The sequence below is a fragment of the Tachyglossus aculeatus genome, chromosome 17 (assembly GCF_015852505.1).
Source record: "Tachyglossus aculeatus isolate mTacAcu1 chromosome 17, mTacAcu1.pri, whole genome shotgun sequence".
In the NCBI taxonomy this organism is placed as follows: domain Eukaryota; kingdom Metazoa; phylum Chordata; class Mammalia; order Monotremata; family Tachyglossidae; genus Tachyglossus; species Tachyglossus aculeatus.
In genome coordinates, this window is record NC_052082.1 from 40,716,038 (window position 1) to 40,859,596 (window position 143,559).

General features: G+C 46.6%; 4 protein-coding genes and 1 non-coding gene across 7 annotated transcripts; 3 read left to right on the plus strand and 2 right to left on the minus strand.

The window, feature by feature from the left end:
* Positions 1 to 3,703: 3,703 nt before the first annotated feature.
* TMEM52B (transmembrane protein 52B) lies at positions 3,704 to 16,957 on the minus strand. 2 transcript variants are annotated; one of them, XM_038759431.1, is made up of 5 exons: positions 16,112 to 16,956; positions 15,111 to 15,154; positions 7,763 to 7,801; positions 5,422 to 5,588; positions 3,704 to 4,603 (listed from the first exon to the last, which is right to left on the minus strand). In XM_038759431.1, exons 1-5 carry the CDS (start codon positions 16,163 to 16,165, stop codon positions 4,359 to 4,361), a joined length of 549 nt encoding a protein of 182 aa, XP_038615359.1. In that variant the 5' UTR covers positions 16,166 to 16,956; the 3' UTR covers positions 3,704 to 4,358. The 2 variants fall into 2 exon arrangements, with proteins under 2 accessions (XP_038615359.1, XP_038615360.1); XM_038759432.1 differs by lacking the exon at positions 7,763 to 7,801 and having other exon boundaries at positions 16,112 to 16,957.
* Positions 16,958 to 30,205: 13,248 nt separating this feature from the next.
* On the plus strand, positions 30,206 to 42,372 carry OLR1 (oxidized low density lipoprotein receptor 1). Its single transcript, XM_038759858.1, has 6 exons — positions 30,206 to 30,293; positions 32,974 to 33,072; positions 33,725 to 33,955; positions 39,308 to 39,447; positions 39,795 to 39,910; positions 42,061 to 42,372. The coding sequence occupies exons 1-6, from the start codon at positions 30,206 to 30,208 to the stop codon at positions 42,203 to 42,205; spliced, it is 819 nt and encodes a 272-aa protein (XP_038615786.1). The 3' UTR covers positions 42,206 to 42,372.
* An 8,608-nt stretch (positions 42,373 to 50,980) lies between these two features.
* Positions 50,981 to 82,355, plus strand: CLEC7A (C-type lectin domain containing 7A). 2 transcript variants are annotated; one of them, XM_038759495.1, is made up of 7 exons: positions 50,981 to 51,007; positions 70,370 to 70,471; positions 75,211 to 75,300; positions 76,570 to 76,704; positions 78,596 to 78,747; positions 79,784 to 79,899; positions 81,116 to 82,355. In XM_038759495.1, the coding sequence occupies exons 2-7, from the start codon at positions 70,393 to 70,395 to the stop codon at positions 81,240 to 81,242; spliced, it is 699 nt and encodes a 232-aa protein (XP_038615423.1). In that variant the 5' UTR covers positions 50,981 to 51,007; positions 70,370 to 70,392; the 3' UTR covers positions 81,243 to 82,355. The 2 variants fall into 2 exon arrangements, with proteins under 2 accessions (XP_038615423.1, XP_038615422.1); XM_038759494.1 differs by lacking the exon at positions 50,981 to 51,007 and adding an exon at positions 55,253 to 55,422.
* LOC119939824 lies at positions 51,296 to 51,433 on the minus strand. Its single transcript, XR_005454787.1, has one exon. It is a non-coding gene; the product is annotated as a small nucleolar RNA SNORA7 (small nucleolar RNA).
* Positions 82,356 to 89,257: 6,902 nt separating the features above from the next.
* CLEC1A (C-type lectin domain family 1 member A) lies at positions 89,258 to 114,025 on the plus strand. The gene is made up of 6 exons (XM_038759657.1): positions 89,258 to 89,526; positions 105,032 to 105,130; positions 106,676 to 106,852; positions 108,873 to 109,024; positions 112,748 to 112,866; positions 113,660 to 114,025. The coding sequence occupies exons 1-6, from the start codon at positions 89,412 to 89,414 to the stop codon at positions 113,808 to 113,810; spliced, it is 813 nt and encodes a 270-aa protein (XP_038615585.1). The 5' UTR covers positions 89,258 to 89,411; the 3' UTR covers positions 113,811 to 114,025.
* The last annotated feature ends 29,534 nt before the right edge of the window (positions 114,026 to 143,559 follow it).

Below are 143,559 nucleotides of genomic sequence, written 5' to 3' on the forward strand. Positions count from 1 at the left end.
GGAGGAAAGACATCAATTCAAATAAACACATCATTATAAATAAATAAAATGACAGATATATACATAACTAGCACAATTCCCCCTCTTCAAAGCCCCACTGAAAGCTCACCTCCTCCAGGAGGCCTTCCCAGACCAAGCGTATAAACCATTTGGGTTTATATGTTTTGTTGTCTATCTCCCCCTTGTAGATTGTGAGCCCGCTGTTGGGTAGGGACCGTCTCTATACGTTGCAAACTTGTACTTCCCAAGCGTTTAGTACAGCGCTCTGCACACAGTAAGTGCTCAATAAATATGATTGAATGAATGAATGAATGAAGCCCCCCTTTTCCTCCGCTCCCCTCTCCTCCCCATCGCCCCAACTCCCTCCCTCCACTCTACCCCCTCCCCATCCCACAGCACTTGTGTGTATAAGTACATATTTATTATTCTTATATTATTATTATATATAATATACTTTATTATTAATATAATAATTAATATTATTATTAAAATTATATTATTTTTAATGATGTGTATATAGCTATAATTCTATTTATATTGATACTATTGGTGCCTGTTTACTTGTTTTGATGTCTGTCTCCCCCTTTCTAGACTGTGAGCCCGTGTGTGGGCAGGAATTTTTCTCTGTTGCTGAATTGCACTTTCCAAGCGCTTAGTACAGTGCTCTGCACACAGTAAGCGCTCAATAAATATGACTGAATTAGGGTTGCGGGGCCAGGAGAGGCAGGGAAGAGCAAAGAGAGCAAGTCAGGTATCATACAGTAGAGCAGGTAGATTCGATCCCTGCCCACAAGGAACTGAACAGCCTAGCGGAAATCACCACTGATCACTTAAACCACGCCAGTTGTCAGCTGTGTGACTTTGGGCAAGTCACTTCACTTCTCTGGGCCTCAGTTACCTCATCTGGAAAATGGGGATTAAGACTGTGAGCCCCCTTGTGGGACAACCTGATCGCCTTGTAACCTCCCCAGCGCTTAGAACGGTGCTTTGCACATAGTAAGCCCTTAACAAATGCTATTATTATTATTATTATTATTATTATTATTATTATCATTATTATTATGGGGCCCCAAAAGACCCATTTTCTGCCAAGTTGGCTTCAATGGTGCGCTATGAAATAAGGCATTTTCATCCTCCCCTTCTTTCTCCCTCTCCCGCATCCCATCCACTCCTGACGTGGCAACAGGATCGGCTCCTGTTGAGATCGGGGCTGTGTCCTGCTCTTGTTTCCCTGGAATTGCCGTGTCCAGCACGGGACAGAGCTCATTTTTTCCGGATTGCAGCGTCCAGAAGCAGCGTGGCTCCATGGAAAGAGCCCGGGCTTGGGATTTAGAGGTCGTGTGTTCTAATCCCGGCTCCACCACTGTGTGACTTTGGGCAAGTCGCTTCCCTTCTCTGAGCCTCAGTTCCCTCATCTGTAAAATGGGGATGAAGACTGGGAGCCCCACGTGGGACAACCTCATTACCCTGTATCTACCCCAGAGCTTGGAACAGCGCTTGGCACATAGTAAGCGCTTAACAAAAACCATCATCATCATCGGTTCTAATCCCAGCTCCGCCACTTGTCAACTGTGTTACTTGGGGAGTCAGAGGTTGTGGGTTCTAATCTCTGCTCCGCCAATTGTCAGCTGTCTGACGTGGGGCAGGTCACTCAACTTCTCTGTGCCTCAGTTCCCTCATCTGTACAATGGGGATGGAGACTGTGAGCCCCACATGGAACAACCTGATGATCTTGTATCCCCCCCGGCACTTAGAACAGTGCTTGGCACATAGTAAACGCTTAACAAATACCATCATCAACATCAGCAGAGGACAGAGCTCATTTTTTGTGGAATGTAGCATCCAACAGACAACAGAGCTCAGTATTTTGGGTCCCCACCAGTGCTGATGTTGTGAAGGTAGAAGACAAAGAGGAGGGGGCCGGGCGGGAAATAGAGCAGAGCACCCAGGACTCTGTAACAATTCCATTTAGGGTCCGGGTCGGGTCACTGCACGGAAGGAATAATAATAGTAATCATTTTGGTATTTGTTAATAATAATAATAATAATCATTTAAGCACTTACTGTGCGTCGTAGTGAGATGCCGCATGGCCTAGAGCCCGGCCTTGGGAGTCAGGAGGACCTGAGTTCTAATCCCAGACCCGCCATTTGTCTGCTACGTGACTTTGGGCACGTCACTTCACTGGCCCTCAGTCACCTGATCTGTAAAATGGGGATTGAGACTGTGAGCCTCTCGTGGGACTGGGACCGTATCCAATCTGATTTGTTTGTATCTACCCTAGCACTTAGTACAGCGCCTGGCACGTAGTGAGCGCTTAACAAATACCACAATTATTGTTATTACTAGCAGCGGGGTGGACCCAAGCAAATCAGGTTCAATCACCAAGTTCTGTTAGTTTGACCTTCCCAACATAGCTAAAATCCTCCCTTTCCTCTCCCCCCAGACCGCTACCACATTAATTCAAGCACTTGATTGTCCCCGCCTTGATTATGACCTCCCTTGCCTCCTGTCTCTCCCCACTCCAGTCCAAACTTCACTCTCCTTCCCAGATCATTTTTCTACAGAAATGTTCAAGTCCTGTTTCCCTACAACTCAAACATCTCCAGTAGTTGCCCGTCCACTTCCGCATCAAACAGAAACTCCCCAATTTAGGTTTTAAGGCACTCAGTCACCTTTCCCTCTCTTACCACAGCTCGTTGCTCTCCTATTGGAACCCGGCGCACTCACTTCACTCCTCCGAGACCAAAATACTCACTTTACCTCCAGCTTTTCTATGTCGCCGCCGACCTCTAGCCCACATCGTCCCTCTTTATATCCTGTGGACAATTCCTCTCCCCACCTCTCAAGACTTACTGAAGGCCCATCTCCCAGCCAAGTGCTTAATACAGTGCTCTGAACCCAGTGAGCCCTCAATAAATACAATTGACTGACGTGGCCCTTGTCCCGCATGGGACTCCCGGTCTCAATCCCCATTTTACAGATGAGGTAACTGAGGCAGGGAGAAGGTCACACAGCACACGAGTGGCAGAACGTGAGTGGAAGCTCAGGCTTCCAGGCCTGAGCTCTATCCATTTGGCCACACCGAAAGCTGCCGACGCTCCAAGCAGGCCATTTGGAGGGGATGGTTCAGGGGAAACAGGAAATGAGCAAAAGTAAGGATGCGTGGCTTGGTAAAGGAGAACTGAGAGATTTATTGGCCCCTTTGCCCACACTCTGGGCCTTGTTCAGATTCACTGCATAGACTGGGTTGGGGAAGCTGGGTCAGTGGGAAGGCTACAGCACCCTGGGGTTGGGTGTGGAGTCGTGGCCCGGTGCCTGCTGTTTGACACAATCAATCAATCAATCAATCAATCATATTTATTGAGCACTTACTGTGTGAGCACTTGAGAGAGTACAATAGAGAATACAATAGAGAATAGAGAATACAATAGAGAAGCAGCATGGATCAGTGGAAAGAGCACGGGATTTGGAGTCAGAAGTCATCAGTTCAAATCCAGGCTACACCAATTGTCAGCTGTGTGACTTTGGGCAAGTCACTTCTCTGTGCCTCAGTTACCTCGTCTGTAAAATGGGGATTAAGACTGTGAGCCCCACGTGGGACAGCCTGATCGCCTTTTCTCCCCCCAGCGCTTAGAACAGTGCTTTGCACATAGGAAGCGCTAAACAAATACCATCATCATCATTATTTTTACAGTAGAGCAATATAACAGTCACATTCCCTGACCACAGCGAGCTTACAATCTAGGGGGGGACTCAGATATCAATACAAAATATCACATGATTCTGGAGCTCTGTAGGCCCTCAGCTGGGGGGCTTTCCCAGTGGCACGGGCTCATCCGCGCCCTGCCAGTCGATTTCAAAATTTCAGAGGGCTTTGAGCTGGGGCAGTGGTGATGACCGGCACAGTATCATCCGCACTTCCCCGCCCTGCTCCCCGCGACCTAAGGGTCTGTAGGGCAGCTGGGATGACTGAGCAGTCTGAAAGATGGTGGCTCTTGATGCCCAACCACAGCCTATGGTAGCCATAGCCAGACATTTCCTGCTTCTCTGTTCTGGTGGCAGGGTCAGTGATCCGTCCCACACTGTCGGAATAAGTCAGAGAGGTCGGTTGGGGTAGAGACGAGGGGCGCGGTCCCTGGGAAGAAATCCTAATCAAACGATGGAGTTTATTGAATGCTTACTTTGTGCCGAGCACCGAACTAAGCTCCGGGGAGATGAAGCTGGGAATTGGCTTGGAAAAGGGGGGTACAGATTGGAGTTCCTCAGGGAATAGACTCTGGGCCCCATGAGAAGGGGAAGTGACGGGTTCTGGGACGGAAGCGGGTGGTCTCCCTCGGTGGCAATTGCTGCCGGGTCCTCAGTGGCCCAATGGGGGAACCTCTGTCTTCTCCGGGGTGGGCAGCTGCTTCTCCTCAGGGACCGGAGCCAAGTCGGGGGGCTTCTGCCCACACCGGGCCACGGTGAACCGGCTCATGTGCAGGGCCTCTTCGTAGCCCGGGGGGGTCTCTGGGGAGGAGGGCGGCGCCGGCCCGGGCACGGAGCCGTGGGAGTGGGCTACCGCCAGGATCCGGCGGGCGCTGGGCCCGAACACCGACTGGAGGGCTGGCGGAGGGAGAAACAGGGTGGAGCGGTGCGGCCGGGCCACCCCAGACCACCTCGAGCGAGGGTCCGGTCGCTGCCCCTCTCTCGCTCCCTACACTCCGAGGGAGGTCTCCAACCCCAACATGGACCTAAAGCATCCTGTACCCCGTCTCCCTTCTCTGTGAAACAGACTCTCCAGCCCGGTCCCCCGAAACTCAGTTCTGCTCTGGGGCGGAATCTGTCCAGCCTAATGCCTTGAGCCCAGATAATTCTCTGTGAAAGAATCAATCTGTCAATCAATCGGTAGGTGGTTACCGTGTGCCAAGCAAATATCAGAGTCACTGTACTAAGCACTAGGCTAGATAGGAGGTCATCAGTTTGGACACATTCTGTGTCTGTAAAATGGGGAGTAGGACTGTGAGTCCCAAAGAGGGAAACAGAATGCGTCCAAACTACCTCGTAGCTAAACTAGTGCTTAGTACAGTGTGGCACAGAGAAGTGAAGTGAGTTGCCAAAAGTCACAGAGAAGACACATGGCGGAGTTGGGATTCCCAAGCTCCTTGTGTGCAGGGAATGTGTCTACCAACACTACTGTACTGCACTCTTCCAAGTGCTGCGCACCTTCTAATGTTTGATCTATTAATTCTAAAATTTTGCCTAATGGGGATTCTAGAACCCCAGCCCTAGTTTCTGAAGCTCCGGAATTTCAGGTGTTGCAAAGCTGAGCGTTCCCAGGGCTTTTTGACCTCCCTTCTCCCTTCCTTAATCAATCAACCAATCGACCCATCGCATTTCCGAGGGCCCCGGCGTCTCCGCGCCGCGGAGATGGGGGCACTCACAGGTGATGGTGCTCTGGAGCGTGCTGTCGTGGTCGAAGGCGATGACCGTCACCTCGTATGGGGATGGGCCCGCCTCCTCCCCGGTCTGCTGGCGGCTCAGGCAGCAGCGGAGACAGGCCGAGGTCAGTCCACATAGGAGAAGCAGCCCTCCGATCACGACCAGCAACCTGCAGGTCGTCCGTGGGCCACGGTCATCTCTCTGAGACCCCGAGGGGGCCAGACTTGTTGGGGGGTTTGGAGGAGAACTGGGGGGAATCCACTGCCTCGCAACCCACCCAGCCCGGAAGAAAGCATTTCACATCTCGGGCTCTTCCTTGATGGGGAAGAGAGCTAAACCAATAAGCAGCCTGAGACAGGGATGATGCTGAGAGCAGGGGGGCAGAAACCGATCCCTCCAGTGAAATAAAATGGGCACCCAAGGTGCTGAGAGATGCGTGGCACTATTTTGTGTTCATAAGTATATGTATATATGTTTGTACATATTTATTACTCTATTTTACTTGTACATATTTATTCTATTTATTTTATTTGGTTTATATGTTTTGTTTTGTTGTCTGTCTCCCCCTTCTAGACTGTGAGCCCGCTGTTGAGTAGGGAACGTCTCTATTTGTTGCAAACTTGGATTTCCCAAGTGCTTAGTACAGTGCTTTGCACACAGTAAGCGCTCAATAAATACAATTGAATGAATGAATGAATAAGTGCGGAAGGCATAGTGGGAGAGGGATTGTAACTTTCCCCCTTGGATGACCTGTGGTGTTATAAATCCCAGGGAAAAATGACAGTGACAATCGTTTAGCAAATTTGGGGCATGGGTAAAGGGACTTTTGATCCTTCTATTTCCTTAGAGATGGTGGGGTGATGGGTGTTCTGTGTCTCCTGAGGCCTGTGTCCCCAGCATAGGTAGCAGCAGTATGGAGAAAAAGCCACACTGCAGAAACTGAAGACAAAGAGCCCCGAAACGGTGGAGTGAGGAAGGGAAGAGGTCTTAGGGGAAGAGATAGATGTGCTAAGGAGGAGGGTGGGAAAGAGGCTTGAGCTGAATTTTCAGAGAATGGTGAAGAGGAATAGCAGATGGGGGGGTGGGATTTAGAATAGAGGGGGCAACAGTCGTTCCCCACTTTCCCAGAGTGGAGGGGGAGGGCAGGAGTGCCAACAGAGTTGATGCCAGTTTTCCCCAGATTGAGAATCCCATCACAGGGAAGAATGAGAAAGCAACTCAAAGAAAAGAGGTCTCAGGCTTCTGGTCCCTTGTGATGGGACATTTGAGTATTTGCTAGGTTGCTGTGACAAATAAGCTCATAATAATAATGATGATGGCATTTTTTAAGCACTTACTATGGGCAAAGCACTTTTCTAAGTGCTGGGGTAGATACAAGGCAATCAGGTTGTCCTAGGTGGGGCTCACAGTCTTAATCCTCATTTTACAGATGAGGTAACTGAGGCACAGAGAAGCTAAGTGACTTGCCCAAAGTCAGACAGCTGACAATCAGCAGAGGAGAGATTGGAACCCACAAACTCTGATTCCCAGGTCTGTGCTCTTTCCACTAAGCCAAGCTGCTTCTTATGTGTCTGTTTACTTTTATAGTATAATAATAATTATAATGATAGCATTTATTAAGCGCTTACTATGTGCAAAGCACTATTCTAAGCACTGGGGAAGGTTACAAGGTGATCAGGTTGTCCCACAGGGGGCTCACAGTTTGATCCTCGTTTTACAGATGAGGTAACTGAGGCCCAGAGAAGTGAAGTGACTTGCCCAAGGTCACACAGCTGACAAGTGGCGGAGCCGGGATTTGAACCCATGACCTCTGAGTCCAAAACCCGGGCTCTTTCTACTGAGCCACGCTGCCTCTCAAACACTCCCTCAAACACTTAGTGCAGTGCTTTGCATGTAGTAAGTGTTCAATAAGTACCACTGAATAAATGAACTGTTGGGTAGGGACTGTCTATATATGTTGCCAATTTGTACTTCCCAAGCACTTAGTACAGTGCTCTGCACACAGTAAGCGCTCAATAAATACGATTGATGATGATGATGATGATGATGATGGCAGCGTGGCTCAGTGGAAAGAGCCCGGGCTTTGGAGTCAGAGGTCAGGGGTTCAAATCCCGGCTCCGCCAATTGTCAGCTGGGTGACTTTGGGCAAGTCACTTAACTTCTCTGTGCCTCAGTTACCTCATCTGTAAATGGGGATCAAGACTGTGAGCCCCCCGCGGGACAACCTGATTACCTTGTATCCCCCCAGCGCTTAGAACAGTGCTTTGCACATAGTAAGCGCTTAATAAATACCATCATTATGATTATTATTATCATTATTATTTCTGGGACATTTGGACTTACCAGATATACCAGAGGTGAACCCAGTCGGTAGTCACGCAGCTGGGGAAGAGAGGGAGAGGGAGAGGGAAGGAAGAATGACTCTGCTGGTGTTTTCCTGCCAATCTCTTTCTTCTGGGACTGTACTGGGTGTCGTGCTCACCGCGTTGAAGGCAGGGTGACCGGTGGGAGCTAGGGTGGGCCAGCCACTGAGCACGCCACGGCTTCCTTCGGGCTACCAGCTCTGTCTATTAGGTAACACTCCCCAACGGTCCCCTCCCGTCCCCTCCCACGGCCTTAATTCCGCCACTGCTCCTAATTCAGCTGTAGTGGACTCCCCCTTCCCCTTTCCTCCGTCTGAGAGTCTGAACCCCGGGGTCCGAGTGGCCTCCATCTCCAAAGGCCGCACTCATCATCATCATCAATCGTATTTATTGAGCGCTTACTGTGTGCAGAGCACTGTACTAAGCGCTTGGGAAGTACAAGCCGGCAACATATAGAGACAGTCCCTACCCGACAGTGGGCTCACAGTCTAAAAGGGGGAGACAGAGAACCAAACCAAATATACTAACAAAATAAAATAAATAGAATAGATATGTACAAGTAAAATAAATAAGCCTGGCTCTCTCTGGGAGCACTTTGAGAGGAGCAGTAACAAAGACCGATAGTTGAGCACGGTGCTTCCCCCTTGGAGGGGGGGTCGTGGCTCATAATAATAAATGATATTTGTTAAAAATAATAATAATAATAACGATGACATTTGTTAAGCGCTTACTATGTTCTAAGCACTGGGGGCATACAAGGTAATCAGGTTGTCCCACATGGGGCTCACAGTCTTAATCCTCATTTTCCAGATGAGGTAACTGAGGCCCAGAGAATAATAATAATAATAATGATGGCATTTATTAAGCGCTTACTATGTGCAAAGCACTGTTCTAAGCGCTGGGGAGGTTACAAGGTGATCAGGTTGTCCCACGGGGGGCTCACAGTCTTCAGCCCCATTTTACAGATGAGGGAATTGAGGCATAGAGAAGTGAAGTGACTTGCCCAAAGTCACCCAGCTGACAATTGGTGGAGCCGGGATTTGAACCCATGACCTCTGACTCCCAAGCCCGTGTTCTTTCCATTGAGCCGCACTGCTCCTCTAAGCAACACTTGTTAAGTGCTTACTATTAGGTTCAAACACTGTTCTAAGCCCTGGGGTAGATACAAGTAAACAGTCCTGTCTCACTTTGGGCGCCCAGCCTTAATCCCCATTTTACAGATGAGGTAACTGAGGTACAGAGAAGTTAAGTTACTTGCCCGAGGTCACACAATAGACATGGGGTAGAGCTGGGATTGGAACCCAGGTCCTTCCGACTCCAAGATCCGTGCTTTATCCACTAGACCATGCTGCTTTATAATAATAATAATAATAATAATAATAATAATAATAATAATGATGGCATTTATTAAGTGCTTACTATGTGCAAAGCACTGTTCTAAGCACTGGGGAGGTTACAACGTAATCAGCTTGTCCCACATGGGGCTCACAGTCTTAATCCCCATTTTCCAGATGAGGTAACTGAGGCACAGAGAAGTGAAGTAATAATAATAATAATAATGGCATTTATTAAAAGCTTACTATGTGCAAAGCACTGTTCTAAGTGCTGGGGAGGTTACAAGGTGATTAGACTGTGAGCCCACTGTTGGGTAGGGACTGTCTCTATATGTTGCCAACTTGTACTTCCCAAGCGCTTAGTACAGTGCTCTGCACACAGTAAGCACTCAATAAATACAATTGATTGATTGATCAGCTTGTCCCAAGTGGGGCTCCCAGTCTTCATCCCCATTTTACAGACGAGGTAACTGAGGCACAGAGAAGTTAAGTGACTTGCCCAAAGTCACACAGCTGACAAGTGGCGGACCTGGGATTCGAACCCATGATCTCTGACTCCAAAGCCCGGGCTCTTTCCACTGAGCCGACTGCCCAAAGTCACACAGCTGACAGTTGGCGGAGCCGGGATTTGAACCCATGACCTCTGACTCCAAAGCCCGGGCTCTTTCCACTGAGCCATGCTGCTTTCCTCTGTGCACCCCAGGATTTGGGTCAGCCGGCCATCATTTTGAATGTGCAAGCGACGACGTGCTCCCCAGCACACCTGCATGCGAGCAACGTGTAGGTGGCCCGGACACGAGTGCAGAACGTGCGTGCATTCCAAACAAGGTCTCTGAGAAACAGCGTGGCTCAGTGGAAATAATAATAATGATGATGGTATTTGTTAAGCGCTTACTATGTGCAAAGCACTGTTCTAAGCGCTAGGGAGGTCACAAGGTGATCAGGTTGTCCCACAGGGGGCTCACAGTATTAATCCCCATTTGACAGATGAGGAAACTGAGGCCCAGAGAAGTTAAGTGACTTGCCCAAAGTCACACAGCTGACAAGTGGTGGAGCCGGGATTCGAACCCATGACCTCTGACTCCCAAGCCCGGGCTCTTTCCACTGAGCCACGCTGCTTCTCCAAAAGCAGCCCAGGCTTTGGAGTCAGCGGTCATGGGTTCAAATCCCAGCTCTGCCACTTGTCAGCTGTGTGACTTTGGGCAAGTCACTTCACTTCCCTGAGCCTCAGTTCCCTCATCTGGAAAATGGGGATTAAGGATGTGAGCCCCACGTGGGACAACATGATAACCTTGTATCTCCCCAGCGCTTAGAACAGTGCTTTGCACATAGTAAGCGCTTAATAAATGAAATTTTTAAAAAAAGCTATTACCATCTGGGAGCCACAGAAGGATCTGGAAGGATTCTGACCTCCCCACTCTCCTCTTCATCGGTACAAAACTTACGGCAGTGGAGAAGGTTTATCTGTGTGACTGTGCTGCATGACTTTGGGCAAATTACCTAAATTCTCTGTGCCTTAGTTTACCTCACCTGTGAAATGGGGATTTAATCCTCCTCCCTCCATTTTCGACTGTGGGACGGGGACTGTGTCCAACCTGATAAACTTGCAACCACCCAAATCCTTAGAACAGTGCCTGACACTTAGGAAGTGTTTCACTGAAGCAACGTGGCTCAATGGAAAGAGCCTGGGTTTTGGAGTCAGAGGTCATGGGTTCCTCCAATTGTCAGCTGTGTGACTTTGGCTGAGACACTTCACTTCTCTGGGCCTCAGTTACCTCATCTGGAAAATGGGGATGAAGACTGTGAGCCCCCCATGGGACAACCTGATCACTTTGTAACCTCCACAGCGCTTAGAACAAGCAATCAATCAATCAATCAATCGTATTTATTAAGCGCTTACTGTGTGCAGAGCACTGTACTAAGCACTTGGGAAGTACAAGTTGGCAACATATAGAGACAGTCCCTACTCAACAGTGGGCTCACCGTCTAGAAGAGGGAGACAGAGAACAAAACCAAACATATTAACAAAATAAAATAAATAGAATAGATATGTACAAGTAAAATAAATAAATAGAGTAATAAATATGTACAAACATATATACAGGTGCTGTGGGGAAGGGAAGGAGATAAGACGATGGGGATGGAGAGGGGGACGAGGGGGAGAGGAAGGAGGGGGCTCAGTCTGGGAAGGCCTCCTGGAGGAGGTGAGCTCTCAGTAGGGCCTTGAAGGGAGGAAGAGAGCTAGCTTTGCAGATGTTGGGAGGGAGGGCATTCCAGGCCCGGGGGATGACGTGGGCCGGGTGTCGACGGCGGAACAGGTGAGAACGAGGCATGGTGAGGAGATTAGCGGCAGAGGAGCAGAGGGTGCGGGGTGGGCTGTAGGAGGAGAGAAGGGAGGTGAGGTAGGAGGGGGCGAGGTGATGGACAGCCTTGAAGCCCAGGGTGAGGAGTTTCTGCCCGATGCACAGATTGATTGGTAGCCACTGGAGATTTTTGAGGAGGGGAGTAACATGCCCAGAGCATTTCTGGACAAAGACAATCCGGGCAGCAGCATGAAATATGGATTGAAGTGAGGAGAGACACGAGGATGGGAGATCGGACAGGAGGCTGATGCAGTAGTCCAGACAGGATAGAATGAGAGCTTGAACGAGCAGGGTAGTGGTTTGGATGGAGAGGAAAGGGCAGATCTTGGCAATGTTGTGGAGCTGCGACCGGCAGGTTTTGGTGACAGGTTGGATGTGAGGGGTGAATGAGAGAGCGGAGTCAAGGGTGACACCAAGGTTGTGCGCTTGTGAGACGGGAAGGATGGTAGTGCCGTCAACAGTGATGGGAAAGTCAGGGAGAGGGCAGGGTTTGGGAGGGAAGACAAGGAGTTCAGTCTTGGACATGTTGAGTTTGAGGTGGTGGGCAGACATCCAGATGGAGATGTCCTGAAGCCAGGAGGAGATGCGAGCCTGGAGGGAGGGGGAGAGAGCAGGGGCAGAGACGTAGATCTGGGTGTCATCAGCGTAGAGATGATAGTTGAAGCCATGGGAGTGAATGAGGTCACCAAGGGAGTGAGTGTAGATCGAGAACAGAAGGGGACCAAGCACTGAACCTTGGGGAACCCCCACAGTGAGATAATGGGAGGGGGAGGAGGAGCCTGAAAAAAAGACTGAGAATGAACGACCTGAGAGATGAGGAGAACCAGGAGAGGATGGAGTCTGTGAAGCCAAGGTTGGATAGTGTGTTGAGGAGAAGGGGGTGGTCCACAGTGTTGAAGGCAGTTGAGAAGTCGAGGAGGATTAGGATAGAGTAAAAGCCGTTGGATTTGACAAGCTGGAGGTCATTGGTGACCTTTGAGAGGGCAGTTTCCGTGGAATGTAGTGGACGGAAGCCAGACTGGAGAGGGTCGAGGAGAGAGTTGGTGTTGAGGAATTCGAGGCAGCGTGTGTAGACAGCTCGTTCAAGGAGTTTGGAAAGGAATGGTAGGAGGGAGATGGGGCGATAACTAGGAGGTGAGGTGGGGTCAAGAGTGGGTTTTTTCAGGATGGGAGAGACATGGGCATGTTTGAAGGCAGAGGGGAAGAAACCAGTGAAAAGTGAGCAGTTGAAGATGGAAGTTAAGGAAGGGAGAAGGGACGGAGCGAGTGATTTCATGAGATGAGAGGGAATGGGTCAGAAGCACAGGTGGCCGGAGTAACACTTGCGAGGAGGGAGGAGAGCTCCTCTGAGGATACTGCTGGGAAGGACGGGAGAGTAGCAGAGAGTGTTGAGAGCCGGGGGGTTGGAGAAGTGGAGGGAGTGACTTTGGGGAGGTCAGACCTGATGGATTTAATTTTATTAATGAAGTAGGAGGCCAGATCGTTGGGGGTGAGGGAAGGAGGAGGGGGAGGAACTGGGGGCCTGAGAAGGGAGTTGAATGTACGGCAGAGCTGATGGGGATGATGGGCATGGGTGTCAGTAAGGGAGGAGAAGTAGTTTTGTCTGGCAGAGGAGAGGGCTGAGTTAAGGCAGGAAAGGATAAACTTGAAGTGAACGAGGTTGGCATGGTGTTTAGACTTTCAACCGCTAGTGCTTTGACCATAGCAAGTGCTTAATAAATGCCATTATTATTATTATTGTTATTATTATTCACTTATCTGTGGAGCCAGCCCAGAATGGAAAAGAATGGATGGTGTTTTCTCACCTAAATTTTCTAATCTGTCCATGCTGCACTACAGAGTTTAGTTAATTGTGGGGAGCGGAGGTGAGGGGGAGTAGGAGGCACTTCTTCCTGCTGTACAGGTGGAAAGTAACTTCAGTGGACCCCAAAACAAAGGCTTCTGACTTTCCTCCATCGTCCCCCTCTCCCAGATCCTTAAATGAAAGTCACTTTGGAGTCACGTCCTGCACAGCTTGGTGACAGGGAATGAGAAAAGGCTTCCCACCTTGAATGTCACAGGGTTGGGTATCTCCCCCCTAGACTTTGGCACAGGAATTGTGTCCAACTTGAAACAGTATGGCCTAATGGAAAGAGCCCAGGCCTAGGAAGTTCGAATCCCAGCTCCACCATGTACCTGCTGAGTGACCTTGGGCAAGTCACTTAACTTCTCTGGGCCTTGGTTTTCTCATCTGCAAAATGGGGATTCAATACCTGCTCTCCCTCCTACTTAAAAGAGGGAGCCCCAGACGAGACCTGATTATCTTGGATCTACCCTAGTGCTTGGCACATAAAATATGAATAACATATTATCATTAATATTACTGTTATTATTATCTACCCTAGTGCTTGGCACATAAAATATGAATGACATATTATCATTAATATTACTGTTATTATTATCTATCCCAGAGCTTAGCATGTAGTAAGCACTTAACAAATATCACCACTATTCTTCTTACCTGCCCTGCCTTGCAGATTCACAAATAACCATGATAGAGAAGCAGTACGGAGTAATGGTTAGAGCCTGGGACTGGGAGTTGGCAGGACCTGGGTTCTAATCCCATCTCCACCACGAGTCTGCTGTGTGACCTTGAGCAAGTCATTTCACTTCTCTGGGCCTCATCTGGAAAATGGGGATTGAGACTGTGAGCCCCATGTGGGACAGGGACCATGCCCAACCTGATTAACTTGGATCCACCCCAGTGTTTAGAACACTGCTTAGCACAGAGTAAGTGCGTAACAAATACCAGAATTACTATAAGAATCATAAATCACTTTCTGTAATCCTCTTGAGCCCTATATTCTCTTCTTTCCCGGACCTCTCTTGGCTGACATTTTTTGTGTGGTATTTGTTAAGCGCTTCCTAGGTGTCAGGCACTGTGATAGGCAATGGAGCAAATGCGAGTTTATATCAGGTTGGACACAGTCCCTGTCCCACTGTCTAAACTGGAGGGAGGAGGATTTAATCCCCATTTTACAGATGAGGTAGCTAAGGCACAGAGAAGTTATGTCATTTGCCCAGAGTTACACAGCAAAGAATTGGCAGGGGCCAAGATTAGAACCTATGCAGTTTCCAGTACGCCATGCTGCTTCTTAGTCATAACTAAGGTTTGGAACTGTTATGGGAAAGGAGGTGCCTCCACTCCCCGTATTTCTGCTAGACTTGCAGCCGTGTGGAAAAATTATACCGGAGGCTCAAAGGGTCCTCCGTGTCCACTCAGCCTGAGGAGTCCCAGGAGAGAGAGTGAGGAGTTTGGGGATGGTGTGAGGCCAGCCAGCCCTACTGCAACTTTAATTTGCAGTAATTAAGCTGACTTTAATTCTGCCTGGCTGGAGGAAGGTTGACCGAGCAGACGCACTCTCAGAAACATTGTCTTCAGGATTCCCCTACTTCTTACTGTTTTTTAACATCAAGAGATAGTAGCGAGGGTATTCTTAGTCTGTGCCCAGCATAGTGCTCAGCAACGAGGTAGGTACTCGGAAAAAGATTCATTTCACCATCGGTAGGGTGTTGCCCACCCCAGTGATCCCCTTGCTTTGCTTCTTCTCCCTCCCTGTCAGGGTGACGGGTTGGGGCAGGGGATACTCACTGCTCAGAATTCACACAGCCTTCCTCGCCTCTCGCCCGAGGAAGCTGTAGGGAGAGGGAAACAGCTCCGGACAGTTGAACCCGCCTCTTGCTGCCATCGATCCTTTAAATATCGTCCCTCACCCATCCCGGTACTCCCAGCCCCCAGACAAGAATTTCCTTCCCTAGCTGGGACCCCCTGGGCTGGTCATTGACATTGACTCTGTGATGGACTCCCCCGACAGTGGCAGTGATTCTACTGCTGAGTCTTCCCGCATTTCACCAGTCACACACACACACACACCCCACACAAACACCCAGCTCCCCAGCTGCTAGCTCCAAAGCCAAGTTGATGCTTGGAGAATGGAGCATCCTTACTGGGTGTGGGGCAATTTGAGGAAAACCCTTTTCTCCCCCTGGGCAGGGAGGGTGCTGGACTGGGGAGCTAGGCCAGTCTCAAGGGCAGATCCGAACCTGCCTCTCCTCTCGGGTGAATCCAGGAATCCGTGAGAGCCTATAGCAATCTACTCCCACCAAGTGCCCTGAGTCCCCCCAGTAGCCCTGATCCAGCTCTAGAGCCGCCCTCCTCCCCCCGGCTGCCAAAACCTAAGCCCCTGGTCAGCTCTGATTCCACGCAAAAGGACTCGGTGTTTCGCCAGAGACGGTGTCTCCTCATCCCAACAGAAACGGGCTTTTCCTGTCTTACCGCCTCTTCATCTCACGCACTTCCTAACGACAACCCACTCCAACCCCTAACTGAAGCTGAGATCAGAGAACCGCTCCAAGCCCATATGATGCTCTGAGGATTTGAAGAAATGTGTCCTCATCTTGGAGGGAAAGGGGGAAAAGAGGGATCTCTGCATGACCCCTTTAAGGCCCTGGGGACAACCTACAGATATCCACCTCACCCACCCCTTCAGCTGTGGAAGCAGGCCCTCCAGGGCCCAATCTCAAAGCCCTTTATGTTGGAGGGGCTGAGGTCAGGGCTGTGGCTAACACTGCCGATTCCGTGACTCGACTCACCTGGGACAGATACACCAGAGCGGGAAAGGTCAGTGTCCAGTGCCGAGTCACCATGGCCGGAGTGGTAGCACCTGTGGGATCACAGACCCCAGACCAGTATCTCCCGTCTCAACCAAGGCCCTCCCGAGTCTTACACCCAGGCCGCTAGAACGACGAGAGCCCCCCTCCGATAGAAAACTTCTCTCCTTTGACTTTCACTCCTTATGTCTTTCTTTCTTTCCTTCCTTTTTTTTTTTTTGGCTCTTTTCCCTGGCTCTTTCTGAGTCTTCTCCTCTACTCTTCCATCTGCTCCTCTTCTCCTCCCCTTCTAGACTGTAAGCTCCTTGTGGGCCGGGACCATGTCTTCCAACTCTGTTGTTTTGTCCTCTCTCAAGCGCCCAGTTCACTGCAATGATTGATTCTCCCTTTCCACCTCTTTCTCTTTCCCTCCCTTCTTTCCCACTCTTCTCTCACTTTCCTTTCTCTCTCCTTCTCCTTCTCCGACACCCTTGACCTTCTGGCGGGAGCCACTGATAGGCTTCTTCCTGGGGTGGCCAGCTGTGGTGAGAGGGTTGTCGGCAGGAAGGCTGCTCAAAGCGGAGGGTCTCCTTCCTCTCTTTCTCCTCTGTCCAGGAAGCAGATGTCCATCCTCCCCCTTCCCTGCAAGGCTCCGGAGAGACTATTGGCGGTTGAAGGTGACGGTATTGACCTCTGCGTTTCCCCTCCCTCCCCCTGCATCTGAAGCCAGTTACACGCCAGTTACATGCCTTTCCTTGTCCTGGGTCATTTATCCCAACCCCAGGAGAGTAGTGGAATGGCTGCCCAACCATCTGGAACACCATCTTGGCCGGGGGGAAGTTGGGGTGGGAGGAAGTAGATGGTGATGGGACTCTCCTTGTGGCCCCACTGGAATTGATCTCCAGTTCCCCATCTCTCAGACCCTCTTAGGTGCCTGGCCTGGCACCTTGAACCCCTCTTGCCCCTATCCCAGCCAGACCTATTCCCTGGATTGCCTACAGCTTGCCGAGTCCCTCAACTTCCCAACTGTGCCAATTCCCTCCACCTCACAACTGTGTTAGTCTCTTCGGACTCAAAGCTGCCCGACTCAGAGTCATGCCGGCCCCCACAGACAAAGCTGGGTCAATCCCCTCAGGCTCCCAACCCCCACAGACTCACAGCTGTTCCAGCTCCCACAGATCGACAACTTCCACAGACTCACACAGCCTCAGTCTCACAGCCCTCTCAAGATTCACAACCCTTACAATTCACAACTCCCTCAGACACAACCTCCGCAGACTCACACCCTACATGGACTTACAACCCCCACAGATCACAACCCCCACAGAGTCACAACACCCTCAGACGCACAGTTACATTGTTCAATTCTCTCTCCCCATGTAGATTCCATTACTATTCCTTCTACAGTTCCCCACATTATTCCTTGAATGGAAAACTTCTTTATATCTAATGTTGCATGTTCAGACTATCCACAATATGCGTGGAGGTGGCCTAATACATATATGTAATCCCCACTCTGTAAGAGGCGACCCTGAAAATCAGCATGAGCCCAAAGACTAGAATCTAGAAGAAACCAAGCAGTGGGACAAATAAGAATGCAATAAAAACAGCAAATCCACTCCAAGGCTCTGGTCCCATTCTTGTTCAGGCTCCTAAGCCAATTCATCAATCAATCAATCAATCAATGACATTTATTGAGCACTTACTGTGTGCAGAGCACTGTGCCAAGTGTTCAGAGAGTACAATACAATAGAGTTGGCACCTGCCCCAATGGAACCGATCTGCTCTTATAGAGTCCTGGCCAAGAATTTAGGTTCAGAGAGTGAGATAATGAGGTGCTGTTCCAACTCAGCATCTTTAAACCACATGCCCTTTACATATCGTATATGTTGCCGATTTATACTTCCCAAGCGCTTAGTACAGTACTCTGCACACAGTAAACGCTCAATAAATACGATTGATTGATTGATTGATTTTGGGGTGAGGGGGCCTGGGAGATTCTCTGCAGGTCCCTCTCCATTCTGTCCCACAGCTGATAGTCGAAGCTCTAGCCGCCTAATGCCCCTTATAATTCCTGTCACTTCCCCTTTTCTTGCTCCAGAGCTTCTGTCACCACCCCACTTCCACCTCTCCCTGCCATCCTCCCTCACTAATGTGCCCTTTTTCATCTCTCCCTCCTTTCTCCTTCCCTCCCTCTTTCTCTCCCCCTTTCCAGCCACATGATCCCTGTCCTCCCGCTAGCTCCTTGCCCTGTGGGTCCCCAACTAATGGGGTGGAACGGAATGTTTTTAGTTATGACCTACTTGTTGCTCCCTTCTTTAATGCCCCTCCTGATCCCATTCCCGCTCCCTCCCCGTCTCTGCTTGCCGGCAAATGGACCTCCTGTCCCTCACCGGCCTGGGCTTGAGGCCTGTCACAGTCTGGCCCTGACCCGCTTGCTCTGCGTGATCAAGGAGGTTCGGAGGTCAGAGGATGCAGGGACCCCGAGATGGGATGACCAGAGTGATGGAGAAGGAAGGATAAGGGTGGAGGGGACAGGGAAAATGGGGTCTTGCTCCAATCCCTCAGGCTCTTGTTGGGGCCTTGTTAAACTGGTAAATCATTAGCTTCCACAAGTATTATTAGTTGCCTGGAGCCTGAAGCAGAACAGATGGAGTGGCACAGACGCATAGGCTGGCACTCTCACACATCCACACAAGCACACGTGCACTGGTGTTCCTCCCTATATACATTTACACATAGGCACAGACACAAATACTGTAATACTATAATAACAATTGTTATTATTATGTGCAATCGGTATCTGTTGATCGCTTACTATGTGCCAAGCACCGTTCTAAGCGCTAAGGTAGATACAAGGTAATCAGGTCGCCCTATGCGGGGCTCATGGCCTTAATCCCCATTTTACAGATGAGGTAACTGAGGCACAGAGAAGTGAAGTGACGTGCCCAAAGTCACACAGCAGACATGTGGGGGAACTGGGGTTCAGTCCGTGTTCTCTCCACTAAGTCACGCTGCTTCTGCTAATAGGTTACTTGCATCATTATAATAATCATAATATTGCAATAATTAAAAATGATACAAGTAGCCCATTAGTATCATTAGTAATAATAATAATAATTATTATTATTACACACAAACAAGAAGTAATACGTCCTAGTGGAAAGGGCACAGGACTGGGATTTAGAAGTCCCGGGTTCTCAAACCAGCTTGACTACTTTCCTACCGTGTAGCCTTGGACAAATAATCAATCAATCAATTATTAATAATAATAGTAATTGCAATATTTGTTAAATATGAACCGAGCACGGAACGATTTAGCACCCAACCTTTGCACTTGGTTCGAGAAGCAAAGTACAAAACAATCCATCAATGGTATTTATTGAGCACTTACTATTCATTCATTCATTCAGTCATATTTATTGAGCGCTTACTGTGTGCAGAGCACTGTACTAAGTGCTTGGGAGAGGCAGCGTGGCTTAGTGGAAAGAGCACAGGTTTTGGAGTCCGAGGTCATGGGTTCAAATCCCGGCTCCGCCAATTGTCAGCTGTGTGACGTTGGGCAAGTCACTTGACTTCTCTGTGCCTCAGTTCCCTCATCTGTAAAATGGGGATTAAGACTGTGAGCCCCCCGTGGGGCAACCTGATCACCTTGTCACCTCCCCAGTGCTTAGAACAGTGCTTTGTACATAGTAAGTGCTTAATAAATGTCATTATTATTATTATTATTATTAAGTACAAGTTGGCAGTGTGCAGAACACTGCACTAAGCACTTGGCAAAGTATAGTACAACAGAAGGAGAAGACTCTTTCCCTACCCACAGTGAGTTTACAGTCTAGAAGGGGAAACAGACATTAATATAAACATCTGTGATGTATGAAATATTATAAGATGTACAATAAAGTATGTGCCATGTAATTATAATTATACCATTATAATCTTATGCTTATTGCATTATATTATGCATTATAAAATATATTATAAAGTATAAATTATTGTACTCTCCTAAGCGCTTAGTAATTTGGTATTTGTTAGGCACTTACTACATGCCAAGCACTGTTCTAAGCACTGAGCACTGTTCTAAGTGCTTAGTAGAGTGCTTTGCACCAAGTAAGTGCTCGATAAATACGATTGAATGAATAAATAATGAATAACTGGGAAGCAGCAAGGCCTAGGGGAAAGCGTGCGGGTCTGGGAGTGAGAGGAACTGGGTTCTAATCCCACCTCTGCCATTTACCTGCCGAGTGACCTTGGACAAGTCACTTACTAAGACTCAGCTCCCTCGACCACAAAATGGGGTTTCAATACCTGTTTTCTCTTCTATTTAAAACTTGAGCTCCATATGGAATCTGATTATCTTGTATCTACCCCAGTGCTTAGTACGTACTTAACAAATACCACAATTATCATTAGAAAGTAATATAAAGCAAATTTTATATTCCCTGCTCACAAAGCACTTAGTAAGCACTAAACAAATACCACAGTTATCATTAGAAATAAATATAAAGCAAATTTTACATTCCCTGCTCACAAGGAGCTTACACTCTAATGGGAGAGACTAATATATGAGACTAATATGAGACTAATATGAAAAGCAGCGTGGCTCAATGGAAAGAGCCCGGGCTTTGGAGTCAGAGGTCATGTGTTCAAACCCCGGCTCCACCAATTGTCAGCTGTGTGACTCTGGGCAAGTCACTTAACTTCTCTGGGCCTCCGTTACCTCATCTGTAAAATGGGGATTAAGACTGTGAGCCCCACGTGGGACAACTTGATCACCTTGTAACCTCCCCAGCACTTAGAACAGTGCTTTGCACATAGTAAGCGCTTAACAAATGCCATTATTTTTATTTATTTATTTATTTTTAATATAAAAGGTTTTACATGCAGAGAAATCCAAAATAATTCAATATAAGATTGAAGTATATGTGCCTGTTTTGAAGATGGGGATAAATAAATGCCTAAGGGTTAGCGATGCTCAAATACTGGCAGTTCTTCCCTGACATCTCCAGAATCCACCCCTTCCTCTCATCACACTGTCATCTCCTGACTCGACGACCGCATGCTTGGTATAGTCCTTGGCACTTAGTAAGCACTTGGCAAATACCACAATTATCATTAGAAATCAATACAAAGCAAATTTTACATTTCCTGCTCACAAGGAGCTTACACTCTAATGGGAGAGACTAATGTAAAAGGTTTTACATGCAGAGAAATCCAAAATAATTCAATATAAGATTGAAGTATATGTGCCCGTTTTGAAGGTGGGGATAAATAAATGCCTAAGGGTTAGCGATGCTCAAATATTGTCAGTTCTTCCCTGATATCTCCAGAATCCACCCCTTCCTCTCATCACACTGTCATCTCCCGACTCGACTACTGCATCAGCCGCGTCTCAGCCCTTTTTACCCTCCAGTTTCTTGGCTCGTCTATCAATAATTCACTCTGCTGACCGGATCGGTTACATATATTTGTACTCTATTGATCTCTGTTAACCTTTGATATATGTTTGCGTCAGTCTCCCCTGTTAAATTACGTCCCTAGTACACAGTTTATGCCTACTTGTCCTATTTTACTTAGAGAAGCAGCCTGGCTAGCGGAAAGATCATTCATTCAGTCGTATTTGTTGAGCACTTACTGTGTGCAGAGCACTGGACTAAGCGCTTATGGGCCTGGGACTCAAAGGACCTGGGTTCTAATCCCAGCTCTGCCATGTATCAGCTGTGCGAACTTGGGCAATTCACTTAACATCTTTTTTATGGTATTTTTCAAGCACTTAATATGCGCCGGACACTGTACTAAGCGCTGGGGTAGATTGGACACAGTCCATCTCCGACACGGAGCTCACGTTCTTAATCCTCGTTTCATAGATGAGGTAACTGAGGCACAGAGAAGTGAAGTGACCTGCCCAAGATCCCACAGCAGACAAGTGACGGAGTCAGGATTAGAACCGATGATCTTCTGACTCTCTGGTCTGTCTTGGCTCAGTGGAAAGAGCACGGGCTTTGGAGTCAGAGGTCATGGGTTCGAATCCCAACTCCGGCACATGTCTGCTGTGTGATCTTGGGCAAGTCGCTTAACTTCTCTGGGCCTCAGTTACCTCATCTGGAAAATGGGGATTAAGTCTGTGAGCCCCATGTGGGACAACCTGATCACCCTGTATCCTCCCCAGCGCTTAGAACAGTGCTTTGCACATAGTAAGTGCTTAACAAGTGCCAATTATTATTATTATTATTATTATCCCCCACGCCAAGCTTCTTTTTGGAGGGAAAGCAGTGCTAGAAGTCATGTAATCCAGGTTCTAATTGCAGCTCTGATGCTGCCTTTGCTAGACCACCTCCAGTATGTCTTAGCCCCTCCGGGCCTCAGTTTCCTTCTCTGAAAAATGGGGATAAGATGCCTGTTCTATGATTATTATTGTCATGTTTGTTGAGAGCTTACTATATGTCAGACACTGTTCATAGTCTTGGAGTAGATAAGCAGAGACACAGTCCCTCTCCCACATGGGGCCCACCGTCTAAGTCAGACCTCATTTTACAGATGGGAAACTGAGGTACAGAGAAGTTAAGTGACTTGCCCAAGGTCACACAGCGGAGAGGTGGTGGAGGTGGGATTCGAACCTGGGCCTGCTGACTCGCAGGCCCGAACGCTATCCACCAGACTATGCGGCTCCAACTTCTTAGACTGGAAGCCCCGTGAAGGACAGGGTCTGAATGGATTAACTCATATTTCTCCCAGCACTTAGCATAGTGTCTAGCACATACAAAGCACTTAGTCAGTACCCTAACTCATTCACTCAGAATAAGAGGGAATAATAATAATGAAGACAGTAATGATTCATTCATTCAGTCGTATTTATTGAGCGCTCACTGTGTGCAGAGCACTGTACTAAGTGCTTCATTACTAAGTAATGATAATAATAACAGTAATAATGGTAATGATAATAATACTTGTGAAGCACTTTCTATGCACCAAGCACTGTAATAATAATAATAGTTATGGTACTTAATAAAAAGAAGAATAATTTTGGTACTTAAGTGCTTACTATGTGCAAAGCACTGTTCTAAGTGCTGGGGAGGTGATCAGGTTGTCCCACGTGGGGCTCACAGTCTCAATCCCCATTTTACAGATGAGGTCACTGAGGCACAGGGAAGTTAAGTTCATTCATTCATTCATTCAATCGTATTTATTGAGCACTACTGAGAAGCAGCGTGGCTCAGTGGAAAGAGCACGGGCTTTGGAGTCAGAGGTCATGTGTTCGAATCCCCACTCCACCACATGTCTGCTGTGTGACCTTGGGCAAGTCACTTAACTTCTCTGAGCCTCAGTTACCTCATCTGTAAAATGGGGATTAAGACTGTGAGCCCCACATGGGACAACCTGATCACTTTGTATCCCCCCCAGCGCTTAGAACAGTGCTTTGCACATAGTAAGCATTTAACAAATGCCAACATTATTTTTATTATTATTACTGTGTGCAGAGCACTATACTAAGCGCTCGGGAAGTGCAAGTTTGCAACATAGAGAGACAGTCCCTACCCAACAGCGGGCTCACAGTCTAAAAAGTGACTTGCCCAAAGTCACACTGCCGGCAAGTGGCAGAGTCGGGATTTGAACCCATGACCGTTGTTAAGCGCTTACTATGTGCCAAGCACTGTTCTAACCGCTGGGGTAGAGAGAAGTCATTCAGGGTGGACATCGTCCCTGTCCCACATGGGGCTCACGGTCTTAATGCCCGGTTTACAGATGAGGTAACTGAGGCCCAGAGAAGTGAAGTGATTTGCCCAAGGTCACACAGCAGACATGTGCAGAGTTTGTCTCTATTGGTGAATTGTACTTTCCAAGTGCTTACTGTGCACACAGTAAGCGCTCAATAAATAAGATTGAATGAATGAATGTGGCGGAGTCGGGATTAGAACCCAGGTTCTTGACTCTGGGCCGTGCTCTAGTCGCCAAGCCACACAGTGGTGGGGGAGAAGCAAGGTAATCAGGATTGAATTGCCACAGGAGGGATGGAGGAAGCACTTAGTACAGTGCTTTGCACACAGTAAGTGCTCAATAAATATCATTGAATGACTGGAATAATTTAGGAAGTCTATCTTGACCAGAAAGGTTGCTGATCCTGGGCAGAAGCATTTATGCATTCCTCTCAGCTGCAGGGCTTGAAGAAAAAGGAGACACCCTGAGGGCACGGAGGCAGGGGCCTGGACAAGATGACCTCCAGAGGAGTCTAGACTAATTCATTGCTTCAGTTAGCTCCAGAGTTTGGGTGGCTTCAAAACATGAGTCTTGGAGGTCCTCCCATCACCTCAAACTTAACATATCTAAAATAGAACTCTGTATCTTGAGAAGCAGCGTGGCTCAGTGGAAAGAGCCCGGGCTTTGGAGTCAGGGGTCATGGGTTCAAATCCCAGCTCCGCCAATTGTCAGCTGTGGGACTCTGGGCAAGTCGCTTAACTTCTCTGTGCCTCAGTTATCTGTAAAACGGGGTTAAGACCGTAAGCTCCCCGTGGGACAGCCTGATCACCTTGTAACCTCCCCAGCGCTTAGAACAGTGCTTTGCACATAGTGCTTAATAAATGCCATTATTATTATTATTATTATATCCTCCCACTCAAACCTTGTCTTTACCCTGACTTTCCCATCACTGTAGACAGCACCACCATCCTTCCTCTCTGAAAATCCCATGTCCATTGCATTATCCTTGACTCCCGTCTCTCATTCTACCCGCGTATTCAATCCAACCCTAAATCCTGTAGGTTCCACCTTCACAACATGGCTAAAAACCGCCTTCTCTTCTCCATACAAACTGCCACCATGTTAATCCAAGCTAGCCCGCCTTGAGTACTGTATCAGCCTCCTTTGCTGACTCCCTGCCTCCTGTCTCTCCCCACTCTAGTTCATACTTTCCTCTGTCGCCCGCTGATTAAAGAGTCCCATGCTGAATTCTGGCTGGTGTCAGAGCACTGTGCTAGATGCTTCAAGCACCCAGTGAAAGCGGAAGACACAGTCCCCGCCTTGGAGGAGAATACAAACTAAAAGCTTCCTCCTGTAGTTTCTTCCTCCCATCCCTCTTCCCACCTGGTCCCTCCTCACTGTGACTGTCTTCCTAAAGAGCTTTTAATAATAATAATAATAATAATAGCATTTATTAAGTGCTTACTATGTGCAAAGCACTATTCTAAGCACTGGGGAGGTTACAAGGTGATCAGGTTGTCCCACGGGGGGCTCACAGTCTTAATCCCCATTTTACAATTGAGGTAACTGAGGCACAGAGAAGTTAAGTGACTTGCCCAAAGTCACACAGCTGACAATTAGCAGAGCTGGGATTTGAACCCACGACCTCTGACTCCAAAGCCCGGGCTCTTTCCACTGAGCCACGCTAATGGACGGTTCATTCATTCATTCATTCAATCAATCGTATTTATTGAGCGTTTACTGTGTGCAAAGCGTTGTGATAAGCGCTCGGGAAGTACAAGTCGGCAACACATAGAGACGGTCCCTACCCACCAGTGGGCTCACAGTCTAGAAGGGGGAGACAGAGAACAAAACAAAATATGTGGACAGGTTTCAAGTCATCAGAATAAATAGAATTAAAGCTAAATGCATTGCATTCTTCTTCTTTCAATCAATCAATTTATTGAGCGCTTACTATGTGCAGAGCATTGGACCAAGTGCTTGGAAGAGTGCAATACAAAAAAGTTAGCAGATGGAATCCCTGGCCCCAAGGAGCTTACAGTCATGAGGGGGAGACAAGCATGAAAATAGATTAGGGGCTGGGGAAATAGTCATTCATTCAGTCATATTTCTGGAGTATTTACTGTATGCAGGGCACAGCAATGAGCACTTGGGAGGGTAGAATACAACAATAAACAGACAGATTCCCTGCCCACAAGGAGCTTACAGTCTAAGGGGGAGCTTACAGTCTAGAGAAATAGTAAGTTTCTGTGTGCCCTGCTCCCCGAAAACCTCGCAGGGGTGATGGGGAGGCAGCAGCATACGGCCTGTATGGACAGGAAGATGGAGGTGGGAGATCCCCCCATGGGGCCCCCACTTAGGGGCTGGTTAGGAAGTGACAGTTAAATGGTCAGCGTTGCTCAACCCCACTTCCCCTTTGATGGAGGTTGGAACATGTTCTACTTCCCCTCGGGTGTGGGCAGAGGAGAGAGCTAAGGTTAGCCCTCCATCCATCAGCTCCAGCCTGGGTTCCCTCAGAACCTTGTGTTATCGATTGGCAACCTTGTCCACTCTGTGACCTCCTCATCCGTCTCCTTCTTCTCCTCCTTCCTTTTTCTCCACTTCCTCCTCCTCCTTCCTCTCCTAGTTTCCATTTTCTCATCTGTAAAATGGGGACAAAAAGTCTACTCTCCCTCCCTCTTAGACTGTGAGCCCCACACGGGACAGGGACTGTGTCAGATCTGCTTATATTCATTCATTCAATCGTATTTATTGAGCGCTTGCTGTGTGCAAAACAGTGGACTAAGCATTTGGGAAAGTACAATAGAAGGACAACCAGACACATTCCTGCCCACAATGAACTCACAGTCTAGAGAGGCAGACGGATATTAATATAAATAAATAAAATAATAAATTACATATATACTGATACATACATATATATGCTCCGTGGGGATAGGAGAGAGGATGAATGAAGGAGCAAGTAAGAGTGGCACAGAAGGGAGTGGGAGAGAGGGGGGCTTAGGGTTGTCTTTTTGAAGGAGATGTACCCTCAATCAGGTTTTAAAGTGGGAGAAAGCCATTATCTGTCTGATATGAGGAGGGTGGGCGTACCAGGCCAGAGACAGGATGTGGGCGAGAGGTCAGTGAAGAGATAGATGAGTTCGAGGTATGGTGAGAAGGTGAGCATTAGGGAAACTAAATGTGCGGGCTTTGTTGGATTATTAGAGCAGCGAGTGACATAGGGAGCTGATTAACTGTTTTAAAGCCAATAGTGAGGAGTTTTTGTTGTTGCGGAGGTGGATGGACAACCACTGGAGTTTCTTGAGTAGTGGGGAAACATGGTCTGAATGTTTCTGAAGGGTTGGCCCAGCCCAGAGTACTGAAGCCCCGGCTAGCGAAGACCAGAATGCTTCCATTTCTGGTGTCTTCAGAGCTAGGAGTAGAGGACTGTTGGCCCCCTGCTCCTCATGTCTGACTCAATATTAAGAGAATAGCGACTGGGAAACAATAAATCACAGAAGTTTCTCAAAGGCCCATGCTTTGTGATAAGGGACTCACAGTGGAACTTCATCTCCCAAGGGACAGAGAAGATTTTATCAAGTGACTCTAGAGGGTACAGGTAGAGTTTGAAGTGTGATTCTACAATCTAAAGCTCTTGTAAGCTCTTAAAGGGCAGGGATTGCATCTACCTACTCTATTGTACTCTCTCAGGAACTTAGTACAGTGTTCTGTATACAAGAAGTACTTAATAAATACCACTGATTGATTGATTGATTAATTTTAGGAATATCTGAATTTCTCGGTGAACGGGCTTGAGTTCCCCATTCCACCATTTCCCTAACACCCAGAATTCTGTGTTGATTGAGCACACAACACAACAGAGGTAAAATAATAATAATAATGAAAATAATGATGGCATTTGTTAAGCACTTACTATGTGCCGAGCACTGTTCTAAGTGCTGGGGTAAATACAAGGTAATCAGGGTGTCCCATGTGGGGCTCAGAGTCTTAATCCTGATTTTACAGATGAGGGAACTGAGGCACAGAGAAGTGAAGTGACTTGCCCAAAGTCACACAGCTGACAAGAGGCAGAAGCGGGATTAGAACTCACGACCTCTGATTCCCAAGCCTGGGCTCTTGCCACTAAGCCACGCTGCTTATCCCAGTAAAAGACACAATTCTTGTCCTCAAGTATATGTCTGTCTCATCAGGGAGACAGAAAGAGAAGAAATTAGGGATAGATGGAGAAAGAAGATGGAAAGTTGGATAGCAGAATGAATAAATGCTTAAAAAGTACTGTGAGCTTACTTAGAACATGAGACCCGTGAGGGACAGGGACTGAGTCTGATCTGAATAACTTGTAACTGTCCCAGTGCTTAGTACAATGCTTGGCGCACATTAGATGGTTAAAAAAAATACTATTATTATTTTAGAGGAGTGTGCTGATTGTTATGTCCCAAAGGGCTATGAGCAGCTGAGTGTATTAGTCTATTTATTTTCCATTCTTTTATCAGATTACTCATTATCTACGCATCTTTTGAGCTGACCTTTGAGTCCTCCATCTTTTGTTCTGTATTTCAGTTCTCCGTATCAATCCATCTTATTTCTTTTTCTAGACTGTAAGCCTGCTGTGGGCAGGGATTGTCTCTGTTTGTTGCTGAATTGTACTTTCCAAGCATTTAGTATAGTGCTCTGTGCACAGTAAGCACTCAAAAAATACGATTGGATGAATGAATAGTGAATGGATGATAGTAAGAATTGTGGTATTTATTAAGCGCTTATTAAGTGCCAAGCCCTGCATTAAGCAATGGGATAGAGGCAAGACAATCAGACAATCAATAAATACGATTGAATGAATGAATGAATGAAAAGGTCAGACATAGCCTCTGTTCCACTTGAACCTTACAGTATAACGGGGTGGGAAACAATTATTGAATCCCCATTTAGCAGAATAGGAAGCTGAGACACAGAGAAGTCAAGTGGCTTAGCCAGTGTCACACAGCAGATAAGTGGCAGAATTAGAACTTAGGTCCTCTAACTTCTCAGGCCCATGCTCTAGGCAAAACTGCTTCCCAATAGAGCTCGTCTTCCTTCATGAGTCCCCTTGGAGGGTAGTGGATCATCTATAAAAGCCAATTAATGATATTTATTGAGTGCTTACTGTACAGAGTACACCCGGGAGAGTGCAACAATGTTGGTAGACACGTTCCCTGCCCACAAGGAGCTTATGGTCAAGAGGAAGAACATTGGGATTCTGGGCTCATTTGCACTGAATTACCTCGGAAAATCATCTGCATCCTGTTCTACCTGGGAATAATCAGGGCCTGAAGCAGCCCCTACACCACATTTGGAATATGGAAAAGCCTGGAATTTGTGAACCAGGAGTGGCAGTACTGTGCTGTTTTTAGATAGCAAGGTGTGCTTTATTATTCTTTTTTCCGCATCTGTCCTTTCTCCCCTTCATACTGTGAGCCCCGCTATGGAGCCTCTCGGTGAGACAACTCTTCCACCCAACCAGGTACTGGAGGTAACATCACCTCAGCTGAAAAGACGGGGAGACGCCAGGCCCTGTGGGGTCATAGAGAGCTACAGAATGCAAGGCCGCGTTGAAAAGAAGGGTCTAGATGAAAAGTCAGGAATTTTGTAACAGGAAGGCTGGGTGGAAGATGAAAAGTCAGGCATGCGTTATGGGCAAAGCACTAGATGTTGAGGAAAAGATGCCTATTGCCTGAAGAAGGGAAGTTGATGGGTTGAGAGGTGTAGAAGAAAGAATGCCATGCAGACCTCTAGGTGAAGCCAGCTGAGACCAGGGAATGATGATAATTAATAATAACTGTGGCAAGTGGAAAGTGCTTACTGTGTGCCAGGCACTGTGGGGGGAACACAAGCAACTTGGGTTGGATACAGTCCCTGTCCCACATCGGGCTCACAGTCTTAATCCCCATTTTGCAGATGAGGTAACTGAGGCACAGAGAAGTGAAGTGACTTGCCCGAGGTCACACAGCAGACAAGTGGCTGAGCTGGGATTAGAACCCATGACGTTCTGACTCCAGAGCCCACACTCTATCCACTAGACCATGCTGCTTTTCACTAGGAGGTAGCGGGGATCCCCCAGGGAAGACAAAATACAAGAAAGGGGATTCCAAAACCATCATGGCCACAGTTTTCTACGACTTTGCAAGCTTCCTGTGGTGTTATAAGAGGAACCTTTCAACGAACACGGCCGAGGGGGTTTGCGTCACCCAACTTTCGAAAATGAAGCAAAGTTACGCTGTTCCTCTCCCTTCTCCCCGGCCCTCACCCCGGATATTTAAGTCAGCCTAAGAGCGTGGACTTCGATGCCTCCGCTCCTCTGATCCCACCCTCCTAGTGTGCATCTCGGCTGGTGTGTCTGTCTGGGCCTGCGCCTACCTGCAGGACATGGAGGACAGTGTGCAATATGCTGAACTCAAATTCAAGATGCCAGAAGAGAAACCTAAGCAGAAGCTCCCTGAAGAGAAAGCGAAAGGTAATGTGTCTAGGAGGATACAGGATGTCTAGAGTCAGATCTCGGAGGGGAATTCGGGATGGAGCGGGATCCTGCAGATGGAAGGGTTGCTTTTTGGAAAAAGGACAGAACCAAACCAATGAAGAGTACATTACCCCGAGGTGGAAGGAACAGAGTCGGGGGAAAGGACATCTGTGACTTGGGAGAGGGATGGTTGGGTGGGGAGTGCCAGGAGTTAGGGGTGAAAGGGGGACATTCCAGGCTTGTTCTCCGCAAAGCCTTCCCAGTAATAATAATAATAATGATGGCATTTGTTAAGCGCTTATTATGTGCCAAGCACCGTTCTAAGCACTGAGGTAGATACATGGTAATCAGGTTGTCCCACGTGGGGCTCACAGTCTTAATCCCCATTTGACAGATGAGGTAACTGAGGCCCAGAGAAGTGAAGTGACTTGCCCGAAGTGACACAGCTGACTAGTGGCGGATCCGGGATTAAAATCCATGACCTCTGGCCCCCAAGCCCGGGCTCTTTCCACTGAGTCACACTGCTTCTCTGCTCCGCTGCTTCTCAGTAGACACCTGTGACACGGCTGGGGAATTCTCTTCCCAAGGGAAGGGTAGAAAGAACCAGCACCTGGATAATTAGAGATCAAGATTTAGACTGGATTCTTTAGCTTAGAAATCCTTTTCCATCCGGCCAATCTTCCCCTGCCTGAGAAATAATTCTGACCTTCTCTCTCCAAGGACGGGATGATTGGCTAGTGAGTAGAATCCAAGAATCATTATTTTACTGAGAGCTGACTACCTCTGGCACTGTGTTGAGCACTTGGGAGAGAACAATATAACAGAATTGGTAGGGGGTAAATAGACATTAAAATGAACATCAGATACTTATACAAATGCTGTGGGGCTGAGGGAGTGGTGAATTAAGGGTACAAATCAAAGGGCAATGCAGAAGGGAGAGGGAGGAGGGGAAATGAGAGCGTAATCGGGGAAGACCTCTTGGAGGAGATGTTATTTTAATAATAATAATGATGGTATTTGTTGAGCGCTTACTATGTGCATGTTGAAGGTGGGGAGAGTGAGTGCCTGAGTGATGGTCAAAGACATCTAACTTACAAGAGAAAGTAGAAACCCTATCATATCACTTGGCATCATCCCTAGGTGACTCCTGGCAATCCATCGATCAGTGGTATTTCTAGAGTGCTCCCTGTGTGCTGAGTACCATATTAAATACTAGGGAGAATAAAATGCAATGGAGTTGATAGACAGTCCCTGCCCGCAAGGCGCTTACAAGCGTTTCCTCTGGTTTGTGACCCAACGGCAGTAACCCAGGAGGCTCCAGAGTTCTGTGGAAGTAATGGTAGTAGTAGAAAGAGGAGGAGAAGGAAAAGGAGGAGGAAGAGAAGGAGGAGGAGCATTTGTAGTAGTAGTAGTGGAAGACCCCATACTGTTATTAGCCTGCCTTTCAAATTTAAAGGCTAAACATACATGTTGCAATTCTAGATACACACGCTGTCACACGTTATTCTTTTCATCCACACTTTTGTACGTGGTCTGGTACCGATTGCAGAATGGAGAGACGTTCCCAGAACACATCTTTGGAAAAATGATCAGGGCAATCAATCGATTATATTTTTTTGAAAATGGACAGCTATATAAATACCAAATACAGTCAATTGAATTTATTGAGTACTGTATTTACTGAGCAAAGCATAATGGATAGATCATGGGCAGGGGACTCATAAGGTCAAGGGTTCTAATCCCTGCTCTGCCACTTGTCTGCTGTGTGACCTTGGACAAGTCACTTCACTTCTATGTGTCGAAGTTACCTCATCTGTAAAATGGAGATTGAGATTGTGAGCCCCACTGGGAACAGATACTGTGTCCATCCCGATTTAGTTTGGCTTTCCCAAGCTATTAGTACGGTGCTCTGCACACAGAATAATAATAATCGTAATAATAATAATAGTTATGGTATTTGTTAAGCAATTACTGTGTGCCAGGCTCAGTCCAACCTGATTTGCTTGTATTCACCTCAATGCAAGAAAAAATATAAGCAAATATTGTGCTGAGTACTGTAAGCTCGCTGTGGGCAAGAAATGTGTCTGTTATATTGTTTTGTTGTACTCTACCAAGGTCTACATCCACCAAGCTAGCTTTCTTCCTCCCTTCAAAGCCTGACTGAGAGCTCACCTCTTCCAGGAGGCCTTCCCACACTGAACCTCCTTTTTCCTCTCCTCCTCCCCATCCCCCCCCCCCACCCCACAGCACCTGTATATATGTTGGTACAGATTTATAACTCTATTTATTTTACTTGTACATATTTACTATTCTATTTATTTTGTTAATGATGTGCATCTAGCCTTATTTCTATTCTGATGACTTGACACCTGTCCACATGTTTTGTTTTGTCGTCTGTCCCCCCCTTCTAGACTGTGAGCCCGCTGTTGGGTAGGGACCGTCTCTATATGTTGCCAACTTGTACTTCCCAAGCGCTTAGTACAGTGCTCTGCACACAGTAAGCGCTCAATAAATATGATTGAATGAATGAATGCCCTACCCACAATAAGAGCTCAGTAAATACGACTGATTAATTGATCCATTATGTTATCACTGCACACTTCCTTCCAGGACCTCTAGGCCCTTGATCGGCTTCTAGTTCTCTGCTTCTGACCTCTCCCCCTCTCTGGCTCCCCAGATTCATCCAGTTTGTCTCCTTGGTGGTTTCCGGCTGCTATAGTGCTGGGGATTTTCTCCTTTGGATTGTTGGGAGCAGTGGCGGTCCTGGGCTTGGAGAGTAAGTATGGGGGAAGAGAAATATTTACAGAAAGGATTATCCTTCCTCAACCGAAAGCAAGCCTGTATATGGCTAGTCCTGCCTAATCCAGGGCTCCCATTCACTTTTAGTAATTAAGGGGTTTAATCAATCACTGGTACTTACTGAGCACTTACTGGGTGCAGAGAGCACTCTATGAAGCACTTGGGGGAGTGACAATAAATGACACATGTAAGATTACAAATGACAGGACCAGATAGACACATTTAACCTGGAAGCACACAATTGCTGACGGACTTTTTTACTGTAGTATTTTTTTAAGTGCTTACTATGGTGCCAGACACTGTACTAAGCACTGGGGTGGATACTAACTAATCAGGTTGGACACAGTCGCGGTCCCACACGGGTCGCACAGTCCTAATCCCCATTTTACAAATGGGGTGACGGAGGTGCAGAGAAGTTGAGCGACCTGCCTGAGGTCACACAGCAGATAATTGATGGAGCTGGGATTAGAGCCCAGGTCGTTCTGACTCCTAGGTTCGTGTTATTTCCACTAGATAACACTTCTTCCCTCGGAATACTGACGTGACTGTGCTACTTCCCTGGTGGGAGATTCTCTGGGGGTGACATTTTCATGGGGATAACGTGGCAGTGTTTTGTTTTGTTTTTCCAGTCAACCAAGCACACGGTCTCATGAATCAGCAGGTCAAAAACTACACTCATCTGGAGGGAGAGACAGCCCAATTCACAGACCAGAAGGAAGTAGCTAAAGCCACTCCCCGAGACCAGGAACATGTGGAAGATCTCCTCGGGAAGTTGGAAAATATAACCGAAGAGCGCAATGCGCTCCTACTTCAGAATGAGCATCTCCAGGAGGCTCTGAAGAAAGTGAAAAATTATACAGGTAGGGGACAGGAGGCAGGGGAAATACTGGAATCAATGGTATTTATTAATTATTTAATGGGATTTAAGCGCTTACCATGTACAAAGCAGTATTCTAAGTGCTGAGATCTATTCAGCATAATCAGGTTCGACACGTTCCCCCTGCCCTGCCTAGGGCTCACAGTCTAAGTCGGGGAGAATTTAATTCCCATTTTCCAGATGAGGTAACTGAAGCACAGAGAAGTTAAGTAACTTCTCCAAGTTTGTACAGCAGTCAAGTGGAGGAGCCAGGATTAGAATCCAGGTCCTCTGAGTCCCAGGCCCGTGCTCTTTCCACTGGACTGTGCTGCTTCTTTATCGAGTGTGTCCACCGTGTAAGGGACTGTACTGAGCACCTGGGAGAATACAAAAGAATTCTTCAAATGCTATCAAGTCATTTCTGACCCATAGCGACTCCATGGGCCCATCCTCTTCAGAACGATTCTTCTTCTGTCATAAGGTCGTTCTGGTACTTATATAATAATAGTAATAATAATTATGGTGTTTGTTAAGCATTTACTATGTACCAGGCACTGTACTAAGGGCTGGGTTGGATACGAGTAAATCGGGTTGGACACAGTCCCTGTCCCACATGGGGTTCAAAGTCTCAATCCCCATTGTACAGATGAGGAAACTGAGGCACAGAAAAGTGAAGTGACTCGTCCAAGGTCACACAGCAAAAAGGCTGAGCTGGGATGAGAACTCATGACCTTCTGATTCCCAGGCCTGAGCTTTAGCCACTGTGTCATCCTGCTTCTCTTGACATTTCCATAGGGTTTTCTTGGTAAAGATATGGAAATGATTTACCAATGATGTCTTCTGCATAGCAAAAACTTGAGTCTCTGCCTTTGTTTTTGATCAGAGTTTTGACAGCACTTAGAACAGTGTTCAGTGCTTAGAACAGTGCTTTGCACATAGTAAGTGCTTAATAAATGTCATTATTACTATTATTATTATTATTATTATTATTATTATTATTATTATTATTATTATCAAAGCCTTTGCCTCTTTCCTATGGCTCTGCTGTCCAACCCTGGAGAATCAACTTTGTCTGCTTCAACTTAGACCTTTCCATTATGGGAAGCCCTATATGAAATAGTCCTAAGTTTCATCAGCATGCACAAACTCTCCTGCCACTATAAGGCATTTGATTCATAGAAGAGACAATAGAATTTGTAGATCCAATCTCTGCTCTCAAGGAGTTTAAAATTTATCAGGGGAAAGAGAGTAAAATAAGTTCCAGGTAGAGGAAAGAAATGGACATTAGAGCCATTGAGGCAGGGGATGGAGTATTTTACATATCATATATTATTTAATTCATATTTACATTAATGTTTGTCTCCCTGCTCATTTGTAAGACTGTAAGCTCATTTGGGGCAGTACAGGTGTCTACAAACTATTTTTTTTAATAAGGACAGACACAGTCCCTGTCCCACATGGGGCTCACAGTCTACTTAGGAGGGAGAACAGATATTGAATCCTCATATTACAGTTGAGGAAACTGAGACACAGAGAAGTTAAGTGACTTGCCCAAGGTGACAGCAAGCGATTGGTAGAAGTGAATTTAGAACCCAGGTCATCTGACTCCCAGACGCTGCTTCTGTTGTTCTGTACTATCCCAAGTGCTTAGTTCAGTGCTCTGCACACAGCAAGCGCTCAATAAACAAGACTGAATGAATGTTAATAATAATAACGACAATATCGAGTGGTATTTTTAAAGTGCTTACTATGTGCCAAGCACTCTACTAATTGCTGAGGTTTATACAATACAATCAGGTCAGACACATTCCCAACAAGCAATTCAGTTTGAGAAGGAGGGAAGACATTTTACAGATCCGGAAACTGAGGCACAGGAAAGTTAAATTACCTGTCCAAGGTGACACACGCGGAGCAAGTGGCAGAGAAGGCATTTTAGAAAGACTTTGAAGATGGGGTGGGTAATGATCCTCAGGATGTAAAGGAGGAGAGAATTGCAGACAGGGGGGAAACTGTTGACAAGAGGTCAACAGAAAGAGAGTTTGTTTCTGAGTTACTTGTTTCTCAGAGACGGGAGAGAGGAAAATTCCCTGAGAGGAAAATGTTTTCTCCACACAATGAAGTTTGCACTAATTTTCCAACCCCCTGAGGCCAGGGACCTGACTTACGTGGAATGACTGAAAAATCACTTGATCACCTCCAGTCCAGCTCCCCAGACATGATAAGATCAGGACTGTGACCATGATAAATGGCACACTTTCTGGCCCAGGGGCCCCCAAAATGTCCTCTAGACAGGGTGGCTCCCTCAAAGAGAAATGGAAAATTGAGGCAAGGATTTAGAGAATTTAGGCCACATTGACTGTATTATATATGAGATCCAGATTGGTTTCTCAACCCAGATAGTTCCATTCAACTCTGCTCAGAGATTTTCAGCTCTCATTAGACCCCCGGGATGAATGATGTTGGCGAAGTCAGGGGACCCCACAGTTGGGGACTGTGGGGACAATTATCCCCTGCCATCCCAGCCCCAGTGAGGACAGCAGTGATACACAGTGAAGGGAATATCTGAAACTGAGTTGATGTTAGGAATCTATGCGTGACTCTGCAGCTACTGAAATGTTGGCTCTATCCTGTCACCACCATTCACTCATTCATTCAAATGTATTTATTGAGCACTTGTGTTCCATTTATTGAGCACTTACTGTGTTATTAGCACTTGGGAGAGTACAATACAGCAACAGACATATTCCCTGTCCTCAAAGACCTTATAGTTAAGAGGAGTGCACACACACCCCTTTCTCTCCTTACCCTCTTTCTTTCTATGCTTTCTCTTCTCTTCTTTCTTTACTTTCTTTCCCTTCTTTTTTATTTAATGGTATTTGTTAAGCACTTACAATATGCCAGGCCCTGAACTAAGCGCTGGGTTGGACACAAGCTAATCGGATCGGACACGGTCCATGTCCCAGAAGGAGTTCACGGTATTAATCCTCAATTTATGGAGGAGGTAACTGAGACGTAGAGAAGTTTAGTGACTTTCCCAAGGTCATACAGGAGACAAGCATTAGAGTCATCTTTTCTTTTCTTTCCTTTTCTTTTCTTTTTCCTTTTCCTTTCTTCTTTCCTTTTCTTTCTCTATTTTCTCTTCACTTTTCTTCTTTCTTCATCAATCAATGGCATTTATTGAATGCTTACTGTGCAGAACACTGTAGTAAGCATTCATTTATTCTGTACTTTTAAATGATGGTATTTATTAAGCACGTATCACCTCTGTGCCAAGCAGGTATTAACTACCAGGGTAGTTGCAAGATGGCCACTTTGGTCAGAACCCCTCTCCCCAGATTCCTCTCTCTAAGTGTCTAATGATCCAGACCGCCACTCCTCTATCTGCAAAGCTTTATTAAAATCATATTTCCAAGAGGCTTACCCTGAATAAGTTTTCATTTCCACCAGTCTCTCTCCCTTCTGCATTCTTGCACTTGAATTTGTACCCTTTAAGCACCTGATATTCATTCATTCAAGGCTGAGCTTTCCCCTTCTCGCTTCCAACCCTGGAGCCTGTGCTGATCTTCTCCCTGTGTTGTAGCCTGTTTGTAGGCCAGGCGAGGGGTGGGGATTGCCAGGGACATTTTTTAAAGGGCTTACTATGTGCCGGACACTGTACTAAACGCTGGGGTAGATATAAGCTAATCAGTTGGACACAGTCCCCGTCCCACGTGGGGTTCCCAGTATTAATCCTCATTTTTCAGAGGAGGTAACTGAGTCACAGAGGAGTGAAGCAACTTGCCCCCAAGGTCCCACAGGAGAGAAGAGGCAGAGCCAGAATTAGAACCCAAGTCCCAGGCCTATGTTCTGCTTCTATCCACTAGGCTTTGGGGGCTTCGCCCTAGGTAGCAGGCTGGAAACTGAGCTCAGAATCTGTCTTCCGCTCCGAGACACCGACCTTGCCTGAATGCAACGTCTGCATCTCTGTCATCGTCAACAGCATTTATCGAAGCACCTAATGTGTGCAGAGAACTCTGCTGGGCAGTTGGGACCCTATGATAGAGCTATTCCACCGAGCGTGCATTCTCACGGGGGAGACAGTGGACACTAATTGTCCAATATGCAAGGAAAAGAATAAGGGAAGAAATACAACTGATGAAAGAAAACTCTAGTAAGCAATTAAATACCTGAGAAAATCATCAGCAGATGGAAGAAACAAACATTTAGGTGAGTGTGCGTATGTGCGTGAACTAAAGTGGCTTAGCCAGGAAGGATGTGTAACCCTCCCCATTTATAGTTAACAGACCTCCACTTTATCTGCAAAGCTTTGTTAAAATCATGTTTCCAAGAGGCCTTCCCTGAACGTTTTCATTTCCACCAGTCTCTCTCACTTCTGCATTCTTGCACTTGAACTCGTACCCTTTAAGCACTTGATATTCATTCATTCATTCAATCGTATTTGAGTGCTTACTGTGTGCAGAGCACTGTACTAAGCACTTGGGAAGTATAAGTTGGTGACATTCACCCTGCCCTCAGCCCCACAGCACTTACTATGTACATATCCATAATTTATTTTAATGCCTGTCTCCACCACTGACCTATAAGCTCCTTGTGGGAAGGGAACATATCTACAAAGTCTGATGTGCTGCACTCTCCCAACCGCTTAGTACAGTGCTCTGCACACAGATAACTCTCAAAAAAAACCCATTGATTGACTACCTGTAATGAGCTAGCCTGGGAGTCAGAAGGCTGAGTTTTAATCTCACCTCTGCCTCTGTCCCGGTGTATGACCTTGGGGAAGTCCCTGAATCTCTCTGTGCCTCAGTTTCCTCATTTGTAAAACAGTGGTAAGATACCTGCTCTCCCTAAGTTTTACACTTTGAATCCCGTGAGGGACAAGGACAGTGTCCAATCTGGTTATCTCAGGCTTACCCTAGAGCTCAATAGAGGGTTTGGCATGTAGTAAGTGCTTAGTAAGTGTCCCCATTCTACTGTAAGCTCTTTGTGGGCGGGAAATGTGTCTGTTTATTGTTACATTGTACTCTTCCAAGCTCTTAGTACAGTGCTCACATTAAGCGCTCAATATTTCTGATTGATTGACAGTAGGTAGTATAACCATTCATTCGGTTGTATTTATTGAGCGCTTAGTGTGTGCAAAACACTGTACTAAGAGCTTGGGAAAGTACAACATAACAGTGACACATTCCGTGCCTACAAGGAGTTTACAGTCTACAGAACTAAATAGGCATATCAGGTTGGGGGTGGATAGCTGGGGTGGTTTCTGCAGACGGCTGTCCCCGGTCCCCCTCCCTAACCCCTCCACAATGTCCGGAGTGTGAATGCCACCCCAGTTGACCTTTGTTCTTGGCCCTTTCAGGCCCTTGCCCCCAGGACTGGCTCTGGCACACAGAGAGCTGCTACAGTTTCCCCTCTCGCTCAACAAACTGGAAAGAGAGCCAGGAGAACTGCGCCTCTCAGGGCGCTCAGCTGCTCAAGGTGGACAACCAGGACGAGCTGGTGAGGACTCGGTCATCTCTTCCCCTGCCTGCCCACCCCAGGAGTGGGGCCTATTTCTGGCGGGGCTGTGGGCTGGTTTCCAGGCATCTGTTGCTCTCTGGGGCCCGGAGCTGGGGAGACTTGCGGGTGTCGGGAGGGGATGGTCAGAGGGGGAGAGGAAGCAGCCCTCAGGATGGACTGTGGTCCCTCCTGTCCGGCCTAGCTCCTCCCTTCTACAGTGGCCAATCCTGCTACTTCTTGGGGTCTTCCGGGAGGCGGGAAGGGGCTCAAATGGGGGTGTGGACCCCATGCCCCCTGAAAATGGCAGAGCAGATCGGACTCACACCTCTTCTTCTCCCCCCCTCCAGGAGTTCATCTACCAAGCCACGGTCCACTCCAGAAACCCATTCTGGCTGGGCCTGAGGCGGTCGGAAGCCATCTCCCGTTGGCTCTGGGCGGATGGTTCAGCGCCTTTCGTAGGCTTGTAAGTCCTCTGCTTGTCGGCTAAAGCCCTCAGGGGTCAGGAGGCCCTGTCAGGGAGGGCTCCCCTCAGGTGTCTGAAAGATCGCCTGACTTCCAAACACGGATCCCATCCCACTGGAATGTCAGGGGAACCCTCAGGCCTCTCTCCTCAGGGCTCGCTCCCTACAGGCTCTCCGGGCCATGACGTATGCTGGGAGGATTCAGGGGTCTCTATGATGATGGTGATGGTGTTGATGGTATTTTTAAGCACTTCCTAGGTGTCAAGCAACATGTTAAGCTAAGCTAAAATAACCTAGGCATATATTTGGGAAGGAGTTTCCTCATCTGTAGAGTAGGGATCAAATCAGACGCCCTCTACGTCTAGGGCCTCATCTGAGCCTCGTGTGGGACAAGGATTGTATCCAACCTGAATATTTTGTATCTACCCCAGAACTTGACACAGTGCTCAGCCCACAGTAAGCTCTTAACAAGTACAAGAAGCAGCATGGCCTAGTGGATAAAGGACAGACCTGGAAATCAGAAGGACCTGGGTTCTAATCCTAGCTCTGCCATTCGTCTGCCCTGTGACCCTGGGCAAGTCACTTAACTTCTCAATGCCTCAGTCTTCTCATTTGTAAAGTGGGGATTAAGACTGTGAGCCCCAAGTGGGACATGGACTGTGTCCAACCTTATTATGTTAGGTTTGTACCGCAGTGCTTAGAACAGTGCCTGGAACATAGTAAGCATTTAATGAACACCATTAATATTATCATTCAAATGGGACACAGGGCTTATAGTCAGTTTCCCCCCGGTTTTAGTGGTGAGACGTAGGGTTGAAGGTAGGGTGGCCATTGGCATATCGAAGGAGGCAACAGGATGTAATTAAAGGAGGCTGGCCTGGTTCTAATCCCTGCCCTGCAATAGGCCAGCCCTGTGATATTGGATAAGTTACTTCTCTGGGTCCTGGCTTCCTCACTTGGAAAATGGGGATTCTCCCTGTCTTTAGACTATGAGCCCCTGTGAAACCAGGACTTGTAACTGTGCTGGTGATTAGTACTGCTATTGATACTAAGAAGGTGCTTAGCAAATATTATGATGATGATGACGATAATGAAGACCAGCCTCCTGCCTCCATGCATATCAACTGTTCCATAGGACATATATCCCCATTCATTCCGTTGTTTCACAAAGGTTGACACATCCACAACAAAATATCTAAAGGCACATTAACACCTCCAGGCATAGCTACCCTGTGTTAAACAATCTGCAGCATATAATGAGCGCCGGTTATTGTGTGCAGAGGACTGTACTAGTGACTTGGGAGAGTGCAGTACAATAGAGAAGCAGAGTGGTTTAATGGCAAGGTTTGGGAATTAGAGGATGTGGGTTCTAAACCCGACTCTTCCACTTGTCTGCTGTGTGACCTTGGTTAAGCCACTTCATTTCTCAGGGCCTTAGTTAGCTTATCTGAAAAATGGGGATGAAGACTGTGAGCCCCTCGTGGGACAACCTGATGACTTTGTATCTACTCCTGCACTTAGAACAGTGCTTGGCATATAGTAAGCACTTAACAAATACCATTATCATTATTGTTATTAGACACAATCCTGGCCTTCAAGGAGCTTACAATCTAACATAAAGTTAATACACTCCTCTGGGCATTGCTCTCTCTGAGACCTAGAGTCTGACACAAAATCACAGTCCCCTGGAGAAAGATACAGGTTCACAATTTCATCCAGGGACGTCTAAGGTGATAATGACAGTTTGGCAGGGGAAGTTGGTCCCAGGAGACAGGAAAAGAAGCAGTGTGACTAGGACTCAGGAAATCTGAATTCTAGTTCATTCATTCATTCAATCATATTTATTGAGCGCTTACTGTGTTCAGAGCCCTGTACTAATTGGTTGGAAAGTACAATTCAGCAACAAATAGAGACAATCCCTTCTAATCTCAACTCTACTGCTTGTCTGCAATGGGACCTTGGGCAAGTCACTTAACTTCTCTGTGCCTCAGTTCCCTCATCAGGAAAATAGGAATTCAATACCTGTTCTCCCTCCTACTTAGACTGCAAGCCCTATACGGGACCTGATTTTCTTGTATCTACTAGGGTTTAGTACAGTGCTTGAGAGTAAGTGCTTAACAAATATCACAACTATTATCTTTGTTCTTTACAGACTCCAGGCTTGGAGGTACATTTCCCATACCTACCCCTCAGGCACCTGTGCATACATTTTCCAAGACAACATCTTTGCTGAAAACTGCATCATCACTGCCTTTAGCATCTGCGAGAGGAAGGCCAATCTGCTGAAATTACAGTGACCCGTCAGAGGAAGAAGGACCCAGATGGCTGGATCAGAGTGAAGTCAGACTTTGGCCAATTTCCATGGGAACTTGAGCTGTCCCAGGGCCGGGATGCAAGCACTGAGGGCCGAGTCAGGCTCTCTTCCTTCCCTTCTTCCTTCCGACAAACACCCACTTAATAATAATAATAGCAATTATGGTAGTTCTTAAATGTTTCAATCAATCATATTTATCAAGCATTTACGTGTGCTGAGCCCTGTGCTAAGTACTTGGGAAAAGGCAATATAACAATATAATAATAATGGTATTTGTTAAGCGCTTACTATGTGCGAAGCACTGTTCTAAGTGCTGGGGGGGACACAAGGTGAACAGGTTGTCCCACATGGGGCTCACACAATATAATAAAATAATAATAATATAATAATATAATCCCCACTATAACAGTCACATTCCCTGCCCACAATGAACTTACAGTCTAGAGGGGGAGACAAGCATTAATATAAATGAATGAATTACAGGTATGTACATAAGTGCTGTGGGGCTGAGGGTGGGCAAATAAAGGGAGCAAATCCAATGCAGACTTGTTACGTACCCAGATTTACTATGTATCCTGTACTGTACAAAGCATTCATTCATTCATTCAATCATATTTATTGAGCGCTTACTGTGTGCAGAGCACTGTACTAAGCGCTTGGGAAGTACAAAGCACTGAGGCAGATACAACATAATCAGTTTGGATACATTCCATGTACCACACGGGACTCACGGTCTACTGGAGAGGGAGAACAGATACTGAATCCGTATTTTACAGATGAGGAATCGGAGGCACAGAGATGTTAAGTGACTTGCCCAAGATCAGCAGGTAAGTGGTAGAGCCTAGATTAGAACTCAGGTCCTCTGACTCCCAAATCGGTGGTGCTCTTTCCCCTACACCATGCTGGAATTATTCTATTCCACCTCAGCCACCCTCTGCTGCACGTTCTCTCCACCTGCACCCTCTAGAATAGCTCACAGTGTCTAACTTGCAGAAATGGGTCATGGCTTGCTCAGGGAGAGGCCGGAGGGATCCCATTGTCCCTTTTCATTTTGGGTGGGGAATGTTTTCTCCCTGGACTCTAGCTCTAAGCCACAGCCATGGTCTCTGCCTGGGGTCTCGTGTGGGAGAAGCAGGCTGAGGGTCTGGATGGGTATGTCCAATCAGGTCCCCCCTGGCTCAGTGACAACCTCCCAAACTGCTTGCTGAATCCTGCCGTCTAAGCTCCTTTACCTCCCTTCTGCAGGTCCTTTTCATCTCTCCTTCTGGACGTTGCTAACAGAGTAAAGGAGATGAGGTTGCTGAGCGAGATAGCAACCCTAATGTGCATTAGAAAGGGTGTTAATTCATTGTAGAGGGAGGTTAACCCCCGCAAAATTCCCAAAATGAAGTGATTGAAAATCACAAACTCTTAGGTGAAGCTGTCCCCAGGCACCGTGAGGTACATAGCTGGTATCTCTTGGGAAGCTAATCCACACGGACCATTTTACTCACTTTCCTCAAGAAACTTCGGTGATTGCCCTTCACCTCTCCATCAGACGGAAACTCCTCACCACTGGCTTTAAAGCACTCAATCATTTCTCCCCCTCTTACCTCACCTTGCTACTCTCCTACTACAACCCGCTTCAGTCTTCTAATGCTAACCTTCTCACTGAACATTGATCTTGTCTATCTCGCTGCTAATCTCTCACCCACATCTTGTCTCTGACCTAAACCACCCTCCCTCCTCAAATCTGACAGGCAATTACTCTCTCCCCCTTCAAATCTTATTGAAGGCACATCTCCTCCAAGAGGCCTTCCCTGACTAAGCCCTCCTTACCTCTTCTCCCAATCCCTTCTGCATCACCATGGCTTGCTCCCTTTATTCATCTCCCCATCCCCTATCCTTCAGCACTTACATACATATCTGTAATTCATTTATTTATATTAATGTCTGTCTCCTCCTCTGATTATAATAATAATTGTTATCATTATGGTATTTGTTTAGTGCTTACTATGTGCCAGGCTCTGTACTAAGCACTGGGGAATGACTGAATAAAGGGAGCAAGTCAGGATGACGCAGATGGGAGTGGGAGAAGACGGAAAGGAGGGTTTAGTCAGAGAAAACCTCTTGGAGATGTGCTTTCAACAAGGCTTTTAAAGGGGACAGAGTAATTGTCTGCCAGGTATGAGGAGGGAGAGCGTTCCAGGACAAAGGCAGGATGAGAGTGAGAGATCTGCGGTGAGATAGATGAGCTTGAGGTACAGGGAGAAGGTGAGCATTAAAAGTTAGTACAGTGCTCCACACACAGTAAGCACTCAATAAATAAGATTGAACGAATGAGCAAAGTGTATGGACTTGGGTAGCGAGAGTAGTGAGGTGAGGTAGGAGGGGGCAAGGTGATTGAGTGCTTTAAAGCCAGTGGTGAGGAGTTTCTGTTTGATGCGGAGGTGGATGGAGTTTCTCGAGGAATGGAGAAATGTGGCTTGAACATTTATATACAATTGTTGTTCTGAGAATCAGCGAGTGAGACCCAGGTAGTAATTTAGAAGTGGATTTTATTAGCGCGCGGCTGCAAGGGGCCAGGAACCCAGATCAAGCAGCCCCGATCAGGGGTAGGGCCGGAGTTTATAAAGGCACAAAAACGCAAGGCTAACAGTCAGGAGTTGCGAATCAGTGGAAAGTTTACAGAAACAGAGGCTTGCAATTGGTTAATTTTCACTTGGGGTCATATACAGCCCTGAACAGGGTGGGGGAGGGCTTTTGTCAGGCAGGTCAGGGTTGGGGAGGGCTTTTGTTAGGCAGGTTTTGTGGCGGGAAGTTTTGGCGGGCATTCTTCTTCCGTGAAGAAGGGTGTACAAAATTGCAGGAGGAAAGGATGGGAAAACAAAATGGAGATCAGACAAACCCGATCACAACACAATAATGATGCAGTCAGCAGAGTGAAGAAGTATGGACTGGGGTTGGGAGAGACAGGAGGCTGGCAAGGCAGGATAGGATGAGTGATTGTATTAACGTGGCAGCAGTTTGGATGGAGAGGAAAGGTCAGAATTTAGTGATGTTTTGAAGGTCGAACTGACAGGATTTGGCGATGGATTGAATATGTGGGTTGAATGAAAGCGAAGGGTGGAGGACAGTGACAAGTTTGCAGGACTGTGAGACAGGAAGGATGGTGGAGCTGTCTATACAGTGATGGGAAAATCAGGGGAGGACAGGGTTTGAGTGAGAAGGTGAGTTCTGTTTTGGACATGTTAAGTTTGCAGTCAGAGTCCTCTCATCAGAGAGAAGCAACGTGGCTTAATGGACAGAGCACCGGCTTGGGAGTCAGAGGTTGTGGGTTCTAATCCTAACTCTGCCACTTATCAGCTGTGTGACTATGGGCAAGTCACTTAACTTCTCTGTGTCCCAGTTACCTCCTCTGTAAAACGGAGACTAAGACTGTGAGCCCCACATGGGACAACTTGATTACCTTGTATCTATCCCAGTGCTTAGAACATTGCTTAGCACATAGTAGGTGCTGAACAAATACTATTATTGTTATTATTATTATTATTTCATTCAATTGATGAGCCTCCCTGCTGCTTCCTCTTCCCCAGACTAACCCTTTGCAGCTCCTTAATTTGCTTGTTTGTTTTCTGGTACTTCTTAAGGGCTTACTATGTGCCAAACATGGTACTAAGTGCTGGGATAGATACAAGATAATCAGGTTGGACACAGTCCCTGGTCCATCTGGGCTAACAGTTTAAATTGGAAGGAGGAAGACTTAATCCCCATTTTATAGATGAGGTTACTGAGGCACAGAGAAGGTAAGTGACTTGCCCAAGATGTGGGACAGGGTCTTTCTGTGTCTAATATGAATATCTTGTATCTATCCCAGCACTGATTACAGTGCCTGGCCCATAGTAATTGCTTAATAGAAACCATGAAAAAAAATTAAAAAGTCATTTCCTTCTCCCTTATCCCCTCCTTCCCTCCGGATTGGATAACTATTTCGCTTTTACAGGATGTATCAGCTATAGCAACGCTGCTCACAGACTCGTTTCACAATTCCACAAAATAAGGCTTCCTCCCACAGTTCACTTTCTTTCTTCCTCTTTGGGAACCCTCTTCCTAGAAACCCATTTAATTCCTCGTATTAGCCACAGGATTTGTTTCTTGTCCACACAAGTCAGTTCCTCGACCACCTCACTCCCGTTCTTACCCCTGTGCTTGCATTTGTAAAAAAAACCCTGAATAATACATGGGAAGCAGTGTGGCCTAGTGGAAAGAGCACAGACCAGGGGATCAGGGGACCTGGGTTCTAATCAATCAATCAATCAATCAATCAATCAATCGTAGTTATTGAGCGCTTACTATGTGCAGAGCACTGTACTAAGCGCTTGGGAAGTACAAATTGGCATCACATAGAGACAGTCCCTACCCAACAGTGGGCTCACAGTCTAAAAGGGGGAGACAGAGAACAGAACCAAACATACCAACAAAATAAAATAAGTAGGATAGAAATGTACAAGTAAAATAAATAAATAAATAAATAAATAGAGTAATAAATATGTACAAACATATATACATATATACAGGTGCTGTGGGGAAGGGAAGGAGGTAAGACGGGGGGATGGAGAGGGGGACGAGGGGGAGAGGAAAGAAGGGGCTCAGTCTGGGAAGGCCTCCTGGAGGAGGTGAGCTCTCAGCAGGGCCTTGAAGGGAGGAAGAGAGCTAGCTTGGCGGATGGGCAGAGGGAGGGCATTCCAGGCCCGGGGGATGACGTGGGCCGGGGGTCGATGGCGGGACAGGCGAGAAAGAGGTACAGTGAGGAGATTAGTGGTGGAGGAGCGGAGGGTGCGGGCTGGGCAGTAGAAGGAGAGAAGGGAGGTGAGGTAGGAGGGGGCGAGGTGATGGAGAGCCTTGAAGCCCAGGGTGAGGAGTTTCTGCCTGATGCACAGATTGATCGGTAGCCATTGGAGGTTTTTGAGGAGGGGAGTAATATGTCCAGAGCGTTTCTGGACAAAGATAATCCGGGCAGCAGCATGAAGTAATCCCAGCTCCACCACTTATCTGCCATGTGACCTTGAGCAAGTCACTTAATTTCTCCATGCCTCGGTTTCCTCATCTGTAAAATGGCAAATTAAGACCGTGAGCAGCCAAGAATGGGCTGAGACCATTACGGGCAACCCATCGGAAGGTCCCCTCTGCCCTGGCTGTCTCGGTTGTCATTCATTCATTCATTCAATCGTATTTATTGAGCGCTTACTGTGTGCAGAGCACTGTACTAAGCGCTTGGGAAGTACGAATTGGCAACGTTAGTTGGCAACTCTTGTCCTTTCAGATAACAGCCGTTTCCCTCCAGCCTTTATACTTTACTTATTGACTTTTACATTGAGTTTCTTCTGCCTAATGGCTCTAATCTGCTAATTACAGCTCCACTGTCTTCTAAAAAGACACCTCGCCTGGACTCCTGCAGGTATGTCAACATTTAGGTCTTCACTTGGAGTCTGTTGGTCTGGCTTACCTGCCATCAAGGGCAGCTATAGGCCTGAGGGCATTAAATTTGGCATGGTGCTTAGTGAAGTGCAAACTGCTCACTGCTCACTGCTCACTGTCTTTGTCCCACATGGGGGCTAACAGTTTCAGTAGAAAGGAAAACAGATATTTAACACCCACTTTACTGATGAAGAAACAGAGGCCCGGAGAAATTAAGTAGCAGAGCTAGGATCTAATCACCGCTCCACCACTTGTCTGCTGTGTGACCTTGGGCAAATCACTTAATTTCGCTGTGCCTCAGTTGCCTCATCTGCAAAATAGGGATTAAGACTGTGAGCCCCAAGTGGGCAACCTGTTTGCCTTGTGTCTACCCCAGCGCTTAGAACAGTGCTTGGCATGTAGTAGGGACCGTCTCTGTATGTTGCCAACTTGTACTTCCCAAGCGCTTAGTACAGTGCCCTGCGCACAGTAAGCACTCAATAAATACAATTGAATGAATGAATGAATAAGCACTTAACACATACCACAATTATTACTACAACCCAAGGCTCCTGACTCCTAGAATTGCTATTTCCACTAGATCACACTGCTTCTGAATGTTTATTTACTCATTAAAGATGGACTTTCTGACTCTTTCTCTCTCCTCACTCTCTCTCCCTATCTCTCTATCATTCTTCTTCCTTTCTTCTCTCTCCATTTCGGTGTTCCCCTTTCTCTCTAAGAACATCCAAGAAGTCTTGTTCCCACCACAACATGTGATGCTGATGGAAGTATCTTCCTTGTTAACTCTGTTCATTTTATTCTGTGGTTTGTGTCACCGCTCGCCCATATTTCAAATTCTTCACCTCTTGTCCCCAACCTCCTTCCCATCCTCCCCCCCGCAACCCACAGGAGAAAAGAGAAAATCCCAGAAGAAGACCGAGCGCGGGTGTTTCCCACCTCAGTCCTGCTTCCCCACTCCTCCCAAGCATTCATTTAATCGCATTTATTTTGTGCTTACTGTGTGCAGAGCACTGTACTAAGCACTTGGGCGAGTACAATACAACAATAAATCGTCACATTCCCTGCCCACAGTAGGCTTACAGTCTAGAGTCTGGGAGACAGACATCAATAAAAATCAATAAGAATATAGATATGTAAATAACTCCTTAATCAAGGAGACAAAATTAAAATAAATCACAAGTCTGTGGAAGAAACTGAGTATACCAGTATGAAAGTAAGTGCCGTAGGAATGGGGTACCAAAGTACTTAGTGGGTAAAGACTCTACTGTGTAAGTGATGTAGAAGGGAGGGAGAATAGGAGGGTGGAGATGAGTCATTAGCGAAGGCTTCTTGGAGGAGATGTGATTTTATTGGGTTTTGAAGGAGGGGAGAGTGGTATCTGTCAGATATGAAGGGAGAGTGGAGGCACAAGCAGGGAGTTGACCTTAATGATATCGAAAATTGCCCCTTTCTCAGTCAGTGAATCAGTCAATAATGATGATAATGGCATTTATTAAGTGCTTACTATGTGCAAAGCACTGTTCTAAGCACTGGGGAGGTTACAAGATGATGAGGTTGTCCCACGGGGGGCTCACAGTCTTCATCCCCATTTTACAGATGAGGAAACTGAGGCACAGAGAAGTTAAGTGACTAGCCCAAAGTCACACAACTGACAACTGATGGAGCCGGGATTTGAACCCATGACCTCTGACTCTAAAGCTCTTTCCACTGACCCACGCTGCTTCTCATATTTATTGAGCACCTACTGTGTACAGAGCACTGAACTAAGCACTTGGGAGAGTACACTCGTGAAGAAACTGCAGTGGTTGCCCAGCCACCTCTACATCAAACAGAAACTCTTCACCACTGACTTTAAAGCACTTAATCATCTTGCCTGCTCCTACCTCACCTCACTTGTCTCCTATTACAACCCAGTCCATACACTTCCTTGCTCTAATGCTAACCTCACTGTACCTCAATCTCCTCTATCTTGCTGCCGCCTCTCGCCAGTATCCTACCTCTGTCCTGGAATGCCCTCCCTCCTCATATTAGGCAGATAATTGCTTTCCCCCACTCCAAAGCGTCATTGAAGGCACATCTCCTCCAAGAAGTCTTCCCTGACTAATCCCTTCTCTCCTCTTCTCTCACTCCCTTCGGCATTACTCTGATTTGTCATTGAAGGCACATCTCATCCAAGAAGTCTTCCCTAACTAATCCCTTCTCTCCTCTTCTCTAACTCCCTTCTGCATTACCCTGATTTGCTCCCTTCATTCATCCTCCCTTCCATTCCTGCAGCACAAGTGTATATATCTGTATCTATCTTTTATTTATTTATTTATTTATTTATTCATTTATTTATTTATTTATTTATGTGTATTAATGTCTATCTCCCCCTCTAGACTGTGAGCTCATTGTGGGCAGGGACTCTGTCGTTACATTGTACTCTCCCAAGTGCTTAGTACAGAACTTTGCTCATAGTAAGTGCTCAATAAATACAACTGAATGAATGAATGAATACAACATAACAATAAATAAGCACATTCCCTGCCCATGATGAGCTTACAGTCTAGAGGGGGAGATAATAATAATAGTAATAATAATAATAATAATAGCATTTATTAAGCACTTACTATTTGCAAAGCATTGTTCTAAGCGCTAGGGAGGTTACAAGGTGATCAGGTTGTCCCACAGGGGGCTCACAGTTTTCATCCCCATTTTGCAGATGAGGTAACTGAGGCACAGAGAAATTAAATGACTAGCCCAAAGTCACACAACTGACAATTGGCGGAGCTGGGATTTGAACCCATGACCTCTGACTTCAAAGCCCGGGCTCGTTTCACTGAGACACTTAAATACATTTCCCCACTTCCCTGGGAGGACACCTCCAAGCATGTGCCAGCCTTCCTGTTTTGAGAGTGCGGTGTAGGTCGGAATGCTGAGTCCATAGCACTGAAGCGGCTGTAAGTGGCTTTAGCCCGGTTTGATCCTGGACAATCCGGATTTCCCTATCTGGAACCAATGAGGAACTGGACATTCACCTGTCTATTTGATCCGTTCGGTTTCAAGTAGCAAGACTCCCATCTCCCCAGCTCCAAGAGGGATCTAGAGAGCATAAGGAGCTGGGAGAGGAATTTGGTAGGTCTGGAGCAGGTTTGGAAGGGCAGAGCACTCTCTCTGTCTAAAATCATTGCATCCTCCCTCTCGAAAATCTTCTTGCTCTACAAACCACTCGCCACCCAGGACCAGTTTGGGAAGCCGACAGCTCTGCGGAAAGAGCACAGGCCTGAAAGTCAAAGGATCTGGCTTCTAATCCCAGCTCTGCTACTTGTCTTCTGTGTGACCTTGGGTGAGTTACTTCACTTCTCTAAGCCTCAGTTACTTCAACTGTAAAATGAGGATGAAATCCTACTTCTATTTAGAATGTGAATCTCATGTGTGACAGGGACTATGTCCAACCTGATTATCTTGTATCTTATGCTGTCGAGTCACCTCTGATGCCTCACCTCCACCTGCAATCATTCTGGTAGTGGATCCATAGAGTTTTTAAAAATACAGAAGTGGTTTTCCATTGCCTTTTACTGCTCAAAAAACTTGAGTTTCCCATGCTCCTGCTGCCCAGCATGGGTGAATTTTGACTTGTAGCAGATCGCCTTCCAATCGTTAGCCACTGCCCAAGCTACGAATGGACTGGGATTGCCTCTGCTTGACTCTCCCTCCAGTAGCCGAGACTGGCAGAGTACTGGAAACTCTCCAAGTGTGATCCTGAGAGGGAATCTTGTATCTACCCCACTGCTAAGTACAGTGCCCGCCACTTAACAAGTACCATTAACAAGCTTAATAAATACCACTTCACTTCTCCCTTCCCATTGTTTTGGGCCACAAAGTCAATACCTTCCCTCTCCTGGCCCCTGACTTCCAAAGAGACTCACTTGAGCGAGGCTATCACCCAGAATTGAGGGAATTGACCCAGAAATAACCCCAGTTCCTTCCATCCCCCCCACACTCCCCGCACTGCTGCCCCAGGATAAATTGCTGACCACACATTTTCCATTTATCATTGATTTTCCAGGAACCAAAAATAGGAAAATTGAGAGTGGACAAGAGTGCTCTAATCAATTTATATGCTAAGTGAATATCCCTAAGGGGCATTTCAAGGACAAGAAATGGTTTAGCTGATAGGGCCCCCCTGAGTTTTCTAAAGGTTTTGAATCTGTTAATGTCACCTAAACTCAGGTGACCTCTGACAAAGAAACAGGAAGAATTGAAATAATTATTTGCATCATTTAGACCCCAAATAGTAAATAATAATAATAATGGTACTTGTTACGCACTTACTATGTTCCACATACCGTTCTAAGCAACACAGATTTATCAGGTTGGACACAGTCCCTACCCCACATGAGGCTGATAGTCTAAGTAGGAGGGAGTAGGATTTAATCCCCGTTTTACAGATGAGAAAACTGAGGCACAGAGAAATGAAGTGTCTTGCCCGAAGTCACCTTGCAGACCAGCTGTAGAGCCAGCATTAGATCAGGGCCTCTGACTCTTTTCTAGGCCAGTGCTCTTTTCCCTAGGCCATGATGCCTCCCGAAAGACCCAATCTTTATATTTCTTGAAGCATGCAGATAAAGCAGGTTAATATATATCTTTTAAACAAAAAATACCCAGGTGAGAATTAGATACGGCCCCGTCCTTCGAAAGACTCACAACCTAAGAGAGCCGGGTAGCGGTTTGGCGATGGAAATATAAGAGAGAAACAATGTTGCCTAATGGAAAGAGCAAAGGACTTGGAACCATTAGATTTGGGCTTTGACATCTGTCTGCTGTGTGACCTTGGGCAAGTCACTTAACTTCTCTGCCTCAGTTTCCTCATCTGTACAATAGAGATTAAATAGCGTGCTTTCTCTCCCCGTTGAGCTATGAGCCCCATGTGGAACAGGCATTACGTCCCCTCTAATTATCTTTTATCTACCCTAGTACATGACAAATAGTAAGTACTTAACCAGTACCTTTATTATTATAATGATTATCTCACAGCACTTATGGTCATAATCTTTAGCCTATGTATTTATTTTAATGTCTATCTCCCCCACTAGATTTTCAGTTTTTTGAGGGCAGGGATCATGTCTATTGTACTCTTGGGCACTTAGTACAGTGCTCTCTGCACAAAGTAAGCTCTCAACAAATAGTACTAGTAGACAGATTGATCTGTCTTCGCACATAGTAAGCGCTTAACAAATACCATTAAAAAAATTATAAAAACAGAAAAAAACAGCATTCAACGACAGGGACAAGGATAAATGCACCCGGAGCTACAGAACAGAGTGGCTAAGGAGGTTTCGCGGTCCTCACGGCCCAGGCAAGACTATTCAGGGCCCCCCACCCCAGCCCCGGCCTTCCAAAAGTTTAGTAGCCAACGGACCTCATTGGCACCGCGCTACTGGGGGTGAGTTAAATGACTCCTCGAGCCAAAGCCTTTTTGAAGACACATCTCCTCCGAAAGACCTTTCCTATGTCCTCCTTTCCTCTTCTCCCACTCCCTTCTGCATCACTCTGACTTGCTCCCTTCATTCATCCCCCCGTCCCAGCTCCAAAGCACTCATGTACATATCTGTAACTTATTTATTAATGTTGATGTCCATCTCTCCGTCTAGACTCTGAGGTCACTGTGGGCAGAGAATGTGTCTGCTCATTGTTATATGGTACCCTCCCAAGCGTTTAGTACAGTGCTCTGCACACAGTAATTGCTCAATACATACGATTGACTGACCGCCTGACGGGACGGGCTTGAAGGGAGGACAATGACGACTGTGGTGGTCTTCCCAATGGCTGAGGCTCACCCTGCCACTTGCTCTACTGGTGCTGATGAATACCGCCAGAGCAGTAACCGCAACGCAGCAGTGTGGACTAGTGGATAGAGCGTGGGCCTGGAAACTTAGAAGGACCAGCTCCACCGCTTGTCTGCTGTGTGACCTTGGGCAAGTCACTTCACTTCTCTGGACCTCGATTACCCCCTATTTAAAATGGGGGTTAAGATTGTGAGCCCCTCGTGGGATAGGGACTATGTCCAACGTGATCAGCTTGTAGCTACCCCAGCGCTTATTAGAGTTCCTGGCACCTAGCAAGTGCTTAACAAATACCAAAGAAACAAGAGTTTCAAATGCATCTGCAGGTCATCCATTTCACATCTTTCAAACTAAAACAGAAACTAGCAATGAAAACCGAACTCTAAACACAAAATAAAAGGATAAAATAAATCTTAAATGACAGTAAACCCAGACCCAGAACCAGGCAGCTGGAGGGGGGTGAGCTAGGTAAGACACCCCTCTCTGTGTTTCTTCTTTGACCTCCAAGTCCTGCACCTGACTTATAATAATGACAATAAATAATAATGGCATTTATTAAGCGCTTACTATGTGGAAAGCACTGTTCTAAGCGCTGGGGAGGTTACAAGGTGATCAGGTTGTCCCATGGGGGGCTCCCAGTCTTAATCCCATTTTACAGATGAGGTAACTGAGGCCCAGAGAAGTGAAGTGACTTGCTCAAAGTCACACAGCTGACAATTGGCGGAGCCGGGATTTGAACCCATGACCTCTGACTCCAAAGCCTAGGCTCTTTCCAGTGCTTCTCCCTTATCCCAGGACCTGGGGGTTTCTGGGCAAGGGGCAATTCCTCTTTCCCATGCCTCCTGGTTAGTGTGAATTAAGGGTGAAATTGTCTTTGTATCTACCCAAGATTAATCATGGGATTGGTGTTGAGGGATGAATCTGGATGTAAAAGAGTCGGGAAACCTGCTGAATGCAGGACCAGACAGTAGCAGGACAGAAAGCACTTAGATTTGCTTTTTTTCTCATCCTCCTTGGCCTCCTCATTATTCCACCCCGAATAAAAGAGCATAAAATAAACGGAGAAGCGGCATGGCCAAGTGGAAAGAGCCAGGGCCTGGGACTCAGTATCTGGGTTCTAATCCTAGTTCTGCCACTCGTAGGCTGTGTGACATTGGACGTCACCCAACTTAGAGAAACAGGGTGGCTCAGTGGAAAGAGCCTGGGCTTTGGAGTCAGGGGTCAGGGGTTCGAATCCTGGCTCTGCCAATTGTCAGCTGTGTGACTTTGGGGAAGTCACTTAACTTCTCTGTGCCTCAGTTCCCTCATCTGTAAAATAGGGATTAAGAGTGTGAGCCCCCATGGGACAACCTGATCTTCTTGTAACCTCCCCAGCGCTTAGAACAGTGGTTTGCACATAGTAAGTGCTTAATAAATACCATTATTATTATTATTATTATCATTATCATTATTATTCTCTGTCCCTCAGTTCCCACATCTATAAAACGGGCATTACAAATGTGAGCCTCATGTGGGACACGGACTGCATCTACCCTGCTTAACTTGCATCTACCCCAGCGCTTAGTCCAGTGCCTGGCACCTAGTGAGCACTTAACAAATACAACGACAAAAAAAAATGGGACTCAAATAGGCCCCTGTGCTTCTAAAGACAATTCTAAAAAGGGATCAATTTCTTGATCTATGGAATCACTTCCTTCTCTCTGAGGTCTGGGTGGTTTTACCCTCACCCTCGCTAGGTTTCAGTCAGAGATCCTCTTTTGCCCTTGAGCTGTCCTGTTCAACTGAGCGTAGATTTGCCAGACTCACTCCCCAGGACGGAGCCGAGGAGATTCAAGCATGCAGGATGAGGATGGCTACACCATTTTACCACCCTACGTACGGCTCAACCCGTGTCACCCTGCAGCCTCCGACAAAGGTACTGTCTCTCGCTTGCTTCCTCAACCCCTCACAGCCACTAATCCAAACATAAAGCTCTAAAAATTCTACTAATTGTAATCTACCAGGGAGCAAGGATCACGTCTACTGATGATATTGTATTATACACACCAAAGCGTTTATTACAGAGCTCTCTGCACAGACTACGTGCTCAATAAATACCATTGAGTAATTTGAGAAGAAGTTGGCTTAGCGGAAAGAGCACAAGCTTGGGAGTCAGAGGGCTTGGGTTCTAATTGCAGCTCTGCCACTTGTCTGCTGTGTGACCTGGGGCAAGACATTTAACCTCTCTGTGCCTCAGTTCCCTCATTTGAGAAATGGGGATTGACTACTTCTGAGCCAAATGTGGGATTGCATCTCTCCCAGAGTTCAATACAGTCCTTGACACATAGTAAGTGCTTAACAAATACTATTATTGTTACTTTTAGACTGTGAGCCCACTGTTGGGTAGGGACTGTCTCTATATGTTGCCAACTTGTACTTCCCAAGCGCTTAGTACAGTGCTCTGCACACAGTAAGTGCTCAATAAATACGATTGATTGACAAAGATTCTTCCTCAATATTGCCTCTTCAGAGTAAATCACCTTTCTCTCTGCCTCTCCTAGGTCACTTTCTCTCCCAAACCTAGCTTAGTGGAAAGAGCATGGATGCGGGAGTTAGAGGACCTGGGTTCCAATCATGACTCTTGCCTGCTGTGTGATCTTGGAAAAGTCACTTAACTTCTCTGTTCCTTATTTCCTCATTTGTAAAATGGAGACTTAATACCTGTTCTTCCTCCTACTTAGAGTGTGAGCTCCATGCGGGACAGGGACTATGTCTGACATGATTATCGTGTATCTAGCCCAGTGTTTGGCACATAGTGAGTGCTTCATGGATTGTACCTATCTGTTGCCAAATTGTACTTTCCAAGCGCTTAGTCAGTGCTCTGCACACAGTAAGCGCTCAATAAATGCTACTGAATGAATGAACTCAATCATTCAATCGCATTTATTGAGCGCTTACTGTGTGCGGAACACTGTACTAAGCGCTTGGGAAGTACAAGTTGGCAACATATAGAGACGGTCCCTACCCTGAATGAATAACAAGTACCAAAATACCAAAAGTAATAATAATAATGGGACAGGTCAGGCGGGGATCACTCAGCCCTTCTCCGTACCTCAGAGACCCACAGACCCTGGTTGGAAAACCAGCCATCCATCACGAAGGACAAGGAGGGATATACTACATTTCAAACTTTGACCCATGGCCCTTCTAGAGGGGAATGGCCCTCGTAGACAAAGGTGAGTCTGATTAGGGCAGAGATGGGGTGCAAGGGAACGTAGGAAAGGGGCAGAGGCAGGGATATGGGGAAGACGCCATGGGAGCTTAAGTCAGTCGACCATTAGGGGATCATAAACTGAGGTCTCTGACCAAACTGACCAAACCTCCCAAGGCCCCATGTAGGAGGAGCAAGCTGTTTGTCATCTCTGGGGCCCGGGAATCTGGAGGCTATTTTGAGGGTGAGGACAGAATGGTTTCAACTTGATTCTCCATGGAACCACCACCGGTGGGAGGAATCTCTTGAGAAGGGACAACCAGGGAAAGAAAATTCCCCTTTGGAAATTTTTGCCACTGACCAGCTCGGGAAACAGGACCGTCTCATTCATTCAATCATACATTCAATCGTATTTATTGAGCGCTTACTGCGTGCAGAGCACTGTACTAAGCACTTGGGAAGTACAAGTTGGCAGCATATGGAGACGGTCCCTACCCAACAACGGGCTTACAGTCTAGAAGGGAGAGAAAGACAATGAAAACAAAACATGTAGACAGGTGTCAAAGTCATCAGAACAAATAGAATTAAAGCTATATTCATTCAATCGTATTTATTGAGCAATCAATCAATCAATCAATCGTGTTTATTGAGCGCTTACTGTGTGCAGACCACTGTACTAAGCGCTTGAGAAGTACAAGTGGGCAGCATACAGAGACGGTCCCTACCTGACAACGGGCTCACAGTCTAGAAGGGGGAGACAGACAATGAAAACATGTAGAGAGGTGTCAAAGTCATCAGAACAAATAGAATTAAAGCTATATTCATTCAATCATATTTATTGAGCACTTACTGTGTGCAGAGCACTGTATTAAGTGCTTGGAAAGTACAAGTTGGCAGCATATAGAGGCGGTCCCTACCCAACAATGGGCTCACGGTCTAGAAGGGGGAGATGGACAACGAAAACAAAACAAGTAGACAGGTGTCAAAGTCGTCAGAACAAATAGAATTAAAGCTATATTCTTTCAATCGTATTTATTGAACACTTACTGTGTGCAGAGCACTGTATTAAGCGCTTGGGAAGTACAAGTTGGCAGCATATAGAGACGGTCCCTACCCAACAACGGGCTCACAGTCTAGAAGGGGGAGACAGACAAGGAAAACAAAACATGTAGACAGGTGTCAAAGTGTCAGAACAAGCAGAATTAAAGCTATATGCGCATCATTAACAAAATAAATCGAATAGTAAATATGTCCAAGTAAAATAAATAGAGTAATAAATCTGTACAAATATATATACAAGTGCTGAGGGGAGGGGAAGGAGGTAGGGTGGGGGGGAATGGGGAGGAGGAGAGGAAAAAGGGGGCTCAGCCTGGGAAGGCCTTTTGGAGGAGGTGAGCGCTCGGAAGGGAGGAAGAGGGTTAGCTTCTTACTAGCTAACCATTATCGGGGGGATCATACGATAGGATCACAGCCCACGACAGTCCTCCTCATTAAACCGCCCCACCGGCCCCTCATGCCAGGGTGCACTTCAAGGAGATGCACAACTTGGCAGCAACTTGGCAGCCTTTTACGTCTTTAGAAGCCTGAATTCCCAGATGAATCAACGGTGTTGATCGAACACTTACTTTGCGTAGAGTACTGTATTAAGAGCACGGTCACAGCCTCCCACTACGACTGTGGGCAATTCTATGATATATAAATATATAACTATTGCTATTATTATCATGGTATTTGTGAAGCACTTCCTACGAGCCAAACACTGCGATGTCACCCAACAGTCAGGATTAGAACCCAAGTCTCCAGACTCCCACGCCTGTGCTCTTTCCACTAGGCCAAACTGCTTAGCTACAGGCAAAGAGGTCTTTTTTTCCCTATGGAACTTGTTAAGAAATAATAATAATGATGATGGTGTTTGTTAAGTGCTTAGTATGTGCAGAAGCGCTGTTCCAAGCACTGGGGGAGATACAAGGTAATCAGGTTGTTCCACTTGGGGCTCCCAGTCTTAATCCCCATTTTACAGATGAGGGAACTGAGGCACGGAGGAGTTAAGTGGACAGCGGACAAGAGGCGGAGCCAGAATTAGAACCCACGTCCGCTGACACTTAAGCCTGTGCTCTAGCCACTAGGCCATACTGCTTCCCCATGATCCTTTCGGGGTTGGGGCAAGGGCTGATGAAAGCCCTGGGGTCATAAAATAGAATGAAAAATAAAAAAACTTAAAAACTCTTCTATTACTAATTTGGGGTTCCCAAGCAGATTTTTAAAAAGATTGCAATTCATGCACAAAAACTATCTGAGCCAAAGAGGAGATTCTTTGAATCCAATATAAATTATGAGCCCAAGGAGTGCTGAACAATGCGTTGTGACATAACTGTCAATCGATCCATCAACGGTATTTATTGAGTGCTTTACGTGTGCAAAGCACTGTACTAAGTACTATGAGAAGCAGCTTGGCTCAGTGGAATGAGCACAGGCTTTGGAGTCAGAGGTCATGGGTTCAAATCCTGGCTCCACCAATTAGCTGTGTGACTTTGGGCAAGTCACTTCACTTCTCTGGGCCTCAGTTCCCTCATCTGTAAAATGAGGATTAAGACTGTGAGCCCGCTGTGGGACAACCGGATCACTTTGTAACCTCCCCAGCACTTAGAACAGTGCTTTGCACATGGTAAGCGCTTAATAAATGCCATCATTATTATTATTACTCTTGGAACTACAACAAAGCTGGGAGATGAAATTCAATCGTATTTCAATCGCATTTACTGAGTGCTTAACTGTGTGCAGAGCACTGTACTGAGCGCTTGGGAAGTACAAGTAAGCAAAATATAGAGACGGTCCCTACCCGACAGCGGGCTCACAGTCTAGAAGGGGGAGACAGACGACAAAACAAAACATATTAACAAAATCAAATAAATAGCAGCGTGGCTCAGTGGAAAGAGCCCGGGCTTTGGAGTCAGAGGCCATTGGTTCAAATCCAGGCCCCGCCACTTGTCAGCTGTGTGACTTTGGGCAAGTCACTTAACTTCTCTGTGCCTCAGTGACCTCATCTGTAAAATGGGGATTAAGACTGGGAGCCCCACGTGGGACAACCTGATCACCTTGTAAATGTCCCAGCGCTTAGAACAGTGCTTTGCACATAGTAAGCACTTAATAAATGCCATTAAAAAAATAGAATAGTAAATATGTACAAGTAAAATTAATAGAGTAATAGCACAGGGACTGGGATCAGTCACTGCGTCCCTTTTTAAAAGGAAGTTAAAATGTAATAGCGACTGAGGACAAAGGCCATTATATGGTGCCCACCATATTTTCATAATGAATAATGATTTTCTAATTGTGTAGAAGGTTAGAGTGAATAAACTCAAGGCCTTGCAGTCTGTGGAAGAAAAAATGCGCAGTTGCTTCTCTACCTACTTGCCCACATTAGGCACTGAATAAATACTCCTGATTGACGGATTTCTCAGGTGCCCAGATGTCTCTTTGCCTGTGGCCATCTCAGCTGGGCAGCGGGCAAACTCTGAGAGCTCATTGCCGATGCACAGAATTAGCCCCTGAAATTTGGCCGTACTAAGGCCAAGTACGATCTGGATTTAATTTCTCGAAACAAAATGCCCAGGCTCACACGTAGTCACTGCCAAATGTTTGAAACAGGAGGGGAAAATAATAATAATAATAATGGTATTTGTTAAGCGCTTACTATGTGCCAAGCACTGTTGTAAGCGCTGGGGGAGATACAAGGTCATCAGGTTGTCCCCCGTGGGGCTCTGTGGCTCAGAGAAGCAACGTGGCTCAGTGGAAAGAGCCCGGGCTTTGGAGTCAGAGATCATGGGTTCAAATCCCGACTCCGCCAGTTGTCAGCTGGGTGACTTTGGGCAAGTCACTTCACTTCTCTGGGCCTCAGTTCCCTCATCTGGAAAATGGGGATTAAAACTGTGAGGCCCCCCCAGGACAACCTGATCACCTTGTAACCTCCCCAGCGCTTAGAACAGTGCTTTGCACATAGTAAGCACTTAATAAATGCCATTATTATTATTATTATTATTATTAGTGGAAAGAGTGCAGTCTTGGGAGTCAGAGGTCATGGTTCTAATCCCGGATCTGCCTCTTGTCAGCTGTGTGACTTTGGGCAAGTCACCTAACTTCTCTGTGCCTCTGTTACCTCATCTGGAAAATGGGGATTAAGACTGTGAGCCCCAAGTGGGACAACTGATAATAATAACAATAATGATGGTATTTGTTAAGTGCTTACTATGTGCAAAGCACTGAAAGCACTGTTCTAAGCGCTGGGGAGGTTACAAGGTGATCAGGTTCATTCATTCATTCAATCGTATTTATTGAGTGCTTACTGTGTGCAGAGCACTGTACTAAGCGCTTGGGAAGTACAAGTCAGCAACATATAGAGACGGTCCCTACCCAATAGCGGGCTCGCAGTCTAGAAGGGGGAGACGGACAACAAAACAAAACATATTAACAAAATCAAATAAATAGAATAGTAAATATGTACAAATAAAATAGATAGAGCAATAAATCTGTACAAACATATATACATCTATACAGGTGATGTGGGGAGGGGAAGGAGGTAAGGCGGGGGGGATGGAGGGGGGAGGAGGGGGAGAGGAAGAAGGGGGCTCAGTCTGGGAAGGCCTCCTGGAGGAAGTGAGCTCTCAGTAGGGCCCAGGGGAGTTTACAGTCTTAATCCCCATTTTACAGATGAGGTAACTGAGGCCCAGAGAAGTGAAGTGACTTGCCCAAAGTCATACACCTGACAGTTGGCAGAATCAGAATTTGAACCCATGACCTCTGACTCCAAAGCCCGTGCTCTTTCCACTGAGCCACGCTGCTTCTCTTGATCACCATGTATCCTCCCCAGCACTTAGAACAGCGCTTTGCACATAGTAAGCACTTAACAAATGTCATCATTGTTGTTGTCAATCCTGGCTCCGCCACTTGCCAGCTGTGTGACTTTGGGCAAGTTACTTAACTTCTCTGGGCCTCAATTACCTCATCTGTAAAATGGGGATTAAGACCGTGAGCCCCATGTGGGACAACCTGATCACCTTGTATCTACCGCAGCGCTTAGAACAGCGCTTTGCACATAGTAAGCACTTAACAAATGCCATCATTGTTGTTAATCCCAGCTCCACCACTTGTCAGCTGTGTGCCTTTGGGCAAATTACTTAACTTCTCTGGGCCTCAGTTACCTCATCTGTAAAATGGGGATTAAGACCGTGAGCCCCATGTGGGACAACCTGATGACCTTGTATCTACCACAGTGCTTAGAACAGCGCTTGGCACATAGTAAGCACTTAACAAATGCCATCATTGTTGTTGTTAATCCCAGCTCCACCACTTGTCAGCTGCGTGACTTTGGGCAAGTTACTTAACTTCTCTGGGCCTCAGTTACCTCATCTGTAAAATGGGGATTAAGACCGTGAGCCCCATGTGGGACAACCTGATCACCTTGTATCTTAGAACAGCGCTTGGCACATAGTAAGTGCTGAACGAATACCAACACTATTATTATTATTATTATTATTATTAATCCCCATTCTCCAGATGAGGTAACTGAGGCCCAGAGAAGTGAAGTGACTTGCCCAAAAAAGAGACAAAGCACAGCAACGATGCGATTAGGCCCGGATTGGTCTTCATCAAAGACAGATAACAAGGGCAGACGGGCAGCCTTCTATACTGTGAGCCCGCTGTTGGGTAGGGACCGTCTCTATATGATGCCAACTTGTACTTCCCAAGCGCTTAGTACAGTGCTTAATAAGTAAGCGCTTAATAAATACGATTGAATGAATGAATGAATTAAAACTGTGAGCCCCCCATGGGGCAACCTGATCACCTTGTATCCCCCCAGAGCTTAGAATAGTGCTTTGCACATAGTAAGTGCTTCACAAATACCATTATTATTATTATTATTATTATTATTATTAGATACCAATGAGTAGATGGGATTGTGGTGATGAGTTTAATGAGTTCTCACCCTGGGCTTCAAGGCTGTCCATCCCCTCGCCCCCTCCTACCTCACCTCCCTTCTCTCCTTCTCCAGCCCAGCCCGCACCCTCCGCTCCTCTGCCGCTAATCTCCTCACCGTACCTCGCTCTCTCCTGTCCCGCCATCGACCCCCGGCCCACGTCATCCCGCGGGCCTGGAATGCCCTCCCTCTGCCCATCCGCCAAGCTAGCTCTCTTCCTCCCTTCAAAGCCCTATTGAAAGCTCACCTCCTCCAGGAGGCCTTCCCAGACTGAGCCCCTTCCTTCCTCTCCCCCTCATTCCCCCTCCATCCCCCCATCTTACCTCCTTCCCTTCCCCACAGCACCTGTATATATGTATATATGTTTGTACATATTTATTACTCTATTTTACTTGTACATATCTATTCTATTTATTTTATTTTGTTAGTATGTTTGGTTTTGTTCTCTGTCTCCCCCTTTTTAGACTGTGAGCCCACTGTTGGGTAGGGACTGTCTCTATATGTTGCCAACTTGTACTTCCCAAGCGCTTAGTACATTGCTCTGCACACAGTAAGCGCTCAATAAATACGATTGATTGATTGATTGATTAATGAGATCCATGTCTGGAACTGAAATTAATGGGTGTCTTGGCCTGGTTCCTCCGCCCGTCCCTGCAATGCCAGAGACAACCAGGAGAGGGCACACTTAAGAAACGCACATGCGTGATTCTCCACATTTAACCACTGCGGTTCTTTACAGAGTTTTTTTCCCTCCCACATCTCCCCTATAGATTCAGAACAGTGCTTTGCACATAGTAAGCGCTTAATAAATGTAATTATCATTATTATTATTATTATTATTATTATTATTGTTATTATTATTATTATTATCCACTCCTTCATTCATATTTATTGAGCCCTTACTCTCCCTCAGCCCCTCCCAGATTGGGTCTTCCCTTTCCCTTCCTCCACCAGGTAACTTCTGTTTTTTTATAACCTTGTTTCATCCCTGAAATATAACCTCCTGGGCCTTTAATTACTCTGGTGTTCTAGAAAAAAAAATCTACCTTCATTACCCTTCGGGTTTCAGGATAGTGTTATTTATTTATTTGTGCATATTTATTGGACATATTTATTATTTATAAATGATAAATAATAAATAAATAATAAATAATTTATTATTGAACATATTTATTGGAAATATGTGCATATTTATTGGAGAAGCAGCGTGGCGCAGTGGAAAGAGCCCGGGCTTTGGGGTCAGAGGTCATGGGTTCAAATCCCGGCTCTGCCAACTGTCAGCTGTGTGACTTTGGGCAAGTCACTTCAATTCTCTAGGCCTCAGTTCCCTCATCTGCAAAATAGAGATGAAGACTGTGAGCCCCCCGTGGGACAACCTGAACACCTTGTAGCCCCCAGCGTTTAGAACAGTGCTTTGCACATAGTAAGTGCTTAATCAATGCTATCATTATTATTATTTATTCTATTATTTATTTATTTGTGCATATTTATTCTATTTATTTTATTTTGTTAATATGTTTTGTTTTGTTCTCTGTCTCCCCCTTCTAGACTGTGACCTCACAGTTGGGTAGGGACCGTCTCTATATGTTGCCAACTTGTACTTCCCAAGCACTTAGTACAGTGCTCTGCACACAGTAAGTGCTCAATAAATGCGAGTGAATGAATGAATGAATGAATGCAGTTCATTGTCCATACCTAGGGCTATAATTCTATTTATTCTGACGATTTTGACACCTGTCTACTTGTTTTGTTTTGTTTTCTTTCTCCCCCTTCTAGACTGGGAGCCCGTTGTTGGGTAGGGACCATCTCTGTCTGTTGCCGACTTGTAATGATAATAATAATAATGATGGCATTTATTAATCGCTTACTATGTGCAAAGCACTGTTCAAAGCGCTAGGGAGGTAACAAGGTGATCAGTTGTCCCACAGGGGGCTCACAGTCTTAATCCCCATTTTACAGATGAGGTAACTGAGGCTCAGAGAAGTTAAGCGACTTGCCCAAAGTCACCTAGCTGACAATTGGCGGAGCCGGGATTTGAACTCATGACCTCTGACTCCAAAGCCCGGGCTCTTTCCACTGAGCCACGCTGATTCCCAATAGCTTAGTACAGTGCTCTGCACACAGCAAGTACTCAATAAATATGATTGAATGATCAATCGTATTTATTGAGTACTTACTGTGTGCAGAGCACTGTACTAAGCGCTTGGAAGGTACAAGTTGGCAGCATCTAGAGACGGTCCCTACCCAACAGTGGGCTTACAGTCTAGAAGGGGGAGACAGAGAACAAAACCAAACATATTAACAAAATAAAATAAATAGAATAGAATAATGAATGAAAGTTAAAGGGTCGTAATGGGAGCAGGTTGGCCTAGTGGATAGATCACAGTTCTGGGAGTCAAAGCTTCGCCACCTGTCTGCTGTGTGACCTTGGGCAAGTTGCTTTACTTCTCTGTGCCTCAGTTCCCTCACCTGTAAAATGGGGATTAAGACTGAGCCCTACGTAAGACAGGGACTGTGTCCAACCCAAATATCTTCACTCTACCCTGTCACTTAGAACAGTTCCTGGCACATAGCACAGCACTTAACAAATGCCATAATTGTTATTAGAAGCACAATGCTTTATTATCACAGTGCACTGCTATAATAAAAGAAAATATTAAAAGAGCACTCAACGTACGCATTCCTGGGTTGAAATTGCATCTGCAATGTAATCAATGAGTACTTACTGTGTGCAGAGCACTTTTCTAAGCACTTGGGAGTACAATACAACAGAATTAGTAGACATGTTAGTGACCACAGGGAGTTTACTGTCCACTCTCGATCTACTATGACATGTCTGTTAACACTCATGCAAACCCTTTTGATGTTTTCTGAAGACTTAGGCTGTGATATTTTATGATATTTGCTAATTGCTTACCACGTGCCAATCACTGAACTAACCCCTGGGTTAAATACAAGATACTCAGGTTGGATTCAGTCTCTGTCCCACAGGGAGCTCACAGTCTAAGTAGGAGGGCGTAGGATTTAATCCCCATTTTAAAGATGAGGAAACTGAGGCCCAGAGAAGTTAAATGACTTGCTCAAGGTCTCTCAGGGAGCTCACAGTTTAAGTAGGAGGGGGTCGGATTTAATCCCCATTTTAAAGATGAAGAAACTGAGGCCCATCATCATCATCAATCGTATTTATTAAGCGCTTACTGTGTGCAGAGCACTGTACTAAGCGCTTGGGAAGTTAAATGACTTGCTCAAGGTCTCACAGTGGACATATGATGGGCTGGGATTAGAACCCAGGTCCTTTGACTCCCAAACCTGTGTCTTTTGCACTAGGCCATGCTCCTCTAAACTGTAAGCTCTTTGTAGGCTGGGGATGTGTCTGTTTATTGTTATATTGTATTCTCCCAAGCGCTTAGTACTGTGCTCTGCACACGGTAAGCACTCAATAAATACCATCGCTTCTCGTGGACTGTAACCTGATGCTGAAAAGAAAGCCCTCCTCCCCTGCAAAAAAACTCAAATTTTTCAGTCCCACGCAAGTCGTGTTTAGGAATTTGGCAAAACGCTTTTTAGTTGAAAGGGAGTCACGTCACTTGAAATGTTCACCAGAGGCCCCCATCCCAGTTCTGGTCCCTGGCCTGTCTCCCACCACCACAGTCCATAATAATAATTAGCTTGGTGTTTGTTAAGCGCTTACTATGTGCTAGGCACTGTACTAAGCACTGGGGTAGATACAAACAAATTGGCTCGGACAGAGTCTCTGTCTCACGTGGGGCTCACAGTCTCAATCCCCATGGTACAGATGAGGTAACTGAGGCACAGAGAAGTAAAGTGACTGGCCCAAGGTCACACAGCAGACAAGTGGTGGAGCCGGGATTAGAATTTTGTGTCTTCTAGGCCCGTGCCCACTATGCCATCCCACTTCTACGGCCATGGTCCCAGACCTCAGAGGCTGAGGGAAACTGCTCAGCGCCTTTCCCCGGAGCCCCAGGGCCCAGGCTGAGCTTCAGGTCCAACATTTAAGCGGGTTCTGTCTTCAGGCTTCCCTCTCCTCCCCGTCATATCCTCGATCTTGTCCATCTCACCGCTGACCTCTCGCATATATCCTGTCTTTGGCCTGGAAGATCCTTCCATCTTGTATAATAATCATAATAATGATGGTATTCGTTAAGTGCTTACTAAGTGCAAGCGCTGGGGGGATACAAGGTGATCAGGTTGTCCCATGTGGGGCTCACGGTCTTCATCCCCATTTTAAAGGTGAGGGAGCTGAGGCACAGAGAAGTGAAGTGACTAGCCCAAAGTCACACAGCTGACAAGTTGAACCCACGACCTTTTAGACCTTTTAGACTGTGAGCCCACTGTTGGGTAGGGACTGTCTCTATATGTTGCCAATTTGTACTTCCCAAGCGCTTAGAACAGTGCTCTGCACATAGTAAGCTCTCAATAAATACGATTGATGATGATGATGATGACCTCTGACTCCAAAGCCCAGTCTCTTTCCACTGAGCCATGCCGCTTCTGTATCCGACAGACAATTACTCTCCCCGCCTTCCAAGTCTTACTGAAGGCACATCTCCTCCAAGAGGCCTTCCCTGACTAAGCCCTCCTTTCCTCTTCTCCCACTCCCTTCTTCCTCACTTTCTCCCTTTATTGCCACCCCCCACCAAGTCCCACAGCATTTATGAACACATCTGTCATTTATTTATTTATATTAACGTCTGCCTCCCCCTCTAGTCAGTCTGTAAACTCATTATTGGCAGGGAATGTGTCCGTTTATTGTCATATTCTACTCTCCCAAGCTCTTAGTACTGCGCTTTGCAGATAGTAAGTGTTTAATAAATATGACTGACTGAATGAATATTTTGAGATGGTGAGCCCTTCGACTGTAAGCTTGTTGTGGGTAGGGAAAGGGTCTGTTATTTGTTATATTGTACTCTCCCAAGCACTTATTACAGTGCACTGCACACAGAAAGAACTCAATAAATACAATTGATTAACTGAGTCCATTGAGGGCCAGCTTCCATACCTAATTCCCACTTATGTATTCATTCCCAGCACTTAGAACAGTGCTCTGCACATAGTAAGTGCTTAGTAAATGAAAGTAACTAAATAGATACCTTTTTGTCCAGCGTGACCAGTGGATAGAGCACGGGCCTGGGGGATCAGAAGGATCTGGGTTCTGGTTCTGGCTCTGCCACTTGTCTGCTGTGTCACCTTGGGAAAGTCACTTCACTTCTCTGTGCCATAGTCACCTCACCTATAAAATGGGGATTAAGACTGCGAGTCCCAAGTTGGGATATGAATCGTATCCAATCTGATTGCCTTGTAATAATAATAATAATTGTGGCATTGGTTAAACTTACTATGTGCCAGGCACTGTACTAAGCACTGAAGATGGAGAAGGAGACAGAGAATGAACGGCCAGGAAGATGAGGGGAGAACCAGGAGAGGACAGAGTCAGTGAAGCCGAGCTTGGATAACATTTCCAGCAGAAGGGGGTGGTCCACAACGTCAAAGGCAGATGAGAGGTAGAGGGGGATTAGGATGGAGTAGAGGCCGTTGGATTTGTCAAGAAGGAGATCACTGGCGACCTTTGAGAGAAAGGTTTCTGTGGAGTGAAGGGGACAGAAACCAGATTGGAGGAGATTGAGAATCGGAGGAGAGGAATTTGAGACACTGGGTGTAGACAACTCGCTCAAGGAGTTTTGAGAGTAGGAGTCAGTTAGGGAGGGAGATTCTCAGTCTCCTTCATGGGCTCCTCCTCCGCCTCCCACCCCCCAACTGTAGGGATCCCTCAAGGTTCAGTTCTGGGTCCCCTTCTATTCTCCATCTACACCCTCTCCCTTGGAGAACTCATTCGCTCCCATGGCTTCAACTACCCCATCTATGCGGATGATCCCCAAATCTCCATCTCCAGCCCTGATCTCTCTCCCTCTCTCTGGTCTCGCATTTCCTCCTGTCTTCAAGACATCTCTACCTGGCTGTCCTACTCTCACCTCAAGCTTAACGTGTTCAAAACAGAACTCCTTATCTCCCCACCCAAACCCTGTCCTCCCCCTGACTTTCCCATCACTGTAGACAGCACCACCATCCTTCCTGTCTCACAAGCCCATAACCTTGGCTTATCTTTGATTCCTCCCTTTCATTCAACCCACATATTCAATTCATCACTAAATCCCGTTGGTCCCACCTTTACAGTATTGCGAAAATCTGCCGTTTCCTCTCTATCCAAACTTCCTCTCTATCCCAACTTTAGCGTGGCTCAGTGGAAAGAGCCCGGGCTGTGGAGTCAGTGGTCGTGGGTTCAAATCCCGACTCTGCCAACTGTCAGCTGTGTGACTTTGGGCAAGTCACTTAACTTCTCTGCACCTCAGTTACCTCATCTGTATAATGGGGATTGATTGTGAGCCCCCCGTGGGACAACCTGATCACCTTGTAACCTCCCCAGTGCTTAGAACAGTGCTTTGCTCATAGTAAGTGCTTAATAAATGTCATTATTATTATTCTACCTTGTTAATATAGTCACTCATACTATCCTGCCTTTATTACTGTATACGCCTCCTTGCTGACGTCACAGCCGCCTCTCCCTCCCCACTCCAGTCTGTACTTCACTCTGCTGCCCATATCATTTTTCTACAGAAACTTTCAGGACATGTATGCCCACTCCTCAAAAAACTCCAGTGGCTGCCCAGCCACCTCTACATCGAACAAAATCTCCTCACCATTGGTTTCAAAACAGTCCATCCCCTTGCCCCCTCCTACCTCACCTCGCTACTCCCCTACTACAACCCAGCCCACTCGTTTCATTCCTCTAATGCTAAGCTCCTCATCTCTTCTATCTTGCTGCCCTTGCCCACATCCTGCCTCTGACCAGGAACGCCCTCCCTCCTCAAATCTGACAATATCGCTGGCCCTCCCACAAAGTCTTATTAAAGGCCAATCTCCTCCAAGAGGCCTTCTCTGACTAAGCCCCCCCTTTCCTTTTCTCCCACTCGTTTCTTGTGTCACCCTGACTTTCTTTGTTATCCCCCGTCTCAGCCCCCACAACACATATGCACAATTCTATAATTTATTTATGTGTGTTAATGCCTGGCTCCCCAGCTCTAGACTGTAAATCTGTTGTGGGCAGGGAATGTCGTCTGTTTGTACTCACCCAAGCACTGGGTATAGTGCTTTGCTCTGCACACAGTAAGTGCTCAATAAATATGATTGAATGAATGAGTGAATGTGCACGTATATGAATGCCTCCCCATATGCATTGGGTGTATATATTGAGTATATGCTACGTAGGCGTAAGGAAGTCTGAGCCTTTAGTGACTTTGAACAGTAAAAGTATTAGAAAGAGTCACTCGTTCGGGAGGTGCGGAGGTGAAGAAAAGAGGTTACAAGTAGAAGACGACAGATCAGTTAATGGGGCTCGGAGACCAGCTTCGCCCCTTCGGAGAGGGGCTTTCGTGACTTAAGAAGAAATACATGCAGCCAAATAGATCTTGTTGTTTTTAAAAGAGGGAAAAAGAAGAACTTACCCAATCTGTGAGTCAACGTCATCATTTCCTCCTTTTGGAGGCCTGGAAGGAGCCACTCTGTTTGCCCAGTCAGCCTTCCAGATAGACACCCCTTCCTGTTCCTCCATTTTAGAGAGAGGCACAGGTGGGCTAGTCTGACCGAGTCTGCCTCTTTTCCTTCTCCTTCTCCCCCGAGCAGGACAGAGCTGCCTAGATTCAAGAATGGAAGATGAGGATGGCTACACCATCTTAAATCCCCGCACCCGCGCCTTCGCTCGGGACCCCGCGGCCTCAGACAAAGGTAGCAGCAGCTCTCTTGTCCCTTTGGAGCCACTTCTAGCTACCACAGACTCCCGCCAGGCCACAGGGACTGCTGGGCTGAGATTCAGAAGGTGGTGTTTTCCAAGGGGGTTCAAACCTCTTTGCACATCCGAGGGGTTACAGCAGTGGGCGAGAAGTTGTGGGTATTTTTAACCGGTCCCTCTGGACCAGTTGGCCCTGGTACTGCACCGTGTGTGAGGGGAAACAAGAACAATGCGGAGGTTTTTGGTGTGGCTGCCTCCACACTACAATGATACCTGAGGTATCAAGAATCAGGATACCCCATTTCCTTTCACCTGGAAGTTGAAGAGGATCTTCCTTGGGGTTGAAATTGGCCACATGGGGAGAGGTTAGAGCAGAGCCTCTTGGCGCTGAGGAGGGCTGGGAATGGTGAGGGGCCTCAGATCTGGGAGGGAGAGCTCCTCGTGGAGAATGAATCCAGGCAGGGTCTGACTGGAGGCTCAATTCTTTAATTAAAAAGAAATTGAAGGGGGCCCGGCTTAGCTTTTCAATTTGTAATATTGCTGAAACGAATGTGCCTTTAAGACTTCCTCATCATTATTAACATTAATGTGCTCTCAGCTCATCCCTGCATTCCCATTTCAATCTGACTGAGCACAGAGTCAGAGTGCAGATCCAGATGTCATCACCTGCCACAAATGAATAAGCCTGTCACGGTGTGGCTTAAGTGAAAAGAGCACAGTCTTGGAAATCAGAGGACATAGGTTCCAATCCCGGCTCTGCCACTTGTCTGCTGTGTGACCTTGGACAAGCCACTTAACTTCTCTGTGCCTCAGTTACCTTACCTGTAAAATGGGGATTAAAACTGTGAGCCCCACGTGGGACAACTTGATTGCCCTGTATCTACTCCAGTGCTTAGAACAGTGCTTGGCACATAGTAAGCACTTAACAAATGCCATTATTATTATCTTCTAGACTGTGAGCCCACTGTTGGGTAGGGACTGTCTCTATATGTTGCGAACTTGTACTTCCCAAGCACTTAGTACAGTGCTCTGCACACAGTAAGTGCTCAATAAATACGATTGAATGAATGAATGAAAGGTTCTCCTGGATAAGAGGGCAGGAGCAGGGGAGGAAATGGATAGAACACGGGCCTGAGTGTTGGTAGGACCTGGATTCCAATCCTGGTTCTGCCGCACAATAATAATAATAATAATAATGGCATTTGTTAAGCACTTACTATGTGCAAAGCACTGTTCTAAGTGCTTGGGGGAATACAAGGTGATCAGGTTGTCCCATGTGGGGCTCACAGTCTTAATCCCCATTTTACAGATGAGGGAACTGAGGCCCAGAGAAGTGAAGTGACTTGCCCAAAGTCACCCAGCTGACAAGCGGTGGAGCTGGGATTCGAACCCATGACCTCTGACTCCCAAGTCTGGGCTCTTTCCACTGAGCCATGCTGCTTCTCATGTCTCCTGTGTGATCTTGGGCAAGTCACTCCACTTCTCTGTGCCTCAGTTACCTCATCTGTAAAATGGAGATTACAGTGTGAGCTCCATGTGGGACAGGGACTGTGCCCAACCTGATTAACTTGTGCCTATCACAGGGTTTAGAACAGTGCTTGGCACATAGTAACTATTTAACAAATACTATTACTATTATTCTTATTACTATTATACACTCTGCTCCTTGTGGTCGATACTGGGGACCCAAGGACCATCATTCCTGCTGCTTTGCTCCTTCATGTCTCCTGAGTGGGGATTGTAAACTCTCTGTGGGCACCAGCTCTATGATATTGTACTTTCCCTAGAAGTCGGTACGGCGCTTTGCACTCAGGAAGCGCTCAGTAAATACCATTGACTGATTGGAGAGTCACTCTGTGATACTGGGAGAATTCAGCAGCTCTTTCAGAGAGCGAAAGGAAATACTGACCCGCCATTACTGAGCAGCACCTAGTCTGACCTGTTTTCCAGGAATCGGCCTTTCCCAGATAATAATAATAATAATAATAATAATAATAATAATAATAATAATAATAATAATAATAATGGCATTTATTAAATGCTTACTATGTGGAAAGCACTGTTTTAAGCGCTGGGGAGGTTGCAAGGTGATCAGGTTGTCCCACGGGGGTGCTCACAGTCTTAATCCCCATTTTCTAGATGAGTGAACTGAGGCACAGAGAAGTGAAGTGACTTGCCCAAAGTCAAACAGCTGACAATTGGCAGAGCCGGGATTTGAACCCATGACCTCTGACTCCAAAGCCCATGCTCTTCCCACTGAGCCACGCTGCTTCTCATGGGAAGATCCTCCCCTTTCCCAGCTCTTTCCTGGGAGATCCCCTGGGAAAGAATCAGGGGTCAAGGGGAGGGAGGCTCCACGAAGCTTCAGGGAGAAGCCGCATGGCTCAGTGGAAAGAGCACGGGCTTTGGAGTCAGAGGTCATGGGTTCAAATCCCGGCTCCACCAATTTTCAGCTGTGTGACTTTGGGCAAGTCACTTAACTTCTCTGTGCCTCAGTTACCTCATCTGTAAAATGGGAATTAAGCCTGTGAGCCCCACCTGGGACAACCTGATCACCTTGTAACCTCCCCAGCACTTAGAACAGTGTTTTGCACATAGTAAGCGCTTAATAAATGCCATTATTATTATTATTATTATTATTCAGGGAAGAAAAGGCATGTGTTTGACTCCAGAGTTGTGAAAACGTTGTGGTTTTCAGCTGGGAACCGGAAATGAGAATTCACAGTAGTTGAGATCAGAACTTCGCATTATGACGGTGCGGACATAGTATCATTAGCTCCTGGAATGCCCTCCATCCTCACATGCCCCAAACAATCACTCTCCTCCATTTCAAAGCCCTGCTGACAGCTCACCTCCTCCAGGAGGCCTTCCCAGACTAAACACCCTCTTCATCTGCTCCTCCTCCCCTCCCCATCACCCCTACTCCCTCCCTCTCCTCTACCCCCTTCCCTGCCCCACAGTACTTGGGTATATATGTACATATTTATTATTCTATTTATTAATGATGTGTACATGTCTATAAGTTGAAAGAGCACAGGCTTTGGATTCAGAAGTCATGGGTTCAAATTCCGACTCCGCCAATCGTCAGCTGTGTAACGCTCAGAATTCTGGTAGCAGTACTATTTATGGAGGACCTACTGTGGGCAGAAGGCTGGAGTGAGCACTTACGGATGGTGCAGATCAATCAATCAATCAATCATACTTATTGAGCGCTTACTGTGTGCAGAGCACTGTACTAAGCGCTTGGGAAGTACAAGTCGGCAACACATAGAGACAGTCCCTACCCAACAGCGGGCTCACAGTCTACAAGGGGGAGACAGAGAATCAATCAATCGATCAATCGTATTTATTGAGTGCTTACTGTGTGCAGAGCACTGTACTAAGCACTTGGGAAGTACAAGTTGGCAAAATATAGAGACAGTCCCTACCCAACAGTGGGCTCACAGTCTAGAAGGGGGAGACAGAGAACAAAACCAGATCACTGGACTGGTTGCTAAGCACTGTGCTGGGTACTTGCTGTGTACAGAGCACTGCGCTGTCTCCTTGCTGACTTCCCTTCCTCCTCTCTCTCCCCACTCTAGTCTATAGTTCACTCTGCTACCCAGACCATTTTCCTACAAAAACATTCAGGCGCTGTTCCCTATTCCTCAAGAAACTCCAATGGTTTCTCATCCACTTCTGAATCAAACAGGAACTCTTTACCGTCAGTTTTAAAGACCTGAATCACTTTGCCCCCTCCCACCGCACATATTGCTCCTCTCATGTCAACCTCTTCACAAGCTTCTTTTAGACTGTGAGCCCACTGTTGGGTAGGGACTGTCTCTATATGTTGCCAATTTGTACTTCCCAAGCGCTTAGTACAGTGCTCTGCACATAGTAAGCGCTCAATAAATACGTTTGATGATGATGATGATGCAGCTTCAATCTTGTCTATCTCCCCTCCAACCTCTCACCCGTGTCCTGCCTCTGGCCTGGAATGTCTTCCCTCTTCATATCTGACAGTCAATTAGGCTCCTGGCCTTCAGAACCTTATTGAAGGCAAATCTCCTCCAAGAGGCCTTCCCTGACTGTGCCCTCCTTTCCTCTTCTTCCACTCCCTTCTGTGTCACGCTGATTTGCTCCCTTTATTCCCCCCTCCCTCAGCCCCACGGCGCTTATGTACATATTCTTAATGTATTTATTTCTCTTAATGTCTATCTCCCCCTTTAGACTGTAAACTCATTGCAGGCAGGGAATGTGTCTGTTACATTATCATATTGTACTCTCCCAAGAGCTTAGTACGGTGCTCTGCACGCTGTAAACCTTCTATAAATACCATTGATTGAGTGATCAACTTGTACTTCCCAAGTGCTTAGTACAGTGCTCTGCAAACAGTAAGCGCTCAATAAATACTATTGAATGAAAGAATGAATGATTGACAACCACTGGAGATTCTTAAAATAGCCCTCAACAGGTGAGCCTACCAATCACTCGCTAAATGGATGAGGGCGGTGGAGGCTGTTGGAAAAGCAGGATGGGAAAGGAGAAAGAAGGGCTGGGATAGTGGAGTGGAAGGAGCAATACGCATCTGGAAAGGAACAGGGCTGTGGAAGGGAAACTGGAAATCCAGGAACTGAAGGTGGAAACAATCATTCCTAGCCCCCAGCCCCCAGCATTCCCCAGTGCCCTGAGTTTCGATCCCAGCCTTCCAGTTGGCCAATCCGTCCTCTTCCTCTCCCTCTCTCTCTTGCCTCAGGTCTTCCAGCTGTGTCTCCTCGCTGGCGTCCTGCTGCAGTGACTCTTGGTATCGTCTGCCTGGGCCTTCTTGGAGCCACCGGGATCTTGGGTACGAAGACCCAGCAAGGGCAGGGATGACACAAGATTCCGGGCGGGATCCACCGGCCCACCGGTCCCCTTCCCACCCCCAGCATCCCCTCAGACCACCACCCCACGGGACCTAGAACAGCAGCAGCGGGAACCCGCCAGCTGGCAGTTGGGGGAAGAGGTGATCAGCAGTGCCACTTGACTGCTAAGTGACTTTGGGCAAATCACTTCTCTTCTCTGTGCCTCCATTTCCTCATCTGCAAAATGGAGACTAAATTCCTGTTCTCCCTCCCACTTGGCCTCATACCTAACGGGGACTGTGTCTGATGGGATTTGCTTGTATTTTACTCAGTGCTTAGCCCACAGTAAACACTTAACATCCCTCTCTGGGTCGCACCTGGAGAGTTTCCAGTACTCTACCAGTGGAGGGAGAGTCAAGCAGAGGCGTATCCATTCCATTCCTAGCTCGGGCAGTAGCCAGCAAGTGGGAAGCAATCTGCTACGAGTCAAAACTCACCTGTGCTGGGCATAGGGTGGAGACTGGAGACTCACATTCACTGCATGGAAGGAGGCAGTGGTAAACCGCTTCCATATTTTTACCAAGAAAACTCTCCAGATACATTACCAGAACGACTGCAGATTGATGTGGGGCATTTTGGGAGAGATGGCATTGCTATGGGTTGGAGATGACTTGACAGCCTAAGAGAAACACGCACGAACAGCAAAAATATTATAATTATTTTATTTTTCTTATTGATCAGCTCAGGGAGGGCTTATGTTAAGACCTCTACCCTTCACCTTCCAGTCCCCAGGACCTCAAGTGACCGCCCCCACACCCACTATCCCAATCTCAAGGAATTGGGGGGGTTCAATCCTTACTTCCTTCTGTCTCCTCAGTCTTCCCCGACCCCCACTGTCCTCCTACCTCTGACTGGCCAATTCTTCATCCCCAAACCATGCTCTCTCTCCGCTATGTCTCCTCATGATTTACCCGAGATGCCAGGTGGGGCATTTTGAATTCAATTTCCCGATTGAATCCTCTCCCTTTCTCTCTCTCGTCTCCCTCTCATCTTCCCTGGATCCTATTGCTAGTTTCTCCATTTTTCCCAAGTCACCTTCCTGTGGCTGTGACCATGCCTGGGGCTAATTTTTCCATCTCAGAATCTGATTCTTGTGCTCCTTCTCTTTCCCTCCTCTTAAAGGGTGATTTCATGCGTATTCTGAGGTATTTCGGTGGACTATACTGTTGTGTAATCAACTCCATCCCCTCTGCTGGGGTTGTGATTTGTAGCCTTTCAGGTAGTGAGACCAGTGAACTGCCACTGTTCATCAGAAATGCCAAAGGAACATTTTCAACCATCCAAGTCTCCTCCAGTCTGGAAATGGGACTCTACAAACATCCCAGAAACCACAATCACGATACTAGGTGAGTAATGTCCAGGGGAATACTGCCTCTGATTGTTTTCTGAAATTGACAGGAAGCTAAGGCCCAGGGAAACTTCTCTGGGTCACACTAACGGTGATTTCAGGTATTCACCCGAGCATCCTTCCATCAGTCGACCATACCAACCTACTCACTGTACCTCGATCTTGTTAATCTCTTAGCTGACCTCTCGCTCTCATCCTGCCTCTGTCTTGGAACCCCCTCCATCTTCATATCTGACGAACAATTACTCTCCCCACCTTCAAAACCTTACTGAAGACACATCTCCTCCAAGAAGCCTTCCCTAAGCCTTCATTTCCTTGTCTCCTACTCACTTCTGCATCACCCTGATTTGTTCCCTCAACTCCAACACAGCCCCACTGCACTATATGCCTATCCATAATTTATTCAATAATAATAATCATGGTAATGATGATAATGATAATAACAATAATGATAATTGTGGTATTTGTTAAATGCTTACTATGCGCTAGGTACTGTACTAAGTCCTGGAGTAGATACAAGATAATCATAATGGCATTTGTTAAGTGCTTACTCAGTGCCAAGCCCTGCTCTAATCACTGGGGAGGATACAAGGTGATCAGGTTGTCCCACACGGGGCTCACAGTTTTAATCCCCATTTTACAGATGAGGGAACTGAGGCACAGAGACGTTATTAGACTTGCCCAAAGTCACACAGCTGACACTTGGTGGAGTCAGGATTTGAACCCATTACCTTTGACTCCCAAGCCCGTGCTCTTTCCACTGAGCCACGCTGCTCAGTTTGGACACAGTCCCTGTCCCACATAGGGCTCACGGTCTTAATCCCCATTTTAGAGATGAGGTAACTGAGGTAAAGAGAAGTCACACAGCAAATAAGTGGTGAAAGTAGGATTAGAATCCAAGTCCTCTGACTCCCAGCTCTTTCCACTAGACCACACTGTTGATATTGTTTACATTAATGCATGTTTCCCCCTCTAGACTGTAAGCTTGTTGTGGCCAGGGAATATGTCTACTGACTCTGTTATATTGTACTCTCCCAAACACTTATTACAGTGCTCTGCACACAGTGAGCACTCAATAAACATGATTGATTGAGTGATTGATTGATCACTTTCTGTGTGCAGAACAGTGGTTGGGAAAGTAAAATATAATGAACTTGGCAGATGAGATCCCTGCCCAGAAAGAGCTCACATTCTGCAGTGTGGGACAGACATTAAAATAAATTTCATATAGGGGAAATGTCAGAGCATAAAAATATTTACATGAGTGCTGTGGGCCTGGGGTGAGTAACAAAAGTATCTTGATCTCATCTCTCTGGCCAACAACCTCTTGTCCACATTATCCCTCTGACTTGGCACTCCCTCCCCTTTCATAATAATAATAAGCACTTAGTACAGTGCTCTGCACACAGTAAGCGCTCAATAAATACAATTGAATGAATGAATGAATAATAATAATGATGATGATGGTATTTGTTAAACGCTTACTACGGGAGAAGCACTGTTCTAAGCACTGAGGGGATACAAGGTGATCAGGTTGTCCCACATGGGGCTCACAGTTTTAATCCCCATTTTACAGATGACGTAACTGAGGCCCAGAGAAGTGAAGTGACTTGCCCAAAGTCACACAGCTGGCAAGTGGCGGAGCCTTGATTAGAACCCATGACCTCTGACTCCCAAGACTGGGCTCTTTCCACCGAGCCACGCTGCTTCTCTTCTGCTTCTCTTTTCACGTTCAGCAGATCACCACTTTCCCCACCTTCGAAGGCTTATTAAAATCATATCTCTTCCAAGAGGCCTTCCCCAGTTGAACTCTCTTTTCTGGGGAGTTGAGAAGAGGATCAGTAGGAGAGAAGGACAAGAGCTCTAACGGATTCTCTCTTTGGTTCCAGGTCCCAGACCCAGAATTTGCCCACTGAGGTGGATTAGACACGGCGATTCTTGCTATCTCCTCCGTTCTACCCTAGACAACTGGAGTAGGAGTAAAAGATTTTGTGTTTCTCAGAATTCCCAACTCCTGCAGATCGATAACCAAGCAGAGCTAGTAAGTTTCTGTCTCCGCCACCGACCTCGGTGTCGGGCCGGTAAGGGGAACGAGGATGAAGACTCCAGAAATGGAGGTTGTTTTGGGGGGCCGGGAGGTTGAGTTGGCTTCTGTTTCCTCCCAACATAGGGTCAGTCCAGATCCCCTGGCAGGCAGGCAAAGAATATATCTGGCTCCAATCTTTCCCTCAGCTCCTCCTGGCTCTAGTTGATCTCTTTGATCTGGGCTCCCTGCCCCCTGCCTTCCCAGTTCAATCTTCCCACTAAATTCTACCTGGAAAGATTAATCCACCGAGCTCCCAGGAAAGGAGAAGCAGCATGGCCTAGTGGATAGAGCCTGAGCCTGAGAATCAGAAGGACCTGGGTTCTAATCCAGATTCTGCCATTTGCCTGCTGGGTGACCGTGGGCAAGTCACTTCACTTCTCTGTGCCTCAGTTCCCTCATTTATAAAGTGGGGATTAAGTCTGTGAGCCCCCTTGTGGGACAGGGACTGTGTCCAACCTGATTCACTTGCCTCTACCCCAGCACTTAGAACAGGGCTTGACACATAGTAAATGCTCAACAAGCACTAACAATGTTATTATTATTATTAATAAAAGATGGTTGGAGAGTCCAGGGCAGCAGAATGGGAGGCAGAGTGGTCTAGTGGAAATAACGTGTGTCTAGGAGGCAGCGGATCCACGTTCAAGTCCCACTGGCCTGCTAGGTTACTTCAGGCAAGTCACTTACTTCTCTGGGCCTCAGTTTACTCCACTCTGAAAGGGGTAAAGTATTATCTACCCTTCCCTAATTCACAGGGCTGTGGTGAAGCTTTTCAAATTTACGGTATGATTATTATCTCCCATCATGGCAGGGCACTGACTGTTAATAAATCGAGTTCCTCCTTTCCTCCCATCACCCCCAGCACTTTCCAATGAGCCTGTCGGACTAGCTGACGTGGTTCATCCCTGGAGCCCAGACCTGGCGCAGGGAACAGCGTTTCAGCCCAAAATCCTGGACTCACCCCAACTCATGTCTTTATTTGAATTCCCTGCAGGACTTTATAAAACACCTCACGTCCAACGAATCTCAGACGTCTGTCTGGATAGGCCTGTCTTCCCGCAGTGATGGTTCCTGGATCTGGGGGGATGGCTCCGCTTTCTCTCCTGACCTGTAGGTATCTGGGCAGGCACATAGGTCAACTGGTCCATCCCTCTGTCTCTCTGGGGATCCCAGCTGGGACATATGTGCTTTGGTGGGGCCAAGCAGTTCTCCCTCTGAACTACAAAGTCAAGGGTATTCTAGACAACCGAGGGCAACCTAAGACAAAGAGGGAGAGGCGGCATGTGAGGAACCCAGAAGCAGTATAGGAGGATGGAGGGTGGAGGGAAAACTAGGAGTGAGCCAGGGGAAGAAATGAGGATGTCCAGAGGAGGAGAAGACTTGGACTATTCTGTTTCTTGAGGAAGCAAGTTTGAGTTTAATTTGGGATTAACCGCACTTTCTCGGTTCTGATTTATGAACTCTGGTTTTACCCTGAACTTTGAGAAGCAGCATGGCCTAAGAGAAAGAACACAGGCCTGGGAGTCGGAGGAACTGAGTTCTAATCCCAGCTCTGCCATTTACCTGCTGGGGGACTTTGGGCAGGTCACTTAACTTTTCAGTATCTTGTTTCCCCCATCTGTATGATGGTGATTCAGTATTTGTTCTCCCTCCTACTTTGGCTGCCAGCTCCATATGTGACAGGAACTGAGTCCATACTGATTATCTTGCATGGATCCCAGCACTTAGTAAGTGCTTGACACATACCAGAAAATAAATACCACAGTTATCACTCTTGTTATCATTATTATTATTATCATCATGCGAGAGCCTTATCTCAGTCTACTGAGACCAAATCAAAGGTAGAAACAATTATTCTCTCTGAGTGCTTTACACACCCCGATCCGAGGTTCATTCTCAAATTCCATTTGGCTACCAATTCAATCTATAAATCAGTGGTATTTATTGAGCAATTATTGAGTGCGGAGCAATATTTACTCATGATTATCAGATCATCCAGATGTTGGAGGGGCAGTGGAGACAGAACAAGCCTGGGATTCAGAAGATCCTGGGTTCTAGTCCCAGCTCTACCACTTGTCTGGTGTGTGACTAGGGGCAAGTCATTTAACTTCTCTGTGCCTCAGTTTCCTCATCTGTAAAGTGGGGATTAAGACTGTGAGCCCTGTGGACTGTGCCCAAACTGATTAGCTTGTATCTCCCCTGTGCTTAGAGCAGTGCCTGGCACATAGCAAGCACTTAATAAATACCACAATTATTATTATTTGTTTGTTTCTTCCCAGTGGACATAGGGATAGATCAGAGTAAAACTGGGATTTTTCTCTTGCAGGTTTGACATAAGGCAGACAAATATTTTGAATGGTTGCGCCTGGATACACGAGAATCTCATTTTCAACGCACTGTGTAATTCCTTGGCCTACTGCATCTGTGAGAAAAAGGTGCACAGTTCCACATAATCAAGGAGGCAAGAGACAAATCCATTCCAGACGCTTCCTGCAGGAAAACATCCTTGAAAAAGAATGTAGTCTGTGCTGAGACTTTGAAGCAGAGGTTGCACCCCTCGTCTAGAGGACTGTGGCTCCCAAAGGGGAGAGGAGAAAAGTTTTGTTAATGGAACCTTGACCATCAAATCTGGGAAATTCCACCACTTACTTCGTCTGTGATCTTCCTACAGAAGCCTCCGAGCTTCTGATCTTCTGTTTCCTCATCCGGCTAAGAAGCATACTAATGGGTCTGGATTTATCTCACAGCAATATTGTAAAGCAGAGCAAGGAAATATCGGAAAAGTGTCCTGAGTCCCCAGGAGGCAGGAGCGATGGTAGTGGTGATGATGATGGCGGTGATTGTAATTATGATCCTGTGACCCTCTGTATTTAGAATTCAGGGTTTCCATGTCGAATCTGTAAACTCCCAAGTCTTCCTGAGAGAGCTTTCTTTTACAATGAAAAGATCTGCTCAAACGCAAATGTAAATAAATGAGCCTAGAGATATGAAGACTACAAATCAGCCTTTCTCCTCCTACTTATCTACTCTTTTCTCCCACAGTCATCCCAGAATCTCCATTTCTCTCAAGCCAATCTACTCACCCTGTATCATTTTCATCTTTCCTGCCACTGACCCCTTGCTGATATCTTCTTCCCTGTTGGAATCGCACCTCTCTCCTTCCTTCTTCTCTCACAACACTTCACATTCAACAGATCACTGCTTTCCCCATCTTCCATGTCCTTCTGAAATTCTTTCTCTGATTACTCTCACAACTCCCCACCCTAATTTCCTCCCTACAGGTATGTCAACACTTTTGCATCACCAAATTGCTTCAGGTACCACAACTCCCCATCTTATATTTACTCTATTACTCCCCTATCTCTAATTATTTAAGTGCCTGTCTCCTGCATTAGACTGGTAGTTTCCCAGGGCAGGATCGCATTTTATAACTCTTCTGTAGTCTCCCAAGAATTGAGTACAGTGCTCTACCCAGAGTAGTTGCTCAATGAATACTATTGATCGATTGATTGATAGGTAACTCAAGGTCCATCCTAAAGACAAATAAACTAATACCATGAGAAATATTTGAGCATTTCTGTTCATTATCTTTACTGATTATTGCTTTGGGTTTTTACTCATCATCCTTAGCCTGTTTTTTGACCTATTGGGGTTCCAAAGAACAAATAAAAGTATTAGTAGTAGTAGTGTAATAATAATAGTACTAATAGTAGTAATAAGAGGAAGAGGAAGAGAAATAGTAGTAGTAGCAGCAGTAATAGCTATAGTAAGACTTCAGCACTGACCAAATTCAATGTGCTTTAATAAGGGCTTGTGAAAGGGCATCAGAAGCTCAAGACCCCTTCAACATAGTAAGTTTTCACTCTAAGTTACTTTTGCAGTAATTTTTGTTTTCTGGGATTTCTGGGAGCCAGAGGACCTGAGCTCTAATAATAATAATAATGATGGTATTTGTTAAGTGCTTACTAATTGCCAAGCACTATTCTAAGCGCTAGGGTAGATACAAGATCATCAGGTTGTCCCACATGGGGCTCACAGTCTTAATCCCCATTTTACTGATGAGGTAAAACTGAGGCCGAGAGAAGTTAAGTGACTTGCCCACAATCACCCAGCTGAGAAATGGCAGAGTCAGGATTAGAACCCACGACCTCTGACTCCCAAGCCCGGGATCTTTCCACTAAGCCACGCTGTTTCTGCTAATCCCATCTTTGTCATTTGTCTGCTGCGCAGACTTGTGCAAGTCACTTAATGTCTCTGTACCTCAGATCTCTCAACTGTAAAATGGGGTTCAATACATGTTCTCCCTCCTTTTATTCATTCATTCATTCAATCATATTTATTGAGTGCTTACTGTGTGCAGAGCACTGTACTAAGTGCTTGGGAAGTACAAGTTGGCAACATATAGAGACGGTCCCTATCCAACAGTGGGCTCACAGTCTAGAAGGGGTAGACAGAGAACAAAACAAAACATATCAGCAAAATAAAATAAATAGAATAAATATGTACAAATAAAGTAAATAAATAAATAGATGTGGGACCTGATTATCCTGAATCTTATCTTGTCTTCTGCTGTCGAGCTGTTTCTTTCCCATAGCGACTCCGTGGACACATCTCTCCCAGAACGCCCCGCCTCCATCTGCAATCATTCTGGTAGAGTTTTCTCTGTAAAAATACAGAAGTGGTCTTTCGTTGCCTTTTTCCACACAGTAAACCTGAGTCTCTGCCTTCGATTAACTCCCACGCTGCTGCTGCTTCCCAGAACAGGTGAGTTTTGACTTGTTGCTTTCCACTAGCTAACCACTGCCCAAGCTACGAATGGAATGGGTATGCCTCGGCTTGACTCTCCCTCCAGTAGTCGAGAGTACTGGAAACGCTCCAGGTGCGAACCTGAGCGGGGGCTCCTGTATCTACCACAGTGCTTAATATCAATCAATCAATCATATTTATTGAGCGCTTACTGTGTGCAGAGCACTGTAGTAAGCACTTGGGAAGTACAAGTTGGCAACATATAGAGACGGTCCCTACCCAACACGTAGTAAGCACTTAATAAATAGTTACAATTATGATTATTATTATTACTATTATTTTGGTATGTGTTAGGTGCTTACTATGAGCCAGGCACCATACTAAAAACTGGGGTAGATACAAGGTAATCAGGTTGGACACACAGGAGGCTCACAATCTCAATCCCCATTTTACAGATGAGAGAACTGAGGCACAGAGCAGCCAAGTGACTTGCCCCCGCAGCAGACAAGTGACAGAGCCTGCATTAGAACCCAGGTCCTTCTAACTCTCAGACCCATTACTGTTATTCTTTTCAGGTGAAATTTCACAATGGAATTGTTATCATAGGTATTTCATTTAGTGCCTCTTCTCAAGAGCAGAATATTCTCTTTAAGAACCCCGCTCCACTGTATTTTGAGGGGAAAAATCCTGGCAATCCATCTCAGAAGAGCCCCTCTTTTTCTGTACCTCAGACAATGACAATAGCAATTATTTGAAATAGTCTGAAAAATATGTGGGCCTTCTAGAAATTCTGCTGGGTAAATAAACATTTCCACTACTGGAAAATTTTCCTCGCTTTTTGAGTTTCATTTTTAGTGCAATTACTACCCTTCCTGGAAACGTGCCGTGAAGAGACAGTTCCAGCTAATGGCTGTGGGTTCCTAGTAGTTCCACTTTTAATCCGCCAAGTAAATCCTTCCGTGATCGCTCAGTGGTTGTATAACCATGAGGCAGGAGGCAGAAGTGATGAAACAAGTCGAGGAGCTCCAGGAACTTCACTGCTGTTTTGGGGTTTTTTTTGTAGCTTGGTTTATCTTGAAAATAGCCTAGCCATTGCATGCACGAATCTTAGAAGAATCAGGGGAGATGGAGAAAAATAGAAGAAAAGAACAAAATGGGAAGCAAGGAAGCAGGGAGTGGAATTTTTAAGACTGTATCTCACATTTGTGTTGCAATCTGTGAGGTGTGGCGTGAAATAAACATTTAATGAGTTAATTCCCCCCCCCCCCACCACCACCACTGTCGTCCTCACCCTTCTGCTCATCCTCCTCCCCCAGAGGGTGGCTATCGCTGCTTACAATTAAGTGGCACAAAACTGAATCTTTAATTTCTTCCTTAACAAAGGGAGATGGGGCAATTACGCAGCGCAGGCAATCCTGGTAGCTAGCAGCCTTCTGACAGGAAGTTGGGATCTATTCTGGGCACTGAGGTTGGGGGAGCGGTGACAGAGGTTTTGGAAAGAGCCGATTGCACATGGAAAGATTTGTTGATGGCAGCGGAAGTGACCCGATGATCATTAGGAATAGTCTTTCTCCCCCACACTCAAGGTGGTTGCGTGCATGGCCTCATTCTTGCAGCATTTCTTTGAGGAAGGTGGATGATAACGGCCTTCTTTCTAATATCCACTTTGCTTCCCCCTGTCTCACTGTTATTTCAAGCCTGTTCAAACCAGTACAGATTATCTGTGAAACGTACACACACAAGCACCCCTTCCCGCCCCCGTCCCCCCAATCTTCACACCCCTCCCCACTTCCAGACTTCTCAGGGAAATTCCAGATTGCAGAAGGGCAAGTCTTGTCTTTTCCCATTGAGGCTTTGTAATAATAATAATAATAATAATGGTACCTCTGAGCACTTACTATGTGCCAAGCACTGTTCTAAGCATTCATTCAATCGTATTTATTGAGAGCTTATTGTGTGCAGAACACTGTACTGAGTGCTTGGAAAGTAATATTCGGCAACAGAGACAATCCCTACCCAACAATGGGCTCACAGTCTAGAATGGGGAGATAGACAACAAAACAAAACAAGTAGACACTGGGATAGATTCGAGTTAGTCACGTTGGACACAGGGCTCACACTCTTAATCCCCATTTTACAGATGAGGAGACAGAGGCCCACAGAAGTGACTTGTCCAAGGTCACACTGCAGACCAGCGGCGGAGCCGGGATTAGAACCCATGGCCTTTTGACTCCCACGATCGTGCTCTATTCACTATGCTGCGCTGCTTTGTGATTGTATTTGTTAGGGAGAATGAAACTAAACCTTTGGAATGGTGACCGGTTTCCAAGAACCCATAGACTTTTGCTAATTAATAATAAGCATTTATTTTTCTTCTGAAGAAGCCAATTTCTCTTACAGAGATGTGGATGGGATTAAATCATATTTCTCTGGTGGGGCAAAATGTCTCTGTTTTATGATATTTGTTAAGTGCTATTGGTCAGTGTTCGAAGCACTGGGGTAGACAGAAGTCGATTAGGCCAGATATAGTCCCTGTCCTATGTGGGGCTCACAGTCTGAGTAGGAAGAAGAAGAGGTATTGAATCTCCCACTTTGTAGTTGAGGAAACTGAGGCCCAGAGAAGTGAAGTGACTTGTCCAAAGTCCCACAGCAGGCAAGTGGCAGAACTGGGATTAGAACCCAAGTCCTCTGGCCCCCAGGTTTGTTTTTTATCCATTAGGTCATGCTACTTCCCTTTCTCTTCCCTTCTCTTCCTGTTCCTCTTTCTCTTGCCCCACTTTCCAGCTTCTCATCTACCGCCATTCGTGCCAGATGACCATGCCAAACAGCTGCAGGGCATCAGCAGCGTGGCTCAGTGGAAGGAGCCCGGGCTTTGGAGTCAGAGGTCATGGGTTCAAATCCCGGCTCCGCCACTTGTCAGCTGTGTGACTTTGGGCAAGTCACTTCACATCTCTGTGCCTCAGTTCCCTCATCTGTAAAATGGGGATTAAGACTGTGAGCCCCCTATGGGACAACCTGATCACCTTGTAACCTCTCCAGTGCTTAGAACAGTGCTTTGCACATAGTAAGCACTTAATAAATGTCATTATTATTATTATTATTATCAGCACCTAGAGGTCCTTCTGAATGCAGGCATCTGGAACCGTCTTCTATGTTTTCCTTGCGGCAGTGCCAAATCTGTCTTCCAGAGCATTCCTTCATTCACTCATTCATTCAATCGTATTTATTGAGCGCTTACTGTGTGCAGAGCACTGTATTAAGCGCTTGGGAAGTACAAGATGTCAACGTCTAGAGACGGTCCCTACCCAACAGCAGGCTCACAGTCTAGAAGGGGGAGACAGAGAACAAAGCAAAACATATTAACAAAATAAAATAAATAGAAGAAATATGGACAAGTAAAATAAATAAATAGAGTAATAAATCCGTACAAACATATATATATATATATATACAGGTGCTGTGGGGAGGGGAAGGAGGTAAGGTGGGGGGCATGGGGAGGGGGAGAAGGGAGAGAGGAAGGAGGGGGCTCAGTCTGGGAAGGCCTCCTGGAGGAGGTGAGCTCTCAGTAGGGCTTTGAAGGGAGGAAGAGAGCTAGCTTGGCGGATGTGTGGAGGGAGGCCATTCCAGGCCAGGGGGAGGATGTGGGCCGGGGGTCAATGGTGGAATGGGTGATAACGAGGCCCGATGAGGAGGTTAGCGGCAGCAGAGGAGCGGAGGGTGCGGGCTGGGCTGGAGAAGGAAAGAAGGGAGGTGAGGTAGGAGGGGGCGAGGTGTTGGATGACTGATTGATTCTATCAATCAGAGAAGCAGCGTGGCTCAGTGGAAAAAGCACGGGCTTTGGAGTCAGAGGTCATGGGTTCAAATCCCGGCTCCACCACTTGTCAACTGTGTGACTTTGGGCAAGTCACTTAACTTCTCTGGGCCTCAGTTCCCTCATCTGTAAAATGGGGATGAAGACTGTGAGCCCCACGTGGGACAACCTGATCACCTTGTAAATTCCCCAGCGCTTAGAACAGTGCTCTGCACATAGTAAGCGCTTAATAAATGCCATCATTATTATTATTATTATTATTATTATTATTATCTCTCCTCTATCCCTTCTGCTCTTCTGGCAGCTGGTCAGCCCTGACCTAATAATTGTGATTTTTTTTAGCACTTACTATATGCCAAAGCACTGTACTAAGTGCTGAGGTAGATTCAGGACAATCAGATCTCATATGGGGTTCCCAGTCTAAGTAGGGGAGAGGCATTGAATCTCCATGTTGCAGAGGACGGAACCGGGCACAGTGAAGTGAAGTGACTTCCCCAAGTTCACACAGCCGTTATGTGGTGGAGTTGGGATTAGAACCCAGTACTTCTAACTCTCAGGCCCTGGCACCTCATCCTGCCTCCCTCCCCCCGCAGAAAGGCATGCTAGGCACCACTTCTCTGCTGTGTGACCTTGGGCAAACCTCTTAACTTCTCTGTGCCTCAGTTACCTCATCTGGAAAATGGGGATTAAGACCGTGAGCCCCACGTGGGACAAACTGATTACCTCGTATCTTGTATGAGAAGCAGCGTGGCTCAGTGGAAAGAGCCCGGGCTTTGGAGTCAGAGGTCATGGGTTCAAATCCCGGCTCCATCAGCTGTGTGACTTTAGGCAAGTCACTTAGCTTCTCTGTGCCTCAGTTACCTCATCCAGAAAATGGGGATTAAAACTGTGGTAGTTGGGCCTCCCGTGGGACAACCTGATCACCTTGTAACCTCCTCAGTGCTTATAACAGTGCTTTACACATAGTAAGCGCTTAACACATACCATCATTATTATTATTGTTACCCTAGCACTGAGAACAGTGCTTGGCATGTAGTAAGTGCTTAACAAATACAACCAGTATTATCAGTTGAGCTCTGAGGAACAAAAAGTGTGTCCGCTGCGATTATTTCTGGAAGGAGGCAGGAAAGTTCAGAGAGTTTAGCACAATGCTCTGCACAGTACAATCAGTATCACTGACTGATTGATTAGATGACCTGCCCAAAGCTATGTCAGAGGTGGGACAAAGATTCAAGCACCAAACCACTTTATTCTCCTCTCCCCCAGTCCCAGAGCACTTATGAACATATTAATAATTTATGACTTTGTATTAATGTCTGTTTTCCCCTGTAGACTGTAAGCTCACTCTGGGCCGGGACGGTGTCTACCAACTCCTTTACATTGTACTCTCCCAAGCGCTTAGTAACGTTCTCTGAAGGCCATAAGTGATCGACAAATACGATTGATTGATTCTTCCAAGCCTCAGCCTTGTGATCTCTCTAGTGGATGTCAATGCCAGCAGGGATCCGTTATTTTGTCAATATGTTTGGTTTTGTTCTCTGTCTCCCCCTTCTAGACTGTGAGCCCACTGTTGGGTAGGGACCGTCTCTATATGTTGCCAACTTGTCCTTCCCAAGTGCTTAGTACAGTGCTCTGCACACAGTAAGTGCTCAATAAATATAATTGATTGATTGATTGATTGGGGGCAGCCTGCTCATGGTTAGGGGAGTCTGTCCCGAGGAGCTGGGCTGGAGCAGCTGCTTTGAAAATCCTTCTCCTTGGGGAAAACAGAGTTCCAGGATGTGTTCAAAAGGCCAGCCCTCTCAACACGTGCTGGCTCAGAGGCGGCCAGAGCAGAAAACAGGCTGTATTTCCTCCTCTCCCTCAGGGGACTCAACGCCGGAGAGTCTCATGCCGTGGGCAATGGGAACAGCCAGAGGCTGGCAGAGGGTCTCAGCCCACCGCAGAGGAGGCGGCCTCGGGAATGCCGACCGTCCCCGCCGCTGAGGGCAGGCGGAGGGCAACGGTGGCGACGTTCCAGTTTGGGAAACCAGTCCGTCGGTAGGTCCATCAATCGCCAGTCCAGATGCGGGCCAAACACAGCAGCACCCAGGATATGCTGGAGGATGATGGAGACACCACCCTGAGCCTGCATTCCCGAACCTCCACCGCAGCCGGGAGCCCCAAGCCCGCCGGCCCAGGTACGGACGGGTGGACAGACGACCGGGGATGGAAGGCGGCCAGGCCGGCCCAGGGGCAGGAGGGTCACACCCAGCCCGGGGAATCAGAGAGACAACAGACAGACAGTGAGCGAGAGAGAGAGAGCACAGGGAAGTCTGAAGGAAAAGAAGAAATTCTCTCCGTGTTTGTGACTCTGTGGTGGCTGGCCGGGGGTGTTTTTGTGTAGGTGAGCTGCGCGGAGCAGCATTTCCAAGGCTGGGATGTTCTAAGAATTTGTCACTAGGTTTGTTTGCTGCTCTGTTCAGGGACCAGTGGGTAAATCTGTGGGATCTGATGTGTGTGGATGTGTGGTATATGTGTAGAAGTAATAGTAGCTCATTCTCTGACCACAGAGCTTGCACTTTAATAGAGGAGAAAGACAAAAAACAGTTACAACAGGAGAGAGAGAGAGAATACGTGTGGTGCATGTATGTTTGTGTGTGTTTTTGTGTGTGTGTGAAGCAGCGTGGCTCAGTGGAAAGAGCCCGGGCTTGGGAGTCAGGGGTCATGGGTTCTAATTCCGGCTCCTCCACTTGTCAGCTGTGTGACTTTGGGCAAGTCACTTCACTTCTCTGGGCCTCAGTTACCTCATCTGGAAAATGGGATTAAGACTGTGAGCCCCATGTGGGACAACCTGATTACCTTGTATTCCCCCCCCAGCACTTAGAACAGTGCTTGGCAAATAGTAAGCACGTAACAAAAGCCATTGTTATTATTAGTTGTAGTGGTAAGTGTGGCTTAGTAGCAAGAACACAGATTTGTACAGATTTATTACTCTGTGTATGGGTTTATTACCCTATTTTACTTGTACATATTTACTATTCTATGTATTTTATTTTGTTAATATGTTTTGTTTTGTTGTCTGTCTCTCCCTTCTAGACTGTGAGCCCGCTGTTGGGTAGGGACCGTCTCTATAGGTTGCCAACTTGTACTTCCCAAGTGCTTAGTACAGTGCTCTGCACACAATAAGTGCTCAATAAATATGATTGAATGTATGAATGAAGAGCAGGGGCTTGGGAGTCAGAGGACGTGGGTTCTAATCCCAGCTCCGCCATTTGTCCCCTGTGTGACTTTGGGCAAGTCACTTCACTTCTCTGGGCCTCTGTTCCCTCATGGGACAACCCGATTACCTTGTATCTACGCCAGTGCTTAGAACAGTGCTCGGCACAGAGTAAGCGCTTACCAAATACCATCATTAGTACTAGTAATAACAGCAGCTCATTCTCTGTCCACAGCTTCCAATTTAATGGGGGAGATGAAACATAAAATAGTAAAACTGGAAAAAGAGAGAGAGAGATTCTCTGTCCATAAATAGCTTACACTCTAATGGAGGAGACAAACAAAATCATTACAACTGGAAAGGGACAATGTGCATGAGAGAGAGAGAGAGAGAGAGAGAGAGAGAGAGAGCTCTGGACAGGACAGACAGCAGGGCACCATCTGTTTCTCCATCCCCCTGCGGAGACAGACTCTGGACCTCCAGGCCACTAATGAAGCCAGCCCAGAGACATCCCAGCCTGGAGGGTGACACCCAGGGCTCCTCTGCAGCCTGGCCCCTTGGCTCCATCCACGGGATACAGAGAGTCCCGGCCATAACTACTTCCCTTTATAGCCCCGGTCACCCGCCAACTCCACTAGGGTCATCATCATCATCATCATCAATCGCATTTATTGAGCACTTACTATGTGCAGAGCACTGTACTAAGCGCTTGGGAAGTACAAATTGGCAACATATCGAGACAGTCCCTACCCAACAGTGGGCTCACAGTCTAAAAGGGGGAGACAGAGAACAAAACCAAACATACTAACAAAATAAAATAAATAGAATAGATATGTACAAGTAAAATAAACAAATAAATAAATAGAGTAATAAATATGTACAAACATATACATATATACAGGTGCTGTGGGGAAGGGAAGGAGGTAAAATGGGGGGGATGGAGAGGGGGACGAGGGGGAGAGGAAGGAAGGGGCTCAGTCTGGGAAGGCCTCCTGGAGGAGGTGAGCTCTCAGTAGGGCCTTGAAGGGAGGAAGAGAGCTAGCTTGGCGGATGGGCAGAGGGAGGGCATTCCAGGCCCGGGGGATGACGTGGGTCAGAGGTCGATGGCGGGAAAGGCGAGAACGAGTTACGGTGAGGGTCTCGGACTCCCAGGGCGCAGCCAGGCCTCGTGGCCACCTTTCCCCTCAGCATTGGTTTGGAGCCTTTCAGCGTACATCGGGCTTCTCCGGGGCTCACATGAGCCATTCTGGGCTGAAATTTGGGGGGCCACCCAGGGGCACCAGTGTGGGGACCTGAGGATGGGGAGGGCCTGCTCTCCCCGGGCACCTAAGACACCGTTCGCCCCTGAGTTCCCAGCTTGTTGCTTAGCCCAAGGGGCTTGGAGTTCTTCCATCCAGGGCTCTGCTTGTCTCTGATTAGATATCAGAGCACTCACTCAGTCTGGGTCCCCAAGATTCTCCTTTTCCTCTCTCCCTTCTTTAAGATGTCTCTTTTTGGATAAACCGCATGGGCCAAAGCACATGAGCCTGGGAGTTGGGAGACCTGGGTTCTAATTCCCGGATCCGCCACGCATCTGCTGTGTGACTTGGGTCAAGTGGTTTGACTTCTCTATGTCTCAGTGTTCTTCACATAGTAAACGCTTAACAAAATACAATTGATTAATTAAATATCCCTCCTCCCTCCCTCTTAAACTCTGAGTCCCATATAGGACAGGGACTGTGTCCAAACTGATTATTTTCTATTTGCCCCAGAGTTTGATACCTAATAAGCCCTTTATAAATATTATTACCTCCCCCCTTATCAATCCTCCATTCCTTTCCTCCAGAAACCAGTTCACTGACACACCCTCCCATGCTCTCCACCATCTTCCAGCTCTTCCTCACCCATGAATTATGTGTGTGTGTTTTGTGGCGGGGGGAAGGAAGAGTTGGATGAGGGGTCTCCGGAGAGCCAGTGCTCACCCTCCGGGAGAGTGGTATTGCATTGCTACCTACTGTGGGCCTTGTAGCCGGTGGGCCTGGGTTCTAATCCTGGTTCTGCCAATCACCTGCTGTGTGACCTTGGACAAGTCACTTAACTTCTCTGTGTCTGCTTCCTCATCTGTCAAATATGAATTCAATACCTGTTCTCTCTCCTACTTAAACTGTGGCCCTCATGTGGAGCAGGAAATGAGTCCTGATTTTCTTGGGGTTTACAGTGTGCTTAGTACAGTGTTTGGCCCATAGTAGGCACTTACCAAATGTCACAGTCTCTATGGTCAGACAGGCTTCCTCTGAGCCTTGAGGAGAGAGGTAGAGATGTTGATTAGGGGGAGCAAGGGTCTTCTCCAAAAGGACAGAACAAGGAGAAAAAAATCACCCAAATCCAAATGCATTGTCTGTCTCCCCCTCTAGATTGTAAACTCGTTATGATCAGGAAACGCGTCTGCCAATTCTGTTGTACTGTACTCTCCCAGCGCTTAGTACAGTGTTCTACACAGAGTAAGTGCTCAATAAATGCCATTGATTGACTGATAGAGCTGGCAGAGGGGAAATCTGAGGGCATGGCATCTACCTCCGTGTTTGGCACAGGGCTGAGCACCTCATAAATGCTTAACAAATACCACAATTATTGTTATTTTTATCTCCCCATCCTTCCTACCCCAACAGGGGGCTGGAGTGGCCTAGACCAGAGCGTCTTGAGAGGGCCAGCCGGTGTGGTGACTCCAGGGCCAGGAGGAAATCCTGTTTCTGCTCACTACCGTCGCGATTGATTGATGATGGCATTTGTTAAGCACTTACTCTGTATTCTTTGTGAATCAACCCCCTCAATCTCCCTCAATCTCCTTTCTGTCTCTGTGAAGTCTGCAACTGCGAGAGGGATGGGTCACCCTCAACTGGAACAATAATAATAATAATAATGGTACTTGTTAAGAGCTTACTATGTTCCAAGCACCGTTCTAAGCACTGGAATAGACACAAGGTAATTGAGTTGGACACAGTCCTTGTCCCACGTGGAGCTCACAATCTTAATCCCCAATTTACAGATGAGATAACTGAGGCCTGGAGAACTGAAGTGACTTCCCCAAAGTCACATAACAGACAAATGGAAGAGGTGGGAATAGAACCTCGAATAGAACCACTATGTCTCTTTTCCTTTCCTCGGGGGTGGGATGTGTGTCTAGGTAGATACAGTAATAATAATACTAATTAATAATAATGGCATGTGTTAAGTGCTTACCATGTGCCAAGCACTGTTGATGATGATGGCATTTATTAAGCACTTACTATGTACAAAACACTGTTCTAAGCACTAGAGCAGATACAAGCTAATCAGGTTGTCCCATATGGGGCTCACAGTCTTAATCCCCATTTTACAGATGAGGTAACTGAGGCACAGAGAAGCTAAGTGACTTGCCCAAAGTCACACAGCTGATGAGTGGCGGAGCTGGGATTAGAACCCATGTCCTCTGACGCTCAAGCCCATGCTCTTTCCATTAAGCCAAACTGCTTCAATTCTGATTTTACAGATGAGGACACTGAGTCACAGAGAAGTGACGTGACTCACCCAACATCACAGAGCAGGCAAGTGACTGAGCCGGGATTAGAACCCAAGTCTCCAGACTCCCATGCCCGTGCTCTTTCCACTAGGCCAAACTGCTTAGCTACAGGCAAAGAGATCTTTTTTTCCTATGGTACTTGTTAATAAATAATTATTATAATAATAATGATGGTATTTGTTAACTGCTTACTATGTGCAGAAGCACTGTTCCAAGCACTGGGGGAGATGCAAGGTAATCAGGTTGTCCCACGTGGGGCTCCCAGTCTTAATCCCCATTTTACAGATGAGGTAACTGAGGCACAGAGAAGTTAAGTGACTTGCCCAAAGTCACCCAGCGGACAAGTGGTGGAGCCAGGATTAGAACCCACAACTTCTGACACCCAAGTCCATGCCCTTTCCACTAAGCCATGCTGCTTCAATAATAATAATAACAATGATGGTATTAGTTAAGCACTTACTAGGTACCCGGTACTGTTCTAAGCCCCGGGGAAATCAGCTTAGACATAGTCCATGTCTCACAAGTGGCTCACAGTTTTAATCTCTATTTTTTAACAGATGAGGGAACTGAGGCCCAGAGAAGTGAAATGACTTGACCAAAGTCACACAGCAGACAAGATGTGGAGCGAGGACTAGAACTCAGGTCTTTCTGATTCCCAGACCTATACTTTATCCACTAAGCCATATGGTGGGTAGATGGGCATGAAGGCTCCATCTCCTCATGATCACGGTCACACAGCTGCATTTCTCTGCTGGGCATCAGCGATGGGAGAGTGGAAATTTGGGTCTTTAGCAAAAGTGAGATGATGGTAGTTGTGTGGTAATGTGTCCTGCCTGTGGATTCTCTAACCCCTCCTGATGGGAGAGAGTCTGACCACCCAGTACGCTTTGACTGGGGCAGGTCACTGACCCAGGAGCAATTGGATGGCAGCATATCCATTGATTTCTCAGCCACACAGGAAAGGTCACAGCTGCTGAACTCCTCCTCTCCAGCTTGAGACCTCATGAAAAAGCCCCGGGTATTTATTCATTCATCTAATTCTATTTATTGAGTGCTTATTGTATACAGAGCACTGTACTAAGCGTTTGGGAGAGTACAATACAACAATAAGCAGTCTAGAGCAGGGAAGACAGGCATTTATTTTTATTATTATTATTTTATAAATGCTGTGGGGCTTGGAGGAGGGATGAATAAAGGGAGCAAGTCAGGGCAATACAGAAGGGAGTGGGAGAAGAGGAAAGGGGGCTTAGTCAGGGAAGGTCTCTGGACAAAATGTACCTTTAGTAAGGCTTCGAAGGTGGGGACAGTAATTGTCCGTGGGAACTGAAGAGGGAGGGTGTTTCAGGCCAGAGGCAGGATGTGGGTGAGGGGTCGCGGGGAGATAGACGAGAGATCGAGGCACGGTGAGGTTAGCTTTAGAGGAGCCAAGTGTGTGAAGCGTGCAGGCTGTGTTGTAATGGTAGAGTAGCAAGGGACAGAGTGAGAATGAGGACAGGGGCCTGCTCCAGTTCAGCATCCCCGGAGGGGCAGGCTGGGATGATCCAGAGGCTGACAGGGACTCAGACAGTCAGTGATGGCATGGATATGTGCTGTTTCCCCAACCCCTGAGGGCAATTTCACGGTCACACGGCCACGTCCTGCACTGCCTATGATGACCTAACACTTTTGCAAGAACAGCCTGCTCTGCTGCTTTGTCTTCCTCTTATCTTCCTGCAACCTCTTCACTCCATCCAGCCATACCCATTTTCCTTTCCCCAGGAGAGGGGACGGCTGCACTTTGGTCAGCAGCAGAAATGTGAAACAGAGCTCCCAGAGCTCTCGGGGTTCACAGTCACCTCAGAGCTCACAGTGCTCACAAAGCCCCCAGTGCTCCCAGTAACTTCCGTGAACACAGAATTCACGGTGTTCAAAGAGTTCCCGGTTTTCACAGTGCTCTCAGAGCTCACAGTGGCTGGGGCAGCAGCAGGGTTTGCTCATTACTTTGGAATGGGCCCAGTTCCTGGAGGACAGGATAACGTACATACGCTTGCAGGAGTCCTTCCTCTCAAAGCAAGGAAATTAGACCTTTTTTTAAGCATCTTTTCCCCTCACCCCTTGCCTCACTTTTAGAAAGTTCCTCTGGGAGAGCAAATAGGATGGGGCTGGTGAACAGAAGGTTGTTGAAGAGGTTGCTGAAAAAGAAATATACCCCCCCACACCTGCCTCTTCCCTTTTCTATCGAGAGACAGAAGTTTCAGTGAGTGTTATAGACTGGGGGGCTGGGAAATGAGAAGTCCCCCCTCCCTCACTGCCCAGTTTCTCTAACTGCCAGGTACCATGGTGTTTCCACTAGGCCATGCCGCTTCTCCCTATATTCATGAGGGCTGAGGAAGGTGAAAATGAAGGTGCTTAGAACAGTGCCCAGTGCTCTGCACACAGTAAGTACTTAAAAAATGGCATGATTATTATTATTAAGGTGAAGTTGAAACATTTGGCGGAGCTGGGATTTGAACCCATGAACTCTTGACTTCGCCCCCTGGGCTCTTTCCAATGAGCCACACTGCTTCTCTAATGCCTGTTTACTTGTTTTGCTGTCTGTCTTCCTTCTTCTATTCATTCATTCATTCACTCAATCGTATTTATTGAGCGCTTACTGTGTGCAGAGCACTGCACTAAGCGCTTGGGAAGTACAAATTGGCAACATAGACTGTGAGCCCGCTGTGGGCAAGGATGGTCTCTCTTTGTGGCCGAATTGTCCTTCCCAAGCACTTAGTACAGTGCTCTGCACACAGTAAGCGCTCAATAAATATGATAGAATGAATGAATAAGTGAAAATAAGTTCCTAAGTGCTGCTGAGGAGGGCAGGAATAGGTTCATAAGTGCTGAACTAACAGCCAAGCACATACCTACCACTCCTGCCTCTAAACACTCCCTTGCCCCACCCTCCACCCCCATCTGACCTTCCTTTTTCTCTTCCTCCAGACTCCATTCCTTCCTTCCTCCAGCCCTCTGACCAAGGCTGGGTGGGGAGGGGAAGGGTTCCGACTACAAAACCAAAGCCTGGTTTCTTTCATGCCACGGGCCTGGGGTACCGGCTGATGTACAAGGTCTGAACCCTTATTTTTCTGAGGTTTGGATCCATGATAGAGAAGCAGCATGGCTCAGTGGAAAGAGCCCGGGCTTTGGAGTCAGAGGTCATGGGTTCAAATACGGGCTCCACCACTTGTCAGCTGGGTGACTTTGGGCAAGTCACTTCACTTCTCTGGACCTCAGTTCCCTCATCTGTAAAATGGGGATTAAGACTGTGAGCCCCACGTGGGACAACCTGATCACCTTGTATCTTCCCCAGCACTTAGAACAGTGCTTTGCACATAGTAAGCACTTAACAAATGCCATCATTATTATTATTATTATTATTTAGAGTCAGAGGTCATGGGTTCAAATCCCAGCTCCACCACTTGTCAGCTGGGTGACTTTGGGCAAGTCACTCAACTTCTCTGTGCCTCATCTGTAAAATGGGGATTAAGACTGTGAGCCCCACGTGGGACAACCTGATCACCTTGTATCCCCCCAGCGCTTAGAACAGTGCTTTGCACATAGTAAGCACTTAACAAATGCCATTATTATTATTATTATTTAGAGTCAGAGGTCATGGGTTCAAATCCCAGCTCCACCACTTGTCAGCTGGGTGACTTTGGGCAAGTCACTCAACTTCTCTGTGCCTCAGTTCCCTCATCTGTAAAATGGGGATTAAGACTGTGAGCCCCACGTGGGACAACCTGATCACCTTGTATCTTCCCCAGCGCTTAGAACAGTGCTTTGCACATAATAAGCGCTTAACAAATGCCATTATTATTAATATTATTATTATTTGGAGTCAGAGGTCATGGGTTCAAATCCCAGCTCTGCCACTTGTCAGCTGGGTGACTTTGGGCAAGTCACTTAACTTCTCTGTGCCTCAGTTCCCTCATCTGTAAAATGAGGATTAAGACTGTGAGCCCCACGTGGGACAAACTGATCACCTTGTATCCCCCCCCCCACCCCCGCGCTTAGAACAGTGCTCTGTACATAGTAAGCGCTTAACAAATACCATCATTATTATTATTATGATCAGACCGTCTCTTCTTTCCAAGCATTGTTTCTGGGTGAAGGGCTGCAAATATCAAAGACTTTGGAGTGCAGCTGCAGTAAGGGGAGACAGGAAAGAAGTATTTATCTCTATAGGTCTTGTTATTCCTGGGGATGTTTAGATCATTCCCTTGAATGACTCATGCCTCTTTACCGAATACACAGTGGCAGGCAAGGTGGACTTTTTTTTTTTTCACCTCAAGAAAATAAGGACCTCAGAAGTAGCCCGCCGTTGGGTAGGGACTGTCTCTATATGTTGCCAACTTGTACTTCCCAAGCACTTATTACAGTGCTCTGCACACAGTAAGCGCTCAATAAATACGATTGAATGAATGAAGTACAATCAAAAGTGGAGCCCCTCCTAAGCAGTGTGTGGTCTTGAGAAACGGCTTGATTTCAGGGTGGGAGGCCCCAGGAGAGGAGACCCCGTGAAACACTTGGAACGGATGTGGGAAACCCAGGGAGGCTCGGCCCCCACAGTCGGGGGAGGGTGTGACCGACTGCCAGAGAACAAGAGTTGGAGCATGGTAGCTTCGCATGGGATCCGGGAAAGGCGCCTCGCCCGAACAGGAATTTTCAGTGCTACATAATGATAGTGACCTTTTCCAAGTGCTTACTGAATACCAATTCGAGATAATCAGACTGGATGCAGTCCCTGTCCCACATGGGAGTCACAATCTAGGAGGGAGGATTAACAGGTATTTTAACCCCCCTTTTATAGATGAGGACACTGAGGCACAGAGAAGTTAAGTGACTTGCCCTAGGTCACATAGCAGATGCATGGTGGAGCCTGGATTAGATCCTAGATCATTGTGGCTCCCAGGCCCAAATGCTCTGTCCACTAGACCACACTGCTTCTCGGGCCTCTGCTCTTTCCACTAGAAATTGGGTTGGCCTGGAGCAAGTCTTGCTGAAGGGTAAGCCTCTCTTCCTCTCTAGAGGCATTAGAGAATCAGCAGAAGGTGAATGTAGCTGCTTTAACTTTCATCATCTCCCCTGTGCTTAGATTTTCAACCCAGCTCTGCCGTACCTGTAAAATAGGAATTAAATACTTAGTCTTCCTATCCCACTGACTGTGAGCCCTGTGGGCTTGGGACTGTGTCTGATCCATGTGACTTATATCTACTCCTCACCCCTGAATTTATTACTCTATTTATTTTATTTGTGCATATTTATTCTATTTATTTTATTTTGTTAATATGTTTTGTTTTGTTCTCTGACTCCCCCTTCTAGACTGTGAGCCCACTGTTGGTTAGGGACCATCTCTATATATTCCCAACTTGTACTTCCCAAGTGCTTAGTACGGTGCTCTGCACACAGTAAGCTCTCAATAAATACGATTGAATGAATGAATGAATGACACAGTAAGTGCTTACAAATACTATCATCGTCATCATCATTGTCATCGATGGTATTTATTGCAAGCTTACTGTGTGCTGATCAGTGTGCTAAATGCTTAGGAGAGTGCAATGCAACAGATTTGGTAGACACATAGTTCCTTCAAACAGTTATCTTATATTCTCTAGGGGGAGACTGACATTAATGTACATAAACATGTATCCTAAATCATTTATAGCCTGTACATAGGTGCTGTGGGGCTGAGGGTGGAGTGAATATTCAATCATATTTATTGAGCGCTTACTGTGTGCAGAGTACTGTACTAAGTGCTGGGGAAGTACAAGTTGGCAACAAATATATCAAATATCAATATATCAAATATCAAATGCCCAGAGGTCACAGATCCAACTGTATAGATGACACAAAGCATGACTTTATCAGGGAAGGCCTCTTGGAGAAGATATGACCTTAATAAGACTAGGAAAATGGGGAGAGTGGTGTCCGTGTATATGGAAGCAGAAGGAGTCTCAGGCCAGAGGGAAGTTGTGGGAAAGGGGTCGGCAATGAGATAGATGAGATCAGGGCACAGTGAGTAAGCTGGCACTAGTGACCTTTGCAGGCTGGGCTGTAGTAGACAACCATCAGTGAGGTAAAGTACCATGGGGTGAGCTGACTGAGTGCTTTAAAGCTGATGATAGGGAGCTTCTTTTTGATGTGGAGGTGGCTAGGCAACTACTGGAGGTTCTTGAGGAGTGAGGAGATGTGCATCGAATGCATTTTTAGAATAGTGGTCCGGGGAGCAGAGTGAAGTATGGATGAAGTGGGGAGAGACAGGAGGCAGGGAAGCCAGCGAGGAGGCAGTAGCAGTAGTCAAGGATGGATAGGATAAGTGCTTGGATCACATAGCAGTTTGGACGGAGAGGAAAGGGCTGTATGTTTTGTTTCATTGTCTGTCTCCCCCCTTCTAGACTGTGAGCCCGCTGTTGGGTAGGGACCATCTCTATACGTTGTCAACTTGTACTTCCCAAGCACTTAGTACAGTGCTCTGCACTCAGTAAGTGCTCAATAAATATGAATGAATGAATGAATGTATTAATGTTGTGAAGGTAAAACCATCAGGATTTGGTGACAGATTGAATAATAATAATAATAATTATAATTATTATTATTATTATTATCATTGTAATTACAAATTTGGGCCCCAAATATCCAGAGGCTTGCCTGGTGCTCCTAAACGGTGAGTAAACAATGGGGTATGCTAGAAAGCAGTTCTCACTGGCCTCACTCAGAGAGGGGAGAACTCAGCCTTATGTCTAGCTAAGTTCAGCAGGTGGTGAAAGCACTAATTTGGGAGACTATTAATAACAGATGCTGCATTGCAAGGTAGGGTGTGAAAGCCAGGCTAGAGGGGAGGGGCTCAGTCAGGCAAGCTAGTGTTCTCTGGCCTTGGGGCATCTACTGTGGGGGAATAATAATAATAATAATGTTGTTATTTGAGTGCTTACTATGTGCCAAGCACTGTTTTAAGCGCTGGGGTAGATACAAGGTAATCAGGTTGTCCCACGTGGGGCTCGCAATCTTCATCCCCATTTTACAGATGAGGGCACTGAGGCACAGAGAAGTTAAGTCCAAGGCCACACAGCTGACAAGCGGCAGAGCAGGGATTAGAACCCAGGACCTCCCAAGCCCATTCTCTTTCCATTAAGCCACACTGCTTCTATACTAAGCGGGAAAGAAGGAAGAGGACAAGGGGGAGGGGGAAGATGAGAAAGAAGAAGCAGAAGAAGTGAAAGAGGAAGAGGAAGAAAAGGAGAGGGAGGAGGAGGAAGCAGAGGAAGAAAAGAATGAGAAGGAGGAGGAAAGGGAGGACAAGGAGGAGGAAGAGGAAGAGAAGGAAGATGGGAGGGGCAGGAGAAGGCAGAACTGGAAGATGAGGAGATGGAGGAAGAGACACTGCTGTCAGGGAGACTGTAGCCATCTGGGAGGGAGCCCCTTTCTCCCTCCCTGCCACCCCACACATTGGAGGTCCTGACCACGGGGATAAATTTAAGCCCTGCCTGGAGCAGGGAGTGTGGTGAGACCAAACCCCTTCAAGGCCCTACTGTGAGCTCACCTCCTCCAGGAGGCCTTCCCAGACTGAGCCCCTTCCTTCCTCTCCCCCTCGTCCCCCTCTCCATCCCCCCATCTTACCTCCTTCCCTTCCCCACAGCACCTGTATATATGTTTGTACATATTTATTACTCTATTTATTTTACTTGTACATATCTATTCTATTTATTTTATTTTGTTAGTACGTTTTGTTTTGTTCTCTGTCTCCCACTTTTAGACTGTGATCCCACTGTTGGGTAGGGATTGTCTCTATATGTTGCCAACTTGTACTTCCCAAGCGCTTAGTACAGTGCTCTGCACACAGTAAGCGCTCAATAAATACGATTGATTGATTGACCAAACTCCCTCAACTCCTGGGCTACTGTTTTCCTTTGTCTTGTTAAACTGTTGCTTCAGAATTGGTGTTTTTGCTGGGTTTAAGCAGCATGGCTCAGAGGAAAGAGCACGGGCTTTGGAGTCAGAAGTCATGGTTTCAAATCCCAGCTCTGCCAATTGTCAGCTGCGTGACTTTGGGAAAGTTGCTTAACTTCTCTGTGCCTCAGTTAGTTCATCTGTAAAATGGGGATGAAGACTGTGAGCCCCCCGTGGGACAACCTGATCACCTTGTGACCTCCCCAGTGCTTAGAACAGTGCTTTGCCCATAGTAAGCACTTAATAAATGCCATCATTATTATTATTATCCCTTTCCCCATTTGCTTGTGCTCTAATCAATGTCGTATTTATTGAGCACTTACTATATGCAGAGCACTGTACTAAGTGCTTGGGAAGTACAAGTTGGCAACATATAGAGACAGTCCCTACCCAACAGTGCGCTCACAGTCTAAAAGGGGGAGACAGAGAACAAAACCAAACATATTAACAAAATAAAATGAATAGAATAAATATGTACAGGTAAAATAGAGTAATAAATATGTACAAATATATATACATATATACAGGTGCTGTGGGGAAGGGAAGGAGGTAAGATGGGGGGATGGAGAGGGGGAAGAGGGGGAGAGGAAGGAAGGGGCTCAGTCTGGGAAGGCCTCCTGGAGGAGGTGAGCTCTCAGTAGGGCCTTGAAGGGAGGAAGAGAGCTAGCTTGGCGGATGGGCAGAGGGAGGGCATTCCAGGCCCGGGGGATGACGTGGGCTGGAGGTCGATGGCGGGACAGGTGAGAACGTGGTACGGTGAGGAGATTAGCGGCGGAGGAGCAGAGGGTGCGGGCTGGACTGGAGAAGGAGAGAAGGGAGGTGAGGTAGGAGGGGGCGAGGTGATGGACAGCCTTGAAGCCCAGGGTGAGGAGTTTCTGCCTGATGCGTGGATTGATTGGTAGCCACTGGAGATTTTTGAGGAGGGGAGTAATATGCCCAGAGCGTTTCTGGACAAAGATAATCTGGGCAGCAGCATGAAGTATGGATTGAAGTGGACAGAGACACAAGGATGGGAGATCAGAGAGAAGGCTGATGCAGTAGTCCAGACGGGATAGGATGAGAGCTTGAACGAGCAGGGTAGTGGTTTGGATGAAGAGGAAAGGGCGGATCTTGGCAATGTTGCGGAGCTGAGACCGGCAGGTTTTGGTGACGGCTTGGATGTGAGGGGTGAACGAGAGAGCGGAGTCGAGGATGACACCAAGGTTGCGGGCTTGTGAGACGGGAAGGATGGTAGTGCCGTCAACAGAGATGGGAAAGTCTGGGAGAGGGCAGGGTTTGGGAGGGAAGACAAGGAGTTCAGTCTGGACAACCACCTCTTGATATGAGCCCTGTTGCGGGCATCATCAGAATCAAGATCTTTTTCTTTAGGATGCTGAATGGGGATTTGTGCAATGTAAATTATGAATTAATAAATGAATAAACAAGCAGGAAACCTTTCTTGCTTACTCTCTAATCTCCCCACCCCATTTCCCTTCTACTGCCAATTCAGCACATCTGTCACCTAAAGCACCCCGCTTCTCACTCCCCTCTGTCCTGCTAGCACATATCATAAGCTTTGTTGCTTCCTCCCATACCTGTAATTTAATTCGGTTTTTATCTCCCCTACTAGATAGAAGTAAATTTCTTGATGGCAGGCCTCATGTCTACTAACCCTATTGATCTCAGGCAGTGCTCTGCATGGAGTAATCACTCAGTAAATATACTGATTGTTTGTAAAAATAGTCATAGATAACAAAAACACAGTCACAGATAACAATACTGGTCGGTTTGTATGATACCACTGATGTGCTTTCCCCAGGTGTCCATGAAATCCATCACTGAGTGGCATTTGCTAGAGAAGCAGCGTGGCTCAGTGGAAAGAGGATGGGCTTTGGAGTCAGAAGTCATAGGTTCAAATTCCGACTCCTCCACTTGTCAGCTGTGTGGTTTTGAGCGAGTCACTTAACTTCTCTATGCCTCAGTTACCTCATCTGTAAAATGGGGATTAAGACTGTGAGGACAACCTGATCACCCTGTAATCTCCTCAGCGCTTAGAACAGTGCTTTGCACATAATAAGTGCTTAATAAATGCCATCATTATTATTTACTGAGTGCTTGCAGTGTTCAGAGTGCTGTACTGTGGACAGTGATGCATTGAAACTGCCACACCAGAGTCAAGACACCACCATTTGGTGGAACTGTAGCCCTTAGCTGAAGTAACACCTTTTTGAGAACAAGGAAGAGAACTTTTAAAATGTTAATATGAGGTTAGAGAGAATCCTTTGTAGTGGCTGAATTTTACTGCTGATCATTGAGGGTGTGTCAACTAGCCCTGGCACCATATCTGAGAATCAAGATGCCTATGCCAGTGATTGAAATATGCATATTGGGGGTGGGGGGAAAGGGGACTACTGTTTGGTTGTAAATGAAACCTAAAAAGTATCTTGGGGTCTTACACTGATCACCTCCCAAGGTGTGGTGTTTGATCATTCTGCAGAATAAAATTTGGAGACCATCCGAATCATGGATGTGTCTCAGTGACCATGCAGAGCAATGAACAGGTATACTTCTACCGTACTAAGCTATAGAATAAAGCAGACACGATCCCTCCCCTCAGGAGCTTACGATCTAGTGGGTGAAACAGGAAATCCAGTGTCTGAGTTCTCTTGCTGAATTTTTCCTATCAGGCATAGAAAGCCAAATGTCAATGGCCTAGTGGAAAGAGCATGGGTCTGGGAATCAGGACACCTGAGTTCGAGTTCCAGTTCTGCCACTTGCCTGCTGTGGGATCTTGGACACTTAACTTCTCTGGGCCTCAGTTTGCTCATCTGTAAAATGGGGATTCAATACCCATTTTCTCTTCCCCTCAGACTGTTTTACCTCATATGAGACAGAGACTGTACCTGACCTGGTGATCTTGTATCTAGGGCAGTGCTTCGCGTATAGTAAGGGCTTAACAGATGCCACATTTATATCCATCTTTGATTCCTGCTTGTCTCCTCAGGGCATGTGGCCCCAACCAGGACATGGCGACCTGTAGCCTTGACTCTTCTCATCCTGTGCTTCGTGCTACTGTTTGGGCTGGGAGCCCTGGGGTTCGAATGTAAGTACCCCACTTCTCATCAGAAGGGTTTCTATTTATTCTGATGGTATGCCTATCTACTTGTTTTGTTTTATTGTCTGTCACCCCCTTCTAGACAATGAGCCCACTGTTGGGTAGGGACCATCTCTATATGTTGCCAATTTGTACTTCCCAAGCGCTCAGTACAGTGCTCTGCACTTAAAGGCTCAATAAATATGATTGAATGAATGAATAGGAGAAGCAGAGCACGGGCCTGGGTGTCCGGGACCTGGATTCTAATCCTGGCTCTGCCACTTGTCTGCTGTGTGACCTTGGGAAAGGCATTTCACTTCTCTGTGCCTCAGTTACCTCATTTGTAAAATGGGGATTAAGACAGTGAACCCCATGTGGGACAGACACTGTGTCCAACCAGATTAGCTTGCATTTACCTCAGCACTTAGAACAGTGACTGGAACATAGTAATAATACTAATAAAATGATAACATTTATTAAGCGCTTACTATGTGCAAAGCACTGTTCTAAGTGCTGGGGAGGTTACAAGGTGATCAGGTTGTCCCACGGGGGGCTCACAGTCTTCAGCCCCATTTTCCAGATGAGGGAACTGAGGCCCAGAGAAGTGAAATGACTTGCCCAAAGTCACACAGCTGACAATTGGAAGAGCCGGAATTTGAACCCATGACCTCTGACTCCAAAGCCCGGGCTTTTTCCAGTGAGCCATGCTGCTTCTCTGTCCCCTGTAAGTCTGTTAACAAGTACCACAGACTACCATTAAGAAGTGCCCTGGATTCTAAGCCTGGCTCTGCCACTTGTCTGCTGTGTGACTTTAGGCAAGTCACTTAACGTCTCTGTACATCAGTTTCCTCTTCTGTAAAATGGGGATGAAATTACCTGCTCTCCCTCCCCACTTAGACTATGAGCCCCATGTGAGAGTGAAACCGTATCCAATCTAATGGCATTGTATCTGGCCCAGTACTTAAAACGGTGCTTGGCTAAAAGTAAGCATTTAAGAAATACTATTACTGTTGTTAATGGTGTCTAAGTGCTTACTATGCATCAGTCACTGTATTAAGCACTGGATTAATGCAAGTTACTCAGGTTGAACATAGTCTGTGTCCCACGTGGAGCTCACATTCTTAATCCCCATTTTACAGATGAGGTAACTGGAGCACAGAGAAGTTAAGTGACTTGCCCAAGGTCACACAGCAGACAAGTGGCAGAGCTGGGATTAGAACCCAGGTCTTTCTGACATTCAGGCCTGTCCTCTATGATCATTCTTATGATCATACAGTGCTCTGCACATAGTAAGCGCTCAATAAATACGATTGATTGATTGATTCTTATTATTGACATTGCTATTATCACCATTATTAATATGATTGTTATTATTATAATCACTGGGGTCCTTGGATCCGGGCCAGGACACTGGAATTTGGGGCAGAGAGCAGAATTTGGGGAGAAGGGGCTTGTAAATAATACTGGTGCCAGGGGGAGAGGATGGGGGAAAGGGAGGGATCTGGGAGAGGGAGGTGGCTTGGTTCCACTGCCGATTCACCTGCCGCCTGTCAGTTTTCCAGGTCTTCCGACTGTCTAACACCCAGCGGACGGCCATCTCCCAACAGGAGGAGAGGCTGGGAAACCTCTCCCAGCAGCTACAAGACCTCCAAGCCCAGAATAGGAAGCTCACGGGGACTCTGCAGCAGGTAGCCCAGAAGCTGTGCTGGGAACTCTACAACAAAACTGGAGGTAATGGGACCAGGCCGTGGGGAAGGAGGAGTTGATGGCAGAATGGGAGGGTGGGGAGGGAGGGAAGGGGAGAAGCGCTCTCTCGCACACATCCTCTCTACCAGAGCTGAGTAGCTCCTCTGAATCTCTTGAGGTCGCTCCCTTTGGAGCAGCAACTGCAGCCCACAGAGAGATAGGGAAACAGTATTGCCTGGTGGAAAGAGCCTTCGAGTCAGAGGCCCTGGGAGTCAGAAGGCCTGAGTTCCAATCTTGGCTCCACCACTTGCCCGCTGGGAAGATGAAACTGAGGCACAGAGAAGTTAGGTGACTTGCCTAAGGTCATACGGCAGACAAGCGGCTTAGGTGTAACTTGTTTATCATCTGTAACATAATTTATATTAATGTCAGCTTCCCCCTCTAGACTGTGATCTCATTGTGGGCAGGGAATGTGTCTGTTTTATTGTTATATTGTATTCTCCCAAGTGCTCAGAACAATCAATCAATCAATTGCATTTATTTTGCGCTTACTGTGTGCAGAGCACTGTACTAAGCACTTGGAAAGTACAAGTTGGCAACATATAGAGACAGTCCCTACCCAACAGTGGGCTCACACTCTAGAACAGTGCTTTACACACAGTAAGCTCTCAATAAATATGATTGAATGAATAAATGGAACTTGATAAGTCATTTAACTTCTCTTTGCCTCTGTTTCCTCATCTGTAAAATAAGGATCCAATACCTGTTCTTCCTCCCTTTAATAATAAAAATAATAATAAAAATTGTGGTATTTATTAAGTGCTTACTGTGTGTCAGGCATTGTACTAAGCCTTGGAGTGGATGCCAGCAAATTAGGTTGGACACAGTCCCTGCCCCACATGGGGCTCACAGTCTCAATCACCATTTTGCAGATGTGGTAACTGAGTCCCAGGGAAGTGAAGCGGGTCCCACAGCAGACAAGTGGCAGAGGTGGGATTAGAACTCATGACCTTCTGACTCCCAAGCCCATCCTCTATCCACTAGGGGAAGCAGCATGGCTCAGTGGAAAGAGCCCAGGCTTTGGAGTCAGAGGTCGTGGGTTCAAATCCTAGCTCTGTCATTTGTCAGCTGGGTGACTTTGGGCAAGTCATTTCACTTCCCTGGGCCTCAGTTCCCTCATCTGTAAAATGGGGATGAAGACTGTGAGCCCTACATGGGACAACCTGATTACCTTGTATCTACCCCAGCACTTAGAACAGTGCTTTGCACATAGTAAACGCTTAACAAATACCAACATTATTATTATTATATGCCACGCTGCTTCCCTTAGACTGTGAGCCCTGAGTGGGACAGGGACTGCATCTGATCTGAGGATCTTTTATCTACACTAATGCTTAGCAGATCAGAAGTGTTTAACCAAGAGCCCAATTATTACTGGCCACCTAAAATGAGTGTCTTCCTTCCAAAGCTGCTAGCAAATGCTGAAAGTTCAGTTTGGGTGAGTCAACTGTGTTTGAGTGCTTACTGTGTGCAGAGCACCCTTGGGAGAGTATAATATAACAATTTAACAGACATATTCCTTGCCCACAGCGAGTTTACAGCCTGGAAGGGGAGACAGGCACTAGCATAAATAAGTAAATTACAGACATACAGGATACAGCAGCATGGTTCAGTGGAAAGAGCACGGGCTTTGGAGTCAGTGGTCATGGGTTCAAATCCCCACTCTATCAATAGCCAGCTGTGTGACTTTGGGCAAGTCACTTCACTTCTCTGTGCCTCAGGTACCTCATTTGTAAAATGGGGATTGACCGTGAGCCCCCCGTGGGACAACCTGATCACCTTGTAGCCTCCCCAGTGATTAAAATGGTGCTGTCAGTGCTTAACAAATGCCATTATTATTATTATTATACAGGCCCAAGGGCTGGCCTACTTCTGTAGGTCACCTTTGGTGGGAGAAAGAGCTGTCGACTCAGTGCTCAGGAGGACCAGCTGCAGTGGGGAGGTGGATGCTCTGAGGCTGCAGCTGCAGAGGGAGGGGTTTGGCTGACTCCAACTTCCGTCTAAGAGCACAGGTGCAGCCCCTGCCCGGAGAAGTGGTTCTGGAGAGGAAACAGCTGCTTCCATTTCTACAGAGACAGCCGGTCGTGGTGGGGCTGTGAGGGCCTCTGCTCTGCTGAGAATGCTTCTCTGCTGAAGATTGACAGCCATCAAGTGCTGGTAGGACATCTGGACTTCTCTCTCAGGGGGTGCTCCCCTAGGGAAAGGAAGAGGAGGAGGAAAGGAATCCCTGAATCTCAGCTGGATTTATTGAGTGCTCACTGTGTGCAGAGCACTGAACTAAGAGCTTGGGAGAGGACAATAAAACAATAAACAGACACATTCCCTGCCCACAATGAGCTTCCACTGTAGAGGGGGAGAAGACATTAATATAAATACGTTAGATCCGTACATAAGTGTCGTGAGACTGGGAGGGGGATGAATAAAGGGAGCAAGTCAGGAAGAAGCCAAAGGGAGTGGGCGAAGAGGAAAGGTGGGCTTAGTTAGGGAAGGCCTCTTAGAGGAGATGTGCCTTCAGTAAGGCTTTGAGGGAGGGGAGTAATTGTCGGATATGAGAAGGCAGGACATGGGAGAGAGGTTGGTGGCGAGATAGACAAGATTGAGGTATAGGGAGAAGATTAGCCTTAGAAGAAAGAGACCTGTGCGGGCTGGGTTGGAGAAGAGCAGTGAGGTGAAGGAGGTGATGATACCACAACCTCACTGCCTTGAGATCCCCAAGCCGCTTCCCTCTCTGATCAGGAGGAGTGTCCGGCCTGAGGATTCCAGTCCCAGCCTTCTCTGGCCTCTGGGCGTGCCCTCTCTCTGGAGCCTGGAAGTCAATTTATCCATCTATCAATGGTATTTATTAAGCACTTACTGTGTGCAGACCACTGCACTCAGTACTTGGAAGAACACACTATAACAAAAAACTCACAGCCTAGGAGGAAATCTCTTGGAAAATCCAATTCAGTAAGAGGGGCCAGGGGAAATAAGTGTGCCTCCTGCCAGTGGATTAATCAATCAATCAATCATATTTATTGAACACTTACTGTGTGCAGAGCACTGTACTAAGCGCTTGGGAAGTACAAGTTGGCAACATATAGAGACAGTCCCTACCCAACAGTAGGCTCACAGTCTAGAAGGGGGAGACAGAGAACAAAACCAAACATACTAACAAAATAAAATAAATAGAATAGAAGTAAAATAGAGTAATAAATATGTACAAACATATATACACATATACAGGTGCTGTGGGGAAGGGAAGGAGGTAAGATGGGGGGGACGGAGAGGATTAAGGGAGGAAGGACCGGAGAGGCGCCAGGACAGCAATAAGGCAGCGTGGCTTAGTGGAAAGAGCAAATTCAGGGTCAGAGGACCTGGGGTCTATTTCTGGCTCCACCACTGGCCTGCTCTGTGAGCTTGGGCAAATCACTTAACTTCTCTGAACCTCAGTTCCCTCAACTGCAAAACGGGGTTTCACTACTTATTCTCCCTCCTATTTAGACTGTGACCCCATGTGTGAATGAATAACTTGTATCTACTGCAGGGCTAAGAACAGTACTTGACACATTATAAGTACTTAACAAATACCATAAAAGAAACCAAAAAAACAGCGCTGTTTCCCTATTACAAAGTGCACCCTAGCCACTGGCTATGACATATAACTACTTATCTGAGTCTCTTTCTCTGCCAAATTTGGCCTACGAGTCAGAGGATCTGGGTTCTAATCCCAGCTCTGCCACTTTCCTGCTGGATGTCTTTGGGCAAGTCACTTAACTTCTTTCCATGCTTTAGTTTCCTCATCTATACAATGGGGATTTTATAGATCCATCTGGATGTCTGCCCGCCACATAAAACTCAACATGTCCAAGACTGAACTCCTTGTCTTCCCTCCCAAACCCTGCCCTCTGCCTGACTTTCCCATCACTGTTGACAGCACTACCATCCTTCCCGTCTCACAAGCCCGCAACCTTGGTGTCATCCTCGACTCCGCTCTCTCATTCACCCCTCACATCCAAGCCGTCACCGAAACCAGCCGGTCTCAGCTCCGCAACATTGCCAAGATCCGCCCTTTCCTCTCCATCCAAACCGCTACCCTGCTCGTTCAAGCTCTCATCCTATCCCGTCTGGACTATTGCATCAGCCTCCTCTCTGATCTCCCATCCTCGTGTCTCTCCCCACTTCAATCCATACTTCATGCCACTGCCCGGATTGTCTTCGTCCAGAAACGCTCTGGGCATGTTACTCCCCTCCTCAAAAATCTCCAGTGGCTACCAATTAATCTGCGCATCAGGCAGAAACTCCTCACCCTCGGCTTCAAGGCTGTCCATCACCTCGCTCCCTCCTACCTCACCTCCCTTCTCTCCTCCTCCAGCCCAGCCAGCACCCTGCCTCCTCCTCCACCCTCCTCTGCCACTAATTTCCTCACCGTGCCTCATTCCCGCCTGTCCCGCCGTCGACCCCCGGCCCATGTCGTCCCCCTGGCCTGGAATGCCCTCCCTCTGCACATCCGCCAAGCTAGCTCTCTTCCTCCCTTCAAGGCCCTATTGAGAGCTCACCTCCTCCAGGAGGCCTTCCCAGACTGAGCCCCTTCCTTCCTCTCCTCCTTGTCCCCCTCTTCATCCCCTCCGTCTTACCTCCTTCCCTTCCCCACAGCACCTGTATATATGTATATATGTTTGTACATATTTATTACTCTATTTATTTTACTTGTACATATCTATTCTATTTATTTTATTTTGTTAATATGTTTGGTTTTGTTCTCTGTCTTCCCCTTCTAGACTGTGAGCCCACTGTTAGGTAGGGACTGTCTCTATATGTTGCCAAATTGTACTTCCCAAGTGCTTAAAACAGTGCTCTACACACAGTAAGTGCTCAATAAATACGATTGATTGATTGATTCAATACCTGTTCTGCATCCTACTTAGGCTGTGAGCTCTGTTTGGGAAAAGGACTGTGTCCAGCCTAAATATCTTCTTTCTATCCCAACATTTAATAGGGTGCTAATCACACAATAAACACTTAACTTTAAACACAGTCCATATCCGCATGGCATTTGTCTATATTTTCATGCAAGCCACCGAATTCCTAGAAGCATAGAAACTCGTCTAATTGTTGTAAGCTCACTGTGGGCAGGGAAATTGTCTACTGTTGTATTGTACTCTTACAAATAGTATAGGATTCTACAAACTGTAAGTGCTCAAAAATAATTATTATGATGGTATTTAAGTACTTATGTGCTAAGCACTGTTGTAAGTGCTGGGGTAGATAGAAGGTAATCAGGTTGTCCCATGTGGGGCTCACAGTCTTCATCCCTATTTTACAGATTAGGTAACTGAGGCACAGGAAAATTAAATGACTTGCCCAAAGTCACACAGCTCATAAGTGGTGGAGCCGGAATTAGAACCCATAACCTCTGACTCCCAAGCCCGTGATTTTTCCCCTAAGCCATGCTGCTTCTCAGTAAGTACTACAGATCGATTTATTGATCCAATCCCTTCCAATCTAGCTCTTAATTTATTTACACCCTTCTCAGATCTGGTGTATATATCTACATCTGCTCAATTGGGTTTTTTATTATGGTTTTTAAGCATTTACTATGTGCCAGGCACTGTCTTAAGTGCGGAGGTAGATGAAAAATAATCAGGTTGGACACAGTCTGTGTCCCACATGGGTGTCACAGTCTTAATCCCTAATTTAGAGATGAGGTAACGGAGGCCCAGAGAAGTTAAGTGACCAGCCCAGGGTCACACAGCAGAAAAGTGGCAGAGCTGGAACTAGAACCCAGGTCCTTCTGACTGCCGGGCCCGTGCTCTTGAGGATGACTTAGAGTTGTGAATATTCAAAGCATCATTACTATTATTATTTTTCTGACTGGCCTATTGTTCTTCTGGTCCCCCACAGGAGCTGGTGATGCCCCTGAGTTTCTCTAAATTCTTCTACTCCTACTGGACAGGACTGAGTCGCAATGGCAGTGGCCAGCCCTGGGTCTGGCTGGATGGATCCCCTCATGCGTCTGATCTGTAAGTGTCCACCCTCAGGAAACCGCGGGCTCTGGAGAGCAGGGACCCTTCCCCTAAAGAACTGTCCTTCAGGAAGGCAGGCCTTCTGCAGCCCTAGTCTGTGGGGAGGTGGGCCAGGCGAGCAGGACACTGAAAATCAGCTTTCTTCCACTCCTTCACTGCTGCCTTGGTTCACCTGACAACAAGGGGAGGAAAGTCACAGCTCCCAGCCCTTCTAAAAGGCCACCTCCTCCGGGAGGTCTTCCCTGATTAACCTCTCAACTCGCCACCCTCTATCCCCTCTTACTGTTCCTCCAGCACTAAACTCTTGACCGCTCTCTACCCAATCCTCCTGTTATGCTTTCTACATTTCTTTATACCTTAATTGCTTCCCCTTACTTGTGTTACTAGTGGCTGTCTCTTCTGCTAGATTATAAGGTTCTTGAGGGCCAGGATCAGGTCTCTTCATATCTAATGTATTCTCCCAAGTGCTTAGTACAGTGCTCTGCCCGAGTAAATGCTCACTAAATACTATTGATTGCCCTGTGAATGTGTCTTCGAAGTAAGTTTCTACACTTCAAAGCCAAGTAAAAATCCTTATGGAGGTTCAGTCAATATTAACCAATAGTGATGGGGATGGTGGTGAAAGCAGTGGTGACCACGGTGATGTTGACAATAATGGTGACCATAGTGATGGGGACAGAGATGGTGATGAAAATGATAGTGACCATAGCGATGAGGACCACGGTGATGGGGACAAAGATGGTGACCATGGCGATGACTGGAAACTAAAGGACTGAACTCTCCTTTCCAGATTTCAAGTCATGGTGGATTCTGACAGTCTGAGGAGCAGGGACTGTGTGACCATCCTCAACGGAAAGACTTTCTCTAAAGACTGCAAAGAACTCAGGCGCTGTGCATGTCAGCGGGCAGCCGAGCTGGTGAGGCCAGAGGAGCTAGATTAGACGAGCTCCATAGATGGATAGGAGTCCACGACTCTGGAAAACGACACGGTGAAGGAAGGTGGAGCCGTGAGCACAGCTAGGGGCTGTTTGGACGGTCTCTGTGGTTGGTTGCAACTTTTAGGGAGCTTCTCTGGGGTCACCAGATCCCTTTCCAACCTCCAGTCTCCCTAAAGCTGAGCCTTGTTGGTTCAAGCAGATTGTCTAGTGGATAGCGCACAGGCCTTGGAGCCAAGAAGGACACGGGATCTAGTCCCAGCTCCACCACTTGTCTGTTGTGTGGCCTTGGGCAAGTCACTTAACTTCTCCATGCCTCAGTTACCTCAACTATAAAATGGGGATTAAGACTCAGCCCCATGTGGAACAGGGACTGTGTCTAACCTCATTAAATTGTATTAGAATAGTGCCTGGCACATAGAGCTTTACAAATACCATAAAAAAAAAATGAGAAATTCTGTTTCTGAACATTCACCACTCCCATCTTCCTCTCCACTCCCATCTCTCCCTGCTCCGTCTCCTCTCCCCTTCCCTTTTCTTTTGTTTTTTTTTTAGTGATATTTGTTAAGCAATTACTATGTGCCAAACACTGTAATAAGCTCCAGGTTAGATACAAGATTGTCAGGTTGGACACAGCCCCTTTCCTGCATGGGGCTCACTGTGTTAATAATCCCCATTTTACAGATGAGGTAAGTGAGGCACAGAGAAGTGAAGTGACTTGCCCAGGGTTACAGAGTGTCTCTGCTTTGATGCACATTTCACATGGATGCTTGGAGGAAAGGACGCAAGGAAGAAAGATTGTGGCCTAGTGGAAAGATCGTGGGCCTGGGGGTGAGAAGACCTGGGTTCTATTCCAGGCTCCACCTCCTGCCTGCTTTGACAAAGTCACTTAACTTTTTTTAAAATGATTTTTATTAAGCGCTTACTATGTGCAAAGCACTGTTCTAAGTGCTGGGGGAGAGACAAGGTGATCAGGTTGTCCCACGGGGGGCTCACGGTCTTAATCCCCATTTAACAGATGAGGTAACTGAGGCACAGAGAATCAATCAAGCAATCGTATTTATTGAGTGCTTACTGTGTGCAGAGCACTGTACTAAGGGCTTGGGAAGTACAAGCTGGCAACATATAGAGACAGTCCCTACCCAACAGTGGGCTCAAAAGTGAAGTGATTTGCCCAAAGTCACACAGCTGACAATTGGTGGAGCTGGGATTTGAACCCATGACCTCTGACTCCAAAGCCTGTGCTCTTACCACTGAGCCACGCTGCTTCTCCTAAGCAGTCACTATGTGACAGGAACTGTTCTAAGTGCTGGGGTATATACAAGTTGATCAAGTTGGACACAGTCCCTGTCTCACATAGGCCTCACAGTCTTAAATCGTTATTACACAGATGAGTTAACCGAGACACAGAAAAGTGAATGACTTGCCCAAAGTCACACAGCAGATAAGTAGCAGAGCTGGGATTAAAATCCAGGACTGACTTCCCTGTTCCTCAGTTTCCTCAACTGTAAAATGAGGGTTAAATCCCTGTTCCCCCTCCTACTTGGATTGGGAACCCATGTGGGACAACCTGATAACCTTGTATCTATCCCAGTGCTTAGAACAGTGCTTGGCACATAGTAAGCGCTTAACAAATGTCATTATTATTATTGTAGAATCAGGACTGGACCCAAACTGATCATCCCTAGAGCATGGCACAGATTATGTATTTAACAGTTACCTCAGGAATATTTTTATTAGGGTGGGGTCTGCCCATTGGAAACCCAGGCCCAATGCCAAGTGGGAAAACTTTTAAGATTTCATGGGCCTCCTAATTGGTGAAATCTTGACTTGTCGGTTAATAGCATGGGAGATGCTAGCCACATGATGTTTGAGATTTGGTGACACACTTACTGCCTTCATCCAGGATGGATTAGCCCAGAGGCTACAGTCAGGGAGAGTGCCGATGGGCTGATTTTGCCAGGAGACAGTGGCCATGCCCCTGTGCTGGTCGGAAGAACTGGAGCACTCCAGGTGGCTTTTCCAAGATCCTGACCACGAAGATTTTCCCAGAGCTCCGCACAAGCAAGCAGTGAATAAATATCATGTCTAATAATAAAAGTTGTAGTAGATGTTAAGCACTTATTACACACCTGGTACTGTCCAAAGCATCGGGGTAGACTTGGATCAGCAGAGGGCTGGAGTTTCCGAAGTACAATTCCCCTATCAGGCTGGTGTGAGAACTAATTTGGGTTGCCCAGGAGACAATCCTTGCAGATTAATTTGCAGTCCCAAACCCTGACTGCATCCCTGGCGGATTTCCAAGGGGAGGGAGTGCTTGTCCCTTGACTATCTAAATCTTTGGATTCCCAAGTTCCATCAAGCGGCAAAGAATGATTCGATCCCCCCCAGGAATCTAGTCTGGGAGATTCTATCGCGCTTCTTTGGCATTGTCACACTCCCAGCCCAAATCTGGGAGCTCATCAGGAAGAAATGATCTGGCCACGTGGACAGGTGTCCTGGCAGAGATGAGAAGGCTGTATCCTATTGCCCGGCTAGAACCTAATTTGTTCCTTAATAGGCCTTGCAATCTTCCAGAATCAATCATATTGAGTGCTTATTTTATGCAGAATACTGTACTAAGCTCTTGGGAGAATACAATGTAACAGTTGGCTGAACCCATAAGGAGCGTAGGGTGGAAATCATCCTTCAGAACTATTTTGTGAGTGACTGTAGGGATGACTATAAGGAGGAATGCTTTTCATTATTGTCAGCCAACCTCCCCCAAACCTCGCCTGCCCAGTTTACTCCTGAGACATTTGGAGGGGTATAGCGAATAGCTCTGCAGAGAGAAATGCAGCAATGTCACCACAACTTATCAAGCAGATTGAATCATTTGCACTTACTATTTTCCTTCAGGCCCTGGGGAATCTATCCCTGATTCTGCCACCCGTACGCCGTGTGACCTTACGTAAGTTGCCTCCCCCTCCGTGCTTGAGTTTTCCCCTGTAATAGGAGAGATCTTCATGCTAATCCTGAGAAAGGACTGCAAAAGGAAGCTGGGAAACCCCTTTGCCATAAGAGACATGTTTTTAGAACATCAGGAAAAAGGCAGTTCTCTCAGTGGAATAACAAAAGAATCGAAGACTAACAGGAATCGGTTTTAAGAGGTCTTTCCTCCGCTGATCTCATCCAGGCCAAAAGAGAGATGCAGGAACTCCAGGCCGAGAGCGAGCCAGCCTTCACTGTTGGAACCCTCTGAGTTCCACATTAGGCAATCCACTCTTTTCTTTGTCTTTGGGATCCTGAAACACCTCTCCGGCCTTATCAGCAGGATGCAGGAGGGAGGCGGGAAAAATCGCAGGAAGTGCCAGAGACCTTTTGGAGAAAGAGGAGGAGGGGTGCCCAGGAAAAACGCTCAGAAAGAACAGGCCCAGTGCTTAGTACAGTGCCTGGCACAAAGTAAGCACTCAAGCCCACTGTTGGGTAGGGACCGTCTCTATATGTTGCCAACTTGTACTTCCCAAGCGCTTAGTACAGTGCTCTGCACACAGTAAGCGCTCAATAAATACAATTGAATGAATGAATGAACCAATACCGTTTTTAGAGGGAGAGGGTGCGTCAGCTGCAACCTAGAGGTTAGCCAGAGAACCCCTGGATACTTCACCAGAGTTTGTGCTTAGCCTATTTTAAATTTGATCCTCAACCAGATCATAAAATTGAATAGACAGATTTGGCTCCTGTAACCCTGTGCAATATAATGATAAGAATGATTGTAGTATTTGTTAAATTCTTACTATGTGCAAGGCATTCTACTAAACTCTGGGGTAGAGACAAGATAAGCAGGTTGGATACAGTCCCTTGTCCCACATGGAGCTCACGGTTTAAATCCCCATTTTACAGATGAGGAAACTGAGGCACAGAGAAGCGAGGTGACTCACCCAAAGTCACAGAGCAGACAAGTGGCAAAGGCAGAATTAGAACCCAGGTCCATCTGCCTCTCAGGCCTGTGCGCTTTCCACTTTCCACTTACCCCTTCTCCGGATTTCTTCCACAGCTCGAGAAGCCCTATTTCAGATCCAGCTAATATCTTCGATTCATTAGTGGTAATATTGTTTCTATCAGTAAAGAAGCAATGTTGCCTAGTGGATAGCGCACGGGCCTGGGAGTTGGAAGGACCTGAGTTCTAATCCTGGCTCCTGCACTTGTATACTGAGGGATCTTGAGCATGTCAGTTCACTTCTCCGTGCCTCACTTACCTCATCTGTAAAATGGGGATTAAGATTGTGAGTCTCATGTGAGACACGGGCTTTGTCCAACCTGATTATCTTGTCTCTACCCCAGCGCTTAGAACAATGCCTGGCACATAGTAAGCGCTTAACAAATATCATTAAATTACATTAATTAAATTAATTAAGTTATCACTCTGGAAGGCCAATGATCCCTGAGGTTATTTAGTGTCTTCCATAATGCTGAAGGCTCTCTGAATGCGCATTTCTGATGGAGCAGGAGCAGAGGAGAAGTTTAACTCTATTTTACAGATGGACAACTAAGACTCAGCGAGTGGATTGGAGAAGCAGTGTGGCTCAGTGGAAAACAGCCCGGGCTTTGGAGTCAGAGGTCATGGGTTCAAATCCCGGCTCTGCCAATTGTCAGCTGTGTGACTTTGGGCCACTCATTTCACTTCTCTGGGCCTCAGTTACCTCATCTGTAAAATGGGGATGAAGACTGTGAGCCCCCTGTGGCACAACCTGATCACCTTGTAACCTTCCCAGCGCTTAGAACAGTGCTTTGCACATAGTAAGCACTTAATAAATGCCATCATTTTTGTTATTATTATCATCATCCTAAAAATAATATCTGTTAAGTGCTTATTTTGTGCCAACCACTGTACAAAGCACTGGGGTAGATGCAAGATATTCCGGTCAGAAGCTGTCCCTGTCCTAAGTGCTAATTTTGTGCCAACCACTGTGCAAAGCACTGGGGTAGATGCAGGATATTCCGGTCAGAAGCAGTCCCTGTCCCACATGGGGCTCACAACCTAACAACCTTTCAATCCCAATTTTACAGATGAGGAAATAGAAGCACAGAGAAGTTAAGTGACTTGCCCACCATTGAATTGCAGGGCTCCTGATGCCCAGGTTCTTTCCACTAGCTCAGGGAATTACTGAAGAAAGCAGGAATGGAAAGCAAACCTCCCTTTCCTCTACCCCACCTTCAGATAATAATAATGATGATGATGGTATTTGGTAAGCGCTTACTATGTGCAAAGCACTGTTCTAAGCGCTGGATGAGGCTAGAGCTGAATCCAGGGCCTCGGGCAAAGCTGCAGGATTCCAACCTTCCCACTCCTTGCTTGCACCTGCCCCGGAAATGGAGCTGCTGAGCTGGAAGTCCCAAGAGACGAGGATATCGGGGCCCAAGACCCATCCCTCCTCCTCATCAGAGCTATGGGGCACACAAACCCTCGAGCTCATTGTCTTAGGTCCAGAGGATTGGGGGGCTTCTGTATTCTGGTCAGCCCACTTGGAGCCTGCTTTGAAGAGGGCTGGCCCCACCTTGGCCGAGAGGAAATGCTGAGAGGGGGCTCTTTGCCCTTGGTGAGTGCTGTCATTGTCTCTGAGCTGCCATCTGCTAATCCCGGCCCCCTCCCGGTCCCCCGAACCTCAGAGGGAACAGGACACTCTCTTCTCGTAAACAGCCTCATCAGCCGCGCTTGCTCAAGGTCAAGGGTTTCCAGGAATAACCATCTCTCCCTCTCCCCTTCCCCCAACTTGGCAACCAGAGCCATGTTCTCTGTTGTATGTTCACACTTCTCATTCATGGCGCTTCTAACTTGGCCATGTAAGACTACTGGCAGGTCTCTGCCCACTCTGGGCCTCTGCTTCCTCACGGAGAAAAAATGACAGCCCCATGGACCGATAATAAAACTAAGTAATAGTAATAATAATAATGATGACATTTATTAAGCACTTACTATGTGCAAAACACTGTTCTAAGCGCTGGGGAGGTTACAAGGTGATCAGGTTGTCCCACGGGGGGCTTACAGTCTTAATCCCCATTTTACAGATGAGGTAACTGAGGCACAGAGAAGTTAAGTGACTTGCCCAAAGCCACACAGCTGGCAATTGGCGGAGCCGGAATTTGAACCCATGACCTTCGACTCCAGAACCCATGCTCTTTCCACTGAGCCACACTGCTTCTCATGCACTTACTGTGCACTAAGCGCTATACTAAGTGCTGTGGCAGATACAATACATTTAGGTCAGCTACAGTCCCTGTCCCACATGGAGCTCAGCATCTAAGGGGAGGGAGAATAGATATTCCCTCCCCATTTTACAGATGGAGAAACTGAGGCACAGAGAAGTTCAGTGCCTTTCCCAAAGCCATATAGAAGGCAAATGACTGAGCTGGGATTAGAATCTGGGTTTGTATCTCTATTTTTTTATATTATTTTGTTATGAGTTTAATATGAGCCAGGCACTGTACTAAGTGCTGGGGTAGATGCAAACTAATCCCTGTCCCCCACAGCGCTCACAGTCTTTTTCCTCCCCGTTTTACAGATGAGGAAATTGAGACATATAAATGTGAAGTGACTTGTCCAGGGTCACAGAGCAGACAAGTGGCAGAGCTGGGATTAGAACCCAGGTCCTACTGACCTCCAAAGCACACTGTGCACTTCCAGTACACTAAGTAGCTCAATAACCCCGCACATACTGGGTTGTGGGAGGAAGACCAAGCCGGGATCACAAAGTCTGACTAAATGGAAAAGCCCAGAGAGTGAGGAGATTTGCCCAAGATCACACAGCCCGGGAGGAGGCTGAGATCAGAACTATAATAATAATAAATGATAATGGCATTTATGAAGCTCTTATTATGAGCAAAGCACTGTTCTAAGCGCTGGAGAGGTTACGAGGTGATCAGGTTGTCCCACGGGGGGCTCACAGCTTTAATCCCCATTTTACAGATGAGGGAACTGAGGCACAGAGGAGTTGTGACTTGCCCAAAGTCTCGTAGCTGACAATTGGCGGAGCCGGGATATGAACCCGGCCCTTTCCACTGAGCCACGCTGCTGCTCTACGGTCTCAAACCTCTGAGGCGGTATTTCATTTCGTTTCCCATGAGCTGTTGCTTTCCGAGGGCCTGTTCCATGGCTGCACAGCCCAGGGAAGCTTCCCATCACAATTCCCACTGGTTTTCCCAGTGGGAATTAAGTTTGTTGGTGTGACTTGGAACGCGCGTACCTTTCAAGATCCACAAGGGGGCGCTGCAGGCGAGTGACATGGGCCTTCCTGGAACTGGGAAATTCCTGCCTTCCCACCAGATTGGAAAACCAGCAACCAAACTCCCACCCCAGTGTCCTTTTCTCCTCTTTGGAACCGAAACAGCAGGAACTCTTGGGGCTGGTGCAGGAAAGGATATCAGGAAGGGTGTAATAATAATAATAATAATAATAATAAAATGGCATTTATTAAGCTCTTACTATGTGCAAAGCACCGTTCTAAGTGCTGGGGAGGTTACAAGGTGATCAGGTTGTCCCACAAGGGGCCCACAGTCTTAATCCCCATTTTGCTGAGGCCCCGAGAAGTTGTGACTTGTCCAAAGTCACACAGCTGACAATTGGCGGAGCTGAGATTTGAACCCATGACCTCTGACTCCAAAGCCCAGGCTCTTTCCACCGAGCCACGCTGGAGGGGACCCTCCCCCCCTCCACTCCAGCAGACCGACCTCCCCACCCAGGACTCTCTGGGATCAGGCTCAAACAACTTCTGATTCACCTCTGCTCCCCTCACCCTCTGGACTCCATTCGGCATAATAATAATAATGGCATTTATCACTGGGGAGATTACAAGGTGATCAGGTTGTCCCACGCAGGGCTCACAGTCTTAATCCCCATTTTACAGATGAGGTAACTGAGGCACAGAGAAGTTAAGTGACTCGTCCAAAGTCACACAGCTGATAAGTGGCGGAGTCGGGATTTGAACCTGTGACTTCTGACTCCAAAGCCCGTGCTCTTTCCACTCAGAGTATCTCATTCATGGGTGCACATAGGCGGTTCTGTCTGGCTTTAATTGAGAAGGAAATCAAGAGTCCGAAAGGGTAGGGAAGCAATCCAGATTCCTGCAGCAATGCACCAAATTAGGGCTCACTGACCCCCATAGACATCTTTCTCTCTGCTATCCTCTGCCTTGCCCCTTCTGCCTCTTAATGGGCAGAAATCAATTCTCCTCTCAACTAGGCTGACCTTCGGGCAGTGACCGTCAGCCACAATAGGATAAGAGTCCGTGGGTTGGATGGGGAATGGATAGGGGTAGAGATGGACAATCCCACGGGAAAAGGCCCAGGAGCCCAGATGCCCTGTTGTCCCGCTGGCATCTGGCTGGTGTCGGGGTGTTAATCCAGTTGGAAGTCCACCGCAGAGCTGGTACACTTTTCACAGATCAAATATTTCCATTTGCTGCAGCTTGCTGAGGAGAGCACTCCATGGGTGAGGTGGCCACAGGTTTCCCCAGCTGACCAGGAGCCCTGCTTTGGCCATCTGCAGAAGGAAGGCAGAGACGAAAGTCAGTTGTGTGTGTGTGAGTGAGAGAGAGAGCATGCAAAAGTGTCTAAATATGAATCCAGTTATGGATTTCATTTAGTACATAATATCAATCAATCAATGGTATTTATTGAGGGCTTACTGTATGCAGAGCACTGTACTAAGCTCTTGGGAAAGTACAATACAAGCACAGTTGGAAGACGTGATCCCTGCCTACATGGGGCAATAGACATTGAAATAAATTTTGGGTAAGGGAAATAGTGAAGTATAAGGATATTTACAGAGTCCTGTGTTACTGGTGAATCAATCAATCAGTCAATTAATCGGTATTTATTGAGCATTTTCTGAAAGCAGAGCACTATACAAAGCATTTGGGAGAGTACAAAATGCTTAATGAATATAATAATAATAATGGCACTTATTAAATGCTTACTATGTGCAAAGCACTGTTCTAAGTGCTGGGAGGGATACAAGGTGATCAGGTTGTCCCATGTGGGGCTCACAGTCTTCATCCCCATTTTACAGATGAGGGAACTGAGGCACAGAGAAGTTAAGTGACTTGCCCAAAGTCACACAGCTGACAAGCGGTGGAGTCGGGGTTTGAACCCATGACCTCTGACTCCAAAGCCCATGCTCTTTCCCCTGAGCCACACTGAAGTGTGTAATCACAGGGAGGAAGGAGACTATAGGAGAAATGAGAACTTAGGGAAGGCCTCTTGGAGAAAATGTGATTTCAGAAGGGTTTTGAAGGTAGGAAAGAACGGTGGACTGTCAGATTTTTCAGTTTGAGTGTGGGCATTCAGAACACCCCTAAGAGAATCCTCTAAGAGATCAGTCTGTTTTATTATCATTTTTATGTGAATCCCTTTGAACATACCCCACATTGTACTCTCCCAAGTGTTTAGTACAGTGCTCTGCACAAAGAAAGTACTTGATACTATCACTACTATTTTATGTTTGTCTCCTCCACATATTTGAACATCCAAAAAGATAGAGAGATTTAAAGATATGCGGAAGTGTTCGGAAGGAGTTAGTCTGCTCTGAGATGTTTTAAGAAGAAAAGAACAATGCTGTTGTTCAATTTACATTGGACAAATTATTCATTAAATTTGTAAACTCATCAACATGGTCAGGAGCAGTGTGGTCTAGTGGAAAGAGCACAGCCCTGAGAGTCACAGGACCTGGTTTCTAATCCTGACTCTTCCGTGTGCCTGCTGAGTGATCTTGGGTAAGTCATTTAACTTCTCTGAACCTCAGTTTCCTCATCTCTAAAATGGGAATTCAATATCTGTTTTCCCTCCCTCTTGGACTTTGAGCAACTTTGGTAACTGTTAAGCACTTACTCTATGCCAAGCACTGTTCTGATCGCTGGGGTAGATACAAGATTATCAGGTTGGGCAATGTTCCTGTCCAGGTAAGACTTACTGTCTTAATCCCCATTTTGCAGAAGAGGTAACGGAGGCATTGACAAATTAAATGACTTGCCCAATGTCACACAGCAGACAAGTGGCAGAACCAGGATTAGAACAAGATCCCCTTGCTCTTAGGCTCTTGCTTTATTCATTGTCATATTTATTGAGTTCTTACTTTGTGCAGAGCACTGTACTAAGCAGTTACCTTCTAAACCACTCTTCTTCCCAGACTGATTATTTGATTGATTGATTCAACGAGGATTAACCATCATTTTCCATGGGAGACTCCATCATCACATTGAAAGGAATTTCCTATGACATTTCCAGAGGCACAGGAACAGATTCTACTTAAAAACCTGTAGGTGTTTGGGACAGAGAACCCCATGATGAAATTATTCACACTACAGCTACACTTATAAGGAACAGAATGTGGTTGGATTCCGAAGCTTGTCCATCATTCTTTACAAGAAACTCTGTCATTATTGTCTCAATCACTTTTCAATGGCATTTATTGAGGGCTTACTCTGTGCTTAGCAGTATACCACAAACCCTCTAGACTTTACGCTTGTTTTGGGCAGGGAACATGTCCACTAATTCTCTTGTATGTACTCTCCCAAGCACTTAGTACAATGCTCTGCACATAGGTAGTGCTTAATAAATACCAGTGACTGTGGGAGAACACAGAGGAGTTGGTAGACATGGTACAATTCTCCCCTTTGCTCCACAATCTTTTTGCTGAAGTTGAAATATATGTGTGCACCCATGTATACACACACATAAACACACATCCCTCTGAGTTAGGTGGCTTCACACTCCCTACTTTTGAAATACTTTACCTCTTTCCAATTCCACAGTCCTCAGCTGCACCAGTGATCCCCAGACACTCCCTTGGGGAAAGGACATTGGACCCATCCTCTACCTCATTCCCAGACAGATTCCCTCACAACCCAACAGGGGGGAAGGGCCAAGGAGTAGGAAAATAGGAATGTGGTCCTTGTCCTGTGGAGTCGGGCGGAGTTGTCCGGGTGTCGTACCGACCTGTGGGAGTCAAATGGATAGAAGGAAGGTCACCTCCAGCCCCTCCCCAGATCTCCCAAGAACTCACAAGTCAGAAGAGGGAACGGTGCTGTCCCGCCAGCGCCAGTCTCCAAAACATCCATCCTGCATCAGCCCCACCCAGTAACTCCAGGAGGATCCCATCTTCTTTTTTTCAATATTCTGGTTGATGAAATTCTGCAGGGCAGGAGAGAGTGGTGAGTGGACCTTGGTGGATGGAAGCTAGGTGTCTGAGAGAGGCCATATTCCCTTTGGCAGAGGTGGGTTTGTCAGCAATTGTATTTAATTTCAGTCAATCATATTTATTGAGGGCTTACTATGTACTATGCACTTAGTACAGTGTGAGCTTACAGTCTAGAAGGGGAGATAGACATTAATATAAATAAATAAATTGCAGCTGTGTATATAAGTGCTGTAGGGCTGGGTGAGGGGATGAATAAAGGGAGCAAGTCAGGGTGACTAAGAAGGGAGTAGAAGAGGTGAGGTAGGAGCGGGGAAGGGGATTGACTGCTTTGAAGCCAATGGGGAGGAGTTTTTCCTTGATGCAGAAGTCGATGTGCGAGTTTCTTGAGGAGTGGGGAAACACGGCCTGAACATTTTTGTAGAAAATGGCAGGAACTGTGCTCTGCAGAGGACGTGGAAAGCCGAGGGAGCGGAACCCAGGCTCTCCCAACTTCTTAAAGCAGAGATGGATTTTCTGTTGGTTATTCCCTCCCTGGGTTAAGGGCTCAGGGAGATATTCAGACAGAGTTGACCCTAATTCTAGCTGAAGTAACACATTCAAAATTACCACACAAGAGTGGTAGTTCTTACAACACTTTACTCTATGCCGAGCATTAATAATAATGATGTGATATTTGTTAAATGCTTGCCAAACTTGCCAAGCACTGTATTAAGCACTGGGGTAGAAACAAGATAACCAAATTCCACATGAGGCTTTTGGACTAGGTCTCTGCCACATCGTTGCTGTGTGACCTTGGGCAAGTCACTTAACGTCTCGGCGCCTCAGTTACCTCATCTGTAAAATGGGGCTAAGAGTGCGAGCCCCATATGGCACAGGAACTGTATCCAACCTGTTTAACTTGTATCTAACCCAGTGCTTACAACAGTGCTTGGAACATAAGAAGTGCTTAACAAGTACCATTATTACTGTTATTATTATTATTATTATTACTAATTAGCAGTGAGAACAGGTATTGAATTCTCATTTTGCATTTGAGGGAATCAAGGTGCAGAGAAGTTAAGTGACTTGCCCAAGGGCACACAGCATGCCCATGGAGGTGCTGGGATTAGACCCCAAGTCCTTTGACTTCCAGTTTCATGCTCTTTCCACCAGTCCATGTTACTTCCATATTTTATTTTATTTTTATTGTATCTGTTAAGTCCTGACTATGTGCCGGGCTCTGTACTCAACAATGGGCGTGACACAAGTTAATCAGATTGGACACATTCCATGTCGCACATTGGTCTCACAGTCTTAATCTCCATTTGACAGGTGAGGTAACTGAGACATGGAGAAATTTAAGTGACTTGCCCAAAGTCACACAGCAGACAAGTGTTTAAGCCATTATTAGAACCCAGGTCCGAAGTACTAAACATTGTACTAAATACTGGGGTAACACAAGATGAACAGATCAGACACAGGCCCTGCCCTTCATAGGCCCAGATTCTGGGTGGAGGAGGAAAGGGAGAAAAGGTAGGTAATTCTCATTTTACAGATCGATCAATCAATCAATCATACTTACAGATGAGGGAACTGAGGCCCAGAGATATTAAGTGAAGTGATTGGCTCACTATTGGCTTCAAAGCTCTCCATCACCTCGCCCCCTTCTACCTCACTTTCCTTCTCTCCTTCTCCAGCCCAGCCCGCACACTCCACCCCTCTGCCGCTCACCTCCTCACTGTGCCTCGTTCTCGCCAGTCCCACCGTAGACCCCCAGCCCACATCCTTCCCCTGATCAGGAATGCCCTCCCTCCTCACATCTGCCAAACTAGCTCCCTTCCCCACTTCAAAGCCCAACTGAGAACTCACCCCTCCAGCAGGCCTTCCCAGACTGAGCCCCCCTTATCTTCTCCTCCTCCCCTCCCCGTCACCTCCACTCCCTCCCTCGGCCCTACCCCCTTCCCCTCCCCACAGCACATGTGAATATTTGTACATATTTATTACTCTATTTATTTTATTAATGATGTGTATAGATCTATGATTCCATTTATTTTGATGGTATTGACACCCTCCTACTTGTTCTGTTTTGCTGTCTGTCTCCCCCTTCTAGACTGTGAGCCCGTTGTTGAATAGGGACTGTCTGTATATGTTGCCAAATTGTACTTTCCAAGCACTTAGTATAGTGCTCTGCACAAGGTAAGCACTCAATAGATATGACTGAATGAATGAATTGGCTAAAGGTAACATGGCCCCAGATCCCAGGGCCAGAATTACTATGTGCCAGGCACTGTACTAAGCACTGGGGTGGATACAAGCAAATCAGGCTAGACACAGTCCTTGTCCCACGTGGGGCTCACAGTCTTTATCTCCTTTTTACAGGTGAGGTAACTGAGGCACAGAGAAGTGAAGTGACTTGTCCAATGTCACTCAGCAGACAAGTGGCAGAACTGGGATTAGAACCCGTGGCCTTCTGATTTCCAGGCCCATGTTCTATCCGTTACGCCAGGTAGCTTCAGTTCATTTCTCTGTGCCTCAGTTTCCCCCTGCACGTCCATGGGGCCATTCTGCCTCTTGAAGTTGTGGGACTAACGCAAAGTTTGGGCAGTACCTAAAATACTCTTAGGTTGAAAGATAAGATTCTATTTCTCTACCTTCCTTTCCCCAGCAATTCCCCCAACATGAGAGGCAAGAATTAGCCTTTTACCAGCTCTTCTTTGCTGCCAATCTTCAGGAGCTCAGACTTCTCCTGCAGGCAGAACTCACTGCTGGAAGTCCAGTTCTTCCACTGGTCAAAAAAGAGGTAACAGCTCTTTCCATTCTTTACCCAAGGCTCTAGACAAGGGCTGCAGTTGGACTCTTTGAATAAAAATGTGTTCCATTACCTGCCAGCATTCCCGTATTTAAACATGGTTGCTTCCCCCTGCCTAGGATTTGTTTGAGTGTCTGTTTCCCCTGTTTGACTGTCAGCTTCTTGAGGGCAGGAGTCCCGCCTGCATACACTATTGTACTCTCCCAAGTACTTAGTACCAAGAGCACAATAAATACCACTGATTGATTGAAAGTGGACAAGGAAAGGGGCCTCTTTTTAATGTTTCAAATGGGGACCATTTTAGATGAGATCACTGCTTCATAGTTTCACCTCACTGAGTTATTACTATTAGTAGGTTAATGATGATTCTTTTTGTCATTTGTTTAGTGCCCTTGGAATGGTAAGCACTGAACACATGTAGAAATACCCAGCCCCTCCCTACCCCTTAGATCTTGGGCTTGGTGCAGGGGGGACACTACAAAAAAACGAGTGGGTTCTAGCACCATCTTGGGAACGCGGGGACAATTAATTCCCATTCTGACCTTGCCCTGCTCCCAGCCTGACACTAAAACGTTATTTGTCCTGTCTCTGATCTCAATTGATCCATCTGGGTAATCGGAGACATACATTGGGGCAGCTTCTTACCCAGCCTTGGAAATCACTAATCAATCAATGGTATTTATTGAGTGCTCACTGTGTGCAGAGCACTATACTAAGCATTTGCTCACTTTGGCCAGGAAACACATCTGTCGACTCTGTTGTATTGTTCTCTCCCAATGTATAGTACAGTGCTGCAAACAGTAAGTGCCCAATAAATATCGTTTACTGTATAAATACCATTTAAAGTATAAGGCAAAATAGGAAATAGCAATCCAGTGCCGCGTCATCCTATCCTCACTGCCTGACTAGGGTTTAACCCATTCAGTTGGGGCTGCTTCTGTCCCACGCTCGATCTTTACCTGGACTAGTGAACATCCGGATCCGAACTTGGCACATCTGCAGACTTTCAGAGCACACATGTTGTTGATGAGAGAGGTTTGCCAGGATTTCTTCCTGTTTGCCGATGAGTTCCGATGCCTGAATGACTTGAAACAGAACCCAAAACAATCCAAAGATCCTGCAAAGATACTAGATATCCTTGGCCGACCAAATCACAGGAAATCAGACTTCGTAGTCTCTAAGGAGGCTTCAAACCTTTCCCCTGCTGCCTGGGAAGCTTGCTCATACAACATCCCGGCAAATTGGAGTCTATCCTATTTTTAAGGATTCCGAGAAAAGGTGGTTCCATGGCTCTGGCTGTTTTCATTAAAATTACATCTCCTCCAAGAGGCCTTCCCCAACTAAGCCCTCATTTTCCCTTCTTCCTCTGTTACCGTTGCACTTGGATTTGTGTTGATATTCACCTCCCCTTCAGCCCCACAGCATGTATGTTCTTATCCGTAATTGAGTTTTATATCTGCCTCCCCCTCCAGATTACTATCTCCTTGCGAGAAGGGGACATGTCTACCGATTCTGTGGTTCCACGGCTCTGGCTGTTTTAATTTTTTGGTTCAGTGCTCGGCGCACAGGAAGTGTTCGATAAAAACGATTGATTGATTGATTGACCGATTGGTGGCACTCTGATGTTTCAAGGCACATCAAAGTTCGGTGGACTTTTGTTGGATTGTCTATGGCGACAACAGGTTGAAGGCCATTAGATGAGCAGCCTAGCTTAGTGGGAAGAGCACGTGCTTGGGAGTCAGAGGTCGCGGGTTCTAATCCTGGCTCTGCCACTTGCCAGCTGTGCGACCTTGGGCAAGTCACTTAACTTCTCTGTGCCTCAGTTACCTCATCTGTAAAACGGTGATTAAGACTGCGAGCCCCACGTGGGACAACCTGATTACCCTGTATCTACCCCAGTACTTAAAACAGTGCTTGGCACATCGTAAGCACTTAAGAAGTACCATCATTATTATTATTATTCGTCACACTCTGGTGAAACTAATTTAGGTGAATCATTCAGTCACACTGGATTAGAAGGATGAGTTACCTACTCTGGCTAAACAGGACCAACCCCTAATCAGACAACAATACTAATAATAATAATAGTGATATTTTTCAAGGACTAACTATGGGCCAAGCACTGTACTAAGCTCTGGGGTTGGCGCAAGATAATCAGGTTGGGCATAGCCCTCGTCCCATATGGTTCTCACAATCTAATTAGAAGATAGAACAGTTACTGGCTTCCTATTTTACATATAATAATAATGATGGCACTTGTTAAGCTCTTACTATGTGCGAAGCACTGTTCTAAGCGCTGGGGGGATACAAGGCGATCAGGTTGTCCCACGTGGGGCTCACAGTCTTAATCCCCATTTTACAGATGAGGTAACTGAGGCTCAGAGAAGTGAAGTGACTTGCCTAAAGTCACACAGCTGACAAGTGGCAGAACCAGGATTAGAACCCACGACCTCTGACTCCCAAGCCCAAGCTTTTTCCACGGAGCCACGCTGCTTCTCTGGAAACTAAGGTACAGAGAAGTGAAATGATTTGCCCAAGGTCACATAGGAGACATGCAGCAGAGCTGGGATTCGAACTCTGGTCCTCTTACTCCCACTCCTGTGCTCTTTTCACTATGCCATGTTGCCGAGAAGGGACTAAACCTGTGCTCGTAATCGCCAGTGCAGTGTTTCACTTTCCAAAGAGAAAAACATCACAGATGCACCCACAATTTCAAGCAGTGACACCTTCAGAGTGTATTATTGTCCTCCGACATTGAGGTGTGAAGAGTTTCCATATTAGAGCTCAATACTATGAATTAGCATCAAGTGACGGACAGAACCTTGCCTTGAAATTTCACTAATGATGAAATCCATTTTTCAACAAGCGTCATCCAAGAAGCAGCATGGCTCAGTGGAAAGAGCGCGGGCTTGGGAGTCAGAGGTCACGGGTTTGAATCCCGGCTCCGTCACTTGTCAGCTGGGTGACCTTGGGCAGGCCACTTAATGTCTCTGTGCCTCGGTTACCTCATCTGTAAAATGGGGATTAAGACTGTGAACCCCATGGGGGACAACCTGATCACCTTGTATCCCCCAGCAATTAGAACAGTGCTTTGCACATAATCAGCGCTTAACAAATACCATTATTATTATCCAAAACACCCAAGCAACTGAATGTCAGACTCCCACACCTACTGACTGTTGAGCCCCTCTGTGCTACTTTAGCACCTTTGTTTGGCTCTTCCGTACCCTGTTACTTAACGTCTGATTCACACACATATCCCCCTTCCACTTTTTTATAGTTGTTTCGTACTTACCACGCCCCAGGCACTGTACTAAGCACCGGGGAGAACGCAAGATAATCAGGTCGGACTATAAGCCCGTCTCTGTTGCAGAATTGTACTTTCCAAGCGCTTAGTACGGTGCTCTGCACACAGTTAGCGCCCAATAAATACAATTATTAATAATAACAATTATAATTCCCCACACCTACTGACTGTTGAGCACCTCTGTGCTACTTTAGCACTTTTGTTTGGCTCTTCCGTACCCTATTACTTAAGGTTTGATTCACATATGTATCCTGCTTCCCCTTTTGTATCGTTGTTTAGTGTTTACGAGCACTGTACTAAGCACCGGGGAGAACGCAAGATAATCAGGTTGGACTATAAGCCCGTCTCTATTGCAGAATTGTACTTTCCAAGCGCTCAGTACAGTGTTCTGCACACAGTAAGCTCCCAATAAATACAATTATTAATAATAACAATCATAATTCCCCACACCTAATGACTGTTGAGCGCCTCTGTGCTACTTTAGCACTTTTGTTTGGCTCTTCCATACCCTGTTCCTTAACGTCTGATTCACATATGTATCCCCCTTCCCCTTTTTTATATTTTAGTACTTATCATGCCCCAGGCACTGTACTAAGCACCGGGGAGAACGCAAGATAATCAGGTCGGACTATAAGCCCGTCTCTTGCAGAACTGTGCTTTTCAAGTGCTTAGTACAGTGCTCTGCACACAGTAAACGCCCAATAAATATGATTATTAATAATAACAATCATAATTCCCCACACCTACTGACTGTTGAGCACCTCTGTGCTACTTTAGCACTTTTGTTTGACTCTTCCATACCCTGTTACTTAAGGTTTGAGTCACATACATATCCCCCTTCCCCTTTTTTATAGTTGTTCAGTACTTATCACACCCCAGGCACTGTACTAAGCACCGGGGAGAACACAAGATAATCAGGTCGGACTATAAGCCCGTCTCTATTGCAGAATTGTACTTTCCAAGCGCTTAGTACAGTGCTCTGCACACAGTAAGCGCTCAATAAATACGATTGAATGAATGAATGGAGACTAAGTCAAGGAACTTGGCAATACTAAACATGATTAAAGCAAGGAATGCTATCTGCCACTGACAATGTGGGTGGTGACTGGGTTTCCCTATGGGATATATACTGTCTGCCTGGCAGCGTTTAAGGTTGTGGCTGCCTCCATGAGGAGACAACAAGACTGGATTGATGAGGATTGAGGGGATATTTCAATAAGATTTTGAAGATGGGGGTGTTGAGCTGTGCTCTTGACTGTAAGCTCGTTGTGGGCAGGGAATGTGTCTGTTATATTGTTATGTTGTTCTTCCCCAAGAGTTTAGTACAGAACTCCACACCTACTAAGCACTTAATAAATACAATTAACTGACTTTGTTTTAGAAAGTTTAAAGAGAGAGAGTGTTCTAGGTACGGGAAGCAGTTGTGCAAAATTGAGGAGTTAAAGAAATGGAATCAAGGAAGCACACTGCCAGGTCACAACAAGCAAGAAGGGCATGGAAAGAAGATCAGTAATTAGCAAATCTGCAGTTTAGTTCTAAGAGATTGAAACTTCAAAGCATATTAGTGTAGGAGGACTGGGCAGAATGTTTTTTATAAGATCCTCATAAAGGGCCCCTTAGTAGTTTCCTTTTTCTTTACCTGGAAGCAATGTGGCCTAAAGGAGAGAGCACGGGCCTGGTCGGTAGAGGACCTGGGTTCTGATCCTGATTTGGACCTTTTCTGCTGTGTGACCTTGGCCAAGTCACTTTACTTTTTTTAAAATGGTATTTGATTAGTGCTTACCGTTGCCAGGCACCGTACTGAGCGCTGAAGTAGATACAAGCTGGTCAGATTGGACATAGGCCATTTTCCACATGGGGCTCAGTTTTAATTCCCATTTTACAGATGAGGTACAGGACAATAGATTTAGAATAGAGTCTATATATTCTATATTCTAAGCAGCTTGGGTGTAGTGGAAAGAACACGGTCCTGGGTGTCAGAAGATCATGGGTTCTAATCCCCACTCTACCACTTGTCTGCTGTGTGACCTTGGGTAAGTCACTTCACTTCTCTGTGCCTCATTTACCTCATCTGTAAAATGGGGATTGAGACTGTGAGCCCCATGTGGAACAGGGACTGTGTCCAACCCAATTTGCTGGTATCCAACCCAGCTCTAAGTGAAGCGCCTGGAAGATCATAAGTACTCAGCAAATACCACTATTATTATTATTATTATTATTATATTCACAAATAGAATCAGAAAAAATACAATTGCATGCTCAATCAAATATTCATATCTATAAATCATATTTATTAACTACTTACCATGTGCAAAGCACTGTACTAAATCTTGGAAGAGTATAACATAGCAATATAACAGACCCATTCCCTGCCCACAACAAGCTTACAGCTTATGTACAAAACCACTAAGGATGAGTGTGATGAGGTGAGGGCAAGAAGCTTCAGAAGCTTCAGGATGTTGATAAAATCAAATCTGAGGAATCTTGTCAGAGACGATGGGATGTTTAGGTAGGTTTTGAAGGTGGAGAGGGTTGAGGTGAGGGAGATTTGGGTGGAGGTAAGGGGGTGATATGAGGGAGGATATGGAGGTGGGCAAGTTCAGGACGGGATACAGCCAGGCTTGAGAAGAGCACCAGGGGAGTATCAGGTCAGGTGAAATAATGATAATGATAATGATAATAATAATAATCATAACTGTAGTATTTGTTGAGGGCTTACTGTGTGGTGAGCACACTTCTGGGCATTGGAGTGGATCCAGTATACTTGGGTCCCATGTGGGGCTCAGTGTCTAGGTAATAATAATAACAATAATGATGACATTTGTTAAGCGCTTACTACATGTCAGCCACTGTTCTAAGCTCTAGGGTAATAATGATGGTACTTATTAAGTGCTTACTATGTGCAAAGCACTGTTCTAAGCACTGGGGAGGTTACAAAGTGATCAGGTTATCCCATGGGGGGCTCACAGTTTTAATCCTCATTTTACAGATGAGGTAACTAAGACCCAGAGAAGTTAAGTGACTTGCCCAGAGTCACACAGCTGACAATTGGCAGAGCCGGGGTTTGAACCCATGACCTCTGATTCCAGAGCCCAGGCTCTTTCCACTGAGCCACACTGCTTCTCTGCTTATCTATCTAGGGTAGATCGCTATTCAGGTAGGACACAGTCTATGTTCCCCAGGGGGCTCACAGTCTTAGTCCCCTTTTACAGGTGAGGTAACTGAGGCACAGGGAAACGTCACCCAGCGGACAAGTGGCAGAGCCAGGACTAGAACCCAGGTCTTTCTGACTTCCATGCTCATGCTCTGTAAGTGCTCTATTTCTCTGTGACTCGGTTACCTCATCTATAAAATAGAGATTAAGATTGTGAGCCCCATGCGGGACAGGAACCGTATCCAATCCATTTAGCTGGTATCTACCTCCATGCTTAGTACAGTGCCTGGCACTTGGAATGGCTTAACAAATACCTTAAAAATGTCCGGTGAGCAGTTCTGCTCCTCAAGGAGTGAGTGAAAAGTGATCCAGAGAATGGGATCCAGAACAGAAGCTTCTGTCTACCAGTACTAGGGGATGAGAGGGTGATGAAGATTAAAGCTACGAGACTGAGAAGGAAAAGTCAACCACGTAAGAGGAGGGGCAGGCCAAGTACCATGTTGGTGAGGCCAAGATTTGAGAATGTTTCCAAGGACTGGTCATCAGTGTTGAAAGCCCCAAAAAGGTCAAGTAAGATTAAGACTCTCTTGTAATCCCATTAGCCTACCTCATCTGTAGAGTGGTTTCAGTGGAGTGAAAGGGGAGAAAAATTGTAAAATATTTTACAAATGCAGATTTTAAGGGGTAAGGAAGAGAACCTGTGTACACAAAAGGAAGGCAGAGGATGTAAACAATCAAGTCAAGGAGATGGACAGGTATAGGAGCAGGAAGATGTGGTGATAGGTGGAAGATTTAGTGAGATGCAGAAAATCCTTGAGCACTTCTGAAGAGGTGAGGGAAAGGAGTTATTGGGGAATGGAGGTTGAAAATGGCAAGAAGTGAGGTGAGGAGGGAAGAAGCAAATGTTAAGAGAGGAGAGACTCTGAGGTCTGAGGCACAGATAGAAGAGATGGATTTGGTGAATAAAGAGTGGGGTGAGGAGGCAAGGATAGATGTTGAGGAAGGTAACAGCTAATGGTTTTTATTTTACCAACAAAGAAGTCAGGTAGGCCATCAGGAGTTAGACAGGGATGTAGTTAGGGTAACAGAGGATGTGAGAGGAGTTCAAAGGTTTGGAATATTTGGGGTGAGTTGTGGGAGTTATTGAGGGAGGTAAAGCAGGCGGGCTGAGCAGAAGAGATGGCTGAGTTTCATAGCATAATTCGCCCTCTACCTGGTTTTGGTCGAGAGAGTTCAGCTCCACAGCCTTAGTTTGTAGAACACGCACAGGTCTGTGGAAAGATGATCGTTCACAAAGAAAAGAACCTCAGTCTCTGAGTTATGAACTAGAGAATCACAATGTCCTTTTGCTGAGGAAAGACACCTATTCTCCTCTTCCCAGATGGGAACAGAGAGCTCTTAAACTCCAGTTTCTAATACGGAAACTCTGCTCGTTGCTACCTTTTGCACACTGGGAGCTGAGTTTCAGGCAGAAGTAGTATCGATTCCACAGCTCCTCACTCTAGCCAAGAGTTCCTCTTCATGTGAAAATCAAAGCTCCCACCTCTTCCTCCCTGCCTCTGCCCGCAAAAAGTCCCTTGCATAGATTGCTGTAACCTCACTTAACATTTTTCTGAGGTCCGAGGGGCATTGATTCCAGGAACCGTTTGGAAACCCAGAACTAGGCAAGCTCAGAGCAAGGCCCCACACAGAGGGAGAAGCAGTCAGAAAGAAAGAAAAAAAAAACCAAATAGAACAGAGCGTGTGAAACTTTCCCAAGCTCTCATTCATTGTGAGAAACGCCCCATCCTGAAAAAGAAGGAAGAAACATATCAGGAACCAGCCTGAACAACCTGAGAGCATCAGAAAGGGTATCATGCCCAGAGATGCTAGCCTATGGGAAAGCGTAAGCCTGGAGCGATAATCCCTGGAGATCCCATCTGCTCTGACTCTGTGCTTACAACAGAGAGTCAGTCAGATCGGAGTCATGTCCCTCTGCCTCTGGTCTTAAAATAGCAGGAAAAAAACCCCAGTAGCAATAACCTGGCTCTAAATCAAAGCCAACCTCTAGATGTAAGCTCGTTGTGGGCAGGGGTTGTGTCTGTTTGTTGTTGTTTTGTACTCTCCCACGTGCTCAGTTCAGTGCTCTGCACACAGCAAAAGCTCAATAAATCTGACTGAATCAATCAATCAATCAATCAATCATATTTATTGAGTGCTTACTGTGTGCAGAGCACTGTACTAAGTGCTTGGGAAGTACAAGTTGGCAACAAATAGAGACGGTCCCTACCCAACAGTGGGCTCACAGTCTAGAAGGGGGAGACAGAGAACAAAACCAAACATATTAACAAAATAAAATAAATAGAATAGATATGTACAAGTAAAATAAATAGAGTAATAAATATGTACAAACATATATACACATATACAGGTGCTGTGGGGAAGGGAAGGAGGTAAGACGGTGGGGATGGAGGGGGGACGAGGGGGGGAGGAAGGAGGGGGCTCAGTCTGGGAAGGCCTCCTGGAGGAGGTGAGCTCTCAGTAGGGCCTTGAAGGGAGAAAGAGAGCTAGCTTGGCAGATATGGGGAGGGAGAGCATTCCAGGCCAGGGGGATGACATGGGCCGGGGGTTGACGGCGGGACAGGCGAGAACGAGGCACGGTGAGGAGATTAGCAGCAGAGGAGTGGAGGGTGCGGGCTGGGCTGGAGAAGGAGAGAAGGGAGGTGAGGTAGGAGGGGGCGAGGTGATGGACAGCCTTGAAGCCCAGGGTGAGGAGTTTCTGCCTGATGCGCAGATTGATTGGTAGCCACTGGAGATTTTTGAGGAGGGGAGTAACATGCCCAGAGCGTTTCTGGACAAAGACAATCTGGGCAGCAGCATGAAGTATGGATTGAAGTGGGGAGAGACACGAGGATGGGAGATCAGAGAGGAGGCTGATGCAGTAGTCCAGATGGGATAGGATGAGAGCTTGAACGAGCAGGGTAGCAGTTTGGATGGAGAGGAAAGGGTGGATCTTGGCAATGTTGCGGAGCTGAGACCAGCAGGTTTTGGTGATGGCTTGGATGTGAGGGGTGAATGAGCGAGCGGAGTCGAGGATGACACCAAGGTTGCGGGCTTGTGAGACGGGAAGGATGGTAGTGCCATCAACAGAGATGGGAAAGTCAGGGAGAGGGCAGGGTTTGGGAGGGAAGACAAAGAGTTCAATCTTGGACATGAACACATGGCATCTCAGGAGACTGGAGAGATGAGGAAGACTCTGACTTTGGAAGGGCCCTGGCCCCTGGACCAGGGTTATTCATTCACTCAATCGTATTTATTGAGCGCTTACTGTGTGCAGAGCCCTGTACTAAGTGCTTGGAAAGCACCGTTCAGCAATAAAGAGAGACAATCCCTGCCCACACTGGGCTTACCATCTAGAAATAAGAGGACAATCACCTCAGTGCTAATCCAAGTGCTTGGAAATTATGTAGGTTTTCCTCTCTTCCCTCCCTGCCGAACACATAATAGAAATGATCTTTCCTGGCTTTCTAACCAGTTTCTTTCTAATTGGGATGGCACAGTGGGAAAATTACCTCATGATCTTCAGGTTGGTCTGTATTTTTTTGTGGAAGTAAGGGGTGGCATGCTTCTCTCCCTCCATCCTTCCTTCAACTCTGTTCCTGCCTCTATCGCCTGTGGTGTGATAACTTTCTTTAAATGCACCCCTGAAAGTCTCAGCCTTGGGAACTCTGTACAGTGGGCTTGTATCATCTGATTGTGCCAGTGCTCTGATGGAGCTGGTTCCACTCTGACCATCAGAGGTTCAGAAGAAAGAAGTTAGCCTCATTGTCCAGTAAGGGCTTAAAGCTAAGGTCCCTCGGTTTGAGTTTGCTGACAGGGGCAAAAAGGTCAGTTTGGAATCTCTGGCCAGCCCCCTTCACATTACTCCTGGAATGCGTTCTTATAGTAGGGGAAAGAATTGTACTTTCCAAGCGCTTAGTACAGTGCTCTGAACATAGCTCTCAATAAATACGATTGAATGAAAATAAGAAGCAGTACCCATATCTAGAGAAGCAGCATGGACTAGTGGAAATAGCACAGGCCTGGGGCTCAGAGGCCCTGGGTTCAAAACTCAGCTCCTCCACTTTGCTGTGTGATCTTGGGAAAGCCATTCAACTTTTCTGTAAAATGAGAATTAAGACTGGGAGCCCTTATGTGGAACAGGGACTTTGCCCAATCTGATTAGCTTGCATCTACCCCAGAGCTAAATGAAGTACTTGGCACATTGTAAGCATTTAACAAATACTTGCCTTTGACAAAGAGGACTGCAGATAATAAGAAGAAGAAGAATGGCATTTGTTAAGTACTTACTATGTGCCGAGCACTGTTCTAAGCATTGGGGTAGATACAAGGTAATCGGGTTGTCCCAGGTGGGGCTCACAGTCTTAAGCCCCATTTTCCAGATGAGGTAACTGAAGCACAGAGAAGTGAAGTGACTTGTCCAAAGTCATATGGTTGACAAGTGGTGGTGCCAGGATTAGAACCCATGATCTCTGACTCCCAAGCTCAGGCTCTTTCCACTAAGCCATGCTGCAGGCCAGGTTGTGGGCTTGAAAGGATGGAGGTGGTAGGGGATGAAAAGCCAACAGAGCAACATTTCTTCTTGGAAAAGTATAGCTTATGCAACGGCGGAGATCCTTCTTCTCCAGCACTCCAACTTCTCACCCTGCTTAGTGAACTGCTGAACCCTATCTGTGCAACCCAACACATTGGGAACATTAATACAGCCCATAGCAAAAGGATTTTTATTTGAGGGCGTTTGCTCATTGCTGCACATAAGCATTTCACTGATTTAACCGGCTTAGGTCCTATGCAACGGCCTGCTATCAGTAGCTATGGAAGGCCTGGATGTGCTTTGGTGACATGTTTGGTCCTGGAACGGTCAGTGCTACCAGATGGCTACCAGATGGGCTATCAGTGACATCCGGCTGAATCATCATGGACGTTCCTAGCTGGTCCGGAGAATACTTACACTTGAGGCTCAGGATGACAGTGGAAGGCAGCAAAGGCAGGCAGAAGAGCCAAGACATCACCGTAAGAAACCGCCACCAGGTTCCTAAAACCAGAGTGGGAGATAATTCAGTGGAGTTGGAGAAGCCTGAAGGAAAAGCAGCCAAGAGAGGGGAGGCCCAGGCAACAATTCCAATGAAGCCAGAAATGGGGTGTCGGGCATAATTCAGTAGAGTTGGAGAAGCTTGAAGGAAAAGCAAATGAGAGAAGGGAAGCCCAGGCAACAATTCCAATGAAGCCAGAAAAGGGGTGTCCCTGGGGAAATATCATGAGCCTACAGAAGCTGGAGAAGAGAATGAAATTCTGGTGGGGGGCAACAAAAGGCAATATCCTACACTTGTAGCTCTTTGACACATCAATCCTAGTATTTAGTGAGCACCTTTTGTGTGCAGAACATAATACTAGGCACTTGGGAGAGTGGAGAGGAGCTGTATGTGCTCTAATTTTTTTTTTCAATGACATTTGTTAAGCACTTACTATGTGCCAGGCACTGTTCTAAACTCCAGGGTAGATAAAGGGTAATCAGTTTGAACACAGATCCTGTCCCATATGGGGCTAAAATTCTTAATCCCCATTTTGCAGCCTAGATAACTGAGGCAAAAAGAAGTTAAGTGACTTGCCCAAGTTCACACAGAAGACAAATGGAGGAGCTGGGACTAAAATCCAGGTCCTTCTGATTCCCAGGCCTGTGCTCTACTCACTAGGCCACATGGCTTCTCAGTTTCCAATTGGCATAATATAGCAGCGAAGAGACTCTCTAGACATGTAAGGAAACGGCTGGCCTAGTGGATAGAGTTTGGGTTTGGGAGTCAGAGGACCTGGGTTCTAATCCCAGCTCTACCACGCTGTGTGACCTTGGGCAAGTTACTGAACTTCTCTTTGCCTCAAATACCTCATCTGTAAAATGGGGCTTACGACTGAAAGCCCCAGGTGGGACATAAACTGTGTTCAACCTGATTAGCTTGTTTCTACCCCTACGCCTAGAACATAGTAAGTGCTTAACAAATACCATAATGGAAAAAAAAAGGATGGGCAGGACCTTATTGTCTCTGAAAACAATTCAAGGGAAATTCCCAAAATGGTGGTTTGAAAGGGAGAAAAGGGGAATTTCGTGGAATGGAAAATACTTCAATTTTTCCTGGCTCTGAAGAGCAAATGACTTTGCCTATATTCTGAGAAGTAAGGGACTGCTCCAGATTAGTTGGAGAGCAGCCAAATACACTGCCACCATTTATGTGAAAGTGACTTGGAATAATAAAATGAAGGAATGTGAGGCCATGTGTCAGGAGTTATTATTTGGTGTTCACCACCCTCTTCCTCCCACAGCCCTCTAGCACTGCACAGAGTGAGCTCTAAATAAGTACCATGGATTGACTGCTATACATATGCCTCTAGACTGGAAGCTCACTGGGGGCAAGAAACACGTACAGTAACCTGAACCCAGTAAGCGCTCAAGAAATACCACCGATCAATATCAATTGATATCATTGTATTTGTTGCTCACCCCGCCTGTAATTTATTTTATTATCTGTATCCTTGAGGGCAGGGATGGTGTCTAATAAGTCTACTGAATTCTCCCAAGAGCTTAGTCCAGTGCTAATCAATCCCTGGTATTTATTGAGCTCCTCTTCCCATGAAGTTGAAGACAAAATTTAATCATCCTGCGGGCAGTTCTCTTCTGCTCTTTGGTTTTTTTCTTTTGTTTCTTCACCCTGTCACCTGCTTTCCTCCCCTTTCCTGCACGTCACGTCCACAATTGATTGATTCCAGCCTTTGAGTTTGTAGCTGGCTCCGTCCCTGTTGGTGATTTCATACTGTAAGTGCCTGGCAGGTAGGGGTTGTACAGGGCCCAGCATAGAACAGCTGAAGCCATCGGAAGCTGAGGACAGTAAGCAAGGGGAAGATCACATGTGCCTTAGAGAAACTTGGATCCTGTTCCAGAGAACCCTAGAGCCTGCTGTCACATCAGTGGTACTGAACGCTTCCTAGATCTAAATCATGACCTGCCCTCTGTCCACCAGTCGAACAGCCCTGCGGGAAGTGTTGAGGGCGGAAAACAAAAATACTGATTGGACATCACGAGAGCGAAGAATGGGTGGAAAGCTGTACTGGAAGGGAACGGAGGTGCCTAGAATTAGGCTCTTGAGGGGATAAGCCTATTGCAGAGGGAGAGAGAAAGGAGTCAAGGGACAAAATTGCCTATTCCCTTCCTCCCACAGCCTCTCAAATTGGGAATCTGGGTATTTGCAAGACTTCTTAGAGCACCTTTCCACAGGGAGTACAAAATACTGGAAAGATGGGACCATTTTCTTGTGCTGTAGCTTGAGTAGATTAATTCCTTGTGGACAAGGATCGTATTTCCCAACTGATTTGGACCCTCCCGAGCGTTTAGTACAGTGCTATGCACCTACTAATTGATTGACTGACAGGAAATGAAATGCTGTGTTGCCGACTTGTACTTCCCAAGTGCTTAGTACAGTGCTCTGCACACAGTAAGTGCTCAATATGATCGAATGAATGAAATAAAAAGGAGATGAAAAAAGAGATGGAATTAAAAATGAAATTAAGAAGAGATGGGAATCAGAGAGCTCTGATTCCCATCCTAATACTTGTCCATAAGTATCCACTCCCCTACTGTCTCCCCCTCTTTAAAGTTGTTGTGGGCAAGGAGTGTGACTACCAACTCTGTTATATTGTACTTTCCCGCATGCTTAGCACAGTGCTCTGCACACAGTGAGCACTCAATAGATGCCACTGAATGACTGATTGATTCCATGCAGTCTTCATGCAAAATGAATGAACATTCAGGGCTGACTGGGTCGTTCCAGATAGCGGTGACTGTTCTCACAGCCTGAGCCCACCTTCAACCCCCTGATGGAATAAAAACACAAGCGCTGTAACTCCGCTAACATGCTGTCACCCGCCGTCTGGGGACGGGTTCGTTCAGTGATCGGCGAGGCGAGAGAAAGAGAGAGAGGCCGGGGACGGAAAGCCTGAGTTTTATATAAAATTTATTCCGCGAGGCGAATTGAATTTATGTAATTGTTTAGGCGCAATGGGTTGAACTTCCCTTTCGGGAGGAATATAATCAATTAGCAATATTAGAGCTTCCCTACACGGGAGGAACACAATCATACATTAAGCGCGTGTGGGTGAGGTGGCTAGCTTTCACCCATGTGCATTTCCCACTCGGGAAGAATCCACTTACTTTCCCACATGGGAAGAATTCATTACATTACCCGCGCACGTGGTGGGAGGCTAGCTCTCATAATGTGCTCTCCCTACATGGGAGGAATCCACTCATAATTCCCATCAGCAGCGGGGTACCTGGGTCCCACCCACGAGACACTCACCTGTCCCGCGGCCCTTGCCTCAGTGTGTTGGTTCTGGTTGTAGAGCAGGCATCAGGCCTTCTGGGCAGGGAGAGACACATGAGTTGCTGCTGCTGCTGCTGCTGCAGTGGCTGCTCCTGCTGCTGCGTGTCCTGGTGTTCTGACCCCGAAGGTCAGAGGCGACAGGTATTTATTGCCTGTGCCCCTAGGCCATTGCAGCTTCCGGCCTCAGTCTATCCAATCTCTGCCCTCCCCCCTCCTCCATACCTAATTTGATTGGCACGGGAGCGAGGGACACCTTCTGTATTCCCAGCTTGGGCTGTCAATCTAGCAGATTTGGTCATGGGAACGGTATCCCACCCTCACTTCTGAGTTCCGCCTGCTGGCTCAGGTGGTCACGAGATAGCTTTTGACCTTGAGATGGCCGGTACCCAAGGGTCACCTAGGGACACATGCACCCCTGGAAAAATTACCTGTCCTCAGGCTTGGTCTCTTCACAGGAGGTGGGTCTGGGGTAACCCAGCACAGAGAATCATAGGCGCCCTGGTCCTGCATGACTTCCAGGTAGTGGCTCTGCCCGCTCAGACGGAGCTCCAGAATGATGAGAGGGGCAGGCGGTTCTGGCAGGATGGCAGAGTCAGCCGAGGGCCGTGGTGGGAGCTGAAAATGAATGAAGGGGTCGACGAGCTGTCTGGTGGCGAACTGAGCTGACAGAGCCCCACCTTGTAGTGTGCTGTTTCCTGTTTTCACCCCTCCTCTCTTCCCGAATCGCTTTGAGTGTCTACTTGGATTTTTAAAAGTGTAAAGGGACAATGATTTGGCTGAAAATAGTAGGTCAGATCCACCTCTTTTGGATGTAGGAGGACAATCACAGCCGATACTCAGACGTGTGATGGGAACTCTTTTCTGGTCATAGCATCCCTGAAGCAACATTCATTTCATTTATATATTTTTAATGGTATTTGTTAAGCTC

Coding starts and splice junctions, on each gene's coding strand:
- CLEC1A (XM_038759657.1), top strand. CDS start 89,412: ATGCGGGCCAAACACAGCAGCACCCAGGATATGCTGGAGGATGATGGA. Junction 106,853..108,872: donor ACTCTACAACAAAACTGGAG/GTAATGGGACCA, acceptor CTTCCGTCTAAG/AGCACAGGTGCAGCCCCTGC. Junction 109,025..112,747: donor TTGACAGCCATCAAGTGCTG/GTAGGACATCTG, acceptor GGTCCCCCACAG/GAGCTGGTGATGCCCCTGAG.
- OLR1 (XM_038759858.1), top strand. CDS start 30,206: ATGGAGGACAGTGTGCAATATGCTGAACTCAAATTCAAGATGCCAGAA. Junction 33,956..39,307: donor GAAAGTGAAAAATTATACAG/GTAGGGGACAGG, acceptor TGGCCCTTTCAG/GCCCTTGCCCCCAGGACTGG. Junction 39,911..42,060: donor TCAGCGCCTTTCGTAGGCTT/GTAAGTCCTCTG, acceptor TGTTCTTTACAG/ACTCCAGGCTTGGAGGTACA.
- TMEM52B (XM_038759431.1), bottom strand. CDS start 16,165: ATGGTGACTCGGCACTGGACACTGACCTTTCCCGCTCTGGTGTATCTG. Junction 5,589..7,762: donor GTTCACCTCTGGTATATCTG/GTAAGTCCAAAT, acceptor GACGACCTGCAG/GTTGCTGGTCGTGATCGGAG. Junction 4,604..5,421: donor GCTCCAGAGCACCATCACCT/GTGAGTGCCCCC, acceptor TCCCTCCGCCAG/CCCTCCAGTCGGTGTTCGGG.
- CLEC7A (XM_038759494.1), top strand. CDS start 55,344: ATGCAGGATGAGGATGGCTACACCATTTTACCACCCTACGTACGGCTC. Junction 70,472..75,210: donor CCCCGCGGCCTCAGACAAAG/GTAGCAGCAGCT, acceptor CTCTTGCCTCAG/GTCTTCCAGCTGTGTCTCCT. Junction 76,705..78,595: donor AACCACAATCACGATACTAG/GTGAGTAATGTC, acceptor CTTTGGTTCCAG/GTCCCAGACCCAGAATTTGC.